Source organism: Solanum dulcamara, chromosome 5 (assembly GCF_947179165.1).
Source record: "Solanum dulcamara chromosome 5, daSolDulc1.2, whole genome shotgun sequence".
Classification (NCBI taxonomy): Eukaryota; Viridiplantae; Streptophyta; class Magnoliopsida; order Solanales; family Solanaceae; genus Solanum; species Solanum dulcamara.
Genome location: NC_077241.1, coordinates 79,778,389 through 79,919,542, shown reverse-complemented (window position 1 = coordinate 79,919,542; position 141,154 = coordinate 79,778,389). Strand labels below are relative to the sequence as shown.

At 36.2% G+C, this 141,154-nt stretch overlaps 15 protein-coding genes and 1 long non-coding RNA gene across 26 annotated transcripts; 8 read left to right on the top strand and 8 right to left on the bottom strand.

Moving 5' to 3' along the window:
• Positions 1-3,432: 3,432 nt before the first annotated feature.
• On the top strand, positions 3,433-6,409 carry LOC129890254 (mitochondrial import inner membrane translocase subunit Tim13). The gene is made up of 2 exons (XM_055965833.1): positions 3,433-3,604; positions 5,888-6,409. Exons 1-2 carry the CDS (start codon positions 3,491-3,493, stop codon positions 6,032-6,034), a joined length of 261 nt encoding a protein of 86 aa, XP_055821808.1. The 5' UTR covers positions 3,433-3,490; the 3' UTR covers positions 6,035-6,409.
• Positions 6,410-6,658: 249 nt separating this feature from the next.
• Positions 6,659-8,633, bottom strand: LOC129890253 (soluble inorganic pyrophosphatase PPA1-like). The gene is made up of 8 exons (XM_055965832.1): positions 8,225-8,633; positions 8,101-8,129; positions 7,791-7,856; positions 7,608-7,715; positions 7,459-7,524; positions 7,249-7,369; positions 7,087-7,168; positions 6,659-6,955 (listed from the first exon to the last, which is right to left on the bottom strand). The coding sequence occupies exons 1-8, from the start codon at positions 8,400-8,402 to the stop codon at positions 6,913-6,915; spliced, it is 693 nt and encodes a 230-aa protein (XP_055821807.1). The 5' UTR covers positions 8,403-8,633; the 3' UTR covers positions 6,659-6,912.
• Positions 8,634-9,686: 1,053 nt separating this feature from the next.
• Positions 9,687-12,452, bottom strand: LOC129890252 (50S ribosomal protein L11, chloroplastic). Its single transcript, XM_055965831.1, has 4 exons — positions 12,158-12,452; positions 11,878-12,050; positions 11,733-11,796; positions 9,687-10,065 (listed from the first exon to the last, which is right to left on the bottom strand). The coding sequence occupies exons 1-4, from the start codon at positions 12,360-12,362 to the stop codon at positions 9,854-9,856; spliced, it is 654 nt and encodes a 217-aa protein (XP_055821806.1). The 5' UTR covers positions 12,363-12,452; the 3' UTR covers positions 9,687-9,853.
• Positions 12,453-17,648: 5,196 nt separating this feature from the next.
• Positions 17,649-21,051, bottom strand: LOC129890251 (photosynthetic NDH subunit of subcomplex B 3, chloroplastic-like). 2 transcript variants are annotated; one of them, XM_055965828.1, is made up of 9 exons: positions 20,777-21,050; positions 20,497-20,669; positions 20,352-20,415; positions 19,183-19,406; positions 18,957-19,067; positions 18,829-18,885; positions 18,691-18,753; positions 18,009-18,071; positions 17,649-17,940 (listed from the first exon to the last, which is right to left on the bottom strand). In XM_055965828.1, the coding sequence occupies exons 1-9, from the start codon at positions 20,979-20,981 to the stop codon at positions 17,833-17,835; spliced, it is 1,068 nt and encodes a 355-aa protein (XP_055821803.1). In that variant the 5' UTR covers positions 20,982-21,050; the 3' UTR covers positions 17,649-17,832. The 2 variants fall into 2 exon arrangements, with proteins under 2 accessions (XP_055821803.1, XP_055821804.1); XM_055965829.1 differs by lacking the exon at positions 18,009-18,071 and having other exon boundaries at positions 20,777-21,051.
• Positions 21,052-34,541: 13,490 nt separating this feature from the next.
• LOC129890250 (uncharacterized) lies at positions 34,542-38,887 on the top strand. The gene is made up of 6 exons (XM_055965827.1): positions 34,542-35,419; positions 35,546-35,705; positions 35,807-35,983; positions 36,068-36,151; positions 37,870-37,951; positions 38,188-38,887. The coding sequence occupies exons 1-6, from the start codon at positions 35,109-35,111 to the stop codon at positions 38,622-38,624; spliced, it is 1,251 nt and encodes a 416-aa protein (XP_055821802.1). The 5' UTR covers positions 34,542-35,108; the 3' UTR covers positions 38,625-38,887.
• A 3,826-nt stretch (positions 38,888-42,713) lies between these two features.
• Positions 42,714-43,653, top strand: LOC129888624 (uncharacterized). The gene is made up of 2 exons (XR_008766693.1): positions 42,714-43,052; positions 43,334-43,653. It is a non-coding gene; the product is annotated as an uncharacterized LOC129888624 (long non-coding RNA).
• A 4,657-nt stretch (positions 43,654-48,310) lies between these two features.
• On the top strand, positions 48,311-52,191 carry LOC129890248 (granule-bound starch synthase 1, chloroplastic/amyloplastic). 3 transcript variants are annotated; one of them, XM_055965824.1, is made up of 14 exons: positions 48,311-48,432; positions 48,966-49,310; positions 49,432-49,512; positions 49,596-49,694; positions 49,807-49,896; positions 49,991-50,054; positions 50,139-50,239; positions 50,330-50,439; positions 50,523-50,766; positions 50,860-51,036; positions 51,126-51,317; positions 51,479-51,565; positions 51,670-51,798; positions 51,885-52,191. In XM_055965824.1, exons 2-14 carry the CDS (start codon positions 48,972-48,974, stop codon positions 51,999-52,001), a joined length of 1,830 nt encoding a protein of 609 aa, XP_055821799.1. In that variant the 5' UTR covers positions 48,311-48,432; positions 48,966-48,971; the 3' UTR covers positions 52,002-52,191. The 3 variants fall into 3 exon arrangements, with proteins under 3 accessions (XP_055821799.1, XP_055821801.1, XP_055821800.1); XM_055965826.1 differs by having other exon boundaries at positions 48,352-48,435; XM_055965825.1 differs by lacking the exon at positions 48,311-48,432 and adding an exon at positions 48,446-48,599.
• A 1,216-nt stretch (positions 52,192-53,407) lies between these two features.
• Positions 53,408-55,323, top strand: LOC129890247 (glucan endo-1,3-beta-glucosidase 11). The gene is made up of 2 exons (XM_055965823.1): positions 53,408-54,783; positions 55,085-55,323. The coding sequence occupies exons 1-2, from the start codon at positions 53,632-53,634 to the stop codon at positions 55,169-55,171; spliced, it is 1,239 nt and encodes a 412-aa protein (XP_055821798.1). The 5' UTR covers positions 53,408-53,631; the 3' UTR covers positions 55,172-55,323.
• A 208-nt stretch (positions 55,324-55,531) lies between these two features.
• Positions 55,532-64,198, bottom strand: LOC129890246 (ubiquitin carboxyl-terminal hydrolase 9-like). 4 transcript variants are annotated; one of them, XM_055965820.1, is made up of 14 exons: positions 64,036-64,194; positions 63,765-63,940; positions 62,451-62,699; positions 61,656-61,797; positions 61,033-61,092; positions 60,823-60,918; positions 59,167-59,565; positions 58,938-59,078; positions 58,525-58,695; positions 57,905-58,162; positions 57,593-57,741; positions 56,616-57,179; positions 56,257-56,533; positions 55,532-56,067 (listed from the first exon to the last, which is right to left on the bottom strand). In XM_055965820.1, exons 2-14 carry the CDS (start codon positions 63,914-63,916, stop codon positions 55,903-55,905), a joined length of 2,823 nt encoding a protein of 940 aa, XP_055821795.1. In that variant the 5' UTR covers positions 63,917-63,940; positions 64,036-64,194; the 3' UTR covers positions 55,532-55,902. The 4 variants fall into 4 exon arrangements, with proteins under 4 accessions (XP_055821795.1, XP_055821796.1, XP_055821797.1 ...); XM_055965821.1 differs by having other exon boundaries at positions 64,046-64,194; XM_055965822.1 differs by having other exon boundaries at positions 57,605-57,741; positions 63,765-64,198.
• Positions 64,199-65,017: 819 nt separating this feature from the next.
• On the bottom strand, positions 65,018-77,777 carry LOC129890245 (uncharacterized). 3 transcript variants are annotated; one of them, XM_055965815.1, is made up of 9 exons: positions 77,676-77,777; positions 76,508-77,526; positions 75,925-76,256; positions 67,817-68,956; positions 67,585-67,743; positions 67,178-67,508; positions 66,997-67,067; positions 66,784-66,906; positions 65,018-65,745 (listed from the first exon to the last, which is right to left on the bottom strand). In XM_055965815.1, the coding sequence occupies exons 2-9, from the start codon at positions 77,364-77,366 to the stop codon at positions 65,377-65,379; spliced, it is 3,384 nt and encodes a 1,127-aa protein (XP_055821790.1). In that variant the 5' UTR covers positions 77,367-77,526; positions 77,676-77,777; the 3' UTR covers positions 65,018-65,376. The 3 variants fall into 3 exon arrangements, with proteins under 3 accessions (XP_055821790.1, XP_055821793.1, XP_055821789.1); XM_055965818.1 differs by having other exon boundaries at positions 76,508-77,387; positions 77,676-77,770; XM_055965814.1 differs by lacking the exon at positions 77,676-77,777 and having other exon boundaries at positions 76,508-77,663.
• Positions 77,778-78,694: 917 nt separating this feature from the next.
• Positions 78,695-79,303, top strand: LOC129890816 (uncharacterized). The gene has a single exon (XM_055966292.1). It carries the CDS (start codon positions 78,695-78,697, stop codon positions 79,301-79,303), a length of 609 nt encoding a protein of 202 aa, XP_055822267.1.
• A 2,550-nt stretch (positions 79,304-81,853) lies between these two features.
• LOC129890244 (alcohol dehydrogenase-like 4) lies at positions 81,854-85,589 on the bottom strand. Its single transcript, XM_055965813.1, has 10 exons — positions 85,471-85,589; positions 85,232-85,368; positions 85,079-85,128; positions 84,673-85,004; positions 84,219-84,301; positions 82,921-82,996; positions 82,719-82,780; positions 82,525-82,620; positions 82,273-82,434; positions 81,854-82,162 (listed from the first exon to the last, which is right to left on the bottom strand). The coding sequence occupies exons 1-10, from the start codon at positions 85,529-85,531 to the stop codon at positions 82,052-82,054; spliced, it is 1,170 nt and encodes a 389-aa protein (XP_055821788.1). The 5' UTR covers positions 85,532-85,589; the 3' UTR covers positions 81,854-82,051.
• Positions 85,590-89,820: 4,231 nt separating this feature from the next.
• On the bottom strand, positions 89,821-90,765 carry LOC129888623 (uncharacterized). The gene has a single exon (XM_055963572.1). It carries the CDS (start codon positions 90,622-90,624, stop codon positions 89,938-89,940), a length of 687 nt encoding a protein of 228 aa, XP_055819547.1. The 5' UTR covers positions 90,625-90,765; the 3' UTR covers positions 89,821-89,937.
• Positions 90,766-102,412: 11,647 nt separating this feature from the next.
• LOC129888622 (NAC domain-containing protein 43) lies at positions 102,413-104,394 on the top strand. Its single transcript, XM_055963571.1, has 3 exons — positions 102,413-102,790; positions 102,918-103,204; positions 103,428-104,394. The coding sequence occupies exons 1-3, from the start codon at positions 102,619-102,621 to the stop codon at positions 104,181-104,183; spliced, it is 1,215 nt and encodes a 404-aa protein (XP_055819546.1). The 5' UTR covers positions 102,413-102,618; the 3' UTR covers positions 104,184-104,394.
• A 7,498-nt stretch (positions 104,395-111,892) lies between these two features.
• On the top strand, positions 111,893-118,204 carry LOC129890242 (uncharacterized). 3 transcript variants are annotated; one of them, XR_008766992.1, is made up of 8 exons: positions 111,893-112,395; positions 112,878-113,061; positions 113,144-113,394; positions 115,496-115,610; positions 116,402-116,494; positions 116,758-116,901; positions 117,344-117,610; positions 117,809-118,204. XR_008766992.1 is itself a non-coding variant. In XM_055965812.1 (8 exons), the coding sequence occupies exons 1-7, from the start codon at positions 112,007-112,009 to the stop codon at positions 117,458-117,460; spliced, it is 1,293 nt and encodes a 430-aa protein (XP_055821787.1). In that variant the 5' UTR covers positions 111,893-112,006; the 3' UTR covers positions 117,461-117,462; positions 117,809-118,204. The 3 variants fall into 3 exon arrangements, 2 of the variants coding, with proteins under 2 accessions (XP_055821787.1, XP_055821786.1); XM_055965812.1 differs by having other exon boundaries at positions 117,344-117,462; XM_055965811.1 differs by lacking the exon at positions 117,809-118,204 and having other exon boundaries at positions 117,344-117,716.
• LOC129890241 (probable inactive purple acid phosphatase 27) lies at positions 118,104-137,664 on the bottom strand. The gene is made up of 12 exons (XM_055965810.1): positions 137,339-137,664; positions 137,164-137,255; positions 136,917-136,986; positions 136,706-136,828; positions 136,275-136,367; positions 135,983-136,112; positions 126,056-126,137; positions 125,826-125,958; positions 124,581-124,786; positions 124,362-124,487; positions 123,191-123,500; positions 118,104-118,542 (listed from the first exon to the last, which is right to left on the bottom strand). The coding sequence occupies exons 1-12, from the start codon at positions 137,504-137,506 to the stop codon at positions 118,237-118,239; spliced, it is 1,839 nt and encodes a 612-aa protein (XP_055821785.1). The 5' UTR covers positions 137,507-137,664; the 3' UTR covers positions 118,104-118,236.
• Between the last annotated feature and the right edge of the window lie 3,490 nt (positions 137,665-141,154).

Sequence of the window (141,154 nt, the reverse complement as noted above, 5' to 3'; positions counted from 1 at the left end):
TTTGGATGAGTTAGTGGGAGGCATACCGCCTACTAAGAAGCTTTTCATGAGAGGGGATGTTAATGGGCACATCGAGTCTATTTTGAAAGGGTATGATGATGTGCATGGAGGCTTTGGCTTCGGGGACAAAAATGGAGGAGAAGTTTCACTTTTAGATTTCGCAAGAGCTTTTGGGTTGGTAATAGACAATTCGAGTTTCCCAAAGAAGGAGGACCATTTGGTAACCTTCCGTAGTTCGGTGGCTATGACTCAGATATATTTTTTACTCCTTAGGAAGGATGATAAAGGTCTGTGCAAAGACTGTAAGGTCATTCCGATCGACAACCTTACGATCCGACATAAGCTCTTGGTGATGGATTTAGGGATCAAGATGACGAGGAAGAAGAGAGTCGGGGATGACCGACCTAGGATCAGATGAAGGAGTTTGACCACGACTAGTGCCCTGGAGATGGGAGAGAAATTGAAGGATATGGGGGCCTGGATAGTAGTGGGGATGCAAACAGTATGTGGGATAGGATGGCTAGTTGTATTAAGGTTGTAGCAAGGAAAGTGTTAGGAGTCTCGACAAGTAGCCTGGTCGGCATCGAGGGGACTGGTGGTGGAATAGAGAAGTGCAAGGAAAGGTGAAAGCAAAGAAAATGGAGTATGCGAAGCTAATAGAAAGCAAGGATGAGGTGGAGAAGTGGACAAATAGGGAAATTTAAAATATAGTGAGGAATGAGGCGAAGTCGGTGGTTTCAACAGCAAAAACTGCAGCTTTTGAACGTCTTTATACTGAACTAGAAGAGAAAGGCGGCGATAGAAAATTTTTCAGACTAGCCAGGGTGCGGGAGAGAAGGTAACGCGATGTGGATCAAATAAAGTGCATTAAGGACGAACATGGAAAAGTATTGGTAGAGGAGACCCTCATTAAACAGAGATGATAGTCATACTTCCATAAACTTTTGAATGAAGAAGGGGACAGAGAGATTGTGTTGGGAGATTTGGAATATACAGGGAGGCGTCACAAATTTGGGTGTTGTAGGAGTATTACGGTCGAAGAGGTTAAAGGTGTTATGCGTAGGATGAGCTGGAGAAGAGCGACCAGACCTGAGAGATTCCTAGGGAATTTTGGAAGAGCGCGAGCTCGGTAGGTTTGAAGTGGCTGACTAGGTTATTTAATGTCATCTTTAAGACGACAACGATTCTCGAAGAATGGAGGTTGAGTGTAATGATTCTTCTATACAAAAACAAGGGAGATATCCAGAACTGCAACAACTATAGATGTATCAAGCTTCTAAGCTATACTATGAAATTGTGGGAAAGAGTGGTGGAGATGAGGGTGGGGAGAATAGTGTCTATTTTAGAGAACCAATTCAAATTTATGCCAGGACGCTCAACTACAAAAGCCATCCATCTTATGAGGAGACTGGTAGAGCAGTATAGGGAAAGGAAGAGGGACTTGCATATGGTATTCATCGATCTAGAAAAGGCTTACGATAAAGTTCCACGAGAGATACTATGGAGATGTTTGGAGGCTAAAGATATACCTATGGCATACATTAGGGTGATCAATGACATGTATGAGGGTGCCAAAACCAAGCTAAGGACAGTAAGAGGGGACTCATAGCATTTTTCAGTTGTGATGGAGTTGCATCAAAGATAAGCTCTTAGTCTGTTTTTATTTGCCTTGGTGATGGATGGATTGATGCAACAAAATCAAGGCGAGGTGCCATAGTGTATACTTTTCGCGGACAACATAGTCCTGATCGATGAGACTCGTAACAGAGTTAACGCTAAGTTGGAGGATTGGAGACATACCTTGGAGTCTAAAAGGTTTAAGCTGAGTAGGACCAAGACAGAGCACTTAGAGTGCAAGTTCAGTGAAACACCTCAGGAGTTTAGCGCGGAAGTTAGGCTTGGTGACCAGGCCATCTAAAAGAAAAGTAGTTTCAAGTACCTTAGGTCTATCATGCAAGGCAGTGGGAAGATTGACGATGATGTCACACATCGTATTGGGGCAGGGTGGATGAAATTGAGGCTCGCTTTTGGTGTACTATGTGACAAGAAGGTGCCACCACAACTTAAGGGCAAGTTATACAAAGTGGTGGTTAGACCGGCTATGTTATATGGGGCGGAGTGTTGGCCAGTTAAGGTCTCTCACGTTCAAAAGATGAAAGTTGCCGAGATGAGAATGTTGAGATGGATGTGTGGACATACCAGGAGTGATAGGATTAGAAATGAGGATATTCGGGACAAGGTAGGAGTGGCCTCAATGAAAGACAAGATGCGGGAAATGTGAATGAGATGGTTTGGGCATGTGAAGAGGAGAGACACAGATGCCTAGTGCGGTGCTGTGAGAGGTTGGCCATGGATGGTTTCAGAAGAGGTAGGAGTAGGCCGAAGAAATATTAGGGAGAGGTGATTAGACAGAACATGACGCAGTTACAGCTTACCGAGGATATGACCTTAGATAGGAGGGGTGTGGAGGACATATATTAGGGTAGAAGGCTAGTACATAGTCTTGTTATTCTTCCATATTAGTGGGCGCATTAGTGCACTATAATTTCTTGTGCTCTGACTTCTGTTATTATCTATTACTTTCTGTACTTTGATTACTATATTTTATCTGTATTACTTTCGTTATTTGCTTTCCCATATCGCTTTGAACTTTTTAGCCTTATCTAACCTCTTTTTATGCTTCTATTGAACCGAGAGTCTCTTGGAAACAGCCGTCCTACCTTAGTAGGAGTAAAGTCTGCATACACTTACCCTCCCCAGACCCCACGTTGTGGGATTTCACTGGGTTGTTATTGCTGTTATTTTGTATAACATCTCAAACCATTATGTGAATGCTAAATACTTAAACTATAATTATAGATTTGCTAATAAGGCCCAATCTATCGTTATTTTGAAAATTCCTTAAATTATTTTCCTTTAGTAAATAGCTTTATTACATTATTTCATAATCTGTTTCAAATTCTTTTTTCTCTGATAGATGGTCAGAACTTTTTCTAGGTTCGAATCATGCTGGGAGGTCCACTGCTATTAGGTATTTTTATTTAAGTTTTTTTCCTTCTAAGAGGTGGAATAGAATAACCCATCTGTTATGCTTAATACCTTTAGTTTGATCAGTATTTGTCTTAATTCGATCCTTTATTCGATTTATTTTTTCTTCGATACATTACAGTGCATCATTTACAACCCAACTTGAGAAAGCCAAATCCGGAGAAACTTTATGGAGTAGGAAAATAGAGATTTTTGTTTAAATTTGTATCCAAAATGCTTATTTATTTATTATTGTTTTCCTCGTAAATGTTTTTAAATCATACAAAATCAAACTTAGGTAATTCTCGAAAAATCAAAAAATTAAAACGGCTACGAGGGTAAAGACGTAATTTGAAGGGGGGTGGGGCGGAGAAGGTTGTAGCATTTTTAGGCGAACCGCAGTCCGCAGACATGCTAATCTAGGGTTTTAAAATCAGGAGGAGAGAGTAGAGTGAGAGCGGATATGGATTCTTTTTCGTCGCCGCCAAGTGGATCATCGTCCCAATTTTCGACGAATGACTTCATGGACCAGGTCAAAACTCAGCTTGCTCAGGCATACGCTGAGCAATTTCTCGAGGTTTGATCTGATATCTATTTTCATCTCCTTTTTCCTGTCATGCATATTTGGTTTGTGATTTTTTTGGTTTTGCCAATTGCTTTTTTACATTTATCGCTATTTTTACTCAACGCTGTAAACTATAGTTTGAAACTGTGATGCCGCGCTTTTACAAATTTGTCACCTGTTTTTGAGCAATAATTACTCATCTGAGCTATAAGATGCATAGGGAGTTACGTCCGAAAGATACCACCTTAACTAGCGATTTTGGTATTTAAGACTTTCCTTGCTGTAAGCTTTAATTATTCCTAGCCATTTGGTTTGTGGGGATTTCTAAGGAGGCATCTCACTCCTTCAAACTTTTTCCTGCAGTTTTCAGGACAGTGCTTCTAAACCATCTGAATTGTATGCTAGGAAAGAACAGAGTTAATACAGTGGTTGATTGTATGCTTTCCATGTACCAATTGTCTGCTCATGACAAATTATTCTTGGATAAATATACATGTTTCCATATTTTTTTCAAATAACAAATTTCAGTTTCCTTCATGACTATCAGATTCCATCAAGGGAGCAGAATAACATTTAGGAATGTTGTGTAATTTTGTGAAAGTGCAAGATGATCCAATGTCTTAGGATGACCGAAATTTGCATTACAATCTGTCAGTATTCCAAAGTACTTGACCTATTCTTCCTTTTGGTCGTTTGCTCTTTTCTCCCTTTAATAATTAACTGTAAATATGAATTGTTACTACTTTATAATTTATACCTAGTCAAACTAGTTAGAGTCAGCTATATGGAATTGTTATTTCCATTTGGCTCATTTTGTTTCATTTCAAGGTAAAATTGAGGTTCTCTAGACCAAAAAGTTCACTAAATCTCTTACTCTTTCACAAGTACCTTGTACCTCTCACCATCACATGAACCAGGTGACTTTGTCCGCCAAGGTTAAAGCAGATGATGAGAAATCACCTAGTGTAATTTGTCCTGCTAGGGTTTGAACTTAAGTTCTCATGGTTCTTCCCTCCCCACTTCATCGATCACCAAGTTAATAGACATTTGACATGTCTTATTTCTTTTTAGTTTGCTTGGTTAAATCAGTACTGATTTGCAGAAATTGTAGATTCTTTAGACCAACTTGTTGAGATTGAGGAATAGTAGGTTTATACAAGATGCAATGGCTCACCCATCTTAGGACTCAGTTCTGCGATAATTGACTAGTTCCCTTATATCAGGATTGATGAAAAGCACAATTGTTCAAGTAATAAATCCTTTCTTTTAACCACCTGCATACACCTGACAGTAGATTTAATTGTTAGGAGAGTGGGAAACCTATAGTGGTTTGACTTCCCAGATCCACTTCCCTTGTAGATGAGGAAAACATACAGTGTCGTGGGTAACAATTCAATTTGTTTTTCTTAGTAATTGCACAAGTCAGGTAGTATAGATATTTTGGGACCGAGGAAGTATGAATAGGTACTTGAGCTAATATATAATTATGAACAAATTCGTTGATAGAACTGCCATTTGGTAATTTCAGATTTTGGTCATTCAATGGCATCTTTTAAAATATCTCATCTGTGCAGATTTCTCAACAACACCAATAAAAAGTAAAATACAAATAAGAGTTATGGCATTCAATCTCATATTGCAAGAAACTTGAGCCATGTGCAGCCTTATGAGGTTCCTTTCATTACTTCAGCAGGGGAAGAATAGCTTCTCAAACAATTAGTGACACCATGAGAGATTAGTATTTTTCCCAAGGAGAATCTGAAGTTGGCCAGTTAATTCATTTACGATGGTCTTACTGTGCTGTATTCTGTAATCTCACATGGCTTATTTACCATCCTCATTTCTTTGATATTCCCTTTTTACAATCAAGTTATTTGGTTTGTCAATTGTCATTTATTTGGTGAGACTGCGTTAAACTGTAGACGGAACCTCAATAATTAACATTATAGTTTATTCAAGTTAGTGCTAGGAACTTTGCCTGTGACCTTTATTTCAAGGTTTGCATGTGTTCTTGATGTGGATACTTTTCTGCTTCAGCTTCACTGATAGATCTGCATTTTTCAACTATGGGTTTGCTTCAGATAGGAATTGCTTAACAATGGTACCTTGATTGTGTTAATGCATTATACATAATTTGTTATGGACTGCTTGAAACATCTTCTGGAGAAGTAGATTGAGTTACTGTCATTGTATAAATAAGATGCTGCAACTTGTGATGTATGCAAGTGCAGCATGTTTTGGGTGGCTGCAAATCGTCGCAGAAGATATAATACTAACTATTTTCAATTATCTCAGACGGTGAGGGATAAATGCTTTGACAAGTGTATCACCAAACCAGGGAGCAGTCTAAGTGGAAGTGAAGGTAGTTGCATCTCAAGGTGTGTTGATCGATATATTGAGGCCACTGGTATAATTAGCAAAGCTCTCTTCAGTCAACGCTGAAACTGCAGTTGCGTAGATCTCAAGGCTTGCTTGCTCGGTAAATGCTGGAATGCATCTCCTTAATTATTGTTAACTTTTGATACCCTTCATCATCATCCAACGTTTTAAAGATGGGTTTCTACTAGTATTTTGTCAAAGATGGTCTTCATTAATACTTTTGTTGTGGATGGACAGCACAAAGTTTTATCTATAGCATACTACCATTAAGGTTACCCTAGTGTAGATGGGGTTGACATGCTTTCATGCATAAGTTCTTTAGTAGGTTTGAGGAACCATAAGTGCATGCAGATATGTCATAAAACAAAAACTAAATCCTCGGTACATGCTATATAATTTCCTGGAACAAGGTGTTATCTGGGTCCTAATTATCCTCGATCGCGAGTGTTTATCTTCATATTGTGTACTAGTTTACGTTTGGAAATAATTAGGATTAGCCGGGTTTATCTGACCCTGATACTGTCAAAGCGGAGCATAAATATATGCATAAATTTATCAAAATTACCATAAATTTTATATATAAACTTGTAATTTTGAAAATGCAACTGCTAAAGAATTTTATAGGTTGAACCAATAGAACGTAAATCTTGATCCATTTTTGGTTAGGATCAAACTAATAGACACTAGTCTCAACAATAATTACTTTGAAGATTCAACATAATAGACTACAAGAAGTAGTTTGATTCATGTATTGAATTGAATGAATGATATCTAATTTGTTAATTCCGCTATAATATTTAACAACTCACTGCGTGACAAAACAAATACAAGGAAAATAATTATGAAAGAAAAACACAACAATCTGGCTGCATTATAACATGAAAGTTGCCAGGGTGGCTAAATCATTTAAACGACTTGCAATGGCAGAATGAAGCATCTGATTACTTTCTCAGTGTCTGTAATATGTATTCGGCATAAAGGTCCCTGCACGGAAGCAAAAATGCAAATGTTAAAATCTTTCAAACACAAAACATTAGCTAGCTGAAATTAATATATTATCAACGAATGTATGCATTCACAATTAATCTAGCACAAAAGTACAATGTAGATCATACATTGAGTATTGGATGGCTTGGACAGCAGTATTTGGAGGCAGAAACTCATTTACAGCAACCTCCTTGTTCTCAAGCTTCTTGTCTAATGACAAATTAAGAAAATTATACTTGTGGAGAATTTTCTAGAAATGAAGCAAATTAATTAAATAAGGATGAGGATACAGTCTTCAAAAAAGCGGCGGATTTCCGCTAGACGGTGAGGAGCAAGCTGGTTGATATCAGTGTAGTGGCGATATTCTGGATCGTCAGCACACACTGCTATTATCTTATCATCCTTCTCACCCTGGATTGATGATTTAGAAATTTAGTCCTTTTATCACGTAGGAAAATAAAGTTTAACCTGCAGGCAGCAATATATATATTGGAATTAACCTGATCGATCATAGGCATCAAACCTATGGCCCTAGCTCGAAGGAAACAGCCTGGGAGGACAGGCTCCTGTTGAAGAAACAATTAAAATCCAATCAGTCTAGATAAAATGCTATAGGATCACTATTCATGCATCCCCCTGGCTTAATTACCTGCATGAGCACTAGTACGTCCATGGGGTCATTATCTTCACATAGCGTCCGAGGAATGAAGCCATAGTTCTGGGGGTACACCATTGATGAGTATAGGACGCGATCGACCTGAAAATAGATGAAGATTGACTAGATATCGGAAAACACAAGAGATTCACATTACTTAATTAGGAGTTATCATGCCTTAATGAGACCAGTTTTCTTATCAAGCTCGTATTTGACTTTACTGCCTTTCGATATCTCAATGACCTGTAAGGATATAATGTAATGCAATCAGTAATCAGCCACCAAATGGAGAGTTTAATTTGAATAACAATATTTAGAGTTATTTTTATTTTAATCTGATATGGCTTGTTGGTCCCAACGATCCTTTTGATCTCTCATCAGTCATCATAATCAAAGATTAGATAATTAAGAGGCGGCAGATGGGAACTAGCGATGGGAGTAATTAATGAGTCGATCAAAATAATTGGAGATGAGAATATATACTCACAACATTGAAAACCTTTGGAGCTTCAGGTCCTACATGTACAAGACAGCAACAGGGAATTAAGGAGTGATGAGAAAAATATGTACGTTGCGGTAATACAATAGTGATGAATGAAAAGAGAAGCTACCGATCTCGAGATCGTGCCAAGGGTGAGCGGCGACAGACCTCCTTGACAACGATGAGAGGATCCTCTCATTCAAACGAGGGGCACGTCTTTGTTCATCACTCATTTTTACCTGCAAATTGACAACTTGTACATGAATATGAACAGTCCATATGGTGATGATGATGGAGGAGCTAGACATAGAAATTAAGTCAGGTACCTTGGAAGGAATAAAAAGATGTTCGTTCGTCTATTAAATGATGTTAATTTGTGAGTGTTTCTCTCTGTATATAGCACAGAGCCCTAGCTATTAGGTGAAACAAGACAGCTTTCCACGCGGTGCGGGCGGGGGGTATAAATAAGAAAGTAGTAATATTGTTGTCCGATTCCTTTTCCTCTTAAAACTTCAATATTCAAGGCCCTCATTTTCCTGAATATATGCACTAAAAAATGAATTTTTTAATTCACCTAATCGGCAAACTAAAATGATATATAGTATCTTTTAAAAACCAAACTCCAGATCTTACATTTTAATTGTATTCACGTCCAGACTACTTGCGCAAACGCGTACACAGACCCCTTCCTCTCCTTCAATTAATTTGTTGCTTCTCATTTCCACCCTGACATGATGATTTTTAGGATTTTTCTGGGCCCCAACTTATTACCCAATTAAAAAATATACACCTATACAAACGTTTTTATTAAGTAGATAAAAAAATGTATAGGTGTAATTATAAAATCTACTTACACCTCTTTCTGACAAATCTACTTGTTTTTCTTCTTCTTATTTTAACTTCTTAATGTAGAAAGCATTAACTCTAAAACATATATCTATAGTATAATTAATTAAGTTTTAATAGGTCCGATCACATGGGTGATACTGGCTATGTATGCTTTGTATATTACTCTATTCGTTAGCTATCTATTTCTCTCCACTGAAACTTCAACGATCAAAGGTTATATTGGCAAATTCATTCAATCTCCAATATATTAGTCTATGATCTCTTATTTCCATTGCATACGTGAAACTTTTAACAAATTACATTTGAAGTTAGAAATCATAAGCTTAAGAAAAAATACAAACAACTTCAAGGCTGCCCTTTCTTTTGAAGAAATGTATTGGCTTTCTTATTAGTAAATGTTTGTGCCATCTTCTATTGATAAATGGTGTAGTCGAAAACGGTTCCAAACCTCCATAGCAAGCTCACTCAGAGGCGATCAATACTTTATTTAATTTGTAACAACGCTAATGTTTCTTCTTCAATTTATGGCAATGTAATATGCACTTGGACGAATATTTGAATTGGTATCTAGCACTTGAGAGCGTGTCTAGGCATTCATCATATATTTTTTTAATTTTTTTTCCAGCCCGGTGCACTAAAGTTCCCACTATGCGCAGAGTCCGGAGAACAACCCGAGTCTATTGTACGCAGTCTTACCTTGCATTTCTGCCAGAGACTGTTTTCAAGGCTTGAACCCCTCCTGGTCACATGGCAGCAACTTTATTCAAAATAAATAAGGAATGAAGAGTCCGAAGAACTGAAACACATGGATAACTGGCTACAGTGCCAGATGCTCTTTCTGCAGGCAATCTACTTCTCTTCCAATTTTTTGCTTCTAATACAGGGATACATGGAAATAGAAAAGGCAAAACTAGTATACAAGTTCTTTCTTTTTAGGTTCAAGAATCGGAGGGTCAATGTCAATTCCCATATTTGCTGCAGTGCCAGCTATAATCCTCATTGCAGATTCAATTGTAGAACAATTAAGATCTGGCAGCTTCTCTTGAGCAATTGCCTTCAACTGATCAATAGTTATTTTTCCCACTTTCTCCCTCTGTGGGTCCTTCGAACCTTTTTCCACTCCTACAAAATGATAAAATAGTTAATCCATACAGATTTACATCTTTAGAAACTAACCAAAACTGTCCAAACTTTTGTATGCAACCACAGCATATAACATCCAGGCTATAGCAAAGATAGAGTAAGTGCACCATAAAAAGCTAAACTCCAGCACAAGTTCACATTCACATCTACAAGGTGTACTATTTTGATTAAACACCTGATTTCCAAATTGTGAAATTACACTTTTTATCATGGGATAGACAAAGATCTTAATCATCAAGATGATCAAGCACTAAGTCAGTGCTGGCATTTTTCCTGAAAAAAACAGGGGGGTTGTCCCCATATACCAAAGAAGGGGGATACAGCAGTATGCAAAAAAGACCTAGTAGAACAAGTTAATGATTCTAACTTTCTGAGCAAATTTATTTCACTCACTGTTATTGAGTTCTATAGTTTGGTGAAGCAATGACAACATGCCACAAATAGTGTGATGCATTCTTAGGGATCCCAATGGGATAGGTTAATTCAGCAATGATTTTGTGAATCCAAACACGAAATGTTTAAATCTACTGCCTGTTTTGGATGATCATAGAAGTATAGTCTATAAGTAGAAAACCGTAGCCAGAGCATATATATTTTTGACAGTTCTGTCATTCTCCAACCAGAGAGAAAGAGAGTCTCAACTGTTTTTCTAATTCAGATTTCAATTTTTTTTTTCTTTCTCCCTTTTTGCCCAACCATCTAGCAGAGCAAAAGGGAGAAAGAAAAAATGGGAGTTTTCAATCTAGTGTTTCATAAAATTTACATGTCTACGTCCTCCTACGAAGAATATCATGGAAGGAGGGAAAATCTTCATAAACAAGACTCTAAAGGAGTCTGTTCTAATACCCGATTCAAGCCAAGATCATTGGATAGTGCATCGAGTTGTAGTCTTCACAGGCGTCTTTTTTTTAGAAAGTGCACCATTAGGCATTTAACTACTATTAGCCAAAAACTAGTTCTAGTACCTGATTCAAGCCAAGATCATGGGGTATTATATCAAGTTTTAGTTTTCAAGGGTGTTTTTTGTTTTGGAAGTGCAGCACTTAACCCTTCATCTTCCTTGCTGTCATAAAATTCCATGTCTATAGACTAAAGACCTTTCTTTTATAAGTAAATCTATAAGTCTATAGAGCTAAAGAAGATATTATGAATTTCATGATCTCAAACTGCAAGCAAATATTTATGGAATTCTGGCGGACAGATCGGCTAGTTGCCCTTGTAAGAGACCCATGGGTCATATGTATCATACAGCCATGGCGATTGATGTTGGGAGGACCAACAAGGGTGTGGTAGTAATAGGCCAGGATATGATGTCCTCATCCAAAACTAGCTTGATGTTACACTTGATTCAGCACCAAGGTAGCCAATTCCAAACTCAGTCAGTATCTTTGACCTTGAGCATAGTATCTTTATGGCGACATCTATCAGTAAATCAAAATACATTCTTCTGTCCTTTCTTACCGTCTTCACTATATTCATGTTCAAGCTAACTGGAATCTCTTCCACTAAATCTAACTGAGAAGTGGAGACTTCCCTCTAAACTAAACCTTCACGTGTTGAGTTTCAATGTTAAATAACCATATCATAGTAGTTGAAGGTGAAAATGAATTATGTTGAATATTTAATTCATTGAAAATTCCAAATACCTGCAGCCTTGAGCAGCAAAACAGAAGCAGGTGGTGTCTTCAAGATAAAAGTGAAGCTTCTATCCTGGAAGTGAAGGAAGAGCATAATGAGATACTAGTAAGACTTTAATCATGTTTTAATTGCCAATAAAAATGAACAACTGACATCATAGACGGTGATTTCGACAGGAATGACATATCCAGCTTTGTCAGCAGTTCTGGCATTGTAATCCTTACAGAACGCCATAATGTTAACACCTTTGGAACCCAAGGCCGGCCCCACAGGTGGAGCAGGGGTTGCCTTCCCTGCCTCCAGAGCCAACTTTATAATACCAGTGACTGTAACAAAATGCAACCCATCCATCCATCAGTAAAGATTGAATTTTTTTTCTTTTCTTTTGGGGGGGGCAAAACCCAAACCTAAACAAGCAAAGTAAAAATAATACCTTTCTTGGCTTTACCACCACCAGGCTTAGGGGGGGCCATGGAAATGACAGTGAGAGGCCTTGGAATAGAAGGAAGGGAACAAGTGTGGTTGTGGGTGTAAATGAACTGAACGGAGACGCGTTGGAGCGAAGACAACTTAATGGATAAAGGTGAAAACGAGGAGAATAGTTTCCCTGGATGTTTACAAGTCGATAAAGACGCCATTTTTTTCTTTTCTGATAGGAGGAGGAGGAGAAGAAATCGGAACAAGGGAGAAGTGGATAACACTCGGCATAGTCTCCTATCTGTAGCCAGATTCCTATTTGGGCCTCTCGACTGGGTCTTATTTAGGGGCCCATGATAGTTTTGCACTACAACGAGATATAAGGCCCAAGAAAGGGCTTAATTCAGAGCTAAGTGCACAAACATATGTTTTTGGACTCATCAGTACCCATTTCAAGTTTACTCGATTTGGGCAAGAAGTCAGACAGTTGCCTCTCAAATTTGAAAACTATATACATTCGTGTCCGAAAGTGTGGCCCTGTTAAGGTCAAACATCGTGCGTTTTTGCCTGATGTTTAGCATGGCTTGCAAAGGTAAAAGTTCGGATATTTTTTATCGAGGTTAATGCAAAAATTGATTGAACGATTATATTGCACATGTAAATTAACCTGATCCGTTTAAATGAGATGAATTTACAGGAAGTAATAACACCTAAAAACTATTGCTACTTTTTTAAGTGGAGAGTGTGCAATGATTTAGGCAATCGGTAGTTACTAACAATTTCTCTTCTTCAATAAAGACATTCATCTCTTAGATCCTCCCAAACAAACACATTGCAAGAAAGAATCCCGATTTCAAAGTGCAACTAAATCTTCATCCTCAAACTGACGGCTGCGAATCTGATCCAATAAAGATGACTGAGCTCCCACATAAGATAGTATGCATCGGAAATCGAAAATGTCCAGCCAAATCATCCGGTTAGCTAAGGAATGGATGTCCAAAGCCAATGGCCGCTCCATAGTAGAAAGGAAGGCTAGACTACCCATACTCACTGCCTTCCGACAAAAGGCGTCTGCTACTACGTTTGTCTTGCTCGGATGGTACAGAATAGAGAGTTCGTAGTCCTTAAGGAGCTCAATCCAACAGCAATGCCTCGAATTAAGATCCCTCTAACTCATAATATACTGAAGGCTCCTGTGATCAGTATATATCTCGCATCAAACCTCATACAAGTAGTGCCTCCAAATCTTAAGCGTGAAAACTATCGCCGCCAACTCTAAGTCATGAGTGGGTGGTTGTGCTCATGCAGATTAAGCGGCCTCGACGTATAACCAATAACCCGGCCCTGCTGCATCAATACACAATCCAAACCAACACCGGATGCGTCACAATAAATGGTGAATCTGGTATAACCCGTATTTTGCACATTTGGACATTTTGGGATAATGGTAACAAGTTAAGGATAATGCTATGTGTTGATCTTGTTTGATACATAAGTTGGTTATGAAAATTTTGGATGTGAAAATATTAGAAAAGGATAAGGGCAAAATTGGAATTTCACATAAGTTGGCTATGAAATTTTAGATGCGGAAATATTAGAAAAGGATAAGGGAAAAATTGGAAATATGGTTATAAGAATCCATAAGAAGTTGGAGGCCAAGTAGTAAGTCGTAGGACTCGACTTACCTGTGTAAGCTATTACTTTGGATGTGTTGCACACTTAAGCTACTTGAGTACGTACCAAGCTTACGTAGTAAGGATTACATAGGTTCGTAAAATAAGACGAGATTATGAACCCACGAGGGAAAAAAAGTGACACGTGGTAGCATGGGAGAGTGCCACGTAGCAACAGCTGGTTGTGCCACGTGGCAACAACTGGAGCAAGAGGGGGAGGGCCCCATATGCCACATGATAGCCTCGGATTGGAGGAGGTAATGCATTGGCCCAATGAGGGCTTGACATGTATCACCACTTAGGACTTGAAAAGTGTCACCACTTGGGGGTTGACACGTGTCACCCCTAAAGTAGCCTATATATATACATGTCTTATGACTCATTAATTCCATTCTTATCTCATAAGTTTCAAGAAAACTCTAGAAAAGGAAAGAAGAGAAGAGAAGAGAAAACCTTAAACTAGAGAGAGAGTAGAGGCGGCCAAGGAGAAAAATAAATGTAAGTCTCCGATTTCGTTTTGTGAATTAGTTATCTAGGGTATACCATGATGTTATGAAGGTATTGGTAATGCAAATTTATGGTTTGGAGCATCCCAAAATGTTAACAAACAACCCCGAAGTTTCAGCTGCGCTAAAGGAAATTCCGAGGCGAGTTACGGCAAGTTTTGGCAAGTTTCGTGTAGGGTAAAGTTTTCTCTTCCGAACTGGAGTTTATGATGATGGTATGAAGTATATTACATGTCTTGAATGAGGTTGAAAGTGGAAAAATTATATAGGGATGATTGACGTTGGAAACAAACTAAATTGAAGTCGTAGTAGTTAAATCGAAGTCGAGTAGTGTGTTGTTATTGTGGCGCTGCGGGTACAGCTGGTTGGGTTGCGTGTTGCAGGGTTTTAAAGTGTTTTAAAGAGGGTATGGGTGCTGCTGGTTGAAGCCACATGACCCCCCGTTTGGGATGGTTAAAGATTTTACGAAATAAAGGTTAAAAACTCTATTTTGATATCGTAGTTTTGAGCTAGTGGTTTGGAATTGTATTGAGTAATGTTGAAGTGATTTACTTGTATATATGCTTCTGGTTACTGTTGTTGGTATGTTTGTTGACATGGTGGCCGAATTGAAATCTCGGGGATGTTGAAGTTATAGGGGAGATGCTGTCTGATTTTCGGTAACTTAGGAACTAGTGATGAACTAGTCGAGGGAAATGAATAAGAAAATGACCTCTATGGAGACTTGGTTGTAGAGTTGGAATTGGAAAGTGAAAGGCCATTAACCATAGTATTACTTTCATGTTGAATAGGTTCAAGAGACGACGAGGCGAACGTATTAGGCGTAAGCTGTGAGAGGTATGTAAAGCTAACCGTTCCGTCTTTGGCATAAGTATGTAAATCTTATTCTCTCTTGACATGTTTTGACATAAGTATATAAAGCTAATCTTTCTTTTTGACATGGTCTTTATGAAACAAATATATGACTTTTATATGATTTCAAGGAAATTTCTATTCTTAAAGCCATTAGGATGGCCAATTTCTTGATTTCCAAAAGATATTTTATTATGCTTTGATACAAGTATATGATTCCAGAAGCTCTATTTTGATGTAGTCCATATTGATTTTCAAAAGGTACTTAATATAACTCTTGTCTTGATTTTTGAACGATAGCTCATTTTGATTATTCCATCGAGTTTCAAATATGATTTAAATTGCATATAGTTTCTCACTACTCAATTCGTGGATGCCTCAATGCTTCTTTCACTGCGACACGGTCCAGGCTCTGTTATCGTGCGTACCTCTCTACATTGTTCGCCGTGCTCCGACGTGAGGGGGTAGGTACGCCCTGTACATGGGTTTGTGGAGTTATGATGTGCCATGTACATATATGATATGATATGATCTGATATTATATGATCTGTTACGGAGATATTCCCTACTTTGGAGTTATGATGTGTTGTGGCGCCAGTGACGGGGTGACGACCACATTTTGTTTCATCGAATCCCGTAATGGAGCCGGATATGGCATATGTTTTTGCATGCGTTATCTGGGATTATGATAAGCATTTTGACATTTCTATATATTTCGCTCATCTGGTTTGCACATTCTATTTTGGTAATGACTTTATTTATTACAGTCTATGCTTTACATACTCGATATATTTTTCGTACTGACCCCTTTTCTTCGGGGGCTGCATTACATGCCCGCAGGTACGGACACTCGATTTTTTGATCCGCTCGCTTAGGACATCCACTCTGCTGGTTGACAATGCTCCTTTGTCCGGAGCCCTATTTTGGTACCAACTTTTCTGTTGTATATCTATACATGTTGGTTAAGGGTACGACGGGGCCCTGTCCCATCATATGATTAGGTTATTGTTCTATAGATGTTTGTAGACTTGTGTGGTGGGTTCTGTATATATGTTTTGGGCTCTTGTGTTTCGTGATGTCCCTAACGGCCTTCGTGTGCTACATCTGTTTTCGTGCGCTCTCTAGCGACCTCCTTTGATTTTTTTACATTTTTTTATTCGGCTAACGTGCTAAGTGGGGCTAAGGGTACGTATGGGTGCCCAACTCGGGCACCAATCACGGCTTACGGAGTTGAATCGTGACAGAATCCCTCGCCCTCAACTAGAACAGTCAATATAGGAACGGTAGTAAACAACTCCTTGAGCCTCAAAAAACTCATCTCACATTCCTCCAAACACACAAACGGAACATCTTGGCTATTCAACCAAGTCAGAGGTGTTGCTTTAGTAGAAAATCCCTCAATAAAGCGCCTATAGTACCCTGCTAATCTAACGAAACTACGAATCTCAGTCACAGAGATGGGCCTGGCCCAATCACAAATAGCCTCAATCTTTGCCGGATCCATAATAATGCCATTCTTGGACACAACATGCCCCAAGAATGCCACTGATTCATGTCAAAACTCGCACTTTGAAAACTTGGCATAAAGCTGTTGATCTCTCAAAGTCTAGAGTACTACCCTCAAATGTTGCTCATGCTCAACCCGACTCCGCGAGTATACCAATATGTCATCGATGAAGACTATAAAAAAAGAGTCCAAATACGACCTGAACACACAACTAGTCATCAAGTCCATGAATGCGGGAGGGACATTAGTCAACCCAAAAAATATCACTAAGAACTCATAATGGTCGTAACGAGTCCTAAATGCGGTCTTAGGGATATCCGCTGACCTAATCCTTAACTGGTGGTAGCTAGATCTCAAATCAATCTTCGAAAATACCACGACATCCTGAAGCTAGTCAAATAGATCATCAATCCTGGGCATGGGGTAACAATTTTTCACCTCTACCTTGTTCAACTGACAGTAATCAATACACATCCGCATAGTACCGTCCTTCTTCTTAATGAATAGGATTGTGGCACCCCAAGGCAATACGCTAGGCCGAATGAATCCCTTACCTAAGAGATTCTGAAGTTGAACACTGAGCTCTTTGAGCTCTGCGGGGGCGATACAATACGGTGGGGTGAAAATAAGACGAGTACCCGGCTCTAGATCAATGGCGAAGTCAATATCACGATCCTGAGGAAGATCAGGTAAGTTGGCCAAAAACACATCTGCAAACTCTCTGAAGTTTTGTTGAATAATATTTTGTTTCTACGTGATTCAATGTTGGATTTGCACTAAATTTTCTATCTTATTTGAATTTTACCACATTTATATTTAATTTAAAATATTTTTTATATTAGTATTATCATATGTAGGTCAAATGATCAAATTTCATAAAGACTTTCTTTTTAGAAAAAAATTTACCGCCATCAAGATTTACAATTATTAACTCTCGCATAATACCTATTATTTCAGTTCCAACACAATTTGGGACAATTCTTTTGATGGCATATTCAACTATTCTTCCCATTCGGAGTCTTTTATTTTATTTTTAGCAAAGAGAAGAATATATGAATCTGATATATATATATATATATAAATGGACTCAAAAACCAAGAGCAGGTTATTGTGACATCACATATATATAAATTTGCTCTGTAAAGATAAAAGCTCAGGCTGAAGATGATGAAATTGATGCTGCTTCTTCTTCTTCATTAGGCGATAATCCTCTATAATTCCACTCGTGTGCTTTCCATTCCGGAAGTTGCTGAATGGTCATCTGCACAAATTGATTACTCAATAAAAAAACAGTTGAAAAATATTATATATAATTCGATCCATACGTACCATGCCTCTAGAATCAGGTTTACCAACTATTGCCTGACAAGCAAGCCTCCAATTCTTTGGATGCTGAAAATTATATAATACAAGTTAATCTAAAATGGAGCAGTACCACATACATATAGAGAGAGACAGAGTGCGTGTTCATGACTTCATCGGATATATATATATATAGAGAGAGAGAGAGATATAGAGAGAGAGAGGCAGAGTGTGTGTTCAGTGACGGAACCAAAAATTTTATGAAGGGGGTTCAGCATTTTATTACCTAAAATCAGGAAAAAAAAAGTGCTTATTCGAAATCGAACCCGCGAGCTGAGACAAACCAAGGCAAAATATTAAACCCCTTTGCCACTGAGCTAGTCCTTTGGCTTATGCTCAGGGGGTTCAATATTAAATATATACACATAAATTAAAAAAATTATCTTATATATACAGTGTATTTTTTTAACGAAGAGGGTTCGGATGAACCCCTGGTGTCCATGTGGGTCCGCCCCTGTGTGTGTTCATGACTTGATCGAATATATATATATATATATATATATGTATGTATATATATATATATATGTATGTATATATATGTATGTATGTATGTATATATATGTATGTATGTATATATGTATGTATGTATATATGTATGTATGTATATATATATGTATGTATGTATATATATATGTATGTATGTATATACCCGCTTTAAATTTTCATTCTCCTTGTCCGTACGAGGGTTCAGTAACTCCTTTCCTTCAACCACCTATAATTAATTAGTAGTCAGATTTAATTTAGGGCAGTAAACCAAATATGAATATATAGGGAATGAATGGGTCACCTCAACCAAACATGTCGCACAAGTTCCTCCTCCCCCACAATTGAGCAAAGGTCTTGCCTTAAATATATAAAGAATTGCATAAGCACTGGATGGGATGAAGCTTAGTATAAGAAATATATAGTACATACATAAGGTCCATACAACTCGACATTAGCATCGAGCATTATGTCTCTAAGTTTTTGGCCACCACATGCTTTCCTTAGCTGCACATCTGGTGTTCCATCTGGTAGCAATACCGACTGAACAAACATACATTCATTATTACTTATTAATGGTAATGGTCATCGATCGACTACTCATGAATTAGCATATATTAATTAATGATGAATAATAGTAGTATATTGGAGTACTCACGCTGACAAAGGCAAATTTCACATAAGCCTCTTCCTCGCCATGTGGTACTGCTTCTCTCGATCTCTCACTACTTTCAACTGCTCTGACTTTTGTTCGGTTGAAACGCAGGCGGCTCTTATGAACCTTGGAAATACACGACGATGATTGTGATATGGTGGAAGCGGCTAAGCCCCCATACCAGTATATTTCATTTTTTTTTTCTTTCTCCCTTTTTGCCCAACCATCTAGCAGAGCAACATGGAAAATAAAAAATGGGAGTTTTCAATCTAGTGTTTCATAAAATTTACATGTCTACGTCCTCCTACGAAGAATATCATGGAAGGAGGGAAAATCTTCATAAACAAGACTCTAAAGGAGTCTGTTCTAATACCCGATTCAAGCCAAGATCATTGGATAGTGCATCGATTTGTAATCTTCACAGGCGTCTTTTTTTAGAAAGTGCACCATTAGGCATTTAACTACTATTAGCCAAAAACTAGTTCTAGTACCTGATTCAAGCCAAGATCATGGGGTATTATATCAAGTTTTAGTTTTCAAGGGTGTTTTTTGTTTTGGAAGTGCAGCACTTAACCCTTCATCTTCCTTGCTGTCATAAAATTCCATGTCTATAGACTAAAGACCTTTCTTTTATAAGTAAATCTATAAGTCTATAGAGCTAAAGAAGATATTATGAATTTCATGATCTCAAACTGCAAGCAAATATTTATGGAATTCTGGCGGACAGATCGGCTAGTTGCCCTTGTAAGAGACCCATGGGTCATATGTATCATACAGCCATGGCGATTGATGTTGGGAGGACCAACAAGGGTGTGGTAGTAATAGGCCAGGATATGATGTCCTCATCCAAAACTAGCTTGATGTTACACTTGATTCAGCACCAAGGTAGCCAATTCCAAACTCAGTCAGTATCTTTGACCTTGAGCATAGTATCTTTATGGCGACATCTATCAGTAAATCAAAATACATTCTTCTGTCCTTTCTTACCGTCTTCACTATATTCATGTTCAAGCTAACTGGAATCTCTTCCGCTAAATCTAACTGAGAAGTGGAGACTTCCCTCTAAACTAAACCTTCACGTGTTGAGTTTCAATGTTAAATAACCATATCATAGTAGTTGAAGGTGAAAATGAATTATGTTGAATATTTAATTCATTGAAAATTCCAAATACCTGCAGCCTTGAGCAGCAAAACAGAAGCAGGTGGTGTCTTCAAGATAAAAGTGAAGCTTCTATCCTGGAAGTGAAGGAAGAGCATAATGAGATACTAGTAAGACTTTAATCATGTTTTAATTGCCAATAAAAATGAACAACTGACATCATAGACGGTGATTTCGACAGGAATGACATATCCAGCTTTGTCAGCAGTTCTGGCATTGTAATCCTTACAGAACGCCATAATGTTAACACCTTTGGAACCCAAGGCCGGCCCCACAGGTGGAGCAGGGGTTGCCTTCCCTGCCTCCAGAGCCAACTTTATAATACCAGTGACTGTAACAAAATGCAACCCATCCATCCATCAGTAAAGATTGAATTTTTTTTCTTTTCTTTTGGGGGGGGCAAAACCCAAACCTAAACAAGCAAAGTAAAAATAATACCTTTCTTGGCTTTACCACCACCAGGCTTAGGGGGGGCCATGGAAATGACAGTGAGAGGCCTTGGAATAGAAGGAAGGGAACAAGTGTGGTTGTGGGTGTAAATGAACTGAACGGAGACGCGTTGGAGCGAAGACAACTTAATGGATAAAGGTGAAAACGAGGAGAATAGTTTCCCTGGATGTTTACAAGTCGATAAAGACGCCATTTTTTTCTTTTCTGATAGGAGGAGGAGGAGAAGAAATCGGAACAAGGGAGAAGTGGATAACACTCGGCATAGTCTCCTATCTGTAGCCAGATTCCTATTTGGGCCTCTCGACTGGGTCTTATTTAGGGGCCCATGATAGTTTTGCACTACAACGAGATATAAGGCCCAAGAAAGGGCTTAATTCAGAGCTAAGTGCACAAACATATGTTTTTGGACTCATCAGTACCCATTTCAAGTTTACTCGATTTGGGCAAGAAGTCAGACAGTTGCCTCTCAAATTTGAAAACTATATACATTCGTGTCCGAAAGTGTGGCCCTGTTAAGGTCAAACATCGTGCGTTTTTGCCTGATGTTTAGCATGGCTTGCAAAGGTAAAAGTTCGGATATTTTTTATCGAGGTTAATGCAAAAATTGATTGAACGGTTATATTGCACATGTAAATTAACCTGATCCGTTTAAATGAGATGAATTTACAGGAAGTAATAACACCTAAAAACTATTGCTACTTTTTTAAGTGGAGAGTGTGCAATGATTTAGGCAATCGGTAGTTACTGACAATTTCTCTTCTTCAATAAAGACATTCATCTCTTAGATCCTCCCAAACAAACACATTGCAAGAAAGAATCCCGATTTCAAAGTGCAACTAAATCTTCATCCTCAAACTGACGGCTGCGAATCTGATCCAATAAAGATGACTGAGCTCCCACATAAGATAGTATGCATCGGAAATCGAAAATGTCCAGCCAAATCATCCGGTTAGCTAAGGAATGGATGTCCAAAGCCAATGGCCGCTCCATAGTAGAAAGGAAGGCTAGACTACCCATACTCACTGCCTTCCGACAAAAGGCGTCTGCTACTACGTTTGTCTTGCTCGGATGGTACAGAATAGAGAGTTCGTAGTCCTTAAGGAGCTCAATCCAACAGCACTGCCTCGAATTAAGATCCCTCTAACTCATAATATACTGAAGGCTCCTGTGATCAGTATATATCTCGAATCAAACCTCATACAAGTAGTGCCTCCAAATCTTAAGCGTGAAAACTATCGCCGCCAACTCTAAGTCATGAGTGGGTGGTTGTGCTCATGCAGATTAAGCGGCCTCGACGTATAACCAATAACCCGGCCCTGCTGCATCAATACACAACCTAAACCAACGTCGGATGCGTCACAATAAATGGTGAATCCCTCGCCCTCAACTGCCCTCAACTGGAAGAGTCAATATAAGAACAGTGGTAAACAACTTCTTGAGCCTCAGAAAGCTCATCTCACATTCCTTCGACCACACAAACGGAACGTCTTGGCTATTCAACCGAGTTAGAGCTGTTGTTTTAGTAGAAAATCCCTCAATAAAGCACCTATAGTACCCTGCCAATCCGACAAAGCTACGAATCTCAATCATAGAGATGGGCCTGGCCCAATCATAAGTAGCCTCAATCTTTGCTGAATCCACAATAATGCCATTCTTGAACACAACGTGCCCCAAGAATGCCACCGACTCATGCCAAAACTCGCACTTTGAAAACTTAACATAAAGTTGTTGATCTCTCGAAGTCTAGAGTACTACCCTCAAATGTTGCTCATGCTCAACCCGGCTCAAAAATGGATTGTACACTTGTCTTGAAATTCCAAAACCAAACAGAACTCCCAAACGATAATTAGCACTACTGTTCATCATCTTCATAGGCAGAAGACTGCCGAAATGGCTTCACCACTGCCGATGGAGCTCCACATACCACTGGGCCATAATAAAAACATAGCTCAAGAAGCATCAACCTCTAATCCATGTATGAGTACTTTGAATCTGCAAAAAAATATTGACAAAGCAATAGCAATTTCAGGTAAAGCAGGATTGACTCAAGTTGTAACAACGCAACATACACCAACAAACACTGTAGCACTTCCGGAAGAGCAAATTTCCTTGGTTCACAAAATCATTGTACTGGAGAAATTTGGTTTGATTCATGTAAAATCGAACACCGGAGATAAATCTCATTTGCCTAAGCTATATACTAGTGAAAAATTAGTTCATTTCATCGTGCCAATCTCGACATCTCCACAGTCAACTCAAGCGCAAGTTGCGGCGGCGCCACTGGAAACTCGATCACAAAATATCGATACCTCCGGCGACATTCAAGCAAAGTTGATCACTGGGGTTTTTTCTCCAGTCCATAGCGCTCCTCATACTAAAAGCTTAGACCAAATGGTCGATGGAATCGTGATGGAGCAAACTGACGGCGCCAGCGGCAGAGCTCCGGTGAAATTTTTAGCTCAAAACCAATGCCAAGAGAGGCTCTTCAACGAGCATAACAACCCCCACCAGATATCATCCATCGAATCCTAGCCTATCAATTCGAATATCAAAAACTTACCTACTGGAAGTGAAAATGCTGCTGAGATCTCTGGAGAAAAAATTCATGTTTCAATTCTGGATAATACTCAATGTAGTCACTTAGTTATTATGAAAGATAGAGATTATCCTACTCTAATGTTTGGTGATAAGGATTTGAGCTCCTTAGTTCTTTGGAAAAAGGACCTGTCAACTGTTTCATTGAACGACAAGCTCGAAACTAATAAAGACGTATCAAAATGTGGTCGTAATAAGATGACTGATCTTTGTTTGACTAATTTTTCATTTGGCCTAACTACTCATGGAGCCTTGTTATAAATTCAAGCAAATTACAAGAATCAAGGATTCACTGCCAAAGAAGTAGAAGTAGAACAACCATATACACTTATGTCTATTGCTCAACATAACAATACATCTCTAATAGCACCTACCATAGCAGATCAACAAGCTGATAATGTAGAGAATCCAAGACATCATAATGTCAATGAGAATGCAAGGCAATCACAAATGCAAATAGTAGGCACAACTGCAGGTATATCTAATTCTTCCTTATTACTGAATATTGTTGTTAACTTGTTAAAATCCAGTGGAGCTCATTTGCAACTTCATGCAATTGAGTAACCTGGTATTACGGTTACTACATCTATGCAGGACAATAATGATGCTGATACCAATTCTAATAAGAAACCTGAATATACTACCAAAGTGCCTACCAAGGCTAACCATCAACAAAACAACCTGCAACAGACTCACAAGCCCACCATTATTCAAAACAACTTCCCTAAGATATTTACCAATTTTGATAGACCTGGTCCTAATAACCAAGGACCCAAATCAGTCACTAGCCAACCCAGCATATTGATAGTACCAATCAAAATGTCCAAAAGAACCAGTTCCCTAACAAGAAGGAACAGGTTCCTCAGCCAGCACCCTATACTATCATTCAAACCTTTGCAGCTAAACTTAGACTCAATCAAGCAAAAAATGAAATCCCCTTAGAGTTATCTACACCTATTTTCACTACCAGACAAGGATTATCTGCAGTCATCTTTGAAGAAGAAGACTATATGGTTAAGCTGGCTGCTAGATACAAGTATACATTAGTGGGTAAATTCAGTAATACCATACCCAAAGTAGAGTTAATAAGGAGAAGCTTCATTCTCCAAACTCAACTTTTAGGAAGAGTTAAAATTGCACACTTCAATGCTAGACATGTATACATAGAATTAGACAATGAAATGGACTACACCCTAGTGTGGAACAAATAAAGAATGGCCATTGAAGGCCAACTTATGAGAATACAGACTTGGACACCTACCCTTAGGTCTGAGGAAGAAACTCTTATTGTTCCAATTTGGGTAGCCCTTCTAGAACTCCCTTGGCACTGCTACAATAAAGAATTTATGACTTCCCTCCTTACTCTTGTTAGGAAGGTACTATACATGGATACAACCTCTATCCAAAAGACTAGAGGAAGCACTGCTAAGGTAAGAGTACAGGTTAATCTCACTGAAGAGAGACCACCTCATGTGTGGGTGGGATATGACAAAAAAGACAACACTAGAGGGAGATGACAAGCACTCCTATATGAAAATATCCCAGAGTACTGCATGTACTGTAAGCTTCAGAGTCATATGATGCATGTTTGTAATATCAAGAAGAGGGAAGGAATAGAAGAGAAGAAATAAAGCAGATACCAATAAGAACAACAAGAACAAGTAGGGCATACATGAAAATAAGCAAGAAGAACCCCATAATAATAATGTGCAGAAGAGGAGTATTGTTTCTACAAATAATGATCATGCACAGCCACAGTACAATGCTGATGATATAAATGAAGAGTTGTGGAAAATTAAAAAAAAAACAATCTAAAGGACAAAACAACTACTAAAAAAACAATGTGGTTAAGCATGCTATAGCACAGAATTACAGGACCACTGATCCATCTCAACAAAACAACACAGGGGTAGGTACACTTTTTAATCTTATTTCTACTTCCAATAATTATGTTGATCTTATTACACAAGATCAAACCACTAACCAAGATGCAGGAGAACCAACCAAACAAAAGAACTCAACACTGAAGAGCTTATCAACACAATAGGAAAACAACAAATCTCAAAGACATGGTACTGACTTTGTGCTCCCAAAGACCTCTCTCCCTCATATTGAATGCACAGATATTGCTTTCAAAGATACCACACATGTGACCAATGTAGCAACTAATTCAGGTATTAACTTAGTACTCCCAATACCCCTGAAATCCCCCCAATATAATTCTATTACTGCTGATTCTGTAGTTGATGGAGGTATGGTTGGAGGAAGGCAAGAGAACCTCACTAAGATACAAGATGGGGAATCTAAAAGGGGTGGGGTTTTGTCTCATGTTTTGCATGAGAACCACAACACAGATCCTAGGTGTGACTATAGATCCCCTGCTACCACAACAACTCCAGATCCTACAGAAAGAAATGTCCCTACAGATGACTCTACCATGCAAACCATCAAAGGTTCTATGGCCAAAGATCTGGATCCATTGCAAGTACTAGTGGGAAAGGCTCTACTGCTAATAAGAATAAGTTTAGCAAGAAAAGGAGAGAGGTCATCAGAAAGAAAATTGAAGAAAAGAATTATGCTGAAAAATGCCAAACTCCTAACATTCTTAACAGTGTGGCACTGCAGCAAAATGATCAGGAATGTCAACAACCTATACTTGATGATGATCTGGTAGGCATGTATATCATTCCCCTCTAAGCCCATTATAATCAGATTCCACCCCAGCAAGCTGCAGACAAACCCTCAAAACAACCTACTAATTCTCAGACCAAATGCATTCCCAATACTAATATACAGAGCCCTCCTAAGTTGGATGAGTATGCTGTGATGGAGTTTGAGAATGAGTATGACAATAAACATCTTATCAGAGCCTATAGTCCAACCAATGAAAGAGACTATGATGATGAGATACAACAAATCACCTACTCTCAAGGCTTGTCTCCTAGAGGTGTTCACAAACCTAGGTTCAGCACTAAAGCTACCAGTCCCATCATATCTACCACTACAGGTAGACCTCACACTAAGTTGTTCATTTCCAAAATTTCTAAATGATTAGTACCCTTAAACATCCATCAAATATCTCTTATTGCTCTTTTGGAACCTTTTTCAGATAATACTCAGCTTCAACACTTTAGAAACCATCTTAAAATGGATTATGCTATTCACAACCCAAATGGTAAGATTTGGATTTTTTGGACCAAAGATGTGGACTACAAAATATTGGAAAATGATAAACAGTTGATCACCTGTGAGATCACTCATGTAATGATCCCAAATCAGTTCATTACTACCTTTGTCTATGCAAAATGTAAGGATTATCTCAGAAGGCCCCTTTGGGATAGCTTACTGCAACAGTCAACTACCCTTCTTCCATGGTGCACTATTGGTGACTTCAATATTATCACTGACCCTGAAGAAAAGCTTGGAGGTGTTACTTATGATATGAGAAAGAGTCTTGAGTTCATTAGCATTATTGAGGCTTCTGGTTTTTAAGATCTTGGCTTCACTAGTCAGAAATACACATGGTCCAATATGAGGGGTATTATGTTCAAAATTTGGAAGAGACTAGATAGGGGGATGGTCAATGATAAGTCGCTAGAAACCATGCCCCATACTAGGATTACTCATCTTCCTTCTGTGGGTTCAGATCACTGTCCCTTGCTCTCGAAAATAGGTGATCAATACCACAAGCCCATCAAGTACTTCAAATTCTTGAACTGCTGGCTTGACCAACCATCCTTTATGGACACTGTTAATAATTGCTGAAACAGACCTATAGATGGTAATCCAATATGGATCTTTCACCAAAAAATGAAGAGACTTGCTGCTACCTTTAGTATTTGGTCCAGAAATCAGCTTGGAGATATGTATGCTAGAGTTAAAGAGTATAAGAAGGAAATTAGACAAGTAAAAGAGAATTTGATTAATATAAATTCCAATAAGAACAGATCCAAGCTACATGCTATCAATGCGGAGTACATTAGATACCTGAAAATGGAGGATGTTATTCTCAGACAGAAGACTCAGCTACATTGGTTCAAAAAAGGGGATGTAAATTCCAGCTACTTTCATGCCTTGATCAGAGGCAAGAGAAGGAAACTTTACATTCATTGAATCCAAAATGAGGAAGACTCTTGGGTGCAAGGTGATGCTGAAATAGCTGAAGTAGCTTGTACGCATTTCCAACAAATTCTCACTTGGGAAGAGAAGTATATTGAACATTAGGCCCTTCAATGCATTCTTATAATGGTCACTGATAAGCACAATTAGGATCATAAAACAATGCCTACCATGGAAGAATTGAGAACTGTTGTGTTTGCAATGAATCCTAATTCAGCAACTGGTCCAGATGGGATGAATGGCAATTTTTTTCAGGTGTGTTGGCATATCATCAAAGAAGATCTTCTTAGAGTGGTCACCTCTTTCTTTTGTGGACAAACCATACCTAAGTATTTTACCCATACCTATTTGGTTTTACTCTCAAAAGTAAACCATCCTACCAAAATTTCTGAGTTCAGACCCATAAGTCTTAGTAATTTCACCAACAAAATCATGTCCAAAATCCTGTGTCTTAGACTTGCTCCAATTCTTCCCAACCTCATCTCCCTTAACCAGTCTGGCTTTGTCAAAGGTAGAAGCATTGTGCTTCTCTTGAGAGAGCACAAGACCAACAGAAGAACGAATCACCTCAATACTAAGAAAGTAATGAAGAGGCCCTAAGTCCTTTAGTGAAAAACGTTTAGAAAGAGCCTCAATGATATAATAAATACCTCGCTGTTGATTACTAGTCACTAAGATATCATCTACATAAACTAAAATATACACAGTGAACCCAGCTTTATGCATAATAAAGAGTGAGGAATCAGAATATGACTTAACAAAACCCAAAGTAAGGAGATAATTTTTGAGTTTGATGTACCAAGCACGCGGGACCTGTTTGAGACCATAAATTGCCTTCTGAAGACGACTTACATGGGTAGGATTCACAGAATTTTCAAATCCGAGTGGCTGATGCATGTATACTTCTTCAATCAGACTACCCTGCAAGAAGGCATTGTTAACATCTAGCTGATGGATATGCCAGCCAAGTTGAGTGGCGATAGTCAAGACAAGACGGACAGTAGCAGACTTGACTACTGGACTGGAAGTGGAATGGTAATCAAATTTGGGGCGCTGTGTAAATCCTTTGGCAGCCAAATGATCCTTATACCTATCAATAAAACTGTTAGGTTTATGTTTAACTCGAAATAGCCATTTACAATCCACCACATTTTTAGAAGAGTCACATGGAATTGAATCCCAAGTATGGTTGCAAATAAGAGCATCAAATTCGACTTGCATTGTTGCATTCTATTGGGGAATTAGCTTGGCTTGTTTATGAGTTATGGGGATTTTTGGAGACAGTGTAGTGGTTGTGAAATACTGACGAGGTTTAAGGCTATGAGTTTCGGATCGAGTAGTCATTGGGTGTATTTTGGTGGATGGCTGGTTTGGCTGGGGTTGGGTTGGTGGGTCAGCTTAAATAGAATTTGTTGCTAGTTGAGGCGGGCAGGAAGCTACATGTGGTTGATTTTGTGCCGAAGCAGATGGATTATGAGTAGGACTTGAAGTTTGGCTAGAAATAGGTGGTCTTTCTCGTCTATGATACGTGATAAGTGAGCATGAGGGCAATGGTTGAGGTGCTGAAGAAGTTTTAGCTCTCTGGTTCTGTGGAACTTGTGTAGAGGCTGAAGAAGTGGATGTTGAAGCATGAGAAGGAATGTTACCTGATTGTGGAGAGACGTCATCTGAAGCGTAGGAGATAGCTTGCAGGAGTTGAGGGACTGGTGGCAACGTAGTCACTAGTGGGGGGAGTTGATAAGAGGAATGTGAAATAGAATTAGTGTCTTCTTTGCATTGTTGTTCAACAGAAATATTATCCCAAGAAACATTAACTTTTTTACTAAACATGGAAAAAATATTTTGAAAAGGAAAATTGTCTTCCAAAAAGATTACATCCTTGGATAAATATAGTTTGGAGTTAACTGGATCAAAACACTGATGGCTATAATATTTGTTAGAAAATCCTAAGTAAACACATGGTGTGGATCGAGGTTCTAAGTTATTATTGGAATACGGTTTGAGCTATGGATAGCATAAGCAGCCAAAAACTTTGATGGAATCATAATTAGGCACATCTTGAAATAGGATTTCAAAAGGGGATTTATTTTGTAGATTGGGACTAGTCATCCTATTGATCAAATAAACAGCTTGATGACATACATAACTCCAAAACATTGAAGGTAAGGATGCTTGGTGTAACAAGGTCCAGGCTGTCTCGATGACATGCCGATGTCGACGTTCAACTAAGGCTACCCTTTATGGTGTGTATGGGGGGACACTAAATGTTGAATGCCATGTGTTTTTAGATAGAAATCTAATTTTCAAAACTCACCACCACCATCGGTGTAAAAGGATAAAAATTTTGTGTTAAAATATTTTTCAAGCATGGGATGTTAAGTTTGGAAGATTTCCAGAACTTCAGTTTTATCTTTTATTGTGAACAACCACATATATCTTGAAAATTGATCAACAAATAAAACATAATATTGTTTTTTGTCAATCGATGAAACCGGAGACGACCCCCACAAATCAGTGTAAATCAAATTTAATGGATTGACATTGTGCAAAAAACTTTTGGAAAAAGGCATCCTATGGCTTTTATTAGAATAACATGAATGACAAACATTATTAGTTTTTGAATCAACTACTGGAATAGAAAAATCATGCAAAAACTTATTTAGAACTTGACGATTAGTATGGCCTAATCGTTGATGTCACAGGTGGTATGAAACAACGACGTTGCATTGCGGCGGTCCATTAACATCCCCTGGTGGCCACTCATACAATCCATTTTTACTCCATCTACGAGCCAATGACGCCCCCGTAGTCAGATCCTTCACAAGATAAGATATTAGATTATTGGTAATAGCTGGAGAGCAAAGGATATGTTGAAGCTGGAATTGGTAATTTGATGCATTAAAGTTCACATTACCAGTATGAGATATTAGAATGGTATAACCATTACCCATGACGATCTCATCCGAGCTGTGGTAGTCTTACGTAGTGGTTAGACCCTGTGTGTTTGAGGCAATATGGTGGGTGGCACCACTGTCAACGATCCATGGAGCTAACTGATTCTGGAGGTGTGCAGCATAATTAGCACACGCTTGAAGATGATTGTGAGAGCGTGTCCGGCAGACACGAGCAGTATGACCTCTACCATCATAGAGTTGGTAGTAAAGGTTATTGTTGGGAGACTACTGGTGTTGATTGTTGCGCCGAGGTTGCTGACTGTTACGCCAAGACTGATTACAATTTTGTTGATTTTGCACGTTGGATTGTCAATTATTATTCTGGTTATTGTTGAAGCCCTGACGGTTTGGAGTGGAAGTAGTCCCTTGAGCTATCTTGGAAGTGATTGGAACAGAAGGTGTCTTTTTGGTTTCCTCATGCTGAAGGAAAAACTCATGGTCAAGGAGCTTTTCATATAGTTCTTCATAAGGGATTGCCTAATCTCGAGCGCGGATTGCGGCTGAAATTTCTCAAAATTCAGACCCAAGGCTTGACAATCAATTCTTCATTGGAGATAGGAGAGCCAGCAGTGGCAAGTTCATCACCAAGAGACCGAACTTGATGGAGATAGTCTGCAACAGGACGAGAGTCTTTGGAGAGACGGGCTAGACGGTCTCTAAGACTAAAGATACGAGTTTGAGATTTATTTGCATAAGCACTATGCAAGGCATCCCAAGCGACTTTGGCATTTGGAGCAGAAGCGACTGTACTGCCAATGGTCGCATCCACAGTTGCCAAGATAGCATTTTGTATAAGCTGATCTTATTGAAACCAGGAAATATAGGCAGGATTGGATACTTGAAGGTTGTTTACAGAGATAGTTTTGGAGGGGGGTGGGTTCAATCCATCAAGATGACCAAAGAGGTTGTGCCCACGCATAAGCATGGACACCTGAGCCTTCCACAACAAAAAGTTATGGCTATCAGCAAGCTTGATGGGAAGTTGAGTAACTGGATTGAATTGGACAACAGTATTGGCTTCCATTTAGGCTTGAGGTGGGTGGGCTGAGAGGAAAAAAAAAGGATCAAGCTTGTTAAAGCAATAGAGTTCTTGATACCATAAAGAGGAAGAGAAGAACTGACGCAAATCAACCAACTGTGTATTTTATTCTGTGATGGCTCTTATATAGTCAGTGTATTACATACAAGGCTGAGAAATAAATAACAACTTAGAGATACCTACGTAATTACACTCCTAAAGATAAGAAAACTGATAAGTATAAAATTAATCTAAAAAACTAAATAAAAAGAATCCTACAAGTAACAAAAGTACTAGAAATCTGCTAGCCAATATTATAGCCAAATAGTCCTTAGGTATCTATTATTGCATGAAAATTCCAACATAGAATTCCACCTGTGCTGCATCATTTGATTATTTGCCCTCTTAATTGAAAGATTGCGAGTGGAAGGCCCAAGCTGGGAACACTTGTGCTGCATCATTCGATTGGAGCTGTAATGGAATTTGTAAATCAGTGGAAAGGATGGAAGAGGTCCACCAGCGCTGCGGAGAGGGAAATGGAGCAATATGGCATACCAGTTTCTGAAAATTTATGATTATATGCTTAATTCTTTTCGTTGTTACTCCAATCGTAATGTAAAATTTGTGAGTTATAACAAGATGGATGTGATGGACCCAATTGAAATCTGTAATGTATACTAACTTAATTATTAGTTAGGCAGAAAATTGATGTTCCAAAGGTGCTGAAGGGTGAAATATGTTACTACCATTAATTAGGGAATAGTAATTGTTGAAAAAGTTTTGTTTTAAGCATAAATAAGTAGTTATTCAACATTTGGGAGAGTGGACGGAATATGTAATAATTAGTTGGACGGAATATGGATGCTCAATGTGTTAGTATATGTGCAGTGAAAGGGATGGAAATCAAATTGCAATAATATTAGGTTGCAAAATTTGGTATGATGAAGTGAAAAATGCTAATGATGGGGTTGTGAATGACACGTTTATGGATCCAAACAGGTATATTTTGCGACACTGCATTAGTAATGGCTGAAGAAAATGGGTCCATGTATTAATAATTGCAACTAATTGTCGTGTCCAAATAACAAACAAGACTATGAGTCCGTTTGGATAGGCTTAAAAAAAGTAACTTTTATGTATAAAGTGCTTTTAGAACTTTGAAGTGCTGAAAGTTATTTTTATAAATAAGCAGTTGAGTGTTTGGATAAAAGTGCTTATGATGTGAATTTTAGGGTTAAAAGAATAAAAAAAGGTAGTTTGAGAATTTAGTTAAAATATAAAGGATATAAAAGTAATTTCCATGGTCAAAGAAAATGACTTTAAGCACTTTGGAAAAAAAAGTTAGAAATCCTAACTTTTCATTTTTGACTGACTTTAAGAACTTTATGGCTTAAAGTCATCATTAGTCAAACACGTCCAAAAGCTAAAAAGGGGCTTTAAGTTGGTTTTGACCAACTTAAAGCCAATCCAAACGGGCTCTATTAACTTTACTACCACAAGTTGATGGTGCACCGACCACTGTTTCCAACTTGTCAAGAGTTATGTGTCATTTGACCATGAGTATATTTGAAAAAAATTTAGAAATTAGTGTTTGATCATATAACTTATTATTTTTTGACAATATATTTGGCAAACATCTGAAGTTCTAGAAAAAAACTAGAATTTGGAGTTCTAGTATTTGGGAATTTTAAAAAATTTAAAAATTATCCCAAATTTTTTATATTTTTAAAAACACTCATTATCTATTAATCCTGATTATATCTATCAACAAATAATTTCATTAAAAAGAATAACTTGTTTTTGATGGGTTATAATTTATCTCGAATCAGTGACAAATTTGAGTATGTGATTATTATACTGTTCTTGCTCATATTGTTGTTGATTTTCATCAATTATGTTATAAGATTTTATAAAATGATAATACAAATTTATGGTAATTTTAATAATTTGTATAACTTATTTCTTTTAAAAGCCAAATATTTCCTTCAAAATTTATGGTCAAACACAAGTGTTCACCTAAAAATGACTTGTCAAAAATATTTGAGAATTTGTGATCAAACGGTAGCTTAAGTTTGGTCGGAGATAAACCATTTTAATTGACTAGACTATGTTTGGTGCGGTTGAATCGATTGTACTATAGTATTTTTTTATCACATGCCCCAACTTGGAAAAATATTTCCACGATTTAATATTATGTTGCCTCTTCTCAATTCCTACAAATTATCAATCCGTCAATCTTGGTGATAAGCTTCCCTCTGCTCTCTGCTTATACGCATTTTCCTCATGTATAAAAAAATAAAATTTATCCAATGAGGGTGTGTTTGACATGATGAATTCACTAACTTTTTTTTATTTTTTATTTTTTATTTTATGAAAAAAGAAAAATCTTTGTTGATTGGTGTTGGTGCACTCAAATTTACACAAACACCACTATTGTTTTCTAAAAACAATAATAATGAAAACACTATTCAATTGGCTTATCTCTTGGGACTTTACTTGTGAAGAAGAGGAGAGATACCCACCATCACTAAACATCATAGGAGTTGGTTCTTCCGTGAAATGGTATCAAATTGTGTTAAACGTGAGTTTTTTGTGGTAACACTATTTCTCATTGTTTATATGATAAGGACCCACCAACCTACCAAGAGAGAAAATAGAAATAAAAATAAAAAAAAGCCAATTGAGCTGACATCATTATTAGGGATAGTTTGGTATGCGACTAAAATATAATATTTCAAAATTAAATTATCATATTTCAAATACAATATAAATTTGAAATATCTTATCTTATATCATTCAATTTGAAATTATTTTATCCATAATAATTGGAATAGTATACTGCCACGCTGAAGACTACTTTTCTGATGTTATTTGCAACACATGAAAAGTAAGAGTGATTTCGAATTAGTGGTACAAAGTTGATGGTCAAAACACAAATAAAAGAGAAAGGCCAAAGTCAAAAGGTTTGAACGAGAGATGAAAACGCGGCGATACTACTACTACTCCAAGACTGACTTTTGTAAGTATTTAACCCTATGTCAATCAAAAGCCAAATAGACACATCTTTTTTTCTAACACAATATAAAGAATTTATAACCTGCCAAACCAAATACTTAAACAAACTTATATAACCACCACTTGTTTGTGTCAATTAATTCGCATCTTTTTTTTTTCTTCCCTCTAAAAAACTTGTGTTTCCATTAACAGCTACAATTCAGTTCATATTAGTTGTATTTGAAAACCACAACCACCAGAAGCAATTGGCTGGATTTTAGTAAGTGTTATTCCCTGGTCGAACATAAAAACTAAAATGGAAGAGGCCCTACCGGCAATCGGCTAACACCTTTCTCTACCGCTACATCCTTATCCTCTTTTCCCTAAATCTATTCCTTACATCCTTTTTTAAAATTTTTTCTTAAAATATAATTCTTCTTCTTCTCTTTCTTTCCCCCTTCCTTTGCTGCTGCTATCTTTAGGGTTGTTTTATCTTATCTTTCTCTATCTCCCCCTTCCCCCTCTCTTTTTTTTTTTTTTTTTTTTTTTGTGAAACCCTCGACTCATCGCCTTGCTCAAAGGTTGTACCTTTTTAACGATTGAATCGGGGGTTGTTTCTTCTTTTTTTTTATTTTTTATTATGGCTTTGGTATCGGCTTTGCTTGAGATTTTACAAAGACCAACTTTTGGGGAGGTAATATTAGAGCTGGGGATGTTTATGGCGCCCATCTGGATTGCTGTTCTTGTTGGGGTCTTGGTAGGATGGTCATGGAAGCCCAAGTGGGCCAATCTTGCCATTGATTCTGTACCTACAACACATGTTGCTTCTTCTGGGATGCTCCTCCAAAACTTATCTTCTGGGTTTTCAACTCTCAAATTGCAAGTTCCCAGCTGCATCTCTTGGATCAAGGAAAGTCAGTCCCCGCCATCCATTTCATCTTCTACCTCCAGGTTAGTTCCAAAGTCTCTCTCTTTTTTCTTACAGAAGAGAAGATAGAATGTCATATTCTGTATAGATAATCAAAATCTTCACCCTCTTCGTTTTGGAAGTATAATTATTGAATCTGCTGTTGTCAGTTCATTGCACCGGGAAGGCGAAAAATCAGTAGTAACAGATGCAGACCTTCATTACTTAGACGGATTGGTTGAAGAACAAGATGGAGGACCTGCTTGGATTCAGATGATGGATCGTTCTACCCCAAATATGTCCTATCAAGCTTGGCGTAGGGATCCCGAGGTAGATTTCTCTCCCCTGGCATTATAGTATGGGTAATGATAAGGGGGATTTAATTATTTTGCACTTTCCCTTAATTGGATTACATTTTAATGTCATGCTAGACTGGACCTCCACAATATCGTAGCAGAACTGTATATGAGGATGCCACTCCAGAAATGTTGAGAGATTTTTTCTGGGATGATGAATTTCGATTGAAGTGGGATGACATGCTTATACATGCTGAAACATTGGAAGAGTGTCCTACCACTGGAACCATGCTTGTTCAGTGGGTGCGCAAGGTATTATAGTGCTCTGTCTTCACTTGTGCATACTCTTGAATTGCCTAATTGAAGTATCACTAACCAAAATCATTTCTGGTCCAGTTTCCCTTCTTTTGCAGTGATAGAGAGTACATTATTGGCCGTCGAATTTGGGAGTCAGGGCGAACTTACTATTGCGTCACAAAAGTAAGAGAATGAAAGCTTGTCATAAGTGCACAAGTAGTAATGCCAATTGTAGATGTCAAACAAGTGTGCACTTAATCATTTGTGTTTGGTAATGGTAAATATTGCTTTTCAACATGGCATGCCATTTGTTAACCTAACTTGATATCTCTTATATGAGTGAAAGCCAGATAATCAGAGCTAGAAACTCACGAATCAAATTTAAGGGTGTCCCTAAAAGGATGCTTTTAGACATGGTAGATTAGTTGTGAACTTCATAAGCAAATTGACATTTTTCATTATCTAAGTAGAACTGAAAGAAGTGGATTTAGTTGTATCAAACCAGCTTTAAGAGGGTCCACTTCTTTCAGATGTGTTTCTTTTGCACCTAGTATACTAGTTGTGAACTGAAGGGTAATAAGTAGGGATGTCAAATGAGCAGGTTGGGTTGAAATTGAAAATATTAAAATGGGTTCAAATAAAAATTGGATTGGGTCATGACCCGCCCAATTTCACCCGTTTAATCTCAATAATTTTAACATATTATTGTTTATCTTATATAACCATAATTTAAATTTCAACTCAAGAAAATAAAAATAAAAATTTACAAATAGATAGATTAATCCTAAAAGATATAAAATAGATAGTAATTCATACCTTTAAGATGAGAACTTAGATTACACTAATGCAAATAAAGACTTAAAACGGGTTGAAATTTGAGATTAAGTTGGGCTCAATTGAAGATTCTTTCAAAATGGGTTAAGGCTTGAATGGGTTGAGATTGAATTCAATACAAATTATCTTGAGCCCAACCCATAAAAGTTTGGTCGGGTTGGGCGGGTTACCTATATTTGGGCTCATTTTGACACCCCTAGTGATAAGCAAAGATATGTTTTCTGTTATTTAAGTAGAATACAGAGAAATTGTAGTAAAAGTATGAAAGTCAAATTGAAGAGAGTGCAGTAACTTCTCGTCAAACCCTTTTCCTCCCCTCCTAGTTTTGGAATAGAATATGCTGTGCATGTGTTAATCTGTACTCATTGACACCAGAAAGGCAAAAATGGATCTGATAAGTTCCCTTCAAAGGTAGCAGTGAACAAGACTGTGGCGAGCGGGTCTAAGGCTTCCTTACCCTAGTAACTTAGGGAGATGAACCTTCTCCCTCAATGAAACTTTCTTCATCCAAGTCATGTCCCATAGTCGTCCATGGGGGCTGTGTGAAATACTTAAATAGGGATTGTCTGATGATGATGAGGAATCACTCATTACCTTGTATTGAATCAAATTGTTTATATAATCTACCAAGGTTTATCTTAACCAGCCATTTCATACTACTTATGGTGACCGTCTGAGTTGAGCCTCTGCTCTTAGATACTTACCATCTTCAAAGTCAAGCCTTCTCTAAGATACTTGCAATTAGTTGACTGGAGTTGGATATTTCCTGTCAGATTTGCATTTGAATTGTAAAGATACTTCATAATTAACATTCAAAGGAAGAATGTTTACCTGTAGGAGAGGGGAAGACCCAAGATTAAATTGCAGGTACCCTAGTGGGAGAACCTACCTCATGTTTTTCATTGTCTGTGTTCACGCATGAGTCGTGTTACTTCAGTAGAATAAAATATCAAAACTGGTTGACGGTGCTTCCTTTTTTTTTAAGATGCCCTCACTCACATTCATATTCTCCATTGTTACATCATTTTGCTGAAATCTTGAATAATCTTGTTTTTTACATGGTTCAGGGTGTACCATGCTCTTCTGTGCCCCGTCGCAACAAACCAAGACGTGTTGATCTCTACTATTCAAGTTGGTGCATTCGCGCAGGTAATTTGAAGTGATATTGCTAGCTTGATTGCTCAACTTCTAATAAAATTATGTAAAATTATGGAATTTACTGAACCAATTATGATGATCAACCATCAAATGTAGTTGTCCTATGGGTCATGATGGGAAATATTAGTATTAAGACTGAAATTGGAGATTTTTCATTTCAATCACTTAGAAGAATTACTTTATGACTATACGTCTAAATTGCCTTTTAATTTTTTTTGCATGAACAGCTGAATCCAAGAGAGATGGTCGGATGACTGCCTGTGAAGTGTTACTCTTTCATTATGAAGACATGGGTATACCTTGGGAAATTGCAAAACTCGGGGTTAGGCAAGGTATGTGGGGAGCTGTGAGGAAGATTGACCCTGGTTTACGTGCATACCAGAAACATAGAGCGTCTGGAGACCCAATTTCACGATGTGCATTCATGGCGCAAGTCAACACCAAAGTTGATATTGAGAATCTCAGATCAATGGGGAGCAGAACCAATCTTTCTGAGATTGAGCCTGAGGATTCACCTGAGAAGCCTGCAGGGAGGAACATACCGAGGTTCTTAGTTGTTGGTGGGGCAATTGCCCTTGCTTGTAGTCTTGATCGTGGACTCCTGACAAAAGCAGTTATATTTGGAGTTGCTAGAAGGTTTGCAGGGATTGGGAAAAGGCTGTGAAAACTGCTCAAGTATATAAACACCATTTGACCCATAAGAGAACATACTTTGGCAGCAAGGCAGCCACTGTAAAGAGTTAGGCGAGCTAGACCCTCCTCCACTGTGAAGAGCTGCGAGAGTTATATTATGTTTTCTGTCGAGCTGCAAGGCAGCCACTGTTCAGGAGAATCCAGATAGTAATACATGTATTTTTTGAAATTCTGGTGTCACTGAATATCTCTCTCATGCTTCAAAATAAAAAGCAAAGCTGATTCTTTTATGAACTTTTTGTCTCTATTTTAATTATTTTTTCTTGTTTTTTGATACTAGTTTGAGGGAGTTGTTTTCTTTACTTATTAGTAGAGGGAGCATTTTGTTTTACTCGAGCATTCTCTGAATCATGAGTATATCCTAAAAAGAGTAGCTTAGTGGTCAATGAAGTCGGTTGAAAATCATAAGATTTCAAATTTGAATCCTAGAAAAGACAAATATAGTTGGTGATTTATTTTCATTTGTCTTGACTTGGTGGATTTTGTTATCTAATATCTATTGTTGGTGCCAAGTATTCCACGGAATTAGTAAAAAAATAAAAATAAAATGGGATGGCCTTTCCATTTTATTGTTTGCCTTATTTAACAATCCCCGATCTGATACAGTTTGCACAAGACCGTGTAACGAGTGCCAATATGACTCATACATTACTCCGTATGTGCTTGTAGCAGGTCAACTGCAATCTTACTGACTGCATCAATTAATAGAAAAAGAAAAAGGAACCTGGATATAACTGGCCAGTCCCAAATACTTGACCTGTCTTTCTCCCTAGTCCTTTCTGTCTACTTCCTTGAAGTGGAAGCTCTAATAAACTTTAAAGTGGCATAAAAAATTGTTATGATCAAAGAATCACTTCTACTCTTTGCGATGTAATTTTATTTTCTAATTCCGGTACTAATAGGAAAGGTGCAAAGTTTTTAAAGGCCGGGGGGGGGGGGGGGGGGTATATACCATTTATATAAATATAATTGTTGCCTGAATCTAGGGGAATAGAAATTAAATGGATAACAGCCCACTTTTTGTAACACTCACTCTCAGTGCATACGCCCTGGGTGCTTTACTTAGTTTTTGTCTTTCTGATTAAAAAAAAAAGAAGAAGAAAAATGGCTAAGGCATACAAAGCAAAAGAGAAGAACAAAGATTATTCGATTGTCTCGTACAAAGTTAAAGAAGACAAATATTTATTTAGGTACTAGAATTAATATTCACATGAATTAGGGAGAGGAAGGAGTAGATCATGAGCAAAGCCTGCAGCAATTAAGCTTGGGGTTGGTAGGTTTGGCAGGGTTTATTATTGGTTGAGTTGCAGCCTTGGATATTTGTGTTGGGTGAGAAGATGAATTCATGATTTCTTCTTGTGGTTGTGAGGAGAGGGGAGAGGTAGTACAGGGCATGGAAGCGCTGACCTTATGACCCAAGAATTCAGCACAAACTGCGTCAAAGGAACTGAGCAATGATGAATTCATCATGATATAATATAACGGAATTTTAAGAGCTTTAATACCTCATAGAGAAATTAAACAAGAGTTGAGAAGGGCAAAGGGGGTGCATATATAAAGAAAGCGAGAAGATCGACTATTGAGGCAGGGAAGGAAAGCTGGATGTCGAGTCCCATTTGAGTTGTCATGCGTTCCATTTAATTTGATTAATTTTTAAAGATAAATTATATTATTTTAATTTAATATTATAAAAAAAATAGATATTCAAAAACTATATGAAAAGTATTATAAATTTTTTCATATCAATATAATAAAAAAATATATCTTAAAATATTAATTAAAATTTATATAATTTGAGTCTTAAAAAAAACTATGACAATTAAAATAAAACGTATATAATACGGACAAATATTGCCTCAGCTGGTTGCCCGGCCCCCACAAAATCACATGATAGCTGATCGCTAGGATTAACGATAGCCATCAACAAGCTTCATATCCATCTATAGATGGTAAAACCGCTTTATATATACAGCAACCTAGCTATTCTATATTCATTTGGCACTACTGGCATCATATATTGCAAACGAATAATTAATGTGTTAGGACTCAAACGGGAAAGTTCGCCATGCACCTGAAAGTCGTCAGCTAGCTAGCTGATATGAACGGACAAAGCTTCTGTAATAACCTCACAACCTACAAGTATAACTATTGTGTTTGAATATCCAAAAAGGGGACTAAAGCATGCATGCATCTCCATAGATTTAATTAGCTTCTAGGTTTGTGCAGACTTAATCGTAACTCTTGTGGTACACTGATTAAAAAATTAAATGAGAAGAAAGGGTCACTTTCTTTCTTACGTTTTTTTCCACCGCTATATAGACTCCATCACGTGACGTCAATAGATAACTTTCACATGACATTTTTTGGTTTGTTTATATTTTTACTTTTATGAATTACTAAATAAAACCTAAAAAGCGATGCGATAAATTTTCATATGCCATAGCTTGTTAGGCCGGTGCAAAGTTACACAAACTCATGCCAAATTTTATATTAAATTTTGTGTGTGAATAATGTAGCTATTATTATTTTATCATATTTTTAATTAAATATTATATAAATTGGTATGTTTTAATTAAAATATTTTATTAATTTTAGATAATATTTTTATAATATTAATTTTAGATTAAAATTTTAATTTTTTATCTATTATTTTTTTTTACTTGATTTTTTTTTTGAAATTAAATTTATGTCAATTCTGTTATAAATTTGAATTGGATATAAGTATAATTAATCTTGACAAAAATTAAATGTGCAAAAATATAAATTTCGATATAAAAAATTAAGGACAAAGAAGTTTATTTTGAATTACGTAATACATTAATAAAGTATTTAATATAAAAATTATATACAACAAATATTTTTTTAGAAAGAATTCTTAAGAAAATATAAATGAAATAAAAAATAAGAATATAATAATGAAGAAAAAAATATATCTTTTTTCAATATAAAAATTGGTGCAATAAATTAAAATTATTTTATATTAAATTTAATATAAAATTTAATGCTATGATTGGAGATGTGATTAGTATTGTTTTTGGACAAGCAATGTGCCAACTGCCTCGTATTTGTTAATCGGCGGCCTTTTAACTTTTGAGGAATAGTTTAATGTTAAAATGCGTATCCTAAAGTCTATATATATCATCAAGAGGGCTGGACCCAGCATGATCCCATTTCCCAAAGCTCTGCCTCATCTTTCGCTTTTCCCAATTCAACAACTCACTTTTTGATGGAACCTACTCTTTATACGTTATTAATAAGAAAAGTATTTTTATTAATTATTTTTAATACAATCTATTGATTTGTCTTATTCATAGCAAAATTTCTTTATACTAATATTTATATTTTCAAAAGTATTAATTTTAAAGATAAAATTTAATAAATTTTTATCTTAATTTTATAACTTAACAAATAATTTGGATATGTATTCTTGGAAATATGAAAAAATGAATATGGAATCGAGGAAGTAGTAAGTATGAATGTTTGTTCTCCCAAATATAAATGTAAGTAACTCCTCCGTGTCTTTCCATTTCTAGCAACAATTCATTCAATTGATTATTCTAATGATGATTTTATTCTTTCTTATTTTTTATAAAACAGACTGTAAACTTACGTTTAATTGTCAAAAAATGTGCGTTCAAATTTATCCTCCAAACAATATAGTTTAGAAGTAATCGAAAACATTTTATCCTTTTTTTCAAGCTGAAATTTGATTTTAGTCGAAGTGTTCAGAAATCTAAAAAATTAAGTCATAGAACTATATATGCACCATTAAGTGTAAAGGTTGTTGTTCCCCATCGATATTAATTCTTGGTTAGTATATAACTAGAAGGATTCTTTTTTCTCATTCAAAAAGTCGGTGGAATCTTTTTCTCTTCGTGCAACTAATTATGCTCCTCCATTTGTAAACATAAAAATAAAATACAACTTAATCTATCTTTCACATTGAATTGATAGGGGATTGATCGTCATACTTGCATTTTTTACTGTTGAGATAATTTAATTACTTAACAACTTAATCTAAGAGGCGATATATGGGGAAATAAATAAATTAACCTAAGTAGTATGTTTTTTGGTAATAACGGATACTATTAACTATATGCCACATGATGCGTCCCCGTAATTAGCATTGGCTATTAAATTTGGTTGATAAATGAGAAGCATCCGGAACAAAGTACATTTATTTAGGTTTAAAAGACGCCCCCGTTGACGCCAAAGCTACAGGTCGAGATCCGGCGAAGTTCGTCGGATTTCTTCCTAGGAAACTGCATCTACGGCGTACCTCTTTAATTATTGTCTTGTATTACCAAAGGAAGAAATGAAGGGCTCCTGCACTCTCGTTGCTTCCATGCTTGCTGCTTCTACCGTGGCTATTAGCTCCACATCCTATGCCTCCTCCGAGGTAAATGTTTTCTTTGTGTTTGTCGAATTCTGAATCATATATATATTTCAGCGGAATTAACAATGGAGCTCTTGTAAAATTAAAATTAATCTATTTGCACTCTTAATGTCTTCGAAACTTTGTGAAAGATCTTTCTTCAAGCATTAACATCCATTGCTAATGTAATTGTTGGATGGATTGCATGATGTGAATCTCTTGTTTCCCATTTTTTGCTCAGCTGGATCGAAGTTATTGCCCCTATATATGATAGATTAAACAAACAAAAATAATGTGTATTACAGGGACTTGGTTATTCCTCATCGCTCAGATCTGACAAGTCAAGGAAATTGCCATTGGCGTCAGAGAAGGATAAATTCGCTCCTAGGTTTGACGGCCTGAGGTTCATCGAGACACTGGTTACGGCTCATAGATGAAATCTATGTAATTGCTTTATGGCATTTGAGGAATCCAAGTAGCATTAGCCCCATTTGCTTATCCATTGAAATGGAAATGAACATGTCTTCTTTGTCCAATGTGATTGATTGAGTTTTATTTTTCCCTGTTACTATTTAAAGGATCTATTTTTCTCTTATCAATTTAAATATTTTCAGTTTTTTATCAAGTTTGTTTGCCGTGTTTCAATTCATGGCCGAAAACAAGTGATGCTGCTAATACAATTACAAACTCCTGTTTTGATCACCGATGGCTAAGATACATTAGAATTGTCACCATTATAGTTCAGAGCTAAAATTCTAGAGAAATGATTTGAGGCAACAAAAAGAGCAGGGAAAACAAGAGCTAGGGAAAAGAGGTTCCACAAATTGTAAGATTGAAATCAGGAAGAAACTATTAATCTATTTTCTTTTCTATCATGTATGATTCTCGACTACTACTTTATTATATTGGCTACAAAGATGGAGGATAAGGAAACAAAGGAATTGGGCTGAAGCTTTATGGAGATAGGAAATTATATGAGCTCTAAAGATTGGTCCGAGAAGATTGTCAATCGCTAAACAAATCTGTGTCTCCCTTTTGTGAATACCCTTGAGTTTTGTTCATAACATTAACAAATACAACAGTTTATCAAGTGTCTTTTACCAAATTCTTTCAATCACGGAGGCTATCTATTTGAATCTCCTTGATTTATTTTGAAACCTTTTCTATTTGGCTGTTGACAGAGTAATCAGCTGGAAGCCAGGATGAATCTTTACAAACCACAAGTATTAGTTGTGACTATTGACTGATCAGCCAGATAAATTGTAGTCCACAGATATTATGAGGCCCCTCCCTCTCCCTTAATCTACAGAAAAGCCTATCGTTACCATTATCTGCAAAAAAAAACTCATCTTTGGACTTCACAATTTCTTACTACTTGGCCCCTATCTGTCATTCCTTTCGTTTTTTTTTCCTGCCAAGTGGAAGAACATACCATACCTAAACGGGGACAGGTTATATGTAACCGAGTCACGTGAAGTTCATTAAAAAAATACAATTGACGTTACTTGTCATACACCTCAATGCCGTTCTTTAATGATTCTTCCTTTGTAGCACTGTATCAATTTTGTAATAAAATCATTGGTGGTGAATATAGAACCATCTCAATCATAATAAAATATGCCACCCTCAATTGCGTCATTCTTACAAATATGGGCCGTTGAGCAGCCATAGAACAAACTGTTACAAAATTTCGTTTTCCTCAAAAATAGTCTACCCAGACATGCTTTGAGACAGACATTGGTGGTACTATCAAAAACCTTGAACTTCCAACAACATTGCGCCCAGCTCCCTTCTTGCTCAGGCTGTCTGCTACTCTGTTTTGTTCCCTGAAGACGTGAGTTACTGGTATCAAGTACCTGCATTCAAAGAGAATGTTAGTGTATAAGGGGTTGTCTTGTATGAGCACGTTAATGACTTCCATGGAGTCGATAGTGATCTCAAGTAGGGTAAGGTTATTTTTCTGCGCCAGCTTGAGTCCCATTTTATATTGATCCTACATTTATCTTGGCTCAAATGAGTGCAGGTTAATTTAATTCACACGTATTTCAAGAAATCAACATGCAACTCTTGAGAATTATGCATTCATAATTAGATCTTCTTTACCATAACAAAGGAAATATCGGTAATATATGGGGTTTACAATAACTTGTGTTCAACGGCATACAAAGCTAACAGGGAAGTAACAAGTAGTAGTTGTGAATTTGTGAGCCGCTCAAAATGTTGGTGCCCAAGAAAATTGTGGATACAAAAATATAGTCGAGGGACCACTACCTATATATTATATATAAAACATGAGATACATGCATACGAGTGCGATAGGAGATCCAAATTAGTGACACAAATTCAAGCGGTAGTCGTACGAGTTATTTAGTTTAGGAAAAATTACCGAACTATACACATTTTATTACCATATTTTTTAAAAGTCCCAATCCTTTAAAAAATTTACCAAAATCCCTTGTTTTCAGCTTGCCCCTTCATCTTCCAAAAACATTCTCTCTCCTCTAAACCCTTTTCTCTCGTTCTCTCTCCATTTTCAAGATTCAAAAATTTAAGGAATTCACTGAGCATATCCCTAATTTCTTGCCTAAAATCACTCACACGAGTTAAAGATTACAATCTATCATCTCCTTTTGATTCTCTCTCTATTTTCATAGCTTTTAGTTATTGAAGGGTTCAAGGAATTCTTGTTTCACCAGATTCTGATTCATCTAGGGAAGGTTACGACGAGGTTAGATCCAAACATCGTAATGATCCAGTAGTGATGGATAAGCTACGTGCGAAATTAAAGTCGAAATCTCCAGTTCAACATGCACCCAAAGAAGCAGACAAGAAGATTAAAGGGGTTACAACAAGCCTTAATCTTCCTAAGGTATGACTTCATCTAAGATGTGTTTTTTTTTAAATGACGTTTTTTCTAAAGATTCACTGCTAAAAGGTCTGGACTCGAAGAGGGAGTCGATTCACGTACTTCACCATTTCTTGGGTCCTTATCGCCTTTCCCGGTAGACTTGAACCTTGTTCCTACATGACCTGATCAATTCGATCAGGCACTCGCCATCTATTTTCATTGTTCAAATCTTTGACAACACGAAAAAACCATTGTTCAACTCTTTGACAACATGAAAAAACCAAAAGCTCTGCCCTCCCTCTCTATCTATCCAAGGGATGGCAGATTCTTATATATTAAGCTTTAATGATTCTGATACATCGTGTTTTTGTATCGGATTCTCATGTATCAAGCTTTACTGCTTCAAATACATCTTGTTTATGTATCAGATTCTCATGTATCAAGCTTTACTGCTTCTGATACATCTTGTTTATGTATCAGATTCTTATGTATCAAGCTTTAATGCTTCTGATACATCGTGTTTTTAGAGCGGATTCTCATGTATCAAGCTTTACTGCTTCTGATACATCTTGTTTATGTATCAGATTCTTATGTATCAAGCTTTAATGCTTCTGATACATCGTGTTTTTGGAGCGGATTCTCAAGTATCAAGCTTTACTGCTTCTGATACATCTTGTTTATGTATCAAGTTCAAGTTGTATTTAAATTATTTATATGTCAATTTTATTTTTTTAAAAAGTTGTGCATTCCTTTTTTTGCAAAGACTATGGTGTTTTCGTGGCTAGTTTTGCTGAATATCTTAGTGATGGAATTTCTATTCCAACTACTGCACTACATGCCGAATTCTTTCGTTCAAGATATTTCGCACTATTGTGGAATTATGGTTGTCAGAAGGCCAAGGATGGTTATGTTAGTGAAAACGACGATCTAAAAAAACCTAAGAGAGATTTCATCTCTCCTAGTCAAGGAGAACCAATGGACGTCAAGTAGTTTTTTTTAATTTTTTTTATAGTAGTAGAATGTACAATTATGTTTTTGCACCAATAGTAAATATTTTTTTTGGCTATTCAACAATTTAGCAGACTTTTAAGTTTTTCTCATATATCAAACTCGAATATAAGATGAAAGTCTATGTATCATATTCTCATATATCAAACTTGACTGCTTCTGATAAATCTTGTTTATGTATCAAATTCTCATTTATCAAGCCTTACTGCTTCTGATAATCTTGTTTTTGTATCATATTCTCATGTATCAAACTTGTTTGCTTCTGATACATCTTGTTTATGTATCAGATTCTCATATATCATTCTTTAATGCTTTCGATACATCTTGTTTATGTATCGGATTCTCATGTATCAAAGATGTAATGATTCTGATACATCCTGTTTATGTATCAGATTCTCATGTATCAAGCTTTACTGTTTCTGATACATCTAGTTTATGTATCAAGATTTAATGATTCTGATACATCTTGTTTACGTATCAGATTCTCATGTATCAAGATTTAATGATTCTGATACATCTTGTTTTTGTAACAGATTCTCATGTATCAAGCTTTAATATTTATGATACATCTTGTTGATTTGAAATCTTGGAAGCAATTACAAAGTTGATCAACAACAACATAACCCCATTTTTGCCTCTACGTGGCATGATCACTGCCTCGGGTGATCGTGTCCCATTGTCCTACATTGCTGGTTTGCTCACTGGTAGGCCTAATTCCAATGCTGTTGGACCTAATGATGAGAAACTTAATGCTGAGGAAGCGTTTCACGTTGCGGAGTTATAGATGGATTTTTCAAGTTGCAGCCTAAGGAAGAACTTGCACTTGTGAATGGTACAACAGTTGGTTCTGGTATGGCATCAATGGTCCTGTTTGAGTCCAATATTCTTGTTGTTATGCCTGAAGTTTTATCAATGACATCTCGATTCGCTTGATGAAAATTGAAATTTGGATTGAATTTTTTGTTCGCAGTTATGCTCTATTTTTTGAGTTTTTCTTTTCTTCATAAATGTTATATTTTTTTAAGGATTATTTCCCTTAAATAGCACGATAATTGATTGAAACAATCAATTTTAATTTAAATTACATTACTATTCATAAATAAATCAACAACAATAATTATTTTACACCCAAAATGACCATTAATGTATCAAAAATTTGGAAAAAAAATAAAAAAATCGAGTAATTTTAAAAAAATAAAAAATAATTTATAAATAAACTTTTTCTTTGTGTGATTTAGATAAAGTATACTTTAGTTTTTTTTTAAGATACAAAGAGACACAATACCATATCACATCAACAAGAAGAGGGGCCCAAGTTGATTTCCACCGTGAATTAACAAGAGAGGGGCCCTAAACGGCGTCGTTAAGTTCAACTTGACGAAAGATGTCTCTCAGCATATTCGTTCCCTATAATAGAGTGTCCACAGTTCCCCAGTCGTGCCTCGAACTAAGGGATAGCCACCCTCTGTTCTCTTGACACGTGTCACTGAACCTCACTACAAATAATAGCCTCCTCATTCTCACTGACACACGCACCTCAACACTCAGGTGGTAACTTTTACTCATCTGCATCGATTTCTGCTTTTAAACCTTTCATGTTTACATTCTATTTAGTAGTAGTAATAATATGAATCATAGTTTCGTGTAGGAAGAATTTTTAATCCATTGCCCCTTATGTTATGGTGTATAATCTTTGACTCACTCTGCAATTCTGGGTACCTTGATTTCCACTTCCTTTTTTGATGTTGTTTCAGTGATTCATAGCTTATCTATTCTGATTTTGCTTTTTCCACACGTTTACTCGATCGGTAGAAAGCCAAACTTTTTATGCATCCACTTTTTTGATTCTCTTGCCTAAAAAGTGCAACGGAGCACTGAAAATTATGCTACCCTACAATTCAGTAATAGGTTTAGGCCACGAGAAACACCTTGATTTATTTATTGCATGAAGAATCGGTGATAAATGTTAATGTTTCCTTCCTTTTTTTTCCTTTCATAAATCAAATTCTCAAGGATAAAAGAATCTGTCACTGTAGCTTATTCTCTGGTAGATTTTTATTCTAAACGCACCCTTTTTGTAGACTGAAATGGCAAGCATAACAGCTTCACACTTTGTGTCAAGAAGCTCAAATGTCCAAACTTCAGTAGACACCAAACCAAACTTGTCACAGATAGGACTCAGGAACCATACTGTGACTCACAATGGGTTGAGGGCTGTTTACAAGCTTGATATGCTCCAATCAAGAAATGTAACAGCCAAGATATCCGGAAAACAGGGATCCAGAACTGAGACCAAGAGGCCTGGATCAGGTACCATTGTTTGTGGAAAGGGAATGAACTTGATCTTTGTGGGAACTGAGGTGGGTCCTTGGAGCAAAACTGGTGGACTAGGTGATGTTCTTGGTGGACTACCACCAGCCCTCGCAGTAAGTATCAGTCTTTCATTTGGTTACTCATTATTTTTCCTATTCATTGTTTTGTTTAATTTGTACTGCATCAGTCTGGAACTGATCTACTTCTCAACTCTTCACTTGATTATCATTTTAGGCCCGTGGACATCGGGTAATGACAATATCCCCCCGTTATGACCAATACAAAGATGCTTGGGATACTAGCGTGGCGGTTGAGGTACTCCTATATTAACTGCAATATGATGCAATATATCTCTTCCATTCCCTGATTCAAGCATGTGATCTCTACTTTATCTGCAGGTCAAAGTTGGAGACAGCATTGAAATTGTCCGTTTCTTTCACTGCTATAAACGTGGGGTTGATCGTGTGTTTGTTGACCACCCAATGTTTTTGGAGAAAGTAAGCATATTCTGAACCCTTAGAGAGGTCCTGAGGGGATACTACAATGTGAATACACAGAACATGTCATATTGAATTTCTTTTGACTCTACTGGTGCTTTTACCCTTGAAGGTTTGGGGCAAAACTGCTTCAAAAATCTATGGCCCCAAAGCTGGACTAGATTATTTGGACAATGAACTTAGGTTCAGCTTGTTGTGTCAAGTAAGTTACTACTTGTACTCTTGTCTCGACTTTATGTGGCATTTTACTTTTGTCTTTAATCGTTTTATAACCTTGTTTTCTTTGTCACTCTCAGGCAGCCCTAGAGGCACCTAGAGTTCTGAATTTGAACTGCAGCAAATACTTCTCAGGACCATATGGTAACACATCCTAGTTTCAGAGAACTCCTTAGCATCATAGTATATCCTTGTAGGTAATCATCTTTATTTTGCCTATTTCTGCAGGAGAGGATGTTTTCTTCATTGCCAATGATTGGCACACAGCTCTCATTCCCTGCTACTTGAAGTCAATGTACCAGTCAAGAGGAATGTATTTGAATGCCAAGGTAAAATCTCTTTGTATTCACTTGATTGCACTTTACCCTGCAAATCAACAAGGTTGTATTAATATATGATAAATTTCACATTGCCTCCAGGTCGCTTTCTGCATCCATAACATTGCCTACCAAGGCCGATTTGCTTTCTCTGACTTCCCTCTTCTCAATCTTCCTGATGAATTCAGGGGTTCTTTTGATTTCATTGATGGGTATGAATTTAATGCTTGAAATCAGACCAACAACTTTAGAAGCTCTTTTGATGCTAGTAAATTGAGTTTTTAAAATTTTGCAGATATGAAAAGCCTGTTAAGGGGAGGAAAATCAACTGGATGAAGGCTGGGATATTAGAATCACATAGGGTGGTTACAGTGAGCCCATACTATGCCCAAGAACTTGTCTCCGCTGCTGACAAGGGTGTTGAATTGGATAATGTCCTTCGTAAGACTTGCATAACTGGAATTGTGAATGGCATGGATACACAAGAGTGGAACCCAGCAACTGACAAATACACAGATGTCAAATATGATATAGCCACTGTAAGATAAGATTTTTCTGACTTCAGTATATACTAAAATATTTTGTATGTTTATGAAATTAAGGAGTTCTTGCTAATCAAAATCTCTATGCAGGTCATGGACGCAAAACCTTTACTGAAGGAGGCTCTTCAAGCAGCAGTTGGCTTGCCTGTTGACAGGAAGATCCCTTTGATTGGCTTCATCGGCAGACTTGAGGAGCAGAAAGGTTCAGATATTCTTGTTGCTGCAATTCACAAGTTCATCGCATTGGATGTTCAAATAGTAGTCCTTGTAAGTACCAAATGGACTCATGGTATCCTTCTTGTTGTGTTTACTTATGCCAAAATTGAAATCGATCTGCAACTCATCCTATGCTTCAGGGAACTGGTAAAAAGAAGTTCGAGAAGGAGATTGAACAACTCGAAGTGTTGTACCCTAACAAAGCTAAAGGAGTGGCAAAATTCAATGTCCCTTTGGCTCACATGATCACTGCTGGTGCTGATTTTATGTTGGTTCCAAGCAGATTTGAACCTTGTGGTCTCATTCAGTTACATGCTATGCGATATGGAACAGTAAGAACCATAAGACCTTATACCCTTTTACTGATTTTTGAAAAAGAATCACAAGACTTGTTTTCCGTCTAAAGTAAAATACCCAAATAAATGTTACTGCAGCAAGCTTTTCATTTCTGAATATTGGTTATCTGGTTTTGACATAATCACATATGAGTCAGGTGCCAATCTGTGCCTCGACTGGTGGACTTGTTGACACTGTGAAAGAAGGCTATACTGGATTCCATATGGGAGCCTTCAATGTTGAAGTATGTGATTTTACACCAATTGTGTACTTGTACATGGTCCATTCTCGTCTTGATATACCCCTTGTTTCACAAACATTAACTTATTGCTTCTTGAATTTGGTTAGTGCGATGTTGTTGACCCAGCTGATGTGCTTAAGATAGTAACAACAATTGCTAGAGCTCTTGCAGTCTATGGCACCCTCGCGTTTGCTGAGATGATCAAAAATTGCATGTCAGAGGAGCTCTCCTGGAAGGTAGGTGTCAATTTGATAATTTGTGTAGGTACTGCAGTTTGTTGTTCTCGTCAATCACTGATGGATACCAACTGGTGTAAATGCAGGAACCTGCCAAGAAATGGGAGACATTGCTATTGGGCTTAGGAGCTGCTGGCAGTGAACCTGGTGTTGAAGGGGAAGAAATCGCACCACTTGCCAAGGAAAATGTAGCCACTCCCTAAATGAGCTTTAGTCTTATCCTTGTTTCAACAATAAGTTCATTTAGCTAATGTATTTATTAGTGAACTATGTAGAACCCTATTATATGGGATCAATCATCTACAAAATGATTGGTTTTTGCTGGCGAGCAGCAGCATATCAGGCTGTTTAAGGTGGTGTGGATCAAAGTCAATAGAAAATAGTTACTACTAACCTTTGCAACTAAATAGTAATGTAGCATAAATAATACTAGTAGCTAATATGCGTGAACCTTTTCTTGCATAATTATTTGCAGTACATAATGAAGATTACCGAAGGATTCATGTTTCTTGCTCCGTCCTCCTTTTCTCCTTTCATGAATCTTTATCCAAAGTGGAAAGAAGAATATAATTAGAGATTTTAGGCCACATGGGGGTGGAAACATTACCAGATACTTGGAAACTAGATCTTCCAGGAGGCTTTGTTAACTTGGAAATTCAATACAGAGCTAGTGTGGTGCATATAGTTTTAAGTTGTAATTTTTTTTGAAAAGGATGGAAAGAAGTAATCAAGGAGGCTAGGGTTACAATCTCTGGTCATATGAAAGAAGCTCAACAGTGGCTGGCTAGAAGAGAAGACCAACTTTGAGCAGTTGGCTATTGAATGTCATATTAGCAGCGTAGGAAGAAAAGCCGAATCGAAATGGGAAAGGAAAACTGATGTTTAGAAAACAATGCAAGATTCTCAACATAAAGAAATGAAAATTTTCATTTTACATTACCAGTTGTCAACAAAAACTGTATTACTCACTCCACGTAGACAGACGTAGTATACTATATTTTGCTAGTCAAGCTCAGAAGAATAAAGTAATGTAGCCCTTTTATGTAAAATGATTAGTGGTAACTAAAAAATTTATTCTCACCAAATATTTATATCAAATCAATTTTAGGCTAAAAAAAGATTCATTTATATCATTCGTTAAAAATTTGATTTATCTATAACATTACTGTTTGAGAAAAGACTCATCTATGTATAAAATCAGAGTTAAAAAATAATGGACATAGATGAGCCAAACTTTTGATGAGTTTTTTCTCAAACGATAATGACATAAATAATAATGGACATAAATGAGTCAAACTTTAAACGGATGTCCATCTCCAATCAACACTCAAATTATTGAATTTAGGCATCACCGAAAGATATTTTGAGCCCATCACACATTCATTCATAAAGTAAGGTAGCATGATTGAATGGGCTACAGCTCAATCAAGGCATCTCCTTTTCATAACGGCACCTGTCTGTCTGTTTGTCTACTACTCTATTAGTAGTAAGAAACAGTTTTCTCTACAGCCAGCCATGTCGACTAAGCTACGATCCAATTTTTGCAATTTTTGAATAATAAGATGCTCTCTATATCTATTTTTATATTCAAAATTCTTGATCTATTTACTAAAGTGTTTTTGGTGTTATTCTTTCGTCAGTTTAAAGCAACATATACTAATATTAAACTTAATAAATGCTACTTTTAGGAGTAAGATGTTTATACAAGTTGATTGTGAGAAAATAAAAGCAGCCAAGCCGCTGTCAATAGTCCGTTACTTATAACACCACTCAGCTTTTTCTAGGCTGCTTGCTTTTAGTCTTCTTTCACCTTTAGCTCCCTCCTTGTCCGGGATGGAACCCAGTCACTGCTCTTCTCCGCCATTGCTTCTCCTCTTTCTGGTGTTTTTTACCCCAACTATGGTATCTTCTCTCGGCATAAACTACGGTCAAATCGCCAATAATCTTCCCTTACCGGAAAACGTCGTACCCTTGGTCAAATCCATCGGAGCTACCAGAATCAAGCTCTACGATGCTGACCCACATGTCCTCAAAGCCTTTGCTAACACTGGCGTTGAGTTCATCGTCAGTCTTGGCAATGAGTACCTAGCCAAGATGAAAGATCCTTCTAAAGCTCAATCATGGGTTAAATCCAACGTCCAAGCTTACTTACCAGCTACCAAAATCACCTGCATCGCCGTCGGTAATGAAGTTCTCACCTTTAACGATACCACCCTCACCGACAACCTCCTCCCTGCAATGCAAAGTGTCCACACTGCTCTTGTTAATCTCAAGTTGGACAAGCAAGTCACTGTCACCACCGCACATTCTCTTGCTATTCTACAAACTTCCTATCCGCCTTCCGCTGGAGCTTTCCGTCGGGATCTTGTCAACTGTGTTACCCAGATCGTGAATTTCCATTGCAAAACTGGCTCACCTTTTCTGATTAATGCTTATCCTTACTTTGCTTACAAGGGAAATCCGAAGCAGGTCTCCCTTGATTTCGTGCTATTTCAGCCTAACTCTGGTATCGTTGATCCAGAGTCCAATCTCCACTACGACAACATGCTTTTCGCTCAGATCGATGCTGTTCACTCTGCTTTATCTTCCATTGGGTACAAAAACGTCTGCGTACAGATCTCGGAGACTGGATGGCCGTCGAAGGGAGACGGCGACGAAGCCGGAGCTACACCGGAGAATGCTAGGAAATACAACTGTAATCTCATGAAGCTTATTGGTCAGAAGAAGGGTACGCCCATGAGGCCTAACTCGGATTTGAACATATACGTCTTTGCCTTGTTCAATGAGAACCTCAAGCCTGGTCCTAGCTCGGAGCGAAACTATGGCCTTTTCAAGCCCGACGGATCTCAGGCTTACCCCTTAGGAGTCCCGGCAATCAACGCCGTGAGTACTAATAGCAGCTCCGGTGGGTCTGGATCTACGCCATCAGCGTCATTGCCGCCAGCAAGCTCCTCCTCCGGTTATCTAGCCATTACTTCTGATTCGGTCAGCATTTCTTTTTTTTTCATCTTTAGATTTTTTACTACCTTTTTAATTTCCAAGCATTATGCCTCTAAAAAATACTATTGATAAAGGACCGATGCAATTTGAGTTTATAGATGTCCGAAATTCGAATGATCGGTGAATGCATCTCCTTATTCAAGACTGCCTATATAGGAGATTCTGCTTTTGTGATACCTTTGGAAAACACTAAAAAAAATTGTTTCAGTTTTGTTGCTACAAGAAAAAAGCAACCAAACTCTTCATAAATTTGATACAGCTACTAATATTCTTGTGCAATTCTCAGGGGACAAATCTTTCTCGCTGCGAGTCCCTGCTTCTCTACCTTGTCCCTTTTATTTCACTGGCACTCCGCTTGAGCTTTCGAATATGAAAGAAAGGTGACAACTACTGGTACAACTTTGTAATAGCTAGGGAGAAGACTCACTGGTGTTTGTATTCTTTGATTATTTTTGACACTAGATTCGGTTTATGGCATCTAATAGCTGACATTGATTTTTTTTATGGAACTGGTTTGTTCGAGTTTATGGTTGTCATTGATATTTAATCTTAATGCGATGAATCTTCCCAAGTTTACACAGCAGTAAGAAGAACCCTGTCTTGGAACTTCCACAGAAATCTCACGAAGAACCCCCCACAAAAATTCAGTTGTTTCCATATATTAGTCCCATGGCAGTGGTAATCACAAGAAAATGCGGACAACTGTCGTACTAAAAACTTCATCATACTGTCATACTAAAACCAGCTATTAGATGTATTAGATAAAAAGGTTTGGTCCTTGAATACAAATTCTTACCTAAAAAAATTATGAGCACAACACTACTCTACAAGAGTATAATGCCTCTTACGAATAACGTGGATACCAGAGGATACCCAAGACGTACAAAATTTCTCTTAATTTTTTTCAAGGCTTTCAAGAAACACTAGAGCCTCACCCAATTTCTGTTTTCCTCTAGGTGCTTCTTACTGATAGAGCACCTACTGCTATTTCCCTAGGATAAGATAAGCCCCAACCATGTTAGCTGACTCACGAACTAGCACCTGCCAGACAGCCAAGAATTTAGACCTTATCACACGGGGATAAGAGCAAACAGTCAATGATCTTCAAGAGCTTCTATGGCACTGGAAGGACCCTCCCACAACTCCATTTTGTTGAGCTTTAACTCTTCGATAGAACAACACATAGGCAGCCGATGTTTTGATATCAGACTCAGCAACAGGTGAAACATGGGAATCATCAAAATGATACCATCTGTCGTCATCAATCAACTGCCAATTAAAAGAACACGTCAGTCAACCAAGACCATCGGAGCCCCTTGGATGAGACTCAGCTCAATAGTTCAAAACTATACATATTAACTGCTCCCAATTTATTGCTAGCTCGAGCAGAATATATTCTAGGTAGCAACTACTCTTCTGAAGAAATTCAACAAAAGGGCAGGACAAATTAAAAAGTACCTTGCAGTAAGCTGTGTAATGCCCACCGCCTAGTCCACCATAATGGTTGCTTATTGCGTATAGCTCATACACATGGGAGCTCTCAGATGCATCCTTACATTTCACATACTTGCTTAAATCCAGATTATGTATGGGAAAATTCACAAACGTATCAAGCTTGTTCTTCAGCCATCGGCTATAAGAGAACCGCTTTAAGTGGAAAACAAGTATGTCCGGTAATCTCCATAAATCTAACTTCTTGGAGGCTTGTCTATGCTCCTTGCAACCAGGACAGTACCTGCATTTAAATCATAAGCATACACTTAAATCCACATCAAGTGGACAACAAACTTCTTAAAAGATAACATCTCATAACATACCACATATCATCTGGTCCTAAAGGTTCCTCCTTTAGGAAGGCCTCCAAACACGAAAATAAGGATATAGCTTCTTGCTTGGTTTTCTTCACTGTAAGTCCACTTTTGTGAACCTCTGGAAGATCTTTGAGGTAGCCAGCATCATATAGCTCATATTCCTTCTCAGTCCAATCCAATATCACCCTTTGCATTCTAACTGGTTGTATCACCGTATCTTTTGCAACTGGCCTGCAGTTAGTACCCCGTTCATCAGTTAGACAAAGATGATATGCCAGCTCCATGCTGGAATTCCCCACTGAATCTATGCACTCTGTTGATTGACCTTCACAACCAAATTGGATAGTACAGCTGTTCATTGGTACTTCAATTGTTTCCGAGGGAGAACCATTTTCCGCACCATCCTTAAGACCAGGTGCTGATGAGATGAATGCTTTTCTTCTTAATGGGGCAAGTACCTTATGGACAGCAAAATCAATATCAGCTCCGTTGCGTGGATCTTCCAAGAAAGTAACAAGTGGTGTCAAGAACAACTTCCTCTCACTGGCCTTCGAACTGTCTATGATACACCTAGAGAAAATACATGATGGTCAATGGCAGGTGAAGAATAAGCTATAACAAGTACAGTCAAGACACCAGTCCAAATAGATGCTTTCTCTCGACAAGTGATAAGTAGTTTTATTAGTAAGAAAGTCAACTAAGAAATTCAGAATTAACCTCATTCTTTGTTAGTTATTAACCTCAATAATGAATTTATTCTATTTGATTGTGAACACACACCAATTTGAGAGTATTCACAAATTCACGAGTCCACATTTTCACTCAAGTTGCTAAAAGCAATACCAGGAGAAGTCTAGTAAATTATCAAATACATAAAAAATGGATCATGACCAATGGGGCAGCTGCTGGGCATAAAATAACAGAATTTTTAATTTTAACAGCTTATAAATTAGGTACCAAATAATTCAAGGATTAAAACTTACTTTTCCTGGTACCTGTGACTAATCTCTAGTCTTGTCAGTTGTGCCACCCTTTTCGGGAGTCTGTATGCAACAATATGTTCATCATCTTTAACTGAATTCAAAATCTCTGTAGGGTTATCAAGGTATCGAAATACCCTATGATCATAGACCTGTTCAAGAGACTTTTCATAAAACAAACAGTAGCACAGTTCGAACAAACCAACACAAAATTTTTACATGTGTGCAGATATAGGATTCTGGTACAAACATTTGCATAGGCATGCACATGTCGGTACCCATACAAAATGTTAACAAATGGCAAAAAAAAATTACCTCTGCAAGTAGCAGGTATTCATCAATCCTTAAGCAGCATGCACTTTCTAAAGCATGTGCAAGATCTTTAATATAACCATGTTTCAAGACGGTAACAGTATATGGCATTGGAAGGCCACTGCCATCACTATAAAACACTGTTACTGTCATTGTCCTTGTGACTGTTGAAGGAAGTGGTAGAGACAAATACATGAAGGGATCAAATGTTATTGAGATTTTCTTGCAGTCGGGACAAACCAGCGTAGACTTGTATTGGCCCTGAAATAAATAGCTTCAGTATGAGTGAACTTTGTGGCCATATGCACTAATAAGAAGACAAACATCAATTTCGGATATTTTATATGCCAACAAAGTTCGATCCAAACATTACTGAAAGTGAAATAGCCTTTGTCACCAGAAAGGGGGAAAAAGGTGATTATCAGCCTCCAGTAAGTGGCACTGTCAAACTCAAGTTGGCAGAGGGAAGAGGAAAAGAAAAAAATAATAAAAATTCCGAGGACTACAAATATAAAACCACTCACATAAAGGTCAATCAAGACAGTCCTAGTCAATTTTAGAAATTTAGTACAGGAAGAAATAGCAAATAAATCATAGACAGAAAATGACGAATAGCTAAGAACCTGGCAAATATCAACTATAACGGAGTCATTTCTGGCTCTGTGGTATCTCCAAAGCTCGTTAGCAACTTCTTCATCTGGACGACCATCTGAGTCCTTTGTTTCAAAATACGGCTTTTGCTTGACGCGATTTAAATCTTCATGTAATCCATCCAAGAGGAAGGCGAGTAGTTCCTAGAAAGAGAAGCATATCACTTATTGAAATATCTAGCAGCATTTTAAGAGAATTATGCTGCCTTTAGTGAGAAAACTACGAACAATATTCTAGACAACCAAAAACTACAGGCTCTACTAGTGGCTAAGACATGGTACATTTACCATCAGGTGCTACAGAAACATTCCTAAATACCAAAAATTAGCATTGAGCAAACCCTGTGGCAAATATGACATTCTCAGCAAAGACTAGCCAAACCAACCTGAGAATCATGCTGGTTATATCCGCTAAACTGGGGAGCAAATCGACCAAGTTTTCCCTTGAATACACGAGGTGCCACGGGTGTTCGGCCAGAGGACCACAGTTTCCTCAATAGTTCGCCAAATGCAAGTGCAAGCTCACCCTGTAAAACTAAAACAGATATTAGAAACTCAAATACAGATCTCTTCCTTACAAAAAGTTCACATCATAGACAAAAGAAGCAACATTACATGCATCCCCAAAGGATTCTGTCTGTTAATCTCATCAGTGTAATCTTGCAAGAAGTATTCGACGAGCGGAGGTGTATGAACCAGACACTGAAGTGCACTATTCATGAAGCATGTGTTGCCCAAATTGGATAATCCTGCCAACCCTCCCCTTTCGCCTTTACTTGCAGGCCTCAGACCATCATATCCATCCTCCATGTCACCATAACTGGAGTTCAAAGAACTCCCTTGATATGCATTGGAACTATATCCAGTAGAGAAACCATTGGACAATGTTGGACCACCAGCAATTGTGACAGATGATCTCAGAGGTTCAACTGGAACCAATGCCAGGTCATTTCCGGTTGAATCGAAGCCAAAACCAGAAGGCAGTGTCCCTTCAGGTTGCACCTCCAGGAGAATCTGGCAGGAGATCATTCCATCAGTAAAAATTTACTACAAAGCATGTAACAAAAACAGTATTTGGAGGGAGGTCTGATAACATGTCTTGCTACAAAAGCTTGTTATTAACCGTAAAACGAAAAATCTACAAATTATTTACATATTTAGAAATATGCCACTCTTTGAAATGGACTGAAAAAGAAATAGTGCCATATAAAATGGACTGGAAGTAGTTAGAAACTCTACAAATTATTTTCAAATTTAGAAATGTGCCACTCTTTCAAATGGATTGAAAAAAAGAAACAGTGTCATATAAAATGAAATGAAAGTAGTACTAACATTTATAGGCATGTTGCTAGAGGATGTCTATTCGCTTCAAAGTTACACATTAAACACTCCTCCGTTTATTTTATGTGAAGGTATTTGAGTGGCACAAAATTCAAGAAAGAACAAATGGAACTTCTTGTGTTAAGCATGACATGAGATTAATGTGGCTATAAAATCATGTCAACAAATAACATATTCCATGTAACCCCACAAGTGGGGGCTATAAAACCATGTCATTAAGGGTAAATGAAAAGTATAGAGTTAAATTGTTTCTAAATATAAAAAATTGTCAATTCTTTTCTTGATAGATTAAAAGTGGAAGTGTATCACATAAATAGGGCAGTAGTAGTAAAGATATAGGAACATGCAAGTGTGTCTCATATCAATCCAAATATTCCTAGGGGTTGTTTGATTCGTGAACTAGTAATGTGATGATTGTTATGCATGCATTGCTTACTCCCAAGTGTTCTAGTTTTAGAGTTATTTTTATCCATGAATTAACAATACACATATTCTTAATCAACATTCTTAGGGGTTGCTTGATTCGTGAACTAGTAATGTAATGATTGTTATGCATGCATTGCTTACTCGAAAGTGTTCTAGTTTTAGAGTTATTCTTATCCATGAATTAACAATACGCATATTCTTAATCAACATTCTATCTCACACAAATTATACAAATTTCCACTAACTCATGTAGGTATTAGCAATGCAGAGTTTAATAAGGCCATCCAAACCCCTTGTACTCACTTATTCTGCGATTATGTTTTTCTCGTATAACAAACCAAGCATTGTATTACTTATGCGAGATTTTATGCTCGGATTATTTTAGTTAATGTGGTAAACCAAACGGCCCCTCTTACTAATGCATATCACTATCAGCTAGTATTTCTCATTTTCGATAGGAGAACACTAGTAATGTACAGGGTGCATATTGTATGAGAAACTCACATCTTGATCCATCTGCACGTTGGAGTCCTCCAGTGTTTGGTTTGAAGAAACTAACTTTGTCTGCTTCATTTTATCAAAATAATCCCAGATGTGTGCCTGTATATTCCAAGAAATGATAAGAAGGGTAAAGATTCTGTCTCATTCTAAGAAAACTTGCTTGATGACATGAAATAGAACTCAATAATGTTCTAATTTTAAAAAGAAACAAACCTTTTCTGGCACAATTCCTTTGAGTCTACACACTATGGTATAGAGTTCATGTAAAGTTGCCTGAAACACATTACACCATTTTGAAGTTACTTAATAACTGGGAAAAAAAATTGAAACAACAGAGAAAAACACCAAAAAAGCGATCAGAAGATACAGCTAGTACAGTCACATTGATCTACCTCCACATAGCTAACAGTTTCACCCATTCACGAAGTTATAGAGGGTGCAAACGTACATCAGAAGACCACCACAATTCAGATAGCAAGTTCATGTATTGCTCCAATAGAAGATCAGATATCATTCTCTATGCCCCCACCCCACTACCCCTAAAAAAAAATTCACGTTTTCAAACTGATAATGACAAGATGACTGAGATTGTTACAGCAAAAGAAATCATCAGATTGTGTGTTTACCAATGTCATTCTTAAACGGCCAATAGATGGCCAAAAGAATGGAGAAGCAGATGTACACTATTTATATAATTAGAGATCAGAGCAAAAGATGATGCAACAAAAGTGCACCCTGACATTAAGTGATTTTTTGTTTTGAAGGGGCAAAAATGACTGGGTATCTTTTCTATATAAATTAGTGAGACCAAATAAAGAGCCAAGGCCATAATATACCTTTTTACTTAACCGTATAACCTTGTGGCTTTTATCTCTAGCATCAAATAAATTGAGACATAACGGGAACACCTCCACGCTAAGTTGCTTGGCATCTCCCACAGATATCATTTTACGAGGTAATGCTGGACCTCCTTTATACCTAAAGGCAGTGAGTGTTTACCGCAAAAAAAAAAGTTAGAAATGAAAAGCATGTGAAAACCCCTGATACTTCACTCACAATTTTAGCAAATCACTAGCATGTATGCATAACCTGGGAAAAGAATAGCATGTGAATCCTAGGGAAAAGTCAATGTTTTGTACAATCAGCACTGAAAGGGTTTTTTGAGACCCTAACTAGCATAGACACAGTTAATTGTGAGAAGGAGAGCTACTCCCTCCACTGAAAATGAAAAAAAAACACTCCCTCTGTTTTAGTTAAAGAGTCTTAGTTTGACTAGGCATGGAATTTAAGAAAAGGAGGAGACTTTTTAATCATGTGGTCTTAAAATAAAGATGTTTATAATGTACCAAAATAGCGTATGAATCTTATGGTCAAAAAACAAGTCAAGCAGAATGTTTGAATTGAAGAGTTATCAAATATAGAAAGAGACATTCTTTTTAAAATGGACAAAAATGAAAAGTAAGATACTTCAATCGAAATCGAGGGGACATTAAGTAAAAGAATAGTACTTCTATTCATGAAAAAACAATCGAAGTACTTTCCAGACACCATAAACGGTGTTCCCAAGTTAAGTTCCACTACACTGTCTTGATAAAGGAAGATTGAACGAGAAATATGCAAGAAAAACTTACCACTCGGAGAGCTTCTCCCATACTTCTTGTGGGACCAACACATAATCACGTCCTTCTTCCAAAATTCTGAGAAGCTGTGGATCATCACCTCCACTTTCAGCCTCCCTAATTATTATATCACTATTATCAATCGGTCCAGGTCTATTAGCTGAATTTGGCAAAAGAGAAGGCAGAGATTCGGCAGCATGCTCGTTAAACGGATAAGCACCAAGAGGCTTCCCAATGTACCTCTGCCAATCCATGAACCACCTAAACATACAGACAAAACTAAATGAGTATGACTTTTCATGTTCATTTCATTTTTGACATGTTTTAATTTTTTTTCTTTTAGCAATTGGAAAACGCTTCTGGCAGCCACAAACTACCTAAACACCAGAGGTCAAACCAGAAAAAGAAGAGATAACCAAACAGTTAGGAAGTCAGCAGAGTTGTCACCAAATCAATTTCTTGTCTGGACTGGTTTGAGTGTACATACGTAGGGAAGATCCGAGTAGCTGAAGCATCATATGACTTAGATGAGAAGAAACCACCTAGCATTATTTGCCTCTACTAAGATTATAGTCCTGGTCTCTACAAATATTAAACTAACTTTTCACAGATCCGATGAATCATAGTCAATGTAGTTCTTCAGCTCTCAAACTTTCTCTACCAGTTCAGCACATTCAGGTGCAAATATGATGAATTTACTTATACATAATTATCAACTCTGTATGCTTACTCATGTTGTAGATTCTGCCAAGAAAAAGAACAAAGAGAGGCATTTCTCAACTAGCTTCCTTTTCTTTCATATAGACGAGTTATACCATGCTGCTGGGAAACTTGAGCCATTTTTAGTGTTTCAAAACTAAAACTCATGGAATAGAATGCCTCATATCATAAACCAATCACTTCCGGAACAGTTCATATCAGGTTAAGCTCTCTAAATTAATATTCTAATACCTTGTTATTATTAATTAAATATTTTACCTGATAAAAAGAAATACCTTGTTGTGATAGTTGTTGAAAACTAGCACATTCAAAACTTAATAACTACAAACATAGCAGCATTTTTCCTACATGGCTTCTTTCCGTGGCAGAAGCCCTATTTATTTAGCTGATAGATGTGCAGCATAACTGGATTCTAAATAAGCAGCAGAAGAAATTTGTCCCTAAGGCATTGGTGGTATTTAAGTAGAGAAGTATCTCAGGTGCTCGGGAATTTGTAGGTAATCAAAAATAAAAATAAGAAAGAAACACAAAGTGAGAAGTAGCGTGCGCGGTGCAATGCTTGTTAGAATAGAGAGCATCAAAAGAAAAGCACAGTAGGATGAGGACCTGTTAGAAATGACATAATAGAGATTGCCTTCCCTCAAATTGGTCTCAGCTTTGGTGATAAGCTCTTGAATGACCCTTGCCTCTTCTTCAGGCATGCACGGCAATTCAATAGATCCATTTTCCATCATGTAGGTCGAATCCGGAATCGTCATGATCCAAGAGATTCCAGTTCAAAACTGAATTTCCAAAAGAAACAAAACAAGAGTATAAAAAAGGAATAGACGAACCCTAGTAGATCCGAAAGCGATAAAGAAAAGGGGGAGTTATGAACCCTAGATTACAGGGGAAACCCAAATTCCTCGATTTGATTTTTGATCTGCACAAGTACACGAAGCGTCTCTCTCTCTCTCTCTTTTGAGTTTTCAATTTTCATCCACCAACCTTTTATATATGATATGCCCAATCACGAGACCCTCTACTTTCTGCTATTCACTACTCTTTCCTTGAATATATATATTTTGTTAATTTTTATGTTTTTGAGTTTTGTATTCACTAGGCAATAAAAAAGAAAATAATGTATTCACTACTCAAAGCACATTTGTGTGAATCAGAAAATAGATTTCGTGTTAAGATTTTACATATTAGAAGCGTATAAAAGGTATTCTAAATTACAAAAATCCCATAATACTAGCTTACAAAATTGTGGTTCAAGGAGTTATTCAGCCTCTCTTATTGTTGGTCTACTTTTTTTATCAATTGCAAGATCCCTCATTCGGAATGTGTCTTTATTTAGGTTTTTTTTTCCCTTTTCTTCTGCTAACAGATGTATTTTCGGGAGTCGATATGTCAAAAAGACAACCGAATACAGAGCACTTTGCGTAAGATGTTCACTCTTCCTGAACCCAAATATAAAAGCACTCAAAGCATCTTTATAAAAGCATATAACAAATGTGCACTTTGGAACACAAAATCATTCAAAATTTTACTTTGAATAACCCACTTTCCTAGTCAAGTTATAATTCAAAGAAACAGACCAACTGAAAACCGTCTTTGCTGTTATACTGTAAACTTCTGTCATCTAGATATTACTTCTTCCAGAAGGGGGAGCTTATAAATGTACTAACCACGCTCAATTCCATGAAACCAAAAATCAACTAAAAACAAGGGAATAACACCAACGCCAAATTTCCCTCTACATAAGCTTCAAGATTTTTAGGGGTGAAAAAACATATTCGGACTCTTAAACCCATGTCGGAGAGGGAGAATCCCCCACACACCATCAACATTTTTTAAGAGTCCAACAAACATAGGCGAAAACAAAAGATCTGCAGTTGAGCATCTAAACTAGTTACAACAGCTTACAGCTTCCGAACAGGAGTTTCATCTACAATTCAGTGCATGAATCCCCATTAACAAAATCAAAAGAGTATCAACAGGCAGCTGATGATATACCCAGCCTATGCAAGGACACATATACAAACATGTAAATAGGATCGGAATATGGCATGGTCAAAGCAAGTCAATGACACATCCTATAAACAAAGACTTTACACTAGTGCCATAACCTCATGTATGCAAGAAGCTGAAGAGGCACCACTGAACAAGATCTGCGAGTCAGTTTTCTAATGATAATAGTAAACACCCCAATAAACAAAAAAACACCTAACACAAATTATGACATGGTAGCTCTCTCATCAGAGCTAGCAGAGGCCTCATTTCCAGCAGGAGAAGTTTCACCACCGTGTACCTCATCTTCGCTGAACATGCTGTCTCCGCCAGATTCAGAGGATGAGCCAATCTCCTCATCACTGAAAACCTCAGCCCTATGCCGCCTCCTCACATCCTTTATGCCTCTTCCTTGAAGAGCCAATCGTCTGCGCTTTCTTGCCTTCCTCTTGCCTTTGGGAAACTCTTCCTGTTTTGATTCAAAAGTCTTGTTCCTGACATCTTTAGCACCTCTATCCATGCAATCTTCATTATCCTCCGATTCAGTAAATTGGGAGTCAACATCAAGCTTGCGTCTCTTCCTACTTGTACTGGTCTGATAAAGAAAAATAAATTAAAAGAAATAATCCAAATATGAATCCAAATGGTGAATTGAATATAAACATCATTCATTAACAAGCATTAATCAACATAGTTCCTTTCTGCTGTAACCTAAGCTTCATGGATGGTTTTCTTCCTTATTTGGGTAGCCAGGCAGGGAAGTCAGGGCTACAAGGAGATCTGCTTGTTAAGACAACAAACTTCAATCTTCACTATTTGGGAAAGAAATCGAGGTGAGGCATAAATCAGCTGGAGCCCTTCCAAACTAGCTATTTTCACAATATTTTTTGAAGTCCTCACCCTTGATCCTTCACAATGACCTCACTCTAGAACAAGAAACACTGCCTAACATTGAACCTTGCGTCCCTCATAGTTAAATATGGCCACAGTAATTAAAAAAAATTAAAAAAATCATCAGCTTAACCATTGATGCAACAAGTTTCTTCAATTGCAATAGCTATCCAGATTTACTGCAAGAATTTGTCAAAGATAAAAAGGAAACTTAGCACAGTTGCCTATTTCTTTCACAGACTCAGGGAACCAGCCATTCCCAGTTCCCCACTTGGGCTGCATACTAGTACAAACCCTTCTTTTAAGAAGTAATATTGGGAGAAATTGTGTATTCATATGTATGGTCGCGGAACATATAAAAAGACCTAATGCAAAGACGGGTCATCATTGGTCTCCAATGTTATTTGTAATATAAAAGTGTGATATAGGAAATGTAAATGTAGCCCTCAATTTCACATGATCTTATGCAATTAAGCCGGTCCCAAGCCCAGATAAAGGAGGGTGGCATACACTGACATCTAGCATAAAAATGAACTATTATTATGCATCTTGAAGAGCTGAATGAGTACAGAGAATTCAAATAGCACCTTCCTCACCCTCGATAAGGCTTAGCTGACTGAATATGAAGCTTAAATAAATGCTTAAAAAGCAACAAAATTAATTTAGAATCGTTAAGACACTTTTCAGACTTCCAACCAGTGCCTACACCAAGCCATAAATGTAGCAGAAATTATAAAGATACCTTGGGACCCCGATCAACCAGGCGAGACCATTCACTTCGGTTCCGCAAGCAATCAAGGACAGCCTGAGAGTGACTTGAATATGCATAACGTTCTCCGTTGTGCTTCCTCAAGTTCGGCCAGTGCTACAGAAGAATCAGGAAGATGAAAGACAACTTAATTTTTTTGTTAACACCAGAAAGAGAACACATCTTATCTCATTAAAGCATCTGTACCGGAAGAACTGCATTGCAGAGTTCTTCATAAGTCATTCTTTGACCTTTGCTCATAATTTCAGCAATCAAGCCTACAAATGCAGAAAAAAGGTGGCAACGTAACATTAAGAAGATCCAAAATAAAAGGAAAATTCTTTTTTATAGAACATCTAACATATATAACTCTTGTTAAGGCAAAAACCTGGTAATGTCTGATGTGAAGGATGACCAACCACTTTTGCATCAGCTACTGCACTTGGTGAATTGTGCATTGAGGAAAGGTCTGGCTCATTTGCCTCATTTGGGGAACATAAACTACTACTTGCAGAAGTATTGGACACAAGTGTGGGACTCTTCTTCAGAGACTGCACACTTTTTGCTGATCCAGCGTCTCCTTCTCTCTTAAGAATAGAATCTTCTTCTCTTCTACAACCAAGAGAAGTTGACCTATCAGATTTCTTAGTTTCCTGAACCACATCCGGAGAACAGTTTGAACCATCTTTTCCTATGTCCTTTGACTTTCTCCTAGATGTCTATGGCAAAATATAAACATGTCAGAATAAAGTCAATAGGCATATACCTATTATGTAAAAAAATCATGAAGCTTACCAAACCATGATCTTTTCCTCCACCGCTAGATGTTCGCTTCATTAGCATACTTGTAGATGTTGGAGAGGTTAACTGGGGTAAGCTACCAGCATGACGCATCCGTGGCACTCGAGGAACTCTAGGAGAACTATTAAGTTCTTGATGAAGCAGTAAAGCAAGCTACATTAAAATGGACAAGCGTAAGCTAAGAGGGAAATAGTGAACTTTAAACATTCATTAATTCAACTTCTACCTCTTCATCACTTAGTGCTGCAGGAGATGATGAAGACGGAGGATGCATCAGGTGTGTATTCACTTTAGAAGATGGTTGGCAACTTGGCTGGTTTGTCTTCTCACATTTTTGTGTTAAATGTGTACCTTCAGCTTTATTCTGTATGTGTGTCGCACTCTCACTTTGCAGTGAGCTAGAAGACTCTGCAGAGCGTGAACTAGCAGGGTTACTCAGCACAGTTGATGTTTTAGCAGAAGAATTAGGGACTGAATCCTTTGCTTCTGATACTGTTTTCTTCACTGGAGCATGAGAGAGCTTGGCCAACTGCAATGTCTTCGATGCCGAACCAACTGATGACTTTGGGAGCTCTTTCAACATTTTCTTTGGCCTTTGACGCCTCTCTTCATCCCTACCAGCATCCATTGACGAACTCTCTCTTTTATTACTCAGATTGCTCCCAGACATTCCCCTCGGTTTACCACTAGAATCATGATTATGAGCTTTCGAGGATATCCGACTCCCAGGAGCAGAAGCCTTTGTTGTACCTGAAGATGATTTTCCCATGGATAGAACTACTTTACGGTGATTCGGAGCTGATAACGAAGTTGCGACTGCTAAGCTTGATCTAGATGCCTCTTCAGCAGGTTTTGAACTTTGTTTGTGTCCTGAACTCTTTCTTGCTCCTACTGTGACTTCAGAAATCGTAGGTTCTTGATTAGATTGACAGAGTGCACTGGGTGATTCATCAGTATTAGTTGTATTACCACCAATAATTGCCTTTCTACTGTCTTCCTCTAATTTACAGTCACTATATTCAGAATTGACTATAGTGGTAATATTTACTCCAGCTTTTTCAGACAAGCATCCTGAAGATGTCCTTGCAGGTTTTGCCAATGATTTTGTTATATCCAACTTACCCTCAATTGGAAGTAAACGTTGATTTTCAAGGTCTGCAGGATCAGCATGGATTTCGGCTTCCAATTTAACCTCAAGTTCTGAAGAGCAAATAACCTTGTTATCACTTGAGCTTTCAACATTTGGCTGCCTTTTAATGCTAGGGACAAGACATGCAACATTTTCTATCATGGGCTCCACAGTTGATTCAGTTCCAAGACTTAGAACTGCAACCTCTTCCTTATTGTTGGTAGCATTAGTAACAACCTAATTTCACAACCAACGTTATTTTACAAACTTCCTTAACTAGAAAAGAAAAGGCAAGAACAAATAATAAACAATCTTTGTGTAATGTAGAAAATGAAAGCATCTCTCATCTCTTCTTTCTGTGTAATGGTTGCCTAAATATGGAGTAAAATTCTGCAGTGGCAAGGCATAAGCACTGAACTGACAAGGTGAAGTGCAATGGACAATCAAGCATGCAAGAGGGAAAAGAGCCTATTCTGAGGTTTTTAAAATGTCTTCAGCTGCTACCTTATATTATACATGGGGAGAGAAAAGAATGGCAGTGTTCAGAAACAAGCAGAGAAGCAGTGGGACCATAGTCTAGCAGATCATTCAGGAAGTCCACTGTAGAGGGATTATGAAGCCTAAAATAGCATGGAAAGTGTAGACTTTGAACTTTTATCCCTAGACTAATACTAGTAAGATATAGTAGGTAGGGAAATGTAGTCATGCTGTTCTGATGCTGCTTCTGATGTTGAAACTTGTTTGCCCGAGAGTAAGTTGCTTTTCCTTGTAAATAAATTTGTTTGGTAATGATCACAATGATGGAATTTTCACTGTTAACAGGGTATACAAGAAGGGTCTGAGTGAAACTACAGGCAGGTCAACAGGACCATGGACTACTATCTGGAAAAGTGTGGCTCCCACTAAAGTGAAGTGTTTCACTTGGCTGGTAACTACGAAAGCATGATTGACACATGAGGCACTACAAAAGAGGGGGATCAACATAACCTCTAGATATTTGCTATGAAAGGAGGCATTAGAAACCAACAAACATCTATTCCTGCATTGTAAGGTCACAGCACAAGTATGGACATTAGTCACTACTATTGCCGGAATACATTGGATCATGCCTGAGCACACTGCAGACCTGCTTAGTTGTTGGATCGGGAGAGGAGGAAGCAAGAGCCAGAAAAGATGGTGGAAGACCGTCCCAGTTTGCATCTGGTGGAACATCTGGAAGTAGAGGAACTAGAGGATCTTTAAAGGAGAAGAGTGCTCTATACAGAAGATTAAGTGAAAAGTTATTACTTCTCTAGGCTTTTGGTATAAAGAAAAGATTATAGAAGAGGAAATTCAACTAGTGGATTTTATAGGATCTCTGTAAGTATCTTTTCACTCTTTTACTGTAAACTTTTTGGAGGTGGCTAGCATAGCCCTTAATGCTGAAGAATAGAATTTACCAGTTTCAAAGTCAAAAAAAATTGGTTCGGTAATGAAGTTTTGTAGTAAAAAATATAATGATTTTTTTTATTAGGATAAACATCAGCATGATGTAAAGTTCCCTTTTCTCCACAACAGTATAAGAGGTAGGGCTCCTTGAGACCTTCTAGATCCAAAAGGCATCTAAACCTACTCATAACCGGGAAGACATAGTCGATACATTTGCATTTCTAAAGGAAACTAGTCATCGATAGCCCATGCTATGCACAGGCCCAACAACACTAACTTAAAATCTATAATTTATTTAAGCCATATGTACAAGCATATTCTGCTTGTTAAAGAAGATCTGGCAACTGACAATAGCTTTGACAGAAACTTGGACCGTAAAGAGAGCTAGCCGTGCTTAATATGCAATATATATAATATAAGAGAATCCTCAGCCCGGTGACGTGACATCCTATATGACAAGCATTCCTATTTATCTTTTTTGTCAAAAAAATTTAGCATTTTTCCCCTTTTAAATAAAACAAAAAAGTCTTCCATTAAAGAAAAGCGGTTATATTCTAACAATAACCTCTTTTCTTGATATAAAAAAACATCATTTCTTTTTCCTCCCCTTGACATAGGTACTCGCCAAGGTAAATATTCTCTTTCTCGCTTTTGGGATTTGTTTTGTTTGTGTTATATGTATCTCTGTATCCAGTATTTTGTATTTCTGTCGCCATTTAGATTTGCAGTTTTCACACCAACTGAGGAAAAACAAAAAAATATACATATTCAACCTCTTTCTCTATTGATTTATTTTTCACAGGTCAGACATCTTCTCCAATGTATGATCTCTGATTTTAAGTTGAACTTTTTTTCCTTCATTTTAAAATTATGCTTTTTTGGGTGTTAATGGTGGGTGCTTTATTTTTCTGTGCGTATGTATCGGCCTTTGCATCGCAACTTTGAATCGAGTGTTTTGATGGATTGGAAAATCACTAGCTGCTTAGGGTTTTCCTTTGTTGCATTTGACTTTTCTGGGTGCAAGTGCAAAAGGAATATGTTTTATGTCTCTCTGCCTTCACACACACAGAAGGCATATAGACCTCAATGTATCATCTCCTCTTTATAGGGTTTGCAGTCTATTTCTTCTTATGCAAACTAATTCCTTTCATGTCTGTGTTACAGTTTCCCATCAATCATCTTGGACTCTGATCAAGAAAAACTTCTTCCTGCATCGTAGCCGCAAAAGTCAACCTATTGATGAGGTGAATGATTTATCCCATTTCTCAAGGTGTGGCAAGATAGTTAGATGTTGCAATAAGAATAATAATTGGGGTGGGGGAGATATTTTTGAAAACATATAGTTACGTGTTTTAGTTGCTGTTAACTTGCTTGACTCGTAACTTCCTGTTCACTCTCAAATAGAGGTGTTGAGGCATCCCTATACACCTAACATTTTTGGGGGGTCAATTCTATGCCATTTTTCCATTTTAAAGGAATTCAAGAGCATGACCCATTACAGAAAATTGGGTATTCAACAGTCAACTCTTTCCCCTGATATAACAGCCGCCACTTCTTTTAATCCTCTTGGGTAGGGCTCCATTCTGTCCCTCCTTCTCGCAGGCAAATCTCCTCTTCTTCCTCTCCTCGCCATAGGTACTTGGCAAGGTAAATATCTTTTTCCTTGCTCTTGAGATTTTCTTAGTTGGTATTTTATGTACCTTTGTATCAAGCATTCGAAATTTTTACCGGCTATTAGGTTCGTTGTAGCACTGAATATAGGGAAGGAGATTACAGATTTCTATTTTTGGGACAATAAATTGATATTGTGCATTTATGATGGTACTTGTTGCTCATCATGCTTTGGGATTTGTTAATATATAAGGTTGAAACTGTACTTGGACATAAACTTAACTTGAAAATCAAATTTTATGAGTGAAAATAAATTTCATTTGAAATACTGAATTATTTATTTTTGTGTGTGTGCGCTTTTGGAGAGTTATCTCTTTTCTTTTTTTCAATTTATACTATGAGTGATGGAAACAAACAAAAACAAACTTTTGGAAAGAATTCAGAGAATTATGAGAAGAAAATTACACGAGAGAGAAAAAATCACAGAAGAAGTAACAGTATGACAGAGGGAAAAGGGAATAATAGAGGATTGAGAGAAACAATAGATTTTCTGGAAATATTAGCTTATTTAAGGGATAAAAATTTGAGTAATATATTAATTAACAAAGACTATTTTACTTTTCCTCTAGCCAGACTGATTTTCCAATGATCAGTTGTGTTCACTTTGCATCTTCGGCTTTCTTCTTCTATTGTTCTCTTCGTCACTTCTGGCTTTGCTGCTGTTTCATGTTAGTTCATTCTTTGTGTGATACTTCGATTTTATAATGGTTTAATATGTTCCTCTTTTAATGGGGTGAAATATGACTGATTTTTGCAGTTTTATGTAGCTTCTACGAGTTTCGTGACTGTTAATACTTACTGCAATCTTGACATGATCAACACTGGGGACATTCTATAATCAAGTTTGCTTATATAAATTTCATCCGAGGTAAATAAAAGGAGAGACCTTTGGTTGGGGGGCTACTTTGCAACTTATTTCTTTACCTTCTTTAAGTTAATTATAAATATTAATAAGAGTAAAACTAATATACTTATATACCTATATTCAATGAACATACGAAAAACATTATATGCTTTGTTAAATATACACAAGACAATCATTTTTTTCCTAAAAATCTTTATTCATTCTAGAAATGAAGAAGACTTCAGCTTACAAATTTCAACCTACCCCTATCAAATTCAATAAATTTTATGCACGGAGACAATTGGGATAAAATTGTGGGTATAAGTACAAATGTTGGTTCTATTTTTTGATGACAAGGGAAACCCGCAGTCGCTGCCCTTTAGGTGCGCACAGGGTAAAAACTCTGTTCCTATGCAATAGCTCGCAAACCACACAGGAAAGGTAACCCGCACTAGGCAAACCCGATGCGACGAGCTCGGCCCAGAAGGCAAACCATTTGCTTTCGCTGGCAAGGGGTTTCAAGCTTGAGACCTCCAACATAGAAGTCCCAAGCCCAAACTGCTGGGCCACCCCGAAGGGTACAAATGTTGATTCTAATAAGGATCTATCCTAATAGACATATTTAAGGGAGGAAAAATAATAAAACAATATGAATAATAAATTTGTCGAAGCTTCCATAAAAATTGATTTGAACTTAAGAAGAAGCTATGACTTTTCTGGCATGAAATGCAGCTGCATTAGAAGCAAAACCACTTTCAAATGAAAGATTGAAAATATAATGTCTTAGTTTTTTTTCTAATGATACAAGTTCAAGAGTTATGTAGTTGACTCGAAAAAACATTCTAGGAACCAAAGTATAACATGAAGCTCCTATTTCAAGTTATAATATCTTTTGTCTATGTAATAATTGATTTTATTATCTATTTGTGAGCTGTTTGATATTGGTGTATTTATCCCTGTAAAAAGATAATATTATTGTATTTACATGATAACTGTTGTAATGAATTTGGGTACTTTTTGGTGATTCCTGATTAGGTTGTGCCATTTACTAGGAATTGGAAGAATATAAGCATTGTGAAGAGAAGTGTCATTGATGTAGAAGAGGTAGCTTCTCAGTATCTCTCCCCCTTCTCCTACATTCCAATGGAAGCAATAAGAATGTTGCTATAGATGAGAATCTTTGCGGCTGTGATGCTGAAGTAAAGCTGCAAAATATTGTGAATGAGAGCTCTTTCTTACTCCATTATTGCACATTTCTCTCATATCTCATAAACCAATCCCGAAGGGGGGCTAATTAGAAATTTATGATGTCCATTTATTCAGCTGGTATCTATTGTTAATTTATACTTATTTGTATATCATTACTTTAGGCTTTAATGGTCATGTCATCATGGAAAGTATACATGGGTGATCTTTCCCGGAAAAGCTATGGACATTATTGCAGGCTGAATGTAGAAATCTTGGATTGGGTAATCTTCCGTGTAGAATGTCATTAGCTTGGAATATAAAAAATATCACAAGTTACAAAAAAAGTCTTTTGAAAATTTTAAAATAAGATACAGGAAAAAATGAGGACTTGTGTTTGAAAAGCAGTTTAGAATAGAAAACAAGGTTAGTAAATTGCCAGATATGAACAAGATTAAAATTACAACACTAAAAGTCTCTAACTATAATCAATATTTAGTTTTACTTGCTATTATACTAATAAACATTATAATTCACAATAGAGTTAATGGTCTAAAATACACCTCAAGTATCCCCGTTTTTCGAATTCATACATGAACTAATAGGTGTGTGAGTTCCCTACCTGAACTATCACCAACTATTTATCAAAACACGCTGCAACTATCAATTGTTCCCTTTTCCTCAACTATAAGCGTTTTTTTATGTACCCTTTAGGCGCATAAAGGTACAATGCAATAGCTGGCAAACCACACAAGAGAGTAACCCACACTAGCCAAACCCGATGTGACGAGCTCGACCCAGAAGTCAAACTCCTTGCTTTCGCTGGCAAGGGGTTTCGAACTTGAGACCTCCAACATAGAGTTTGACCCTTCACTCTTTACAATAATGAATATTGTGTTTATGAACAACATTTAACTAGGAAAGAAAGGCAAGAGTTTGTGTTATATAATTTGTTTTTCAAGTGAAAAAACGCTGATTAGAAAATATAATCTTATAGAACTACAAAAAGGGAGGTCATGATTTATTTATATAGATTTGTCTGCAATTTATTTTTCCCTTAGACATTTGATTGTAATTTTGGTTTATATTTTTTTTGATATGCTTGGAACTGCAATTTAAAAACTGTATTACTTACAATATATAACTTATTTTTTTATTTTAATATTATAATCGTTTACCTAAAGTAGATGTTTCACCGCGTGAAGCGTGGGTTGATTAACTAGATCCAATAGGAATAAAAGAAACACAATCCACCTTTATCCCCTCCCATTCAGTCTCATATGAAAGCCAATAAAATATACCTTCTCTTTCTTAATCAAATCCCAACCGGTAGCACTACTAGAACAGTTGATCCATGTGCTTCACCATAATGGCTAGATTTAAATACTTCCAGTCATTTAGCAAATGCTATATGCTCCATTTCAAACATGTTTCAACATGTGCATAAATGTTATCACATGTTTTATAAATATGGTTAACCTTACACCAGCACATAACATGAAATATGTAACTGTAAGGTTCAACTTCGATCTCATCTTAAATTAGGGAAGGAGATGAGTTATGGCAATCTGGATTCTCAAATCGCATGGTTACCCTCAAGGCGCTTCCTCACTCAGTGCGATTTTTTTCCCAAGCAGAAGGAACTGATGCAAAAATAACAGTGGCTTTGACTGTAAGGAACTTTGGTGATATTGGCTAAGACCATAAGAAGAAAGATTTTATCTCCTCTTCATTTTCTAATAGGGACATTGTAAATCCGTTGAGGTCAAAGCGCCTTGCTTCTATTCCTAATATGCCCATCAATTTTACCTCTCTAACAAAGGGGAGGCAAAGAGGAAATAAAACTGGAATAGCCAATCTTCGACATTCCTACAAAGTTTTGGTCTGCAAGCTATTACAGTTTTACAAAGTTAAGTACAAATAGGATAATACTTAATAGCACAAAAAAATACTCTACCACTTGATAAATGCAGAACTGGACATAATTGGTCATAAACTTGGCAATGTGTGAGAAATGAAACAAAGAGAAGTCACCACATAATCACAGGAAGCTGTAGCATTAAAACCGATCACATACCTCTTCTGTCATAGGTAAACTAGCAGAATCACTCTGCTCTAAATTTGTTACTGCTCCATCGTTCTCCATAGGAGAGTCCTCAACCCTAGCAGAAATGTGGTTTCTAATCTTGTCTTCTCGGGGATATGCTTCACTTGTTGAGCAGCGTTTAGAAATATCACAAGATGCAACTTTTGAAAAGAGCTCATTTGAAGTTGGAATGTCAGAATAGCTTGTAGTGTCATGGTCCAGTACACGAGGTCCTTCCAAAATGTCAACAGCAGCCAAAACTTCCCGTGAATTTCCAAATTTTGTTCTCTGAATATCTGTCTTGACAGCCATGGGACCTCTGTCTTTAAAAAAAAATTGCAATTGCTTTGAGTTAATTCCCATAACTTGAAAAGGAATATTAAGTATCATTATCAAAAATCATGGTAGTACTAGTAGCAATTCAAATAGTAGATAAAGCAGCAGTAACACAAACCAAATATTGAAAGTCAAGAAAGAATTAGACATGCCAAAAAAGAATTAAATATATATAAACTAAAAACCGTAGTACCAAAAAAAGAACCTTTTTTTAACAAGAGGGTAGTAGCTTAATCACCTGATCTAGAAGCATGTGCATCTTTCTTAAGATAACCCTCCTTTTCAACGATCTTAGACTTCTTCTTACCACTTTGGTCCTTGGACATCCCAAACTCTTCTTTCTTACTCTTGTTGCCTTGTACCATGCTAGGACCCAATAAACCTGTGTCCTTCTTCACATCATTGGTTGAGCGAGTAGTAGCATCTGAATCCATAGCATTGTTGGACTCAAGAACAGGCTTCTCGGAAACAGGACTAACCACTGGTGCAAACAAGCAGTTTTCCTTAGACAAGGAGAATAAAGCACCAGCACCATTACCAGTAATCATCGCATTGCCTTTGTCGCTGGTGTTATCATGGGCCTCCCTTGTTTCATTATCCAAACAAGGAAACTCCCTATATTTAAAATTAAAGATTTTGGGAACATAACCACTACATTTCCACAATTCACGACCAAATACAGATGATAACCCAGAAAACAAAGCTGGATCACCACCGGGGACACCTTGCACGTGAACCCTTTCCTCCATTGGCAAATCAGTCCAAAGTCTAAAGGGGTTTCGGATAGTGAGAGTATTAGGATATGGAGAATTCATGGTCAAAGTCTTGGTGGGCAACTCAACAAGCAGCCGAGCAACCTCAGTTTCTTCGCTATCATTCGTGGTGGCTTTATTCTTACACTTATCACATGCAAATAACTTTTCACTCTTGACATACCGCACGCAACGTGTATGTACCCACACACTGCACTCGTCGCAATTAACCATCTCCTCCCCATCATCAAAATTCACACCACAAACACAATCCACTGTCCATGAACCATCAATCCAGTCATCCTGTTGGTTTGCAACGGGAAGCCGGTGAGACCGGCTCTTCATGGTTGCAAGGGCGGCTCAACCCTAAAGCAAGCAGTGACTTTAGGCCCAAAACAATAAGGGCCTCAAAATTACAACTCTCCGAAAGAAGCAAAAAGCCCCAAATCCAAATTCAGTTCAAACATACAACGATATATCATTCATGAGACTCAAATACGAACACCTATATATACATCCGAAGCACAGCAAAGAAATAAATTAGAGCATAACGCAAGATTAAACGAATAAACACAAGTCGAAATCAAACCCAAAAGCAGAGCAAGCACCGAGTAGAAAGTCAACACAAAAAAAATGAAGGAGATACATACATACCTCCTGGGAAGAAATAAAAAGAAAGCTCAACAAATCTGATGTAGAATGTTAATGGCGTTCCAAGCAGCGTAATAAGCAATAGCAGAATGAACGCCTGCGCTTTGAAGGACCAAAATACCCTTGCTAAATATACATAATTATGTATTTATTTGTCTGTGTTTTTTTGGTTAATAAGGAGATTATATATTGTGCAACATTACAAAGAGTACTTTTTATTGGTTTTCCATCCAATTTTCGAAGTTTGTGTAATTCCGATTAAATTTGAATCACGCACTGCAGGGCCCATTTGGGGGTGGCGATCTCAACAAGATATTTTCCATTCTCATGGCTCTTTTTCGAGACGAGTGACGCAATTCCATCACTGCACCACAATTCATATCGGTATTACATTGAGTACTTATAGATACATGATTAATGATTAGATTCACTGCAGAGTGTGCAAATGTATGTCTAGTCTTGAGATTCATAAACCCAAAAAAATTGTATTCATGCACTATTGCCGAGAACTATGGGACATGCGAAAGCGGTCTAATTCAGGCTTTATTTTTAGATGTTATGAATGATTAGTTGTAACGTATAATTTTGGCTTAAAAACTGTATGATTGTAAATAATAATTTATTACGCCTGACTAAGTGTATAACTTAGTTATTTTACTTCTTATTTGTAGGACAGGTGAAAAACGTACTTTTCAAAGTTTTTTATTAATTGTGCAGTGTAATAGTTGGGATCGAGGGCCAGGGTTAGGGGGGCTGAGGGAGCTTCTAGATTGAAAATAGGGTCTTGGAATATTGGGACTTTATCGGAAAAGTCTATAGAGTTAGCTAAGATTCTTAAGAAGAGGAAGATTAATATAGCTTCCGTCCAAGAGACTAAATGGGTAGGACCTAAAGCTAAGGAGGTGGACGGGTACAAACTTTTTTTTTCGGGCAAGTCGAGGTATAGGAATGGAGTAGGGATCTTAGTAGATAGCGAGCTTAGAGATCAGGTGGTAAAGGTTAGGAGGATCAATGATAGGATGATGACGATTAAGTTAGTCATTGGAGGGCTTACCTTGAACATTATTAGTGCCTACGCGCCGCAAGTGGGGTTGGACGAGGAGATAAAAAGGCGTTTTTGGGAGGACTTGGACGAAGTGGTGGTCAGTATATCGCCTACTGAGAAATTGTTCATAAGAGAAGATTTCAATGGGCACATTGGGTCTGTTTCGACGGGCTATGACGAGGTGCATGGAGGATTTGGCTTCGGGTGCAGGAATGGTGGAGGAGCCTCACTCCTGGATTTCGCAAAAGCTTTTAGATTAATGGTGGACAACTCGAGTTTTCCAAAGAAGGAGGAGCAATTGGTAACCTTTCGTAGCTCGAGAACGGCGACGCAAATAGACTTTTTGCTCCTTATAAAAGATGATAAAAGCCTCTGTAAGGACTGCAAGGTCATACCAAGTGATAATCTTACGACCCAACACAAGTTATTGGTCATGGACTTGGACATAAGAAGGAAGAAGAAGAAGAGGGTCGTGGATGACCGATTGAGGATTAGGTGGGGTCGTTTTACTCTGTCTAGTGCCCTAGAGATGGGGGAGAAGCTGATGGCTATGGGGGCGTGGGATAGAAGGGGGGGATGCAAGTAGTATTTGGGATAGGATGGCCATTTGCGTTAGGGAAACAGTTAGAGAGGTGCTGGGGGTCTCACGAGGCCGCCATGGTGGGCACCGAGGGGATTGGTGGTGGAATGGAGAAGTCCATGGAAAGGTAGAAGCAAAGAAGCGAGCATATGTAAAGTTGGTAGATAGCAAGGATAATGAAGAAAAACGAATGAACAGGGAAAAATATAAGATGGCGAATAAGAAGGCGAAGATGGCAGTTTCGGCGGCTAAAATGGCAGCCTTTGAACGCCTTTATGCAGAACTAGAGGACAGAGATGGGGATAAAAAGCTATTTAAGCTTGCCAAGGTGAGAGAGAGAAAGGCAACGACTTGGATCAAGTGAAGTACATCAAGGACTAGTATGTCCAAGTATTGGTATAGGAATCCCGCATTAGACAAAGATGACAGTCATACTTTCACGAACTCTTGAACGAATAAGGGGACAGAGACTTTGTGTTGGGAGACTTGGAGCACTTGGATAGGCGTTGCGACTTTGGGTATTGTAGGAGAATAAAGGTTGAGGAGGTTAAGAAAGCAACCGGACCTGACGAGATCCTTAGGGAATTTTGGAAGAATGCAGGTGGGGTAGGATTAGAGTGGCTGACTGCGTTGTTTAATGTCATTTTCAAGACATCGAAGATGCCAAAAGAATGGAGGTGGAGTACAATCATTCCCGTGTACAAGAACAAGGGAGACATTCAAAGCTGCAACAACTATAGAGGTATTAAGCTGCTAAGTCACATTATGAAAGTGTGGGAAAGGGTGATGAAAATGAGGGTGAGAAGAAGTGTGTCTATTTCAGAGAACTAGTTTGGATTCATGCCGGGGCGCTCGACTACAGAAGCCATTCATATTGTAAGGAGATTGGTGGAGCAGTATAAGAAGCGAAAGAGGGACTTACACATGATATTCATTGACCTAGAAAAGGCCTATGACAAAGTGCCAAGAGATGTCCTATGGAGATGCTTGGAGGCGAAATGTATACCTGTGACGTACATTAGAGCGATTAAAGACATGTATGATAGAGCTAAGACCAGGGTAAGAACGGTAGGAGGGGACTCAGAGCACTTTTCTGTTACGATGGGGTTGCACCAGGGATCGACTCTTAGCCCGTTTCTATTCGCCCTGGTGATGGATCAATTGACAAGACAAATACAAGGTGAGGTGCCTTGGTGTATGTTGTTTGCGGATGACATAGTCCTTATTGACGAGACTCACAACGGAGTTACGACAAGCTGGAGGGCTAGAGACAGACGTTGGAGTCTAAAGAATTTAAATTGAGTAGGACCAAGATAGAATACTTGAAGTGCAGGTTTAGTGGCCTGCCGCGTGAGGCTGAGGGGGAAGTGAGGCTTGGCACCCAGGCCATTCAAAAGAAAAAAAGCTTCAAGTATCTTGGGTCTATTATACAGGAAGATGGGGATATCAACAATGATGTTTCACACCATATTGGTGCAAGGTGGATGAAATGGAGGCTCGCCTTCGGAGTGCTGTGTGACAAGAAAGTGCCACCAAAACTCAAAGGAAAGTTCTACAAAGAAGTGGTTAGACCGACTCTATTGTACGGGGCGGAGTGTTGACCAATTAAGAAACTTCATGTTCAGAAGATGAAAGTCGCGAAAATGCGAATGCTGCGGTGGATGTGTGGGCACACTAGGATGGATAAAATTAGGAATAAAGATATCCGAGACAAGGTGGGAGTGACATCGGTGGAGGACAAGATGGGAAAAGCAAGACTGAGATGGTTTGGGCATGTGAAGAGGAGAGACACAGATGCTCCAGTGCGGAGGTGCGAGAGGTTGCCTATGGACGGTTTTAGGAGGGGCAAAGGGAGGCTGAAGAAGTATTGGGAAGAGGTGATTAGACATGATATGGCACAGTTGCAGCTCACCGAGGACATGAGCTTAGATAGTAGGCTGTGGAGAACTCAGACTAAGATAGTGGACTAGGTGGCTTATCCTTTCTCCATAGTAGTCGTAGTTTTGCTTATTTGTTTATTAACATTTGATTTCTGCATTTGATTACTACTTATATTTGTTGGTCCGGTTTACTTTAGGTATCCTATTTATCTATAGTAGTTAATGCTCCTTTCTTTTCGGTCTTTCCTACCGACCTTCTCGCGCTCATTATTCATATTTTTATATTGTTTTCGATATGCTTGGCTCTACTGACTTATATCTTGTTTTCCTTGTTTCTCCTCTCTTGTTCTTCTCTGTTAAGCCGAGGGTATTTCGGAAATAGTCGCCTTATCTTTCAAGGTGGGGGTTAGGTCTGCGTACACTCTACCTTCTCCAGACCCCACATGATGATACTATATACTAGGCTTCTTGTTGTTGTTGTGCAGTGTAATAGTTGGTGAAGGCTTTAGCCAATTTGTTAGTAATTAATTGAGCATGGATTAACAATCCGGCCTCTCACATGGATGATTTGGATTTATTTGCACGATTTGCGATGAGTGTAATTTGATAAGCTTCGATATGGGACTTGAACCACGTTATTTTTTCATGGAGAGAATTAATATATGTTACACCATCATTATATATAAAATTTACTCACTCTCTATCATACCCAACAATAGAATTTTACAAACCAATTACAAGATATTTGAAAGTGCACGGAAATAGACTCTTGCAAATATTTTTGCAGAAACTGACACTCGAAATCTCAAATATATCATAGTACGCTACATGATAGGAAGATTTATCTTTTGTTAAAAAGAAAAACACGGAACACTCAAAGATGAAGAAGGCATCTCAAGGATTTGCCATCCACAAGCAATTGAAAAGCTTCATTGATCTTCTCAAATGGGAGTCTGTGAGTAATAAACTCGTCCAATTTCACCACCTGATTTTAATTGATACACATTAATCGATCAGTAAGTTTAGAAGAAGAAAAAACAGAACACCAAAATAAATAAATAAATATATAGATATATATATATATGTAAAATTTACCCCAGCCATGCATTGTTTAGCAAAAAGAGGGAGTTGGGATTTTCCTTTGAAGTCACCAAAGACAGAAGCCACAATCCTTCGGCCATCGAACAGTTCCATAGGATGGAGTGACAACAATCTTGGTGTCGGATGAATTCCTAAAACAATTGCCATGCCCCATCCCTGTAATACATGTTTGTTTGTTTATTTTCCTAAGATAATCTATATAAAAAGAACTTATTTTTATTTATAATCCATATAAAAAGAACTTACATCATGTGTGGATGAAAATGCCTCTCGAAGAACTTCCATATTTCCAGCACACTCAAAGCTATAATGCACGCCCCCTCCAGTCATTTCTCTTATTTTCTACAACACACCATGTGATTATAATTAAGAACTCACATTGATATTAAATTAAAAACAATCTTTTTAGTCATGGAGTTTGTCTCCTTATAACAACTTACCTCATGGACGGGTACATCAATTTCTTTGGGGTTGATGAAATCGGTAATTCCAATTGCTTGACCTTAATTAGAACCACAAAAAGTTATCGTCAAATTATTTGTCTAATTGTCAACTTAATTAATTCAGAGCACATACATGGATACGTTTTTATTCAGTTCAACAGCAGCCTCCAAAATCAATTAGTTTTCAGAAAATGTTTACCTTTAATACGTTTTTCAGGGTTAATATCCACTCCTATGATCTTCGACGCACCTCTGGTTCGTGCCCCTTCCACAACCTGCAGCCAAATTGAAATTTTAAACTAATTGTTCTGCTAATTATTATTTTTTCAAGTAAAATGAACCAGCCAATTTGATAAAAACTACGAGGACGATTTCTATGTTTGTTCCATAAATTGCCTCCCGCACTATTACAAGTCAACGGGGGCCGCTTGAAAAGTCTAAATTCAATAAAAGAGGTCCCATTGACACATTATTACTAATTGAATGAATCCACTTGCTTTCCTACCTTCTACTGCAGGAGTCATGTTTGATTTGTCAATAATTTTCTTTGTCCAAGCTACACTGTGAGGGTGGAAAAGAACAAAACTACCCTGTTATGGCTTTTAATTGATGGAGACAGTGGGCTTGAGAATGGGTCAGTAGTGTCAACAGCGGAACCCGTATAACCTCAAGTTATCTAACATCTACCTGATGCATCAATATTACCTTGTTGACAATCACAATTAGTATAATAATTTTAAGAAGCTAGAGTAAATGGCTTCACGCCCACTATAATAATTACTCATTAATTGATGGGAAGCAGGCGGCGTTCACGATTTGGATAAAAATCTATGTAAATCATAAAATTGAATCACATCGATTAAGTAAATCGATTTTCTTTGACTTGATTTTATATTATTAAAAATTAATAATATTTAATTTAATTTCGATATTGTTCAAGAAATATCAAACCAAATTGACAAGACAAGTTATATACAATTTTTAAAAAAATTATATATACATAATATATTATTTTTATAAATATATTTTTTATGCAAAAAAATACAGCACTCTAAGAATAAATAATAAATTCTGATGTGTCTTTTATTGTGCAACAATATCGATAGCCTATGTATTTTTTTTTTTATGAAGGACCCAACTGGATATTTCCAAAGAAAATAAAAAAACAAAACAAAAAAGGAAAAAAGAGGAACGAAACAATAAAAGGGAAAGTTTCAGATAAAGATCTGAAATAACATGGAGACAAAAATGAATTGTTGTCCTTTTACTTTCTCGCTTATATGAATCATTTTTTTTAATTTTTATGTATAATTAATAACCAAATTAAAGCGAACTAAAGTAGGTAACAATTAAATTATTTAATTTGATTTAGTTTTAATAATATAAAAATTAATTTAATTAATTTAATTTTTATTTTAATCCAGAACGGACCTAGTAGGAGGAAGGTATACGACTTATGAGTCGATTAATGAGAGAAGTGATTAATTAGGAACTTACGGCCAAACCAACAGCTCCTAATCCGAAGACCGCCACCGTTTCCCCTGTTTGAACGTCAGCCGTGTTCCACGCAGCTCCTAGACCTGCATCATCCATCAATAATAGTAGTACCGTTTAATTTCTATGCCCAACCTGCCTAATTATGAAACAAAAGTAGGGCCAAAAATCCTAGAGACTATCATATAGAGTTATTCATCTACCTAATTAATATTTTGATTGATAGATTTTTTAATTCGTATAAAATTGAAAGCATCAAATATGATGTTTGATTATAATTTACAAGTTCATATAAATAAAATATGTAGTATTTGTTTTGTTCACTTTTATTACTATAACTCTAAGAAGAACTAAAATGACCCTAGTAACAAAAATAAGTAGAACATGTACCTTGATTTAGAAGTTGAATAAAAAATAGTTGTTGTTATAATTCTATTAATGTAAGAGAAGATAATACCAGTGGATACGCCGCAGCTAAGCAAGGTCATCTTGTCAAGTGGGGCACGAGGGTCAATCTTGACTAAGCAGGCTGAATCAAGGACGGTGTACTCGCTAAATGTGGAAGTATTAAGAAAATGATAAATGGGTTTGCCATCCTTGTTCCTGAACCTGCACTTTCCGTCGCTGTCCATGACGCTTTTGAAGGGATTCACTCGGAACTTGCCACACAAATTGGTTTTCTTTGACGATTTGCAGTAAACGCAGTCTCCGCATTCTCCATTGAAAATAGGTACTACCTGATCTCCCGCTTTCATGTCTATCACACCTTCTCCTACGCTTTCCACCACTCTGTATTTCTTTATTACATTAATTTAACAAATTACTCTTTCAAAACAAAACACACTTTATGATGTTCAACTTACCCTGACGCTTCATGTCCCAGAATTCGAGGGTAAGCTCGTTGAGCTTCGTTCTATATATACACCAACAAATTAAATTATCGATCATCACAATTAATAATTAGGAACAAATTAACAGAGACAGATGTTTGTTTTTTAATTGATGTATATATGTACCTCGCCTTTCCAAGCACTGAGATCCGTATGGCAGATGGAAGTAAAGAGGATCTTGATTCGGACCTCCATTTTGTTCGGTGGATCGACCTGCACTTGTTCTATCATCAAGGGCTGCCCCGGACCATAGGCTACAGCAGCTGCAACAATAACAATAACAGCATCACAAAACGTAACGTTTTTGTTAATTAATTTCTACGGAAAGTTAAATCAAATTTATTACTAGTAAACAAAAAACTGACCTCTGCAAGTGATGACCTTTGGAAGCGTACCATTTACATGGGAAATGCCGTTGGAAGCCATATCAACAATTTTGGGAGTCAGTTTTCTACAAAAGAAGAAGACTATGCAATTGAAAAAGAAAGCCACAGATGCAGGGCCTTATTTATATAGTGCTAGCACAAAATTTTCTAGTCAAACAGGGCAGGCAAAGTAATTTATTACAACCCATATACATGGAATCTAATTGAATTCATTCTCATCCCTGTATGACCTTTTTTTAATCTGTACAAACACTTGTCATGGCAAATAAATATTAAATTGTGAATTTATAAAGTAATGCACACATATTAAGAAAAATATTCAATGACATAATTTAAATCATATTTTTTATTATTGTTTTTTGTAAAATCATAAATATAACTTTGCTAGTAGTATGATTTATCTCCTAGAAAATATAAAACTTCAATAAATAAAAGGGTAAATATAGAAAAAATTTCAAACATCTATCTTAAACTTTGAATAATTCAATTATTTTGAATAATGAAAAATTCCTCAAAAATTCACTTAATATGGAATAGAGGAAGTAACTACTAATTAATAGTTAGATATTTGGTTATTATTGAGTATTGTTTTGTACTAATTAGCCCCCTCCTTGCTTTTCTCCCATTAGTTGCTTTAGTACCAATTTAAATTGATATTATTATTTTTTTAAAAATAGTTAACACAAAATGAAGAAATTATTTAATTTGAATATGGATTAACCAAATCTTGAACATTCTAAAAGAGGTGCAATATTATTATTATTGCTGTGGGACTCTATTCCTTTTTATTAACTAGCATATTTAAATTCTTAAAAAAACATTACAATTCATATTACTTTTATTAAGATTCTAAATATGTAAAATCTATTTGTAAGCCGTATAAGGAAATGGATGCACAAATTCACGTAGAAAAGCAGATACACTGACTCTCGTACTTTAGAGTTTAGACCACGACTCTTTTTGCGATGAAAAAGTATTATATGATCCTCTCAGTAATTCTAATTATAATATACAAAAATCTTTATTTGCATGTTCAATCTTCTGCAGATGACAAATGCATCAAGCATACTGACACTACCATTGTAAAATATCATCGCACGTGTTTGACGATAATCCCAAATTACCTTTTTCAAACACACTCTGTGATACACCTAATTCAACAGGTCATGGGATTTATCTGTCACTCTCATCTCCCAACTTGTAATTAAATAGAAAATTAATAACAGCAAAAAGAAAGAAATACAATTTTAAGGAAACAAATGATCTCATGTACTTATCTAATATCAACATTGAGACATGGACCAATTATCTGGTATAAATTAACTTATATCGAAAATTAACTGACCAACATGAATTATTTATAATCTACTGTCGGTTAACAAGCCTAAATAAGTTTTATTTTGTTATCTTTCTAATGTTAAGAACACAAGACCTAATAAGTGAAATTAAACTCTATTTTTCTTATATAAAGAAAAACGATGATATGTTGTGTGTACATCCGTTAAAATTAAGGATAAATTTGTATTATAATATAATCAGAGGGATATATTTGGATCGAAAGTATAACAACGGATATATATAAACTATTTTTGATAGTACAAGAGTATATTTGAATCAAAAGTATAACAATGTATATATATAAACTATTTCTTTTCCTTTAAAAAATTGATCAGCAGGGATACATGGAAAATGAATTATTTAATTAACTACTTCGTGTTATCTTTTACATCGATAGCCATTTTTTTCCCCTTACGACATAATCTCCTCCATTAGTGAGGTTAGAACTATTAGCAGACGTTGACTTGATCCTGGCTGTTGCTTCATGTGCTCATCATATTTATATTTATAATTTAAAATAAAATCCCACCGCCCGTGACTCATTTGTATCACTATTAGGAGTTTACCCAGCTATTCTAGCACTAGTTCGTATTTTCTAATTTTAATTTTATAGGCAGACATAAGGAAAAAAATATTCGCTTATAAAATAATTATATGAAATTTTATATTAGAAATATTAATTGGCGATGACCTGAAAAAAATGATAACTAACTTTTATTATATATGTGAAATAAGGCTATTAGTCAAGAGGTTGATCTAGAATTTTTTAGTTTATGGGTTGTAGATTTGAACAAGAAGAGGAATTTATAAAGTTTTAGATAAATTATTTGTACATATTAAATAATTTTTTTAGTCAAAAATAAAGTATGCGCTATAATTACTAATTAAGTTCTAATGAATCTATATCGAAATGTTAGTTGGCCTTTTATAGATAATATAATATTTTTATAATAATGATATGTGACATGAGTTTTAATTAAACATGTATTGACCAATTAGTGCCAGAAAGAGAAACGTGGACTAAATTTTTTTTGTTAAAGCGATTGACGCTTGACCACTAGCTTTTGATGTAATAGACGAATGAATTAGTAGTAATTATGAGCTCAAGAAGGGTTCACATTTACTTACCAGAAATTGAATCATAAGGCATTTGCGATTTCATCGGGGGCAAAGCTATTGTGAAATTTGGAAAATGTAAGTAGATGAGGAAAGCCTTGTCTTTTGTGATTGATTTGAAGCAACTTCTAATTTGGGCTCCTGGAGTTCATTTTAGGGAACTTCAAAAGCCTAACCATTGCTTTGTAGCCCACGGGCCCAATTACCATTTAACACAAACATACGTGCCTTTATGTAATTAGACGAAACTAGTTGGTGGAATGGAAGAAAAGAGATGAAGATATCGTATCATCATCCTATCGACTTTGGCTTCTCATGTAGCACCTTCAACCTCTTGGTTTCTCCATAACACCTTAACGAAAGCTACTTCCTTGTTCCTTAGCCTGCTAACTTCACCAAAATTAAAACGTAACACAAGACGTAGTATTAATTAAGTAATACAACATCCTTTTTCTAATAGAGCTAAATTATGTTCGGCTTAAGTCGACATCATCCGATAGTGATTTTTGCACAAAAGATTAATTATAGAGTAAAATGGAATGAGGGAATGTGTTGTTTTTGAAAAAATAGTAAAGGGTTTATTGAAAATAGAGGGTAGTGACATGATGGCCGGTGGGGCTTGCTAAAGATGATGAAATCTGAAAGTTGACAAACTAAATTACTAGAAACTTCATGAAACAGCCAGGTGCCAACGATTACGTGTAGTGCCAAGGACCAAGTCTTGTGTTTCTCTATAAAATTATTTGTATCCAAATCCATTCCTTGTTTTCGTTTACTTACCGCCTCTTTTTGATCCAAGTAGTTATTTCTCAATGTTAACTCTTTTATTTAACATTCGGACCAACTAGTAACTTATCCTTCTGTCACCAACATGCTTGTAAAAAATCCGTCTCAAACCCTACAACTAGCGATATTTTTATGCACTATATATGACAATAAGGTTCTTAATTATAAGTCGTCGGTTCATGTACATCCACAATATCAAAGTCCAGACTTTAGAAATAAACACACACCTCACCAAGCATGCATATATATCAAATAATCCCTATTATATATGTGCTATTTTCAAACTTTGGATTGTCTATATATAGCAACAATCTACCTATAAATAGTGGAGGCAGAATCAATAGATGTTATGGAGAGGGTCTGATGGACAAGTGATATGTCGCCCAAGCCAATGATATAGAAATTTTGACTATGAGCCCGTTTGGATTGGCTTTAAGATGATTAAAATCAACTTAAAGCCCCTTTTTAGTTTTTGGACGTGTTTGCCTAATGTTGACTTTAAGCCATAAAGTTCTTAAAGTCAGTCAAAAATGAAAAGTTAGGATTCCTAACTTTTTTTTTCAAAGTGCTTAAAGTCATTTTCTTTAACCATGAAAATTACTTTTATATCCCTTATATTTTAACTAAATTCTCAAACTACCTTTTTTTTATTCTTTTAACCCTAAAATTCACATCATAAGCACTTTTATCCAAACACTCAACTGCTTATTTATAAAAATAACTTTCAGCACTTCAAAGTTCTAAAAGCACTTCATACATAAAAGTTATTTTTTTTAAGCCCATCCAAACGGACTCTATATATATATCAATTAAATCAACAATTGTGATGAGCATTAATAAACTGATTGACTAAAGCTGAAGTTAATCAAAAAAACAAAAGCTAGCTCCCCTGTAAATTATAATGTTATCTTTATTCTTTTTGTCCCTTGAATGTTGTAGCAGATTTATTTAAGTTAGTACTTCTTTAACTTCCTAGGAATTAAAAGATGAATATGAAAGCTGCAATTTGTAGTTTGCCATCTACATTTTGTTCTTTCTATTTTGCCTTAAATTCATAGACAACAACAAAAAAACATTGATGAAACATGGTTTAATTTGATAATATATGCATATTGAGGAAAGAGAAACAGAACACAATACAACAGATATTACAGGCACAAAAGATGAATTGCCCAAAAAAACAAAGAAACAGTGCTGATCTAATCTCTAATCTAACGAAAATAAAGCATCTTTGTAGGATGAAGTGTTTCTACTACTCGAAAGACTCCATGAATCTGAAAATCCTACGGAGTTGGCGGATCCAGTAGTTTTGCCGCATTTAGCAACAGTTCTGACACTCTCAATCAGCTCTTGTGTTGCAGTCTCTTGTGATAAAATCTCCAATAGTTGTTTTGGACTTATGACCAATTTCACTTTCCAAAAACCGCCTCCGTTCTTCTTCTTGCTCTGCTTCTGACGGCGGCTATTGCTATTGCTGTTGTTGTAGCTATACAACGCTTCTGTATAAGACCTTTTTAATAATCCTTGGCTATCGAACGACATTCTATACGGTGCAACCACTAGATTTTGAATTTGAGGAGGAAGTGGCACACTATTTGATCTTACATGTCCTATTTCTATCTTGGCCATAACATTATCCTCAATAATATTATTGCTTTGTTCTTTGTTGAGCGGCAGTAGATAATAAGACTGTCCTGCAAGTAGTACTTCTTGCGCTGGCAGTGGCTTCCAGAAAAGATCCTGGCTTCTAAATATTCCATGCCCCGGAAATTCTTCTGCAATGAATTCGACTGTAACGGGAGCAACGAATTCCATGATTCCACCGGTGGATGTAATCACTTTCACCATGTCTTCATTTCCATCTCCAACTCCTCCAAACAAGCAATTCCCCATTTCTATATAATTGTTAGGTTGTAGTTAATGTTAGTAATAAAAAGGGAGGGAATGGAATATATATGGGACCTTTGATATTGATGGTCTTGTGTCGTCGGTGGAACTCGCTTTTCTTGATCCCAGTGCAGCAGCTAATATAATTATAATGAAAAAAAAAAAAAAGAAGAAGAAGAAAAGCAAATAAAGGAAAAGAAGAAGAAACAAATTAATACTCCATTATTATGATGAGCATGGTTATAACTGAAAGAAAATATGTACGTAAACAAAGGTGTTATGCTTAAGAGATTAATGGGGGCCCATAGTGCATTATCTCCATGTTTTCAGAGGGTCAAATATTAGCAGCTAGCTAGATGGTATTCAGAGTTGCCTTTCACTTTTTCTCTTTAGAGAAGGAAAATATAAATGGGACAAACTCTTCTTTTCTAATTTATTAAAGTGAAAGTGGCAAATGAAATATCCCACCACCCGCATTTCCGCGCGCACCATTCGGTCCCAATTAAACTCTCAACCTCTTCTTTTAGTTTCAACTCTCAGCAAATTATTATATGAGTTTGAGAAAAGCATGTTTACTCCTAAAACTAGATTACAAAAGAGAATTGATGCAACACAAACTAAAATAATCTAATTATACATATGGAAGGCTTTTAGAATTTTCAACAAAGATTTACCATCTACTATATATATATATATATATAAAAAAAATTGATCTTAAATATACAACTTAATTTTTTGACGGAGTTTTGGAGCCCCTCTAACTCTGCCTTTGCATACAAAATCTTTTCAATATAAAATTAGTTGCACATGATGTCCTGGACAGAGTAAAATGTTTTGAGAAATTCACATAGTTAATAATTCTCCAATTGAATTGAGTAATATGTTTCACTGAGCATGGTTCACATGCTAAGTTGAATTAGCAACTGGGCAAAATAAAGTGAATACTCTAATAAAATAAAATCAATTGAGTATAGACAGCCTGTGAAACGCCGACGTTTCTGTGTTCTCATTGGATCATTTTTGAATCATTTGCTTCAGCCCATAATAAATAGGCAACAGGCCCACAAGTACTTGGCAAACTTCAGGATGCACAGTCATATTGGGCCAATATTTAGTTGTAAGAACACCATAGTGGACTGATTGGTACTCCGATGTGGGGTTTCAGCATCTTGAATAGGAAAAATTACCCTTTTTAACATATTCTAATACCATATATATTTGTATTTCCTATTATACCAAAAAATATCCAAAATTCCTCTTTTTTCTTTAACTCTGTCTCCCTCACTGATACATCACTCTTCCTCCCTAAATCCTCGCCTAAATTCGCTCCTCTTCATCAGTTTTTGAGATTTTGAATTTCTGAGTACATCTGTTACTCAATTTCAAGGTTTTAACTAAGGTATATTTAAGTTTTTCCTTATTTGGAATCTCACTTCATCCTCATTCAATCTGATTTCTCCTAAAATTTGTATCGTTTGATTTCTTCTGTAAATCTTTGAAAAATCTTCTAAAATTGGTATCCTTTGCTTTCTTCTGTAAATCTTTCTATTTTTTTTTTAACTCATATCTTCAATGATACATATGAAATCCGTTCATGGTCTCACACAGTTGAATAAAAATCAATGAATTCATGTTTCATCTGGTTCTGATTCATCTTGGAAAGGTTACGACGAGGTTACATCCAAACATCGTAACGATCCAACAATGATGGATAAGCTACGTGAGAAATTGAAGTCGAAATCTCCAGTTAAACATGCACCCAAAGAACTAGACAACAAGATTGAAGGAGTTACAACACGCCCTAATCTCCCAAAGGTATGAGTTCAATTAAGTTTTTTTTAATGCCGTTTTTATAAAGGTTTTTGATTCTGATACATATTGTTTATGTATCAGATTCTCATGTATCAAACGTTAACGCTTTTGATACATAGTATTTTTTTTAAATATCATTTTTTCTGGAGATTTACTACTTCTGATACATCGTATTTAAGTGTCAGTTTCTATTATATCAAGTTTTAATGATTCTGATACATCTATATTTATGTATCAGATTATAATTTATGAAGCTTTACTTCTTCTGATACATCTTCTGTATGTATCAGATTTTCATGTATCAAATATTTTAATGCGTCTGATACATCGTATTTATATATAAAGTTTAAGTTGTATTTAACCATTTTTCATGTCAATGCAGGGAATGAAGTACGTCATCAAGAAGATTATAACCATTTTTTTGTAATAGTAAACATTTTAGATGTATCTGTTGTTTTAATGTATCTGATACATTAACTGTAATGTATCAGAATCAGTAAGCAACTGAAATGTAATAATATTTCTATATATCAATTGAAAAGATTTGTATGTTTTTCTCATCCGTCAATATCGAATATAAAATCAAAGTTTATGTATCATATTCTAATGTATCAAACTTGACTGCCCGGGGCATCTTGCTTATGTATCACAATAACATTTACCATTTTTTAATGAATCTGATACATATACTTTTGTATCACATATATGTAATAATTAAACTTCACATATATGTATCAGTACTTATGTATCAACTACAATACTAATAATACTGATGTATCAGTATATAATTAGAACATGTTATACCTAACTGATTAATCAACAACCTGCAGGAAATGAACTTCACATATATGTATCAGAACTTATGTATCAACTGTAAAACTGATGTATCATAACTGATGTATCAGTATTTAATTAGCACATGTTATACCTAACTAATGAATCAACAACCCGCAGAAAATAAATTTCACATATATGTATCAGAACGTATGTATCAACTACAGAACTGATTTATCAGAACTGATGTATCAGTATTTAATTAGCACGGGTTATACCTAACTGATATATCAAAAATCTGCAGGAAATAAACTTCACACATATGTATCACAACCGATGTATCAACTATAGATCTGATGTATCAGAATTGATGTATCAGTATTTAATTAACACAGTTTATACATAACTGATGTATCAAAACCCACAAAAAATAAAATTCACATATATGTATCAGAACATATGTATCAACTACAGAACTGATTTATCAGAACTGATGTATCAGTATTTAATTAGTACAGGTTATACCTAACTGATGTATCAAAAAACTGCACGAAATAAACTTCACACATATGTATCACAACTAATGTATCAACTACAGAACTGATGTATCAGAATTGATGTATTAGTCTCTAATTAGCACAGTTTATACATAACTAATGTATCAAAAACCTGCAGTACATAATTGATGCTCTGTTTTTTGGCTTGAAACTTCATTTATATAACTGTTGCCTTTTTTAACCAATTAATCCCATTAATTAGATCAATAATTGATTTAAAGAGCCAATCATATCTTATCTCAATCTACTATTCATAAATAGCTGATGTGCATTAACTATTCTACAAGTAAAGTTGATGTATCAGATACATAACTTATGTATCAGCAAAACTGAACAAAAAGTCGAAATCAACTTTTTTTGAATTGATGCTCTGTTTTTTCCACTCGAGACGATGCTCTGTTTTTTGGCTTTAATCTTCATGTACATAACTTTTGCTTTTTTAAAACCAATTAATCCCATTAATTAGATCAGTAATTCATTTAAAGAACCAATCATACCTTATCTCAATCTACTATCCATAAATAGCTGATCTGCATTAACTATTCTACAACTAAAGTTGATGTATCAGATACATAACTTATGTATCAGCAAAACTGAAAAAAAATTTGAAATCGACTTTGGTTTGAATTAATGCTCTATTTTTTTCATTCGAGACGATGCTCTGTTTTTGGCTTGAATCTTCATGAACATAACTGTTGCTTTTTTAACCAATTAATCCCATTAATTAGATCAGTAATTGATTTAAAGAACCAATCATACCTTATATTAAGATACTATTCATAAATAGATGATCTGCATTAACTATTCTACAACTAAAGTTGATATATCAGTTACATAACTAATGTATCAGCAAAACTGAAAAAAGGAGAAATCGGATAATTTTAGTACGATGAGAGATGTATAGTAATTAGACTTTTCCTTTATGGGATTTAGGTAAATTTTACTCTTAAATAACAGGGAAGCCATATTAATAGAACATACATCATACTAAATACTATCAGCATACATAGATGTTCATTTTCATGTGATCTTATAATATTATATAATTTAGTATCAAACTACCCCAAATCATACATTTTAGGAAAAATTATAGAAATCTCACTAGTTTAGCAACTAATTACTTAGATACACTCTAGTTTGTAGTATTATGAATCTTACCGGATTTTACTATATACAGATACGTCTTGATACATAGAAAATATCGCTCACCTCCCCCTCCTCCCTCCCATCTCGCTCGCCACTCTCCTATGTATCCGGTATCCCATATACATGCGAATCACATCAGATATATACATATACATGTATCTAATGTGTATCTAGTGTGATTTGCATGTATGTGAGATACATGACTATCTCGCTTTCTTCCCTCCCCATCTTGCTCCCCTCTCTCCCGATTTTAGTGTATCTGGTAGCAAAAATACATATATCTAAGTGTATTTTCGTCAATATATGGTAAAAAACTTTTAATTAGTTATTTAAAAGTATATATAGGTAGAATTAGTATTTATATGGTATGGATGTTCTAATAAGATATGCGAACAAATCCAAATTATCACAGAAAAAGAAGAAGAAGAAAGATAATCCAGCACTGTAGAGAAAAGAAAGGGGACAAACCGAATCTAGAAAAAAAAGAAAGACGAAATCATGTAAAGTAATTTGTACTGTAGGAGAAACATTTAAAGTGAAAAATGAAAATAAGTTGCCAAATAGCAGTGGGGAGTAGTATACGTAGTTCTCTAGAAGTTTGTTGGCAATTGTTGATATTAAAATATATTATGTTGCTTGTCATGCAAATTAAGGTCATTGAAAAAATTACTAAATTAATTTCCTCATGGGATGGGAGTAGTCTTTTTTTCTGTACATGAATGTTGTCGTCATATCACACGTAATATATAGAAGAAAATTTTGGTTTACGAATTAGGTACGTCATCAAGTTGTAAGTTAATTAAGTAAAAAAATAGTAAGCATCCAATTAGCTAGCATGGGTGAATAGTAATTAATTAAAATGCATAGAAGTCCAACAACAACTAACCAACTACAACTACCGGGCACTACATTAAGTAGTTATCAATTAACAGTGAATTGAAAAGAAGAGATTAAGAACCTAAGTGGTTGTGTCGTCAATTTATTAAGGGGCTCATGATTAAAGAAAGGAATAGAGGAATAATGAACATCATTAGGACTAAGACTCACTACTTGATCTCCTCCTAACGGAATTTTTATGTTAACATTACTAATTTATATATCTTCTTTGTTTTGTGTTGTGTTGTGTTGCCTGACCCTTATTCATCATCCATCCACTTACAAATCATCATGTTCAAGACAAACACTTACTATAATCATCACACTCTTATCTCTTCCCTGCTTGTCCAAAATAAATTGTTGTGCTTTCTTTAATTAGCATACCCAAATGTTACTTGAGCTGAAATGAGCTTTGGTCAGTCATAATAAGCTAAACAATAGGTATAGTCTAACCCATCCAATTCTTACTAATAATAAGCTAACAATATTTTTTATCTTTACTATGAATATATATAATATATCAAACAAAAAAAATTAACCTTTTCAAAATATTTAATAAAGTTTCTCAAGGATCAATTAGGCTACATCTAAGTCAAATATTAAAGTGAGCAGGTTAATTAGTATGAGTTGAGTAACTAAATAGGTGGCTAGCCACAAACCCGTTCAAACTTAAATAAGTTGAGCGAGTCATATTGTTATGGATTAATTTTAACTCCTTTATATGAGCTCTCTGGAAGGTATAATAATACTTGGGACTTTGGAAAAAGGAACAAAACAAGGTGAGCATGGATGGTGGGAGGAAATTAAGTAGTACTAGTCTAGAAGAGAAAAAAAAGGAAGGATTGTTGATGATGGGATATGCTATGAGAAAAGGTAATTAGAGAGTCAAAACAGAAGATAAAAAGTGAGGTAAAACATCAATTCAAATGAAAACAACTTGAAACCAGCAAATGGCTGGGCAGTTATACTGTTTTAAACCTCATGTTAATTGTAATTAATATGTTCTTGTAACATCTTTCGATCAGGAAACTACATAGGACGGGTCATCTTAGATTTTAAAGTAGGTTAGGCCTTAGGTATGTTCCCCTCCATTTGATTGTATCCTTTTTTTAAAATAAAATAAAATAAACTCTATTGATATGATAAAACTAAAAACTGTAATTAGTATATTTTATTTTCCTTTTCAATTTGTTAAAAGAAATAGTACAACCTTGGTATTTGTGAATTTCAATTCCAACATTCGATCTCATTTTATGCTTTCCCTTATAAAAATAACACAACATATTTAAATTTACAAGATTCAATGTTATTTTTAGTTTATTATCTTCATATGTTAATTCTATTTTTGCGGCATCACTATCAATATTCTACTTTTATTTATCCTCCTCAGTCCTCTCTGACTGGTTAACGTTTTATAAATACATTTCTATGTATTGTTACGGTAACTTCATACATACTTTATATTTTTATTTGTTATTAATTAATTGTATTTTACCAAAAGTATTAATTAATTGTCTACTGCATACTCGAGGTTAATTTAGAACATGTTAAATTCTTTCTTTTAGTGTGTTGTGATTGAAACTGGAACCTCATTTTGGTAGAAAGCATAACTTTAGTATAATTAAATATTTCAGAGTCTTGAGATAAAAATAAAATAAAATCACCCCTATATATAGTAAACACAAATTATGAATTAGGTTTCTATTGAAAAAAAGAAAAGAAAACATTAGGTCCCTATTTATGTATGTATAGGATATCGTGTTATTCGTTTCAACGAGCATAATTAATTGGGAACTGACTTTAGCTAATTAAATTCACATTTGCAGTTAATTTCTTAGTAAAAATATTTCAAAAAAAGGCATTGTGTCCACTTCATCGAATATGATATGTTTAGTTGAATGTAGCTAATTAGGAGAAAAATTTAAGAATTTTGTGCCAGCTATGTACTTATGTAAGTTAACTTGTTTAGAGGGCCCATATATAGGCTCCTCGTGTTTTTTCATGGGGTAATGATTTTAGGAAATATTATATTGACACAAGTCAAGGTGGGTGTTTTCATGGGTAAGTTTCGTAAACTGCCACATGATTATAATTTTTTTAAAATCAAAATCACATAATTATATATGTTTTTAACAAAAAAATTAAAAATATTTCATTCTAGTAACTCAAAAAATCACAAGGATGAATATGATGTAGTTTTTTTACACTATATTTTAACATTTTAAAAAATAATCCAATAAATATATAATCAATTTTAAAAAGACCGACTTTGGCTTGACCCAATTTTTCAACTTTCCAGTGAGTGATAATCCACCAAATTTTAAACTGGGTGTTTTCATGTGAGTTATTGTCTTAAAATTTAAAGAGGACTTTTCTACTTTTAAGAAAATACCCTAATTTGCATGTTTTGCCTAATAAACTTAAAATGACAAAATATCATTTGCTTTGTGAATACATGTTTTCACTTTATTCATCCGTCCTATATTAATTGTCCACATTTTTTAAAAATAAATTATCCCAAATAATTGCAAGTTACAAAATCAAGATAGAATTAATAAAAAAAATATTTTATTTTACCTTTACTTTTTAATTATTTTTATTTTTTTAAAAGTGTAAATAAGTTTGTAAAGTTTCAAAAAGGTTCTTTAAATGGTAAATTAATAAAACTGTCCTTCTTATTTATAACTCCATCCGTCCCAATTTATTTGTCAAATATTTTCTACTTTGATTTTTTTTTACTTGTCAATTTTGACAAATCAAAAAAAGATAATTTTTTTCTTCATATTATACCTCAATTTATTAACATTGAATAAATATCTTTAAAAAATATAATAAATAAATATATTTAAAATTACTTTATCAATTAATAAAAAATAAATAATAAACTCACTATATCAATCAATTCTTTACTGAATTAAATTGGAACAGAAAATCATGCCTTTTGATTTCTTGTACAAATCTATAATAATGTGAGAATTTTCGTGTCACAAAGGCGAATAATAGTACAGGGCTAGGAGAACAAAAAGTAAATCATTACATCTTCATGAAAGTGACAAACTAAACAGTATAATACTTTGTTATATATATGACATTAGAATAATGAACGACAAGACTTGTAACAACCTTAAATTTTAATTTGTACTCAATATATTAGAATAAAACATTCCACTTGGCTAATACATTTCGTTTTTAGTCGGCCTTAATTCAATACTCTTGAATGATAGATTGTGTACTGTCTGCCTCTTCAGTAAATGGTTTAATTTGCATTGATATATGGGAATAGATATATAGTGTACTCTTTTCCTTCTTATTTTTTTTTTTTAAAGTAAAAATATTGAGATCATCAGCTTGTACATATTTTTAATGTAAAAATTATATTGCTGAACATTTACAATTAAAATGAGCACATACTATATCCGATTTATGTTTACAAGGCCTTAAATTGATTATTGATAAGTAAAAAACATAAATAAATGGGATAATTATTGTTATACCTCAAAAAGAAAAATTATTTATCATTGGATACCCTATTATTTTCATGCCTCCAGAAAGGAGTTCACGCGTATTCTTGATACCATCAGAGTATATATATATACTCTGATAGTATCATGAAGATAAAACATTGCAATAAAAATACTGCTCAATTATTTTTGATACCATTAGAGTATATATATAATTCGACAGTATCATGAAGGTCATGCAAAATCAGACATAGGCTGAAGAAGAGGCGGGGCAGTGTTGTAATTTCTTTGGGCCTTTGGTCCAATCAGGATAACTAAATTGAGGTAGATCCATTTTAAGTAAATAGTTTATTTCCTTGGTCTATTTTGTATAGTTTTCCTTAAATAAATTAGCACAAAACTGATAGTTAAAAAGCAACTAAATAATCAAGAGCAACATCGATCAGAACAAGCCTAAGCATGCATGTGTAATATCTAAAAGCAATTAGTAGGACTAGTAAACTAAGCATCACTTGGGTAATTGGATAGCTTTAATTAGCTAGCTAGCTCGCCCATAATTATACACGGGAAGGAGATTAATGTCAGAATTCAGATTTCATTTGTTTGAATTTAATGGAGGTCTGAATCTGAATCATTCTTAAATATATTTGTTTTTGTTAAAATTCTATCACTTATTGGATCTTAATACATGTGAATCAGTTAGATTTGAGCTATAGCGTGAAACTCATTCAGCGCTCTTCGACAGGTAATTATGCATTAATTGCTAAGTTGAATCCAATAGGACGAATTGATTTTATTGTAATTATCCAAATAGGTTGCGTCTTTCATAGCAGCCTTTCTTCCTAAGTTATATAGTATATTTTGTCTTATTTTACGATATATATATATATATAGCTTTGTGTTTGATTGTTATTGAATGATAATAAATTAAATAATTATGTGGCCATAAAAAATAAGTACAATCTATATATTCAATTAAAAAATGTCAATAGTTTTTTAAATTTGTGGATTTAAAATATATTTGATTAATTTGATACATTGGATGAGGTATGACTGGCATATTATGGTATATTTCATATTTTATTAGTTTAGTGGTCTTATTATATTATATTAATATTTTCTCAAATATATTAAATAATTAATATTTAATTACTATATTATTTAAATTTTATGTTTGTAAATTATATTGAATATATTATTATTATATTTTAATTTTTTAATTCAATATATTAAGAAGTTAAGAAATCAAACATCATTAATTATTCAGTGTTCAAATCTACAAAAAATATCTTAATCATTCAGATGGACATTCAGATTCAGACATCTTAATCTTAATCAAAAACAAATGAGGCCTTAGTCTTGTCCAAGCAATAATGGTCGAACTTCCGACATTGTGTCTGAAGTTAGATTTTTGTCAAGACTAACTCCAGACATTGTATATGTAAAATTGTCCCAAAGTGATATAACATAAAAAAAAAATTGGTATAAATTAAAGGGAAACTTACATAAATGACATAGTATAAAAGGCTAATTACCATTCTTTCCTATCCTTTTTCAATTTACAGAAATTCCTTAAAAGCATGATAATTCGGATACATTAATTCAGTAATTTGGGTATATTAATTCAGTAATCCGGATACATTAATTAGGGTTTTATGTATCAGTAGGTAACATTTAAAGCATGATGTATTGAACATAGAGATAATTTATGAATCAGAATTGATGTATCCGGATGAAAATAAGAATTTTTTGAATTTTTAAAAAATGAATAAGAGTAATAGAAAATATGATAAATAAAAGAGTATAATTAGATAATTTTTTCTAAATTAAATGACAATCTCAAAATTCATTTAATTGGATTTGGGGCCATCCGAGCCCATCAAGGGTTCATCCCATTGGTTTCAGATTTTGGAATGGACCGTACAAGCAAAATCATATATTAATTGCTAAAATGAAGGAAAAAGAGGATACATATAAAGTAGAATAGTATTCATAAGGCTTTGTATAAAAATCGTATGAATTTAGCTTATATAAGTTGGATAATATATAGAATAATTTTAGCAAGATAGGACCTATTTATTATATGGAGATAAAAGTGGTAGATGAATTGACACGTTTTTATTTTTTTTATTTTTTTTAATAGTGGGTACTCTAATGATCGAAAAAGTGCAAAGAGTTAAGAAAGAGGTGTGGGATGGACCATCCATCTATCATGATTCTTGGCTAATTAATTAATTAATTTTTTGGGAGTGAAAGCGCAATGCCTCCGAACCCACACCCTCTTTCGCCGTCTTGTCGTTAGTGTGTTAGTTGCACGAGTAAAATGAGTGATGCAACGAGATTTTCTTGGCATAGTGGTGGTTTCGAGGGACCTTTTATTCAGATTTTAAGGTCCAAGGTCATTGTTTCTTCACCTATGGACCCCGCTCTTTGAATTTTGTAACCCCTTACTATCATTCTACAAATATCAAATAATTCACACAAGGATTGAGTTAATAAATAAATGGATTCTTAATTAAAATATAAATTATAATTCAATTCATTTACTTCTTATCAAGTTTTAATTATTTTTTTATTATATATTCTCTTATTTTAATTTATATGACACATTTTAATTTTTAATGTTCAAACTTTTAAGCTTTGATTGTAAATTGGAACATAGAAGCTTTTTATAGTCTAATTTTGCCATCTTTACTCCATTATGATCAAGTCAAACGTTCAAGAATGCGCGTTTGCTCACATGGGCAAAAAAAATTCTCAATTTAAAAGGGATAGTGTCTACGAACACTATTTTGTCATATATATGTTCAAAATATAATTTACTTGTAAATTTAAGAAAGTATGGATGTATTCCGCCTAATGAATTTATAGGGGAATTCCACCTAATATTACATATATACTTTGATCCTCCAATCCCTTTGCATAGTTTTGGATGGAAATGAGTATTCTGTTCTCTCTCAAATTTTTTTTCTAATAATAATAATGAAAGTGGTGGTTGATTTTATCTTAGAGTTGAGAAGGCCCCACCATAAAAGTACACCAATTACCATCATATAAACCTTTTCATTTGTGTCCCTAACCACTTTGCATATAAATGATCTTGTTTCTTCCCTTCCCTTTTCAGCTCCACACTCTTCGATCCTCTCTTCTCATTTTCTTCACAATTATATTCACCATCTATATTCTTTTAATCTTTTTATCACATTATATTCCCTTTCCCTTCCTAGCTACCTTTATATAGGAAATCAAATTAAGGTGACTCCACATCTTTCTTTTTCCAGCTCTCATCATTTACGTACAAGTACGACTTACTATCTATCTTACTTCCGATTCCACTAGAAAGAGCAAGATACAACGTAACACTGTCGAAGGATATGAATCTGTCAGTAAATGGGCAATCTCAAGTGCCTCCCGGATTCCGTTTTCATCCCACGGAGGAAGAACTTCTTCACTATTACTTGAGGAAAAAGGTTGCCTATGAGAAAATTGATCTTGACGTTATTCGCGATGTTGATCTCAACAAGCTCGAACCATGGGACATTCAAGGTACAATATTATGTAATCATCTCATTTAAAAGTTTAAACTATACTATGAACTAAGTTATCATATTGTACTTGACATGTCATAAATATATAATCGAATTAAATTAAATCCTTATATATATATATGCAGAGAAGTGCAGAATAGGATCGACACCACAAAACGATTGGTACTTCTTCAGTCACAAAGACAAGAAGTATCCGACAGGAACTCGAACCAATCGTGCTACTGCAGCGGGGTTCTGGAAGGCTACTGGTCGCGATAAAGTCATACACAGCAACGGTAAGAGAATAGGGATGAGAAAGACCTTAGTCTTTTATAAAGGACGCGCCCCTCATGGTCAGAAATCAGATTGGATCATGCACGAGTATCGCCTTGACGACAACATCAATATTTCCCAAGAACCCGTCAACGTTAACGTACGTAAGCATATCCTTAGTAAATTATATACGATGCTAAATAGCAAATTAGAGTCTTATAATTTACCATGTTACAATGTATGTATATAAATAGAAAGTTTCACATGCAATTGACCTGATAATTGTGTAAACAAATTTGAAACTAAGGCATGTAATTAACTTGCTAAATATGACCTTATAATATACAGTAGCTTTAATATCTGAAATATATTCATTGTTCCAGGTCAATGAATCAAGTAACCAGGAAGAAGGGTGGGTGGTGTGCCGTGTGTTCAAGAAGAAGAATTATCATAAGGCTCTTGAGAGTCCTCAGAGCTCATCAGCAGCACTCTCCAGGAGTAGTACACTTATTCAGAAACCAAACAACGACGGCGTTCTTGATCAAATACTCATGTACATGGGAAGGTCATGCAAACAGCAAGACTTGGAAAACAAACACAACAACAACAACCTCCTCCTCAACAACATCAATAACATTCACTTAGATGATCATATAATGCAAATAAATAACACCAACTCCTTCATGATCAACAACAACAATAATAGATTCATCCACCTCCCTGGCCTAGAGAATCATCATTCTCCAACCAACAACATGGATGACGTGTCATCTCTCCAACTTATCCAACAAGATTGCTGTAGTTTCGGTGAGATGCTCACACAAACTCATCCGAAAATTGGGCCTGGGCCTGGGCCTGTTGAGATGAGATGGTCACACACTAATTCAACGGGATCTGGTCCAAGTGATTGGGCATCTCTCGATCGTCTGGTGGCTTCTCAACTTAACGGCCACGATCATTTGGAAAATATTTCATCAAACAACGACATATGTTTTCCTCTTCATCATCATGGGAGACCAAATGATGACGACGATGCGCTCTCCCAATCTCAAGCACATGATGACGACATTGAATTTTGGAGCTACGCTCGATCGTCCTCATCATCACCCTCCGATCCATTATGCCACTTGTCGGTTTGATTCGATCTCCATTCGTATATTATGTAGAGCAAAATACGTACGTGTATATACATAGTTCAAGGTGAGACGTTTACTATATATAGTACGTTAATTAGTTTGATTGATACAATGATAGTAGTACTACGTACGTATTTTTTTTCTTTTTCTAGTAATACTACTAATCTTGAATAATGGAGTATCTTGACATGAAACATATGATTGTCAAGATAATAATTAACGTTGTCTCCTATTTCATCATCATGTTGTCTATGACTAATGCAAAGATACTATCTAACCTGTTCTTTAATTTCCGATGATCGCGTAAGAGAGGTGTATATATATGGTTAATTTACTTTGCCTAGTGAGGATCATAATGATTTTAATTAATAGTGAGATCTTATAAAATTATGCTGTATCTTGAAAATTATAATTTGTGATTATCACCTTGCTTGCACCAACGAAAAGTTCCAGCGTCGACCAATAATAGCAAAAAATAGAGATGGCAATGGGGTGGGTGGTTGCGGAACGGGTTCGGCTTCAACCCGCCCGCCTCCCCCGCATAGTAATATTTTCTATTTTCAGACCACCGACCCCACCATGACTATCAAAATAAATTATTTTAAAGAATAATTTTCTCTATTATTAACATTTAATTGTATTATTTTTCTAAGTTTAAATTCACTGTTCTCTAAAACAGCTTATTAATTATTGTATCACATAATCAATGGACAAGTTCCCTTCTCCCCCCCCCCCCCCCCTCTTTTTTTTGTCTTTGGTAACAATAATCTATGTGTTATGAAACTATATAAAACAACAAGAAGAGAATAGTAGGAAGAAGAGAAAAGCCATCTTAGTTCTCTTGAATGATATTCAAAGATTAAGGGATATTCATAGATCAAATACAATGAAGGAAAAATTCCTTTATTTATAAGAGAAAACTGACTTGGTTCCTAAGTAGGATTCCTAACTTTTCTCCAAAGGAATTCATATAATAGACATTCATTATAATACAAATATGTTTATAACACCATGAAATAAATAAAACAATTCGCTTCAGTTTCTTTTTTTTTTTAAAAAAATCTTGCCACTATGGAAGTATTGTAGTTACAGCTGTCAAAATGGACTTGACCCGTGAGGCCGATCCAACCCAACCCTTTAATTAAGTGGGGTTGGACTAAATTTTTTCAGCCCATTTAGAAATGAGACTTTTTAGCTCAGCCTCATTTGGCCCACCAGTCTCATAAGCTCAACCCACGAGCCTTAGAGGCCGGGCTGTGAATTTTAAAAATATTTATTTTGTCAAATTTTCAGCAACTAGACAATTGAAGTTATTGTAAATATGAATTTTTAACCTCTTTTACTTTTGTGTTTATGCCTATTTTTTCGTTTCTCCTTTCTTGTCTAGTTTGTGAAAAAAATGATCATGTAATGTATGTTATTCTGATGAATCCTATGAATGTTGATTGTTGTATCTTGCCTATTTTCTATTGTTTTATAAGTATTCCACGAAAGTGTGTGCAACTCATGGACATGTGAATTTTTTACGTATTGGTGTTGTGTTCATCAATGTTCGATAGTTATTAAGACAATTTAAAAGATGTTTCCTTGTTGTGGGATCATTTATCTTTGTTTTATTTTAAATCATTGGGTTTAGACATTACTTCGGTGCATTTGAATCCTTTCAAAATGACAGCAACATACCCCTTTTGCGATTTCTATGAAAGAATTCTACAAAATGATGGATTCCTTCATGAAATACTTTGGATCTTTTTTGGCGATACAAACGTATTTAAGTAATTGTCGTTTTGTAAGACCATAATGAAAGCGCAATTTTTATTTTTCTTCTAGATGAATACGATATTGAGATTTTTTAACGGTACACGATTGGTTTCTAAGATTTCTAAGAGGTCAATATTGTCCATCTTTTGATTGAAGTGTCAATCCGTCCCAACCTATAGCCCGTTTAGGGCTAGGTTGGGCTGTTATTTTATATGCTCTTTAGTTAAAAGGATCAGTCCGTCCTAACCCATTTAATTCGCTGGCCCTGTAAAGTTAGGTTGGACCAGTCCATTTTAACAGCTCTAATTGTAGTTTTTGAAATAAGTCTTTGCAAAATTTCTTACTCATGCACCCACTTGATCTTCTTTAAAAATGTTTGTACCCCACCCCACCCCACCCCACCCCGCCCCTTTGCCATCACTAGCAGAAAACATGGGAATTGTTGTCTTGGAATTAAAAATAATAGTAGTAATAAACGAGGTGATTTTCCAATGAGCTGATTTCTGTGTAGGGTTCTAAGGTAAAGCTTGAAAAAGTATTAATTGCATATGCTCATAAAAAAGATGTCAATATATTAATTAAGTTGCACTAAGAATAATTTTTGAACATAAAAGCAGGGATGGGATGAGATCACATATTTTAGACATATATTTGATCAGTAGTTATTTAGATAGTTTTTTTTTTCTTCCCAAAGTGTGATTTTAGAGAATATTGCTGACGTTTACTTAATTCTGTTATGGATTTTGGTAGGTATCCACCTGATTGACGTATACAAAGAAAGATGCCAACCATAGTAAAGATTTTAAAATGTATCAATCTCAATTAATTTGAGTAAGAACTCTATTTTTATGCATTCCCTTCTGTTCTTTTTCCATCGGCTCATTCAATTAATTCATACTAAATAATTTATTTTTTATGGTAAATTATGAATTCTTTAACACAAGAGGTTCTTTAGAAATTTAGCATATATCCATCTATCTCTGCACTAGTATGGTGAAATTTTCATTAAAAAGACAATAATTGAGAAAGAAATAGTAATTGCTACATTTTGTTAGCTAGCTAGAGAACTATATAAATATATATAATATATTAATTGTTTGATGGTCTCATACGAGGATGAAACATTATATTTCAGCTCCGATCTTGTTGTAGTTATATTAATTCTTAATTTCACATGGAATTCCTACCAATTCATATAGTATGTCTATATAAATTTAGGTACTGGATCTCTAAATAAGGAAGCGCACAGAAGTCTATTAAAAGTTTTATATGAAGTAATTTAGGTTATATAACAATAGACGTAAGTTTGTTATTGTCACACGAGTCATCATTTCCCCTAAAACTATTGATAGAATTGATGTGCATGATGGTTAGAGTGGCGGTGGTTCTGCTAATTATAACATTACATTAAGAGGCACTGAATCAAATGAAATATGTTCGTTTCATCACCAAACTTCATTTTCTTACAATTAATCATAACACTCTGTTGACAAATTGGTCCCATTTATTCATTAACGTTACCTTCTCAAACGTTGAGAGTGCACCTTTTTATGTTTTATTTTTATTATTATATGTTGGTTTAAATGTTTTAATCTTATGATAGCATCTGCTTACTCAACTATTTTAAGATAACAAACTATAACACTTTAATGTTTTGTACAACCCTACTCTCGCCGTCTACTAAACACAGAGTTTTAAAGACTAATCTAGTAATGGTGAAATGGGTATATTTAAATAATGGTTAAAATGGTATTTCGATAAAATAAAATGTCACGTCAAAATTTAATTTGAATAGTTTTATGGACTGAATCTTGAAACTTGAAAGTAGCCAAAAGAAAACTATTGGTGGGATTGGATTGTGCCAAAAAAAACAATAAATTAAATCGTCTCAACACGAAAAGTATTCATGAAAGAGGGAAATTAATAAATGAATAAATAGTTGTGGTGTATCGGTTGAATCGGTTCAGTTTTAAGTATTATCGGTTTGATTTATTGATTTTAATTTTTAAATACGCTAAATCAATAACCAAATTAATAAGATATTTGTTATCGATTTTTGGTCTTTAACTATTCGATTTTTGGTTTAACCAATAAAAAAAACTTTTAAAACAAATATACGAATCCTGAAGCCGCCGTCATTGCAACTTGCAAACCCTTACCGTCGAACCTAAAGCGGCAAAGCCAAGGTAAATACTAAAATTCTAAATACTAAATAGTACTATATAGTGATTAACTGATTATATATTTATATTAATATTTTTTGTTTGATATTTGTGTATGAGTAATAAACTAAAAATTAAATTAGTAAACTATTATCGTCTTAATGGTTTATCGGTTTATCCAATAACTCAATATTATAAAATTAGTACCAAACTAATAACCGAATAATTATTTTTTATAAAATTATTAAATAACCGTTAATCCAATAACCAATAACAATAAATCAATAATATTTTTTCTGTTTGATTTATCGATTGGTTCAATTTGTGCACACCTATAAATAGAAATACTCGATTTCATGTAAAATATGAAGTGAGTCAATAAGACTGGATTAACTGTTAATGAAATGGGTGAAGTTTTTGATTCAAATTCTAGCAAAAATAAAAATATTAGATGATTTTCTCTTATATGTTCAAAATATTAGCGAATAAACTTAGATGATGTCTGTGTTGATAGAAAAAGGTAGCGTATGCTAATGAAATTAATAGAGATACGCGTAGAGATGTGTGCAAGCTGGCGGTAGGAAAAAAACTTGTGATTCTTTATATTATCAATTTTGTTGAAAAAGAGGTGAGTTTGGATCGATTTCAAATCAAAGTCGTACATAAGGATGGGGTCTTTGACGACCCAACTCACCAGGACCCCCATCGGATATTGTTGCTTTCTTAATCCAGGTAAGAACATTATGTGAAGTTAAAGTTCGTAAATTTTATAGTAATTCTTTTTAATTTATTTTATTTTAATTTTTTTAAAAATTACCCAATTTTTTTTTAGTGAAATCTGGATACATCACTTAAAGTGATGTATGTGACTGATTCATCACGTAAAGTGATGTATTCGACGTCTTGATATATCACGTAAATGATGTATTCGAGCAATATATCGCGTAAAGCGATGTATCTGACGTCCTGATACATCACATAAGTGATATATCTGACCGATACATCGCGTATAGTGATATATCAGAGAATAAGAAAGAGTAGAGATTTTTGTAATATTTTCAAATGATAGAAAAATTTAAAAAAATATAATAAAAAAAAGTTGTGTATTTAGATAATTTTTCCAAAGTTAATATATGAGGCCCTATGACTGGAAAGAGCCCTTTCGAGCATAAGCCCAACTCTTAGGTGGGCCTAATCAACTACTGGATCAGATCATACTTTCTACTAGGGCTGTACAGGGCAAATTGATAAACCGCACCAAATTGAAAAATCGAACCAAATCGGAAAAAAAACCCGACTAGTGGTTTGATTTGACTTGATTTGGTGTTTGGAAAAAAAAATCGACCATTATAGGGTTGGTTTGGTTTTAACTAAAAAAAGTCAAACCGAACCCAAACCGACCCGATTATAGATATACTACTTTTAAATTATGTTATACATAAAAATATTTATTAAAATGTAATTTATAAATATCTTTTTAAAATTTTTCATAATTTTTGTTTTCTTTCTTACATTTAGATTTAGATTTGAGAAGCCCATCTAAATAATATACAAAAAAAGCCCATCTTATAAAGTTAAAACTTCAAACAGTGTTCTGCCTCCATCTTATATGTTGATATTTTGTACTAGAACTCTTTTTAAGAAGCACTGCTCTAGTGCTCTGTGCTTTTTATTAGATACTATGAGAAACCCGAGAAAACCCGAAAAACCCGAAAAAAATTGATATCGAAAAACTCAACTTTTATTGGTTTGGTTTGGTTTATAGATTTAATAATCCGACACAAATAATTTGGTTTGGTTTTTAAAAAAATCCGAACCAACCCGATCCATGTACACCCTACTTCCTACAACTCTCTCTTTCCATTTTCCTACTCTTAGCACCACTTTTAGATTGTCTTTGAAAAATAGAGTTTCACTAAATGTGCTGTTTCGGGAGTTTTAGTGATAGAATATGAATCTTTCTAGCTGAAAAGTGACTATTTCTGAATTTCTACTCTTGAATTGCCTATGATAATTTATTATAGTCCAACAGATCAACAACTGTGTTATACATCCATCCTACAAATAAGTTAACACTAGAGCAATTGGTGAAAACACCAAAATTCACCGTACAGAAGAACACAATGAATTCAGATTCAAATATCATGTTACTTAGCATTGGTATATTATTGAATGTTGTTGGTACGTTATAATTTACATTGCATCTCATGATACATGTAGATAACACCTATGGGCCAGTTGTTTCATTCAGAATCTGAGAAACTACCGCAGCTTAGTGCTAAATTAATCTTCACAAGTTTTCACCCAATGTGCCGAAACTTCAGCCAAATGTTTCAAGAGCTGCCCTCGAGAGCTCAATGGAAAATATTGCAGCTTTCATCCGTAAAGTATCCTCTTACATTTTGATGTGTACAAAATCCATGTACTGCGCTACAAATAGAACTGGACCCTGACCAAGATTTAACAAGCAATTTGCAGTCAATATATTGCTTGATGAGATAAATAATATATCTTAGTTAGCTTGTATTGATAAAAATACAAATCTAGCAAAGGCTAATTAATATTCACTGAATGTTTTGCCCCCCCTCCCCCCCCAACCCCAATAAATCATTCTATCTCATTCTCATTTTGGTAATTTGTCCACTAGTAAAGCAGAAATGTATAGCCAAAAACGACACTATTATTATACAAGCATGATCCAGATAATGAATAGAATGATGCAATCCATTACATTACATGTGAAGAAACAGGAACCAATCATTTAAATTCACTCGGTAGAAAGAGAAATGAATTAACCCAACGAATATTTAAGCTGGTCTAGGAGAAGCATGAACATGTATGGGTCAGTAGGGAAAGCAATAATCCTTTACTAAAGGAAAAATACTTCTGCCTATTAACAATGGCTGAACTAGCCTTCAAATATTTTAGATACTCCCTCCTTTTCATTTTATTAGTACTTGTTTGGTTGGGTCCGATGTTTAAGAAAGAAAGAAAGAAAAGACTTTTGAATTATGTGACATCTAACATGCCATGAACTTAGAGAATTCATTAGTATCTTGTAGACGTAGTCCATCGCTCTAGTGGGCTGGGGCAGACTTCCTTCTTTAAGCTCATAGGCTTAACCAACCTAGAGCACGGTGTGCTTGTATACCAATAGGCTAATAGATCAGATCCGGACACGGCTGTTGCTCCACGGCGATACGGACTCGATCCGCTAGGGTGCAAGGTGTTCTGCTATCGCCCGCCCTGGTTCAAATACCATTTTATCCTACCTTGCTCACCACCTGAGCTATAAAATCATGTCATTAAGGTAAAATGAAAGCTTAAAGCATTATTTCAAAATGTCAAAACATGTCATTGTTGATACAGTTTAAAAAAGCAAAGTATCAATTTCCTCAGTGAAGAAATCAATATAGGAATTCTAATATAGATATCAATGTTTGGTGCCAATGTCCTACAAAAGAAAGTTGAGTCCTTTAATAGAGGCAATAACTATTGCCTGTTGGCAATGGCTAAAATAGCACTCGAATTTATTTCGAATATACTTCACACACTTAAATTAGAAATATGAAAAATCAAATGTAAACTAGCTTCTTGGAAGAAGGCCTTACAATTCAATACAAAATCTATTCTAGCACTCAACAAGTCTGATAGGGAAACCATGTTCCTTGCTAATAATAGCCTAACAACATTAGTATAGAGTCGTTTGGGCCGGATGATACTGGCCCAACAGGTCCATTTATCATTAGTGTAAAATTCCCCAATGTTTTAATAGCATGGAGTAATTTGGTACTTTGAAAAATATTTTACTTGCGTTATTTTTATTTTTTTTGGAATAGAAGAGGAATCGCTGCAAAGTTTAAACATAGCCATTGCCAAAATTCCCATTGAGCGACATAGAGGATGAGTTCCCACGACATACGCCGTCCGTTCAAACGTCCGGCGATCTCCGACCAACAAAGACGCCGTGAACTTTCATTGCTCCGGCAGTCCCAAAACCGCCACGACGCTCAGCTACAAGCACGTCGTTTAGCTTCCACTGTCCTCTCTCTTCAATCCACGCAAGACGACTACAAGTCCGCTTCCGAAGAGCAACAACTCGACATAGAAGTAACCGACGAGCTTGAATCCTTCCCGGAAGAAACCGACGAAGATTATAAAAATCATATTGACGCACATGATCTTCGTCAAGCTACCAAGCTGAGAGGACATGAAGCTCGGTTATGGTTTGCGAAGCAGCTTATGCTTCCCGAGTGGATGATTGATGTTCCAGATAACTTGAATACGGATTGGTGATTTCTTAACCAGATTCTTTTTTTTATAAAAATAAATAAATTTATGTTTATTAATAACATTTCCATATTTATATATTCAATTTTTTCTATTTATTAAATTTTAATATTGCACATTAAAGTTGTAATTTCACTTAAAAGTCTCTAAATTTTGATGCTTGTTGAATGTTTGATGTTAACAGTTACGGAAATTGAGGTCATAATGGCATTTCAACTTTGTATTCTTGGATATAGTGAAGGTTCAATTTTTGTAGAGATTAGGTCAAAATTGAATGTTTTTTTGCTTGAACTAGACAATACTTTATACTTTGTTTATTCTACTTTGATGCCATGGTTAACTGCATCTTAGCCTACCACAAAAACTTCTCTTATTTGTTGGACAATTCGTTGGGACTGTATATTTGCCGTGGATTCTTGCTTGATTCAAACTAAACAAATACAATCAACCACATTATTAATCTTAGGTTGAATATGATGTGCAGGTATGTATTTGCTAGGCCTGCTGGAAAACGATGTTTTGTTGTTTCTTCAAATGGAACAACAATCAGTAGACTGCGCAATGGAATTCTCCTGCACCATTTTCCTTCTGCTCTACCCAATGGTGCCAGGACTAACAACAGTAAATCTGCTCAATCATACTGTATTCTTGATTGCATATTTCACGAGGTAACAATTGAAACTTGTAACATTGTTGCTCGTACTTTATTCTGTATATCTGAAATATTCTGCACTGTCTTTGTTGTGGCAGTCTGATAAGACATATTATGTCATTGACGGTGTTTGTTGGGCGGGAATTTCATTATACGAGTGCACTGCCGAATTCAGATTCTTTTGGTTAAATAGCAAGCTTGCTGAGACGGGAGCTTGTGATGCTCCCTCAACTTATCATAAATATAAATTTAGTGCTCTTCCTGTCTACAACTGTGACCAAGAAGGACTACATACAGCTTATGCAGGACAAGTTCCATATGTCAAGGATGGATTACTGTTTTACAACAAGTAAGATCTTTTTTGCTGCTTATCTCTCATTTGCTTAGTTGAAGGCCATTTAATACAAACTATGAAATGATTTGCTCCTGAAGTTGTTAACTCTTCTTCTTCATCCATTTCACTGATAAAACAAGGGTGGTGGGTGGGGGGGGGGGGAAAGGCAAGCATATAAGGAGGTGATTCAATAAGTAAGGTTTTCTTTTGACTAGTCCTTACTTCCTTTGACCATTAAAAGCTTTTCACATAACGGATAGCTTTTGGTGTGATGTTTCAAGTTTTATACATGAGAAGACAAGTTGTCCTTTTTTTTTTCTGTGTTAGTCTTGGATGGGCGGGCTTTCTAAAACTTTAGAACAAGTGGATTACAGTCAGACTATTCTCCTCCATTATTCCTCTTGTGACTCTAGGCCGGTAAAATTAGGTTCTAAGAAGATTCGTGGAATCAAGATTCTCAAGTTTCCCTACAAATCCTAATTTGTAATGCTTTATGCAGATGAAAACCATGCATATGCTCACGAATTAGTGTTCTATTTTGTGTTTGGCATGGACACTGTATGGCACAAGTGGGACACAAGTGCGACATGATTTGATTTTTTTTCATTTGAATTTTGGGACTCCAAGTCCATGAAGTTGAACTCTAGAATCACTTTATAAAAAAAATTAAAAAAAGAAGTTGGACCCTTTACTTTGAGTTGTTTGGATCCATTCTTTTCTGGTTTATATAGGTGTTATGCTGTATGAAATTGATTTCATATTTTTATAGGTATTGAGATATTTCTTGTGGAATATCTTAGGGTATACACAAAATCATATGAACATAAAATAATGTGTCCTAGTACCAATCAAAATAAATAAATATATAATATTGTGTCCTTGTGGAATTTTGATAAGGTGTGCCCCTCTTATGCTTCATAGAATATAACTATGAAGCATGGTACATCGATTCTGGTACAAAATGAAGTTTTTATGTCCTAGTGGTGTTGTGTCCTCTAATTTTCGGAACTTCGTTCATACTTGACATGGGTGCCCACCAATGGTTCAATGTTCTGATCCCTCATTTGTGTAATGCTTCAACTTCTTTAACCACCATGAAGGAGAGAAGCTCAAGAGAAATGATGTGGTTGTATGAAGAATAATCCGTATTCAAGTTTAGGAAGTTGATGACATATATCATTTATAGCTACTAAGATGTTTTCTTGCAATATTCTAGGTTCTATAAAAATTATATAAATGTATAATATTGTGTCCTAGTGGTGTTGTGTCCCTCTGATTTCAAAACCTTCATTTCATACCCAAGACAGGTGTCCTATGCTTCATATTTGTTCTATCTCAATTTGCACAATGTCAGAAGTCAGAACTGTCCTTCAAGTGAAGGAGAGATGATATAGCTGTATGAAGTATGAACAACATAATGTGTTCCAATATAGGAAATAATCATGTCAAGAACTTATTGGTCTTCCACTTTCTTTGTTAGGTTCCACATGCTTTTCCAGGTTCTTCTTATATGGGTGGAGAATATTGCTAAAAGAATTAAGGTGCTTATTCATAATGAGATGGAGCTGTTACATCTGCCGTATGTTAAGCAATTTGTTTGCATATATGTGCGTTCATTGGAAATGAATATCCAGTTGAGGTGCCTAGAATTACGTGCTTTCTCAGCAACTTAACCAGCTCCACTTATCTTGTAGCCTTTCAAAAAAAAAACCTATTCCACCATTTAGTTCTAACTTATTGTGCACTATTCAGTTATGCTGCGTATGGATGGCACTTAGAAGTTGTTTGTGAACAGCTTGATCCTTTTCTGGATTCACTTGTAGGTTATCTTGCCTTTTCCCCTGTACTGTTCGTTTTAATGGCTACGTGAAACTGTTACCGATCATGGAACTAGAATACAACACTCACATGATTGGTTATATTTCATGCGTTGGACCATGACACTCTAGATGGTCTATGCTGTCCTAGTGTTAAATTGTCTAGTTTTTTCTGTAGTTTCTCAAGCATCGTGAATAATCAAAACTTTAAGTTTCTGTACCTCATGGCCTTCGGAAAGCTCAAGGTGATTTTTTCTTCTTTCATTTGATCATGATCTTAATTTGTCCACTCCGCTCAGGCATGCACAATATCAAACAGGAAATACACCTCTAGCATTGGTTTGGAAGGATGAGCATTGTAGTCAATATGTCATTGATACAGACAATAAAGGACAAGTTCCAAGTCAACAACAGGTAAATTACTCTCTGTACTTTTTTGATTTTGTAACCTGTTAATGTAGTCGAATCTAGGATTTCTAGAATATGGGTGCCCCTAACTAATAAAGGGAGGAAAAAATGTTTTAAGGGAGAATTAATCCCTAGACCTCTAGATAAATAACTCAACATTCAACTAAGTGCACCATTTAGACTTCTTGTAGTATGGGTGCCAACAAATAATATTATACCAATTTTAGAAATTATATACATAAATGCCTAGTCTTACGGAGAGACCACGAGTTCATGTTTCTAAATTCGCCCTTGGCTGTTAAAGTCAGGTATGTCATCAATAAGGTCATGCAAGGATTGTAAAACTAACTTTCGGATGTAACATTGTATACTAACATCCAGAAGTCACATGCTATTCGCGTCCCTATTAACCAACTCCCAGCTAAGAACCAACTTCCAACTCAAACCGAAACAAATGCAAACTGATTGGAATACAAATGAATTATACAAATTAGAAGTGTTGAAATACCCAAACCTTAAGTTGAAGAATCCAATTGGACTGCTTCACCAATGAGATCGTAATTCCAGGATTGTTTATACCAAATTTGTTGTATTATTTTTTATACCACTCTAGTCTCTATGTGGGATAACAATCCTGGGATTGCTAACCCCGTGTATAAGACAACTAAATGATTCATTTGCCTTTTTGTAAATCTTTTTTCCCAATGTCTTTTAAGAAATCCAATGTTAAATTGGAAATGAAAGTGAAATCTCTATAACAGGGCTACACATATGTATTTCTTTTGTTGTACAACCAGGTAGTTTTGGAGCTCCTGGATGATGGCAGACTGGCTACATCTGATGACCCTCCTGTCATATTTGGTTGCTTGCTTGGTGAATTCATTCAAAAGGTTTGATCATATTATTATTTTTCTCTTTATTTAATTGCAATTAAAAGGAGGAAGGATAGAGAAGAGATGTAAGAAAAGCGCTCCTAATCAGCTTTCTCAATCCTCTGAAATTGGAAGAGGAAGTATCACTCCCTCTTTTGGTACCAAGAGAGTGTAAATCATTACAACTCTTTTTCTCTCTCTCCTTTTCAATTTTTTTCCTTTTTTCTGTGTCATGTCTTGACTTGTTATCCATTACTGAAATCTGTTCTCATGGCGTTCAGACAGAACTTCACCGTGGAGATCTTATAAAATTTGCTATAGGTGAAGGAGGATTAACTGTTGTTGACAGTAAATTGGAGAAGGCTGATCTGAAATACCTGGGCAAATCCAATCGTGCTCGTGCTTTTGCTGATAGTTGCTCGAAGGTTAGATGGTGGATTCAGATTCCATGCTCTCTGTAGGAATTGCTGATTTTATTACCCAGTTTAAAACTTTAATCACTCAAATCTGGTGTTGACAGTTTCAGTACTCTGCATTTGTCATTAACATCCTCCATGCAAATTATTCTTGAATGCAACAATATAGGAAAGGAAGAGAAGACACAAAAAATAAACACAAAAAGCCTAACGATGGGTCACAAGTGTGGGAATATACTCTTTTTGGTCATAATTAAGTCTCCCTGCTATATTTTATGGTACCATGCCATGTACGTATTATGGTCTTAATCTATTTGTAGATTTGTCAGTTCATTGCATGATACACTTTGTGATGTGTCTCCACTGTTTAAATGGAATTCGTTTCACAAATCAAGTCCTTGTAATCATTGTGATGTGTATTTTGACATAGTAACCTGGTTTTGTTTGTCAGGTCTTGTTCCAGCACGCAGCTCGGTATTCTCCCCTGAGAATTGAGCATCTTTTTGCATCAATCAGTTCATTTGTTGAAGATGGAGATTCAACTCAAGATGCAGAGATGGCTGGTTAAAGGTGCCATGTGCAGAAAACGCTTTTCAATTAGCCATATAAACTTGCATGGTTATGAAATTAACCGAGTGGTGGGCATGATCTTTCTCGCCTACATTTTTTCTTGTTTTGGACGTGTATATCTCACCACAGAAGTAACATTTTGCATCATGTAAGATGAGAATAATGGTGCTAATTAGTAGAAAAGAATATGTCGTGTTTTAACTTCATCCAACAAGGGGTTTTCCCCGGCTGAAATTTAGACGCTTTTCCTCTCATCTTGTCTGCCTTTCTTCATAATTTGGGCACACTAAACTTTTACATAAGAAAGATTAATGGGCTCTAAAAGTCCCTCGCTTTCTGAATGCAGGCACACAGCTGAAATTTTTCTCTGGTGTTAAATAGTTCATCGTTGAGGTAATGTTGTTCAAACAGGGTTAAAATTTTGGTGAAGGCAGTGCTGAAGGTAACAACAGTGGATACAAAAGAAATGCACATGGCTTTACTCGTTTTTGGAATTTGGTATTGTTTCTTTATGAACAGCTCCAATTCTCTTTTCGATGTTTGCCCATGGAAGGAGATTAACAATCCAAGTGAAATAGCTGTGTCTAATTTGTGATGTTGGGATAGATTTTAGAGCTTCACATCAGAGCTGGAAAACTGTATTCAGCCAGAGGAGTGAATAGATTTGCTAAAACCAAAGATAGTGTACATTATGGCTTCTTGTATTGTATTGGTGCCAATTCCAACAAATTCTGTAGCTGAATGTTTTGCCCTAGTATACTTTTACAGTTCGATTCAAGATGCAAGAGTGGTTGGCTCACAACCATCGTGAACACAAGCTAAGACATCTTTATAGTCCCTTGAGACGGTGAAAGAATCATAAACTTTTCCATCCCTACTCTTTTTGTATTCAAAAAGTAGTGATGAATGATTAAATGCTGTGAGCTTGACGAACCCCCAATCGTAATCCCTGTAAAGACTCCAACTGGTATTAATTGGGGTGAATTCTGATAAGTGGCTCCCTCCGCCGCCCACAACAACATGGATTGTTCCATTGACAATACCAGAATAGTGTGATCTTTCCGAGTTCACACATTGGTTCTGCATCATAAAAAAGTGAAAACAATGAGAATGGATTTATGTTGTAGCCATGCCATGGGTAATGGTTCACATGCAACTAGCTGTTCTTCAATCTTTTTTCATGTTTTTGCCTTTACTTGAGAAAGATCCAGACATCAATCCAGGTAAAAATGTCCTTGTCCATTAAGTTAATTGGTTAGTTTCTTTAGTTTTGAAGACGAAGCATAATCAGATTATGAACGACTCCCGTCACACTTTCTTGTTACATATGGATTATTGGTGAAGGAAACAATAAGAGAAGCCAGAAAACAAAGATGTTATGGATTCACAAAGGGAAATGTTTCATATAATCAAAAGACCCTTTTCTTTCCTTTTATTCCGGTCGTTTCAATTTGTTTGTCCTACTTTTTTTTTAGTGCGTTTAAAAAAGAACGTCTCCTTCCTTTTTAGCAACTCTTTAATTCTAACTTTTCACATGACATGTTTAAGATCACAAGATTAAAGTACATTTGACATATTTTTAATTTAAGACTATAAGATTCAAAAATATTATTTGCTTTCTTAAATTTCGTATTAAATCAAAATAAGACAAGTAAATTGAAACGAAGGGAGTAATTCTTTTTATGCAAAGGAGGTCCTATATTATACTTCATGCTCTTAAAACAAGAAAGACTAGAATGTCTGATGAAATGTAAACGGGACCATCTCAAGAACCATACTCTCAATAAATTGTATTTGCCTTTATCCTTTTCAAGCTATCTCAAAATAATGTCCGTCTTTCTAGAAAGGGAGATGCCAAGAACAATGATATAAATTAATGGAAAAAATTCAAATATGCCATTGAATTTTGAGATAAGGTTTATTTGTGCCATCAGTTAAAATTTTAGGTCATCTATGTTATTGCAGTTTGAGAAAAAGTTTATCTATGCCATTATTTTTTAACTCGGGTTTTGTAAAACCACCCAAATAATTTTTAACATTTTTCAATTGGAATTTTGAATCAAATGTACGTTTTTTGCTCCTTCTCCTTCAAGAATACACGAAGAACATCAACAATTTCAAATTTTCAACTTCTCCAATTTTTCACGAAATCACCTCAAATTTCAATAGTAGCATTCCTTCGAGTCAGATATCAAAACTCAATATCTTTTAAGCTCGATTCAACCTAACCCAAAAAGACACACTTAAAATTTCTTCAAAGTTTCAAAACTTTAACCTACTTTAATGATAGAATATTCTCCACAACTCCAAATCACTTAAAATTTTGAACATAGACATATTGAACTTTAACATAGTGTTTTTTGAGTCTACGTTCAAAATTTCAAGTAATTTGGAGTTGTGGCGAAAATTCTACCACTAAAGGAGTTAAAGTTTTGAAACTTTGAAGAAATTTTAAGTGTCTTGTTGAGTTAGGTTGAATTCGAGCTCAAAAAATATTGGATTTTGATATCTAGCTCGGAGGGATGCTACTATTGAAATTTGAGGTGATTTCGTAAAAAAATGAAGAAGTTGGAAATTTGGAGTTCTTGGTGTTCTTCATGTGTTCTTGGTGTTGAAGAAGCAAAAAAAATACATTTGATTCAAAACTCCAATAGAAAAGTTTAAAAAGTTGTTTGGGTGGTTTTGCAAAATCGGAGTTAAAAAAATAATGGCATAAATGAGCCAAACTTTTAACAGATGGCATAAATGAGACTTTTCTCAAAGTTCGATGGCATATTTGAGCCTTTTCCCATAAATTAATTATCTACATGTAATAGCCGAGAGCACTTTGGGTGGACTTTTCCATCTTTGGTTTTGGAGACCCAAAGTATAGTGCTACTATCCCTATAAGTTTATTTAGGGGTGACAATTGGACGGGTTGGGTCAAATTTGAACGGGTCATAATAGTTAAGACAATAATTGGGTCAAGACCTGACCCAACCCAAATTAGTTTGGGTCAATATGGATTAGGTAATGGGTTATATAACAGGTCAAGACCCAACCCAACCCAATTTTTACTAAGCTTAATTGTTTTATTTGTTCTTTCAAACCATTTTAGTACCTAATAATTTTTTTTCTTTATTATGACTATATATAACATATCAAATTGAAAAAAAAGTTTTTTAAAAATATTTTTAAAAGATTTCTCATGAGCCAATTCGGGTTACATATCAATTCATTTTTTATGGGTTGAAATGGGTTGAGCTAATGAATGGATGGGTCAATACACAACCTAGTGGAATCCCACAAGTGGGTCTGGGGAGGGTAGGATATACGCAGACCTTACCACTACCTCATGGAGATAGAGAGGTGGTTTTCGAAAGACCCTCGGCTCGAAAGTCACAGTTCTAAGTACGAGAGAAAAAAATAGTATATATAGCATAAAGAAAAAAGAAGAAAAGAAAAAATAATAAATAAATTAATAAAAAGTAAAACTAGAAATAAAAATAAATAAAATGCAATGCAAAATTTACAAGATAAGAACAATAACTATAACAAAGTACTGCAATAATCAAAGGCAATAGCAACACAACTATAAAGGCACGCCTAGACCTACGACCACCCTAAATCGACAAACGGTAAAACACCACTCTATCTTTATTAGCCTTCTACCCTAATCCGCGACCTCCACTCTTTTCTATCTAAGGTCATGTCATCAGTGATATGGAGTACCGTCATATCTTGTCTAATCACCTCTCTCCAATACTTTTTCGGTTTACCCATACCCCTCCGCATAACCCCCATATCCAACCGCTCGCACCTCCTAATTGGGGCGTCGACACCCCTCCTCTGCACATGCCCAAACCATCTCAGTCTCGCTTCTCTCATCTTGCCGACCACGGATGCCAAGCTCACCTTCTCCTGAATAACCTCATTCCTGATCTCTCCTAATGTGTCCACACATCCATCTCAGCATCCTTATCTCCGCAACATGCATCTTATGGACATGAGAGTTCTTTATTGGTCAGCACTCCACTCCATATAACAACGCTGGTCTAACAACCATTCTGTAGAACTTACCTTTAAGTTTAGGCGGTACCTTCTTATCACACATGACTCTAGAAGCTAGCCTCCATTTCAACCATGCTGCCCCAATGCGGTGCGTGACATTATCATCGATGTCCCCACTACTCTGGATGATGGATCCAGAATATTTAAAGGGGATAGGTTGGGTGGGAAGCCTCACTTCCCTGTCCTCTTCATCCATCGCAACACTAAATTTGCACTCCAAGTATTCTGTTTTGGTCTTGCTCAATCTGAACCCTTTGGACTCCAGCGTTTATCTCCAACCCTCCAACCCATCATTAACTCCGTCCTGAGTCTCTCAATCAAAAGTATATCGTTCGCAAATAGCATACACCATGGAACCTCCTCCTGAATAAACCATGTCAACTTATCGATCACCAAGGCAAAAAGAAAAGGGCTCAGCACTGATCCCTGGTGTAGTCCCACCTCAATAGGAAAATGCTCTGAGTCACCTCCCACCATCCTAACCAGAGTCTTGGCTCCAACATACATGTCCTTTATCACCCTAATATACACCATCGAGACACCTTTAGCCTCCAGACACCTCCAGAGAACATCCCTTGGAACTTTGTCATAAGCCTTTTCAAGGTCAATCTATGTTGCTCGGACCCGACACTTTTGCCGCCGTACACGTGTCGACAAGACACCGACACGGGTTTGGGTACAAAATTTGTGTCAGATCCAGTCAATAGAGATCGGACACTTTGACCGAAATTCATGACCACATTAAAGTAAAATTTTGAGATTATGATTTCTCAAGATAACAAAAAGTAGAGATTTGAAGACATGGGATGGCATACCTTCAATATTATGTAGAAAATTTAACTAGTTTCTCTATCTCTGTTTCAGGTGTCTTCAACATTGTTTGCTTAGCAGAGTGGTCGACTTGCCTTGCGTGTATGCAGCAGGTGGGAAGGGCTTGAATAGGTCCATAATTTTTCCTATTTTGATTTTCATGGTTGCTGGGAAGAAGACAGTTTAAAGAAATTGGGGAAGATAACTGAGTCAACCAGCTGGGGAAGATGACTCAGTTTCTTTTTATTCTTTCGAGAGTTTGTTGTTTTTGGCTTTTGGGTGTGCATTTTGAAACACTGGTATAATGAAGAGGTGGATAGTCATGTGCACATTATTTACAATATTATTTCATCTAAATTTTGTCCCTTATTTTAAAAAAAAACCCACTAATGACCTACATAAACCCAATTGAACTTTTAAATTGAATCACATGTTTGGTACAAACTACATGTAAGTGCTTCCACAAAAAGCTCTCATAATCTAGGCATATTCTTGTAGCTATATTATTAGAATTTTGAATTATTTTTGCCGAATCCCCGCACCCATATCCGTACCCGCGAATCTTAAAATTTAGATCATTCTGAGTCCGACCTCTAGATCCATACCCGTATATCCGACACCCGCACCCGAGTCTGAGCAACATAGAGGTCAATGAACACCATATGGAGATCCCATATTATTAGTGAAGGGAAAAGTTTAAGTTTTTGCTCCAACATGTTGAGAGGTACAATGCAGTTTCGATTAGGCCATATATACTATCATAACTATAGATGTTATTTCTAGTACTGAGTTCTATACAGTTAAGAAATACTTGGACTTCAGAAAGTAATTGTATGATTCAACATTGAAAAGAATTAGCAATGCTTACCTGATAAATGGGACAAGTTCTTTCATAGTTATGAACATGACCATAAAATGCAATATCCACTTTATACTTCTGCCAAAGCCTCTGCAAGCTTTCCCTTCCCATGGGCTCCTCAAATGAGCCTTCTAAGCCGTACCATTTGTCTGAAGAGTAACCAAGAACCCGATGAGCAGCAAATATCAGCCAAGGCTGCTTCTGTCTGTCTACTGACGCAAGACAATGTTCAATAAATCTGTATTGCTCAGACCCCTCTCTCCAATCATGCTCACTGTCTGCTATGCAAAAGTGAAACATGCCATAATCTGTTGAATACCTGCAATTGGGATACACAAGGTCATATCAAAATGTAAGAAGCTGACTGAAGAGGGTGTTCTATAATATTTGCTGAAGCACATTCCTAATATATAAGATTCAGTTCCATTGAACAGAGAGTGAAATGTAACTTGCTCATTTCTCACTTCCACCATCCCAAAATAATTTCTTAATTTGTTTTTTAAGAACCAAACTTCAACATATTCGTCTATAACTTCTAAAGCATTTCAACCATGTGAAAAGTGCAAAATGACCAAAAAACAATCAACTCATTTCATTCACTAAAGAGACTGGACAAATTAAAACCAAACAAGAACTTTGGTTCATGAAACGACTAGAAAAAGTGCACATGTACAAACTACTCTTCAGCACAAGCACTTGAACTTCTTCTTTTGAGAGGAAGGTAATCGTATTATAGAAACAGCACTAAGGAAGTGCTGAAGTATTTACAGGTTGAGCAAAAACCAAAAAAGGAACCACTTTCTAATCTTAAGTTTTATAGGGATTTCTAAGAGGCTAAGAATTGATTCTGCATCATTAACAAACTGCTCCTTGCACCAAAAAGAGAACAAAAGGAACTTGATCTGTTGGATTGTTTCAGTGTATAAACTTGATCTGTTTGATTGTTTCAGTATAAGCACTCAAACAATCCTTAAAGTCCCCTCTTTTGCCAATACAGAGAAGTTACGCATCCATTTTGTACTTGTCACAACTGAACCTGATTCCTTTTTTTCTTTTTTCTTTTTTTTGGGGTGGGGTGGGGGATGGGATGTTGCTGGGAGAGCGAGAGAGAGGACTCTAAACAGAAAATTCTCCAGACCTGCATGTCACATATAACGAAGGACACAGAATAGTTTATTACCAAAAGTTAGCTCTATTATCAGCAGGAACATAAAACATAGTCTGAGCTAGCACTCCACATTCTCCACCAGAGTCCATAACATCATAGAAGGAACCAGTTCCAGGCCAATCACGCTCATGATTACCACTGCATGAAGTTCAGGTATATATCATAGAAGAATAAACAGAGAAAAGCCAAGATTGAAGCTTAATCACAGACAATAGTGTTAAGGACGTGAACCTTGCAATCATATAGGGTACGGTTGATGCAATAGGTTCCACTTGTGCAGTAAATTGGTCCCATTGTGATATGTAACCATTGGCATAGGTAATGTCTCCTATATGGAAAACAATGTCAATGTTTTTAAGGTCATTGATGAGTTGGTCCGTTGTATTCAGTGAGCCCGGCTGATAATTACTATACTCATTTGAACCATCACGCTCTGCCTGAAAATCACTATGCAGTTTAGTCTTGTGATTTGCATATTGACAAAAAAAAATGACTGGAGTAAGGTAAAGGAACAAGACAAAAACACAAGATTCTGTAAATCCAGTCTTCTTCTCAAACGGACAACTACAATAATAATCCACCAAAAGGGTCTATTGATATTCACCAGACCATTCAATGAAGCACACTTCTTCTAGTCGGTAAATGGTTGGTGATGCTTTTGTAAAATGCACTAAGTTACTCTAGAATGGACAGAGACTAAGCAAAGGGAAACCATAAGAGATTATCGCAACATTCAGCTTATGTCAGTGAGAGGTAATCCTACAAGCAAATTTCTAGATTAGCATTAAGTGTTCAACAAAGGAGAAAAAACAAGCTTAGCCTTTGGCCATCAATATAAAATATAGAAGTTAATTTCTATTCAAAAGTAAATGACTGATGCCACATGAAGTGGCCTTACATTCTTATAGGATCAGTGGTAACACAAGAATAGAATTAGTAGTTTATCAGATCAAACACATTCTAAAGGAAATATGATTTAAATGAAGAGACTACCGTTCAAACATTAAATGGTAGTATATGAAAAGTTTGTTGGCTTGAAAAACTACTCACATACATCTTAAACTCGAATTAAAATGCACTTAGTGAAGTGCTTCAAAGCAATTTCGTACAAACCTGGCATCAGAGTTACTATTAAAATGATGCTTAAAATCTATTCCCGGAAAACATTTTTTTTAAACTAGAAAATATTCTTTACATAAATCTGAGAAATCAAGCTTTTTAGGACCAAAAATTGAACCTTCGCTAATATCAGAACATAATGATAGTTGAATGGATATCAGACTAGTCCTCCCAATATAACAATTTGAATGACAATTCTGGGACATCGAGAGTGATTTACTCACTATTATAAATTCATTTTTACAAGAAATATGTTTTTAGTATTGATACTATATCCAGAAAGAGCAGAGAAATTGATTATCAGAAAGAGCAGAGAAATTGATTATCAGACTTTCAGTAATTGGTAATTGAAGTTACCTTTCCCATGTCTCCAAAAATTATAACACGCTGCAATGAGTCTTGTCCTGGATATGGTGATGATCTAAAGGAATACATCTTACTCCACACGTAGGAACCATTTGACAACATGTGACCCATCTTGTATGTGTACCTGATGTATTTATCATTTCATTGAACACAAATATACATGAACTAATATCAAGTAAAAGTTTTATCCCAGATGCAATACAATTTGTACACAAACTTACAAGGTGCTTGGCCACAGATCCTTCATGAAGCTAGTGTGTATGAACCCTGGATCACGCCACCCAACTGTTCGAGCAGGTGAACCTGAAGTGTACATAAGAGAAGTATTAATGCATGCTGATATATCTCACTGGCTCGCAAATAATGGAGCAAGATATAATGAAAGAGTAGTTGGTTAAATTGGATAAAACTTTATCCAATGATTGCAGGAATTGATTCTCCTCCTCAATTAAGCTTAAATATCATGATTTCTAACCCTTCAAAGTTTCATTGAAATTCTGATGTCCACATTCATGGAGAATCTTTGTAGACATCCTTTACTGAAGATGTAGACACCAATATTCTGTCTTATATATAGACCATAACCACATGCAACATCAGTCAGTAAGAGGAATATGGGACAGAGCTCTATGCTAGTTCTAGTGTCAGAAAGTGGAAGTGCATATGTGTAATGACCTTGAGGGTGATTTTCGAAAATTTGTACAAAACACGCGTGAACAGTAACACGCGTGAACAGTAACTTTTTGGGCAGAAAATGCCCCTTTCTTCCCATTTCAATATTTTTCATCATTTGTTTGAGTTCTTGAACTCCTTGAGGTGATTTGAGAAGAGATTTTTGAGGCAAAGTGTTGGGTAAGTGATTTTTGACCTAAAACCTTCCTTTTTCATTAAGTTTTTGACGATTTTAACTCTTAAATTTTAGTTTCAAACCCCAAAAATCTTTGTTTCTTCCCTAATCCGAATTTAAGGAAAATTGTGATTTCCAACTCGTTTTGAGCTCTATTTTTATGGGTTTTTCAACCATGAGTTCCTTATTACCAATAGAATGGGATTGTTCAATAAATTTCCAGATTTGACCCTTTTCGAAAATAGTTAATTTTTGGACCATTTTACCCCCGGTTCCGAAATCTATCAATATGGATGTCATTGGACTCCTTGTGACGTGTATGTTTCATTGTTGATAGTGGGTTGTCATTCCGGGCGCTGAATTCGAGAGTTGCTTGTCCGGTGGAGGTATTCGAGTGCGGCTTCGGCAATTGAGGTAGGTTTGGCTATCTTTCTTTGAGATTGAGATGGGGTAATTAGTCATTCATATGTTATAGACTTTGGGATGGGGTTGTAGTATGAGTTGAGAATGTTATATATATATTGTGATGTCCGTGTGGAGGCTTATTTATTAATGTGTTGCCGTGACGGGGTTTATTTGTATTACATAGCCCGTGTGGGGGCCTTATTTGTTATCTTATTTGCTTTGAGAGCATGTGAATTATGATTTGCCTAAGAGAGAGGCTTGAGTATATTATTTGACTTGTGATGCCGCCTGAGAGATTGAGTTGGGGGTTTTGAGCATACTTGGGTATTGAAATATTGTTGAGAAAGGGGTGAATATTTAAATGAAAGTGTGTTCTTCCCGTTACTATTTATTGAGGGTGAATATCATGTGTAGGTTAAGTTTTGAGAACTTTGAACCTTATACCACATGTGAGTTGATTATTACTTCCATGCATATGTGTTTTGATGCATTCATCCTCATTCATCATATCATGAAACATGGGAAGTTGAGAAATATGGAAATTCCTTTTGAGAAAGAAAATGAAACACCTTTAAACCTTTGTATCTTGAGTCCCTGACCGAGGCAGTTTTCCGACAGGGTAGTGGATGCATTGTGATCCCAACCTTTGTATCTTGAGTCCCTGACCGAGGCAGTTTTCCGGCAGGGTAGTGGATGCATTGTGATCCCAACCTTTGTATCTTGAGTCCCTGACCGAGGCAGTTTTCCGGCAGGGTAGTGGATGCATTGTGATCCCAACCTTTGTATCTTGAGTCCCTGACCGAGGCAGTTTTCCGGCAGGGTAGTGGATGCATTGTGATCCTAACCTTTGTATCTTGAGTCCCTGACCGAGGCAGTTTTCCGGCAGGGTAGTGGATGCATTGTGATCCCTTGACCACGAGGAGGTGGCAAGGATAATGAGATATTGTGATTGAGTTATATGGTCTGCAAGACCCCCATGTGTCCTGCTTGGTAGCACAGCTCAGCAGGTGTATACGACAGGCTGTGCGACAGTCTTGATTCCACCGTACCACCACATCATTGCATCATCATATTGCATTGCATTGCATTGATATTTGTGTTGCTTGAACTATTCGATTAATTGTGATTATGAGTTGTTATTATGGGTTTACTTTACTCGTGCCACTATATATATAAACTGGCGGCACCGATGCCGAAGTGGGACTTTACTGTATGCAGGTGGAAGCGTTCCTTAGTTTATTTCATAGGTTTGATTAATTCCTTATACTCAGTCAGCTAAAACCTACTGAGTACATGTGAATTGTACTCACCCCTACTTCTGTGTCCCTTTTTGATGCAGATACTAGTCGGGGTACCCCACGTGGCAGTTAATATTCTAGCGGATTGTGTATTCTCAAATTAGTGGTGAGGTCCCAGAATTCGGATCGTCACTAGTCTATCTTTATTTTTCAGTCTTTTGTATCATTCAAAGACTTATGTTGTATCTTCAGATTCGAACCTTGTATTAGATGCTCTTTATACTTATGACACCAGGTTTTGGGATAATTTCTTCATTGTTTTTTTTTTCTTTTTATTTAAATCGTGGCATCACTTTCCCCTTTGGGAGTCTTGTATGAGTTTTATTTTTAGGGTTACACATCAGATTGGGTTTTGAGATGTGTGCCATCATGACCTCAGTTTTTGGGTCGTGACAATTGGTATCAGAGCACTAGGTTCACCGGTCTTATAAGTTAAAGAGCAGGGTGTCTAGTAGAGTCTTGCGGATCGGTACGTAGACGTCCGTACTTATCTTCGAGAGGCTACAAGATACTTAATAGGAGAATTTCTTTCTTTTTACTCCCTTCGTGCGATTTATTCATATCAAGTGTTATTTACCTCTGATCTATTCCTTCCGCATTAAAAGTAACTGTCAGGTTCGAAATATCGGCTCTTGCTTAAGGATGATTTAGTGATGCCTATTCGAGCCTGATTATGAGTATGAAGATGTGGAGCAACAAAAAAAAAAGTATGGAAGATGGTCGGTTAGACTTTGACAGTTAGATTTCAAATTTTAGATATCTAATTAGCCCACTTTGGATTCCTTTGAGATCTGTGGTTCCACCTATGTCTTCTAGCGTTGCTATGTTTATGTTAGACCTATGTCGTCAGGGTATTGTCTCCCAAGTTTGAGGTTATCACTATTGAGAAGGCTTATATCGTTTTGACCAAGTGTCAGGACAGGTTGTTCAAAATTGGGTATCTTGAAGGCACATGGAATGTCTTATTTCTTTTTATAATTGCGGGAATGGCTAAGAAGTGATAGAGGTCTGTTCTTGCTCATAGACCTGTCGGTCCTCCTATGATGAGTTGGGAGTAGTTTACTTAGGTTGTTTTGTGATGGTGAGTTTGAATAAGGGGCAAATATGTGATTCTTCTTCTATTTAGCCAGGGTCACAAGTTGTCTGCAATACACCAGTTTTAGTTGTTTGAGGTGCTTCATGGAGTACTCGAGGTGGTGGTTGTAGTGGTTCACAGGCTAAGGGTGACCATTAATTATGCTATGCTATACTAGGTAAATTTGAGGCAGAGGCCTCTGATGTGGTTATTACATGTATTGTTCTGGTTTGCCATCATTTTACGTCAGTATTATTTGACCCAGGGTCTACCTATTCTTATGTGTCGACTTATTTCGATGTGGGTATTGATTATGTGAGTGAGTCCCTTATTGTGCCTATTACTATTTCTACCCCAATAGGTGAATCTTTAGTAGTGGATCGGGTATACAAGGGATGTTTGGTGATATTTTCGGGTAGAGAGACCCGTGCAGACTTGATTTTACTAGACATGCTTGATTTTGATGTGATATTGGGTATGGACTGGTTATCTCCTTATCATGTTATATTAGATTGTTATGCAAAGACCGTGACCTTAGCTTATCCCGGTTTACCTAGCTTAGTATGGAAGGGTAATCCGAGTTCGTATCCTAAGGGGGTGATATCTTATATTCGTGCTCGTCGCTTGATGGATAAGGGTTGTTTGTCTTATTTGGCTCATGTACGTGATCTCACCACGGAGTCATCTCATATAGAGACTACGAGGGTGGTGAGAGAGTTTATGGATGTATTTCCTACAGACTTGCCGGGAGTTTCTCCTGACCGTGATATCGATTTTGTGATTGATTTGGAGCATGACACTAAACCCATCTCTATTTCTTCTTATCGGATGGCTCCGGCAGAATTGAAAGAGTTGAAAGAACAATTGGAAGATTTGTTGAAGAAAGGGTTTATTAGACCTAGTGTATCACCGTGGGGTGCACCGGTTTTATTTGTGAAGAAGAAAGATGGTACTATGAGGATGTGTATTGACTATCGACAGTTGAACAAAGTCACTATCAAGAACAAGTATCCTCTCCCTCACATTGATGATTTATTTGACCAGCTTCAAGGTGCATCGGTGTTCTCAAAGATTGATTTGAGGTCGGGTTACCATCAGTTGAGAGTTCGGGAATCTGATATCCCGAAGACTGCATTCAGGACTCGTTATGGGCATTATGAGTTTGTGGTTATGTCCTTCGGGTTGACTAATGCCCCGGCTGCTTTTATGGAGTTGATGAACCGGGTATTTCGACCTTATTTGGACTCGTTTGTGATCGTGTTTATTGATGACATCTTGGTTTATTCCAAGAATGAGGCGGATCATGTTAGGCACCTGAGGACAGTCCTTCAGAGATTGAGAGAGGAGACGTTGTATGCAAAATTCTCCAAATGTGAGTTTTGGCTTGAGTCCGTGACATTCTTGGGTCATATAGTGACCAAGGATGGTACTATGGTTGATCCAGCCAAAGTTGCAGCGGTTCGTGATTGGGTTAGGCCTACTTCGGTTACCGAGATTCGGAGTTTTATTGGGTTGGCAGGCTACTATCGTCGGTTTGTTCAAGAATTCTCTTCTATTGCAGCCCCATTGACTAGGCTAACTCAAAAGACCGTGGCATTTCAGTGGACTGATGAGTGTGAGGCGAGCTTTCAAAAGCTCAAGGAATTATTGACTTCAGCACCTATTCTAGCCTTACCGGAGGAGGGCGTGGCATTTATTGTGTTTTGTGATGCTTCGGGAGTCGGTTTGGGTGGTGTATTGATGCAAAAAGGTAGAGTTATAGCTTATGCTTCTCGACAGTTGAAGGTACATGAGAAGAACTATCCTACCCACGACTTAGAGTTAGCAGCGGTGGTGTTTGTTCTGAAGTTGTGGAGGCATTATCTCTATGGAGTGCATTGCGAGGTCTATACTGACCACCGTAGCCTTAAGTATATCTTTTCTCAGCCGAATCTGAACATGCGGCAGCGTAGGTGGTTAGAGTTATTGAAAGACTATGACATTACCATACTTTATCATCCGGGAAAAGCTAATGTGGTAGCGGATGCCCTGAGTCGCAAAGCATCTAGCATGGGTAGTTTGGCCTTTCTTAAGGCTGTGGAGAGGCCTTTGGCATTGGAGGTTCAGTCATTGGCTAGACAGTTGGTCCGACTTGATATTTCTACACATCATGGTATTTTGGCCTTTGTGGAGGCTAGGTCTACTTTGATGGACCAGATTCGTACACACCAGTTTGAAGATGAAAAGTTGAGGGCCATTCGAGACAAAGTGTTAAGTGGTGAAGCAAAATCAGCCTCTCTTGATTCGGAAGGAGTTTTGAGGATTAATGGTCGCATTTGTGTGCCCAAGGTTAGTGAATGGGTACGTATGATATTGGAGGAGGCTCATTGTTCCAAGTATTCAATTCACCCGGGAGTGGCAAAGATGTTTCATGACTTGAAACAACACTATTAGTGGTGTGGCATGAAGAGAGACATTATTGATTTTGTGGCAAGTGTTTAAATTGCCAACAAGTGAAGTATGAGCATCAGAAATCGGGTGGTCCTATGCAAAGGATGCCCATTCCTTAGTGGAAATGGGAGTGTATCACTATGGACTTCGTGTCTGGATTACCCATGGCATTGGGTAAGTATGACTCTGTCTGGGTGATTGTGGATCGATTGACCAAATCAGCCCATTTCCTTCCGGTGAAGACTATCTACAATGCGGATCAGTTAGCTAGGATCTATCTTCGTGAGATTGTTAGGCTGCATGGGGTGCCTATCTCTATTGTATCGGATCGGGGTTCAGTGTTCACCTCTCACTTTTGGAAGGCATTACAGCGTGGTTTGGGTACGCGGCTAGAGATGAGTTTAGCATTTCATCCCCAAACCGATGGTCAGTCCGAGCGGACTATTCAGGTGTTGGAGGATATGCTTAGGGCCTGTGTGATTGATTTTGGTGCCCGATGGGACCAGCACTTGCCCTTAGCAGAGTTTGCCTATAATAACAGTTATCACTCCAGCATTCAAATGGCACCATTTGAGGCATTGTATGGTCGTAGGTGTCGATCACCCATTGGATGGTTTGATTCTATTGCGGTTGATGCATTGGATACTGACTTACTTAGGGATGCTGTGGAGCGGGTACGTTTGATTCAGGGTCGACTATTGACAGCTCAGAGTCGTCAGAAGAGTTATGCTGATAGGAGGGTTCGTCCCTTAGAGTTCATGGTGGGTGATTGTGTGTGGCTTAAAATATCGCCCATGAAGGGTGTGATGAGGTTCAGAAAGAAGGGCAAGCTTAGCCCAAGGTTTGTTGGCCCGTTTGAAATCCCAAGGAGAGTAGGTGGAGTGGCGTATAAGTTGGCCTTACCCCCAAAATTGTCAGCTGTCCATCCGGTGTTTCATGTTTCCATGCTTCGCAAGTACATACCGGATGAGTCTCATGTGATTTCTTATGATGCGCTAGAGTTGAGTCCGAATTTGACTTATGAGGAGGAGCCGACAGTTATTCTAGATAGGCGGCTTCGTAGACTCAAGACCAAGGAGGTCGCTTCGGTCAAGGTGCAGTGGCAGCATCGGCCTGCTGAGGAGGCGACTTGGGAGTTAAAGTCTGATATGCAGGCTCGGTACCCTCAACTTTTTGAGACCCCAGGTACTTTATTTTATCTTATGTTCGAGGACGAACATCCTTTTTAGTGGTGGATAATGTAATGACCTTGAGGGTGATTTTCGAAAATTTGTACAAAACACGCGTGAACAGTAACACGCGTGAACAGTAACTTTTTGGGCAGAAAATGCCCCTTTCTTCCCATTTCAATATTTTTCATCATTTGTTTGAGTTCTTGAACTCCTTGAGGTGATTTGAGAAGAGATTTTTGAGGCAAAGTGTTGGGTAAGTGATTTTTGACCTAAAACCTTCCTTTTTCATTAAGTTTTTGACGATTTTAACTCTTAAATTTTAGTTTCAAACCCCAAAAATCTTTGTTTCTTCCCTAATCCGAATTTAAGGAAAATTGTGATTTCCAACTCGTTTTGAGCTCTATTTTTATGGGTTTTTCAACCATGAGTTCCTTATTACCAATAGAATGGGATTGTTCAATAAATTTCCAGATTTGACCCTTTTCGAAAATAGTTAATTTTTGGACCATTTTACCCCCGGTTCCGAAATCTATCAATATGGATGTCATTGGACTCCTTGTGACGTGTATGTTTCATTGTTGATAGTGGGTTGTCATTCCGGGCGCTGAATTCGAGAGTTGCTTGTCCGGTGGAGGTATTCGAGTGCGGCTTCGGCAATTGAGGTAGGTTTGGCTATCTTTCTTTGAGATTGAGATGGGGTAATTAGTCATTCATATGTTATAGACTTTGGGATGGGGTTGTAGTATGAGTTGAGAATGTTATATATATATTGTGATGTCCGTGTGGAGGCTTATTTATTAATGTGTTGCCGTGACGGGGTTTATTTGTATTACATAGCCCGTGTGGGGGCCTTATTTGTTATCTTATTTGCTTTGAGAGCATGTGAATTATGATTTGCCTAAGAGAGAGGCTTGAGTATATTATTTGACTTGTGATGCCGCCTGAGAGATTGAGTTGGGGGTTTTGAGCATACTTGGGTATTGAAATATTGTTGAGAAAGGGGTGAATATTTAAATGAAAGTGTGTTCTTCCCGTTACTATTTATTGAGGGTGAATATCATGTGTAGGTTAAGTTTTGAGAACTTTGAACCTTATACCACATGTGAGTTGATTATTACTTCCATGCATATGTGTTTTGATGCATTCATCCTCATTCATCATATCATGAAACATGGGAAGTTGAGAAATATGGAAATTCCTTTTGAGAAAGAAAATGAAACACCTTTAAACCTTTGTATCTTGAGTCCCTGACCGAGGCAGTTTTCCGACAGGGTAGTGGATGCATTGTGATCCCAACCTTTGTATCTTGAGTCCCTGACCGAGGCAGTTTTCCGGCAGGGTAGTGGATGCATTGTGATCCCAACCTTTGTATCTTGAGTCCCTGACCGAGGCAGTTTTCCGGCAGGGTAGTGGATGCATTGTGATCCCAACCTTTGTATCTTGAGTCCCTGACCGAGGCAGTTTTCTGGCAGGGTAGTGGATGCATTGTGATCCTAACCTTTGTATCTTGAGTCCCTGACCGAGGCAGTTTTCCGGCAGGGTAGTGGATGCATTGTGATCCCTTGACCACGAGGAGGTGGCAAGGATAATGAGATATTGTGATTGAGTTATATGGTCTGCAAGACCCCCATGTGTCCTGCTTGGTAGCACAGCTCAGCAGGTGTATACGACAGGCTGTGCGACAGTCTTGATTCCACCGTACCACCACATCATTGCATCATCATATTGCATTGCATTGCATTGATATTTGTGTTGCTTGAACTATTCGATTAATTGTGATTATGAGTTGTTATTATGGGTTTACTTTACTCGTGCCACTATATATATAAACTGGCGGCACCGATGCCGAAGTGGGACTTTACTGTATGCAGGTGGAAGCGTTCCTTAGTTTATTTCATAGGTTTGATTAATTCCTTATACTCAGTCAGCTAAAACCTACTGAGTACATGTGAATTGTACTCACCCCTACTTCTGTGTCCCTTTTTGATGCAGATACTAGTCGGGGTACCCCACGTGGCAGTTAATATTCTAGCGGATTGTGTATTCTCAAATTAGTGGTGAGGTCCCAGAATTCGGATCGTCACTAGTCTATCTTTATTTTTCAGTCTTTTGTATCATTCAAAGACTTATGTTGTATCTTCAGATTCGAACCTTGTATTAGATGCTCTTTATACTTATGACACCAGGTTTTGGGATAATTTCTTCATTGTTTTTTTTTTCTTTTTATTTAAATCGTGGCATCACTTTCCCCTTTGGGAGTCTTGTATGAGTTTTATTTTTAGGGTTACACATCAGATTGGGTTTTGAGATGTGTGCCATCATGACCTCAGTTTTTGGGTCGTGACAATATGCGCCTCGAACTCTAAAGTGTGTGTAGTTTACTCTAAAAAGGAGTGTAGTTTTTTGTGCATGCTTAAATATGTTTACAACAGGTTGAAGCTGCAGGCAGAAAATAGCAGAATCTCTTTATCTAACTTGAGAGCTTTTGCAAATGATTATTACAGAACAAAGAAGCACCTGATGCAAAAGCTAACTATGGATTATCTTCCTTAAATAATTATGATATTTTTCCCGTATTTTCTTACATTTGAAACACAACGTCAAACTAAAAAAGCTACTCAGGTCCAATGAAGCCACTAGGGACTGTCACTCCCCAAAAAAAGAAATGTTTGAGACCATCAGTTGTTCTTTAGCAAATATCTCTTGATCATTATGTTTTTGAGTTCTCAACAAGTTGTTTTACCCCCTTGGAAATATGCCTGGGAGCACAAACAAAGACAACTGATTCTAACGTGACTGCTTCCCCAAATTATCAATACACATGGTGAATCTTAAAGTTTGTGATTGGTAAATAAATCCATTTTACTTTCCATATTTATAAAATGTCTTATGATATATGTTGTCAATAAATTGGAACATACCACACATTGTATTTCTATCAAATGTCAATGTTCCTGCTGGTGAGCGATGTTGAGGATAACCTTTTCGACCCCATTCAATGAAAGGAACAGCTTCGAGTAAATTATAGCCGCTTGTCCAGGTCAATGTCATCTATGGAAAGAGAAGAGATGGATAAGATTCATTCGAAATTCATTGCACCTTAAAAGAAACTGAAGGTTTATATCATGGTGACATAGCTAGTGTATATATTGCAAGGACAGAGTGTCTTCCTTAACATTAGAGAAATAAAACTGATCATTAGCACCAACTTACTTCATTCCATGATTTCCCCAAAGCAAGCCGTGGATAAAGTGGTGCTTTAGGATTTGGAAATGATATGTAATTTGAAACTCCTACCAGCTTTGGCTGCAACAAATATAATGTATTAAGGAAACATGACAAAAATACAGAAGACTAGCAAATATTTGGGGCAGCTAAAGTGTTTGCAAGTATCATCTATGGTACTAGTATGCAGCACTTGCTTGGATGAAATGCATTGTGGAATTTGAATGCTAAGTTGTATGGAGGTTTTATTTCTGTTTACATTTGCTTTATAACAAATACATCTAGAATTCAACTACATATATTATAAGAACTTTAACATGATTAATGGAAACTTAAAGTAGAAATTTGGGGTGAGAGTGAAAAAGGAAAAAAAGAAGGAGAGAACCAGATGAAGCATAGAGATCAGTTGATTTACTGACATTGGACAACCCGCCTGTAAACAATGCAAAGGAGAAATCTGCCCGCTGATTGATTAATTGGAACTTCAGAGAAGTTTTTCCCGTTTTCACATAATCCGAATTGGAGAAATTTGCAAAGTTGTACTGCCGCAGATACATTATTTTGGTTAGAAAATGCAAACAGCTCTCCTAATTGTTTGAGTAGTTAAAATTATGCTTGAACTGTACTCACCTTTAGTGGGGCTGTACAAATATATGGAGCCTGTTCTTTGTGATCATTTTCCAAATAACATGTGGATCCACTGAGATGCAAAAGGACTACATTAACTCAATATGTAGAGTTCTATTATGAAGTAGCAAATTTAACAAATTATCTGGCAGGACTGGTTCATTGAGGAACTTTATTAATAATAAGGATGCTAAAACTTAAAAATACTAAAGGCGTTTAGGAAGTAGAGATAATACAAAGATGAACATACTTGAAATTTGCTGGAGAGAAAACTCCAACCCAGTCATCATGAGATGGCTTGGGGTTGTCAAGATCCACAGTTATCCATTCAGTGTCACCACCCTGTCATGTTAATGAATATATCATTGCTCAAAAAGAATGAAGATAAAAAAAATAGAATAGAGCAAATAAAATGAGAAGCGTACCTTGGGAGCAAGAATAAATGGATAGACTTTAATGGTGAGTGAGTGATCAAGTGCAAGAGTAGCTCTATGGATTGCTATATTTGACAAAGGCTGCTCCCCACGATGAGCTGAAGCAACACCCACTAAAACCAAAAACAAATTTGCAAAGCATAGGCGAAAACCCTTCATTATTTTTTTTCCTCACTCAATTAGTCTCCCCCCTATCTCGAAATTTAGGCAAAAATGGCCGGCTTTTGCCTTAGATTTCAAGAAATATTGGAGTCAGAGTCTCCCAGTCCATTCCACTCCATCAAAGACATAAAATTTTGGTTTTGTTACATTATTGGTATTGGATGTCTCTATCCAACTGGACCCACCCATTTGGATATTTGGGCAAATTGCCAATTTTCGGTGTCTGTATAATTTTCACTAGTTTGTGCACAATGGAAGAGACAGAAGCATAGAAACATACGAAAGAAAAATCCTTTATTAAATTGTCAAGTTAATTAATTTTATAACATTTTATCAGAATAAGTCTGTGTTGCTTTGAGCTATAATTTTAGAAGGTAATAAAAAGAGGTAAGAATTTTATTTTCTTAACATGTCTAATATTTCAAAATTTGAATTTGTTGCTCTTGATATTTCTGGAAAAGGCTACTCATCATGAGCACTAGATGCCGAAATACATCTAGAATCGATGGATCTGACAGGCACCATCAAAGATGAAAATACGTCATCTAGTCAAGACCTTGAATCGTTGACTGGAGACTTATTCACTGTTCGATTTGCAGATTGTCGGTTTGATGAAACAACTTTCTCTCCATTAGGGGGAGAGAAAAAGGAGCCCAAAAAATAAATTGCGTGGAAAGTTTCATCACTATCTCATTTTGATCCACGCACACCCGGCATATAAGCAGGAGGTCTAGAAGATCATCCGCTTACAGAAAATAGCAAATCAAATGCCAGATGCATTTACTGATTTGAAATGAATAACTAAGTCACATATCCCTACAGTGAATGTACCTATCGGAATTGATGTCTCAAAAGGACCATCTACTAGTATCATAACTTTTGAATCTCAAACACGCCTGAAGCGTGGTAGACCACTGGGTTCAAAGGATAAAAATCCTAGAAAGAGAAGCGTGAAGAATCAAAGATGATACTACACAAGAACCTCTTGAAGAAGGTCAACATTTGAGTAATCCTGATATTTCTAAAGAAATTAGTGAACTCGAGACTCAAGTGAATGAAGAACTGTCAATAAGTTCTACCGGTGATGAGATAAATTTAGACCGATCAACAATTACGGTGAATAATATTTTTGCATATAATGTTGCAATTAACCTCATGCAAGATAGTGAAAGTCTTAAGCCTAAATTCGTCGAAGAATGTCGACGTAGATGTGATTGGCCAAAATGGCAAAAGGCAATTCAATCAGAATTAGACTCACTTGCTAAACGTAAGGTTTTTGGACCTGTAGTCCAAACCCCTGAAGGTGTAAAATCAGTTGGCTATAAATGGGTTTTTGTGCTAAAATGAAAGAGAGAAATGAAATTGTAAGATACAAGACACGCCTTGTTGCACAAGGATTCTCTCAAAGACCCGGGGTCAACTATGAAGAAACATATTCACCTGTTATGGATGGAATAACTTTTCGATATCTCATCAGTTTAGCTATACATAAAAATCTTGAAATACATCTAATGGATGTAGTTACGGCTTACCTTTATGGTTCACTTGATAATGAAATTTAAATGAAAATCCGAGAAGGATTAAAATTGTCTGAAGCATGTAATAAGTCTTGGGAGATGTACTCAATGAAATTGCAAAGATCATTATATGGTCTGAAACAATCAGGGCGTATGTGGTATAATCGCCTTAGTGAGCACTTAATAAATGAAGGCTATATAAATGATGTTATTTGTCCATGTGTTTTTATTAAGAAAATGGAATCAGAGTTTGTTATACTCGCCGTTTATGTTGATGAGATAAATCTCATTGGAACCCCTAAAGAGGTCCAAGGCGATTGAATATCTAAAGAAATAATTTGAGATGAAAGATCTTGAAAAGATAAAACTTTATTTGGGTCTGCAAATTGAACATTTAACCGACGAAGTTTTTGTCCACCAATCTGCCTACACTAAGAAAATCTTAAAATGATTTTACATGGACAAAGCACATCCATTAAGTACTCCAATGGTTGTTCGAATTCTTGAAGTTGAAAAAGATCAATTTCGACCTCTAGAAGAGGATGAATAACTTCTTGGACCTAAAGTACCATATCTCAGTGCTATTGGTGTACTTATGTACCTTGCTAATGCAACCAGACCTGATATAACATTTTCTGTTAATTTGTTGACAAAGTATAGTTCATCTCCAACACAAAGACATTGGAACAGTATCAAACATATTTTGCGATACATAGAGGGTATTATTGATATGAGTTTGTTTTATACTAACAAAGGTTGTGCAGACCTTATTGGTTGTGCAAATGCAGGTTATTTATCAGGCCCACATAAAGCTCGATCTCAGACAGACTATCTATTTACACACAGAGGAGATGCTATATCATGGCGATCTACAAAATAGTTTATTGTTGCTACTTCTTCAAATCATGCTGAAATAAATCCTAATGATCTGGCAAATTCTGTCTCCAAAATTGCTAAGGTAAATGTTTGTGGTGATGTTAAAAATAAAGACAAGAATGATGAAGAAGAACTTGTTACCATTAGAAACGAACCTATAAAATTTGTGATTGCAAATGCAGATAAGCCTTTATTATGGATTAATTCTATAGTATCTATTCCCTGTGGCCTTTCCATTTTTAATATTTACGAAGCTTTAGATGATCATTGGAATTAGTTATTTGCTAGACACATTCAGAAAAGTCTACCCTTTCGGGCTTGCTCAAGTTGGGAGGAAATTTCTTTTATTCCTTCCGCTTGCAGTTATGTCAAGCCTATAAGCAGAGGTATATTGGATAATTTTAGTACAATTGAACATGTTGCAGGTATATTAACTTTGTATCAAGTTTGTTCTGTTATTTCTGTATCAAAGTTAGCAAATCAGAAATAATAAAGATGAAAATAAAAAATAATATCCAAATCTATGTGTGCTTAAGGAATTTAATCCCCTCATTCTACCCGAGGTTATGAATTATTTACTCTCAAGATAAAACGGATAAACTATTAAGAAGTAGCGGTATCTCAAACATCAATAATTTCAGCAAACTCAAATGGCAACAACAAAATCACACAAAGACTGAACTTTATTTGTAAGATAATATATACAAAAGAGGGAGAAATTCGATGTACAAAAATGAGAGGAAAATTCTCTATTTATAGACAACAAAGGGTATTGTGAACATGTGCTTATTGTGGTTTATCGGAAAAGTCACAACCCTTTGCAAAAGTTACAACTTTTCAGAATAGTCGCAACTCTTCAAAAAAATCACAACTTTTTAGAAAAGTCACAACCTTTCGTAACAGTCAGAACCCTTTGGAAAAATCATAATCTTTCGGAAAGTCACAACCTTTGGAAACGGTCACAACCCTTTAGAAAAGGCACAATCTTTCGTAAATGTCACAACCTTTTATTTCTCATTCACGCTTTTAAAACCCAACATATTCCAAACAATATGAATGTGTATTCTGGGATGCTTTAGACAGTTGTAATCCTTATAGGTTCATGACATTAACCATGTGCAATTCTTGCATTGCCCCCCTTGGAACTTTTGTTCCGAAATACAAACTGTGTGGTCGAATGTGTTTTCTTTGCAGTTACTAATGATGGTAGGGACTCTGTTGGCTGCTTTATTATTTTTTCATTGGACATGCT

Coding starts and splice junctions, on each gene's coding strand:
- LOC129890816 (XM_055966292.1), top strand. CDS start 78,695: ATGACGATTAAGTTAGTCATTGGAGGGCTTACCTTGAACATTATTAGT.
- LOC129890253 (XM_055965832.1), bottom strand. CDS start 8,402: ATGTCTAGCTCCTCCATCATCATCACCATATGGACTGTTCATATTCAT. Junction 7,716..7,790: donor AGAAAACTGGTCTCATTAAG/GCATGATAACTC, acceptor ATCTATTTTCAG/GTCGATCGCGTCCTATACTC. Junction 7,169..7,248: donor CCGCCGCTTTTTTGAAGACT/GTATCCTCATCC, acceptor ATTTGTCATTAG/ACAAGAAGCTTGAGAACAAG.
- LOC129890245 (XM_055965815.1), bottom strand. CDS start 77,366: ATGAAGAGCCGGTCTCACCGGCTTCCCGTTGCAAACCAACAGGATGAC. Junction 76,257..76,507: donor TGCACATGCTTCTAGATCAG/GTGATTAAGCTA, acceptor TTTTTTTTAAAG/ACAGAGGTCCCATGGCTGTC. Junction 67,744..67,816: donor CAGCACTAAGTGATGAAGAG/GTAGAAGTTGAA, acceptor ATTTTAATGTAG/CTTGCTTTACTGCTTCATCA.
- LOC129890252 (XM_055965831.1), bottom strand. CDS start 12,362: ATGGCGTCTTTATCGACTTGTAAACATCCAGGGAAACTATTCTCCTCG. Junction 12,051..12,157: donor TGGTGGTAAAGCCAAGAAAG/GTATTATTTTTA, acceptor ATTTTGTTACAG/TCACTGGTATTATAAAGTTG. Junction 11,797..11,877: donor TCGAAATCACCGTCTATGAT/GTCAGTTGTTCA, acceptor CTTCACTTCCAG/GATAGAAGCTTCACTTTTAT.
- LOC129890250 (XM_055965827.1), top strand. CDS start 35,109: ATGGCTTTGGTATCGGCTTTGCTTGAGATTTTACAAAGACCAACTTTT. Junction 35,984..36,067: donor TTGTTCAGTGGGTGCGCAAG/GTATTATAGTGC, acceptor TTTCTGGTCCAG/TTTCCCTTCTTTTGCAGTGA. Junction 36,152..37,869: donor CTTACTATTGCGTCACAAAA/GTAAGAGAATGA, acceptor TACATGGTTCAG/GGTGTACCATGCTCTTCTGT.
- LOC129890242 (XM_055965812.1), top strand. CDS start 112,007: ATGAGTTCCCACGACATACGCCGTCCGTTCAAACGTCCGGCGATCTCC. Junction 112,396..112,877: donor GATAACTTGAATACGGATTG/GTGATTTCTTAA, acceptor TATGATGTGCAG/GTATGTATTTGCTAGGCCTG. Junction 113,062..113,143: donor TTGATTGCATATTTCACGAG/GTAACAATTGAA, acceptor TTGTTGTGGCAG/TCTGATAAGACATATTATGT.
- LOC129890247 (XM_055965823.1), top strand. CDS start 53,632: ATGGAACCCAGTCACTGCTCTTCTCCGCCATTGCTTCTCCTCTTTCTG. Junction 54,784..55,084: donor TAGCCATTACTTCTGATTCG/GTCAGCATTTCT, acceptor TGCAATTCTCAG/GGGACAAATCTTTCTCGCTG.
- LOC129888622 (XM_055963571.1), top strand. CDS start 102,619: ATGAATCTGTCAGTAAATGGGCAATCTCAAGTGCCTCCCGGATTCCGT. Junction 102,791..102,917: donor CGAACCATGGGACATTCAAG/GTACAATATTAT, acceptor ATATATATGCAG/AGAAGTGCAGAATAGGATCG. Junction 103,205..103,427: donor AAGAACCCGTCAACGTTAAC/GTACGTAAGCAT, acceptor TCATTGTTCCAG/GTCAATGAATCAAGTAACCA.
- LOC129890241 (XM_055965810.1), bottom strand. CDS start 137,506: ATGAAGGGTTTTCGCCTATGCTTTGCAAATTTGTTTTTGGTTTTAGTG. Junction 137,256..137,338: donor CATTTATTCTTGCTCCCAAG/GTACGCTTCTCA, acceptor TTAACATGACAG/GGTGGTGACACTGAATGGAT. Junction 125,959..126,055: donor GATCTGTGGCCAAGCACCTT/GTAAGTTTGTGT, acceptor TAAATACATCAG/GTACACATACAAGATGGGTC.
- LOC129890254 (XM_055965833.1), top strand. CDS start 3,491: ATGGATTCTTTTTCGTCGCCGCCAAGTGGATCATCGTCCCAATTTTCG. Junction 3,605..5,887: donor ACGCTGAGCAATTTCTCGAG/GTTTGATCTGAT, acceptor CAATTATCTCAG/ACGGTGAGGGATAAATGCTT.
- LOC129890248 (XM_055965824.1), top strand. CDS start 48,972: ATGGCAAGCATAACAGCTTCACACTTTGTGTCAAGAAGCTCAAATGTC. Junction 49,311..49,431: donor GACTACCACCAGCCCTCGCA/GTAAGTATCAGT, acceptor TTATCATTTTAG/GCCCGTGGACATCGGGTAAT. Junction 49,513..49,595: donor ATACTAGCGTGGCGGTTGAG/GTACTCCTATAT, acceptor CTTTATCTGCAG/GTCAAAGTTGGAGACAGCAT.
- LOC129890244 (XM_055965813.1), bottom strand. CDS start 85,531: ATGGCTTCCAACGGCATTTCCCATGTAAATGGTACGCTTCCAAAGGTC. Junction 82,781..82,920: donor CCCTGAAAAACGTATTAAAG/GTAAACATTTTC, acceptor GTTCTAATTAAG/GTCAAGCAATTGGAATTACC. Junction 82,621..82,718: donor TTGATGTACCCGTCCATGAG/GTAAGTTGTTAT, acceptor GGTGTGTTGTAG/AAAATAAGAGAAATGACTGG.
- LOC129888623 (XM_055963572.1), bottom strand. CDS start 90,624: ATGGGGAATTGCTTGTTTGGAGGAGTTGGAGATGGAAATGAAGACATG.
- LOC129890251 (XM_055965828.1), bottom strand. CDS start 20,981: ATGGCGTCTTTATCGACTTGTAAACATCCAGGGAAACTATTCTCCTCG. Junction 20,670..20,776: donor TGGTGGTAAAGCCAAGAAAG/GTATTATTTTTA, acceptor ATTTTGTTACAG/TCACTGGTATTATAAAGTTG. Junction 18,754..18,828: donor GTGCGACATGTTTGGTTGAG/GTGACCCATTCA, acceptor AATTAATTATAG/GTGGTTGAAGGAAAGGAGTT.
- LOC129890246 (XM_055965819.1), bottom strand. CDS start 63,916: ATGACGATTCCGGATTCGACCTACATGATGGAAAATGGATCTATTGAA. Junction 62,700..63,764: donor TATTATGTCATTTCTAACAG/GTCCTCATCCTA, acceptor CTGTATGTTTAG/GTGGTTCATGGATTGGCAGA. Junction 61,798..62,450: donor TGGGAGAAGCTCTCCGAGTG/GTAAGTTTTTCT, acceptor CACTGCCTTTAG/GTATAAAGGAGGTCCAGCAT.